The sequence below is a fragment of the Uranotaenia lowii genome, chromosome 1 (assembly GCF_029784155.1).
Source record: "Uranotaenia lowii strain MFRU-FL chromosome 1, ASM2978415v1, whole genome shotgun sequence".
Taxonomy (NCBI): Eukaryota; Metazoa; Arthropoda; class Insecta; order Diptera; family Culicidae; genus Uranotaenia; species Uranotaenia lowii.
The window spans coordinates 85,597,821-85,741,999 of record NC_073691.1 but is presented as its reverse complement, the minus strand read 5'-3'; the positions used below and the strand labels follow the sequence as shown (position 1 = coordinate 85,741,999).

At 38.5% G+C, this 144,179-nt stretch overlaps 1 protein-coding gene and 1 long non-coding RNA gene across 3 annotated transcripts; both read right to left on the bottom strand.

Annotated features, from left to right (window-relative positions):
• Positions 1–58,687: 58,687 nt before the first annotated feature.
• Positions 58,688–141,523, bottom strand: LOC129738626 (mediator of RNA polymerase II transcription subunit 15). 2 transcript variants are annotated; one of them, XM_055729870.1, is made up of 5 exons: positions 140,942–141,523; positions 86,034–86,170; positions 59,694–59,970; positions 59,194–59,622; positions 58,688–59,097 (listed from the first exon to the last, which is right to left on the bottom strand). In XM_055729870.1, the coding sequence occupies exons 1-5, from the start codon at positions 140,957–140,959 to the stop codon at positions 58,918–58,920; spliced, it is 1,041 nt and encodes a 346-aa protein (XP_055585845.1). In that variant the 5' UTR covers positions 140,960–141,523; the 3' UTR covers positions 58,688–58,917. The 2 variants fall into 2 exon arrangements, with proteins under 2 accessions (XP_055585845.1, XP_055585844.1); XM_055729869.1 differs by having other exon boundaries at positions 59,194–59,625; positions 140,942–141,522.
• Positions 91,236–91,775, bottom strand: LOC129738627 (uncharacterized). The gene is made up of 2 exons (XR_008735579.1): positions 91,643–91,775; positions 91,236–91,577 (listed from the first exon to the last, which is right to left on the bottom strand). It is a non-coding gene; the product is annotated as an uncharacterized LOC129738627 (long non-coding RNA).
• Positions 141,524–144,179: the final 2,656 nt, after the last annotated feature.

The window sequence follows — 144,179 nt, the reverse complement described above, 5'->3', positions numbered from 1 at the left end:
ATTGAAAGAAATGGAAATGAAGGGTATCATCGAAAAGGTTGTTACCGCACCAAATTGGATCAGCGGAATGTCCGCTGTTCCAAAAGGAAAAGACGATTTTCGCCTAGTCGTCAATATGCGCGCTCCAAATAGAGCAATTAAGCGCCAATATTATCGGCTGCCTCTACTAGACGAAATGAAGGTGAAGTTGCATGGAGCAAAGTTCTTTTCAAAGTTAGACCTATCAAACGCCTATTATCATCTTGAATTAAGCCCAGAATCACGTGATCTGACAACATTCCTAGCAGAAGACGGAATGTACCGGTTTACGTGTTTAATGTTTGGGGTCAACTGCGCCCCAGAGGTTTTCCAACGAGAGATGTCACGAGTTTTGGAAGAAGTAGAAAACAAAATTGTGTATATCGACGACATTCTCTTGTTTTCTGAATCTCTGGTGGATCTGCGAAAAACCGTGGCACAAGTGTTGAAAATATTAAATGTGAACAACCTAACAATTAACACTGCTAAATGCGAGTTCGATCGAACGCGAATTAAATTTCTTGGACATTTGTTGGATGAATCGGGATTCAATATTGATGAATCAAAAATCAAAGATGTACGGAAATTTCGTCACCCAAACTCAACATCAGAACTGAGAAGTTTCTTGGGGTTGGCTTCTTTCGTTAGCTCGTATATAAAAGATTTTGCAGAAATTTCATCACCATTGTGGGCTACAGTCTCTTCAAAATCCTGGAATTGGGGACTAGAACAAGAAAAGGCTTTTGATTTGATAAAGAACCGCATTGTCAATTGCACTGTCTCTCTGGGATACTTCTCGGAAAAGGCCAAAACAGTGTTATATACCGATGCCTCACCCAACGCCCTTGGAGCAGTGTTAGTACAAGAAGAAGATGGTCGAGCTTCTCGGATAATTAGTTTTGCGTCAAAGGCTTCAACGACAACCGAGAAAAAGTACGCACAAAATCAGCGGGAAGCTTTGGCGGCTGTATGGGCGGTCGAGCACTTCGCTTACTTCTTGTTAGGTAGGCATTTTACCTTGCGGACTGATGCAAAGGGCATCACGTTTATACTTAATCGGTCTCGAGAAACGGCGAAGCGGGCTCTAACAAGAGCTGATGGCTGGGCGTTAAGGCTAAGCCCATACAGCTATGACGTGGAGTTCATTCGGGGTTGCGAAAATATTGCGGATCCATCTTCTCGACTGTAAACTGGTAATGATGACGCTTTCAACGAAGAAAATAGCCCATGGGAAATCGCACATCTCGAGGCGAATGCTGTGCAGTTTTTGACTGATGCCGAAATTAAGGAGCGAACTGCGTGTGATAGTACGCTCCAGCGGGTGCTAGACTTCTTGGAGTCAGGAATTTGGCCAAAAGACCTAAACAGATTCAAGGCTGTTTCAACTGACCTGACTGCTAAAGAAGGTATGCTTGTGAAAAAGGGATGCGTAGTTGTTCCCGAAGACTTACGAGAAAAAACATTAGCGATAGCTCATAGCGGGCATCCAATGACGGCAAAATTAAAAAGCATCTTACGCAAGAGTGTTTGGTGGCCTGGAATATCCGCGGATGCTGAACGATGGGTGGAATCTTGCATTCATTGCGCTGCCAACGGAAAACCACAAAGTCATACTCCCATGCTCCGTGTGTTTGCTCCGAAAACGGTATGGGAAATCATAGCCATGGATTTTAACGGACCATATTTGAAGTTCGGAGGAATATACATCTTGGTTATAATTGATTTGAGATCTCGTTATGCTATAGCGCGACCAGTGAAGTCAACCGCATTCGAATTTACAAGAAAAATTTTGGATGATTTGTTTGAAAGAGAAGGTTTCCCTAATTCTATCAAAACCGATAACGGGCCCCCTTTTAACGGCGAACAATATGGGCAATATTGTACAGATCGTGGTATCAACACTATTTTTTCTGCACCATTCTTTCCTCAACAAAACGGGTTGGTGGAAAGCTTTATGAAGGTGGTAAACAAAGCAATGTCTACAGCTGTTTCAAGTGGTAAAAGCTACACTGAAGAACTCCAAAATGCTGTCCAAGCATACAATGCCGGGACTCACTCTGTGATAAAAGTTTCTCCGGAAGAAGTGATGATGGGCCGTAGAATTAAGCGTGGATTGCCTTTGCTTGAGCGTGGAAAGGCTGATCACAACGATCATCTATTAGATAAAAGGGACCGTGAAACAAAATTGAAAAGCAAAGCTCTCGAAGATGCGCGGCGTGGTGCAAAGGAAAGTAAAGTAAAACCGGGCGACACCGTCATTCTAGAGCGTCAAACTAAAGGAAAAGGTGATTCGAGATTCAATGTGAAACGCTTCACGGTAGTCCAGGAGAAAAATGGAACTTTGCTTCTCGTTGACGATCAGGGTCATACATTAAAGCGGCACATTTCACAAACAAAGAAAGTGCACCCTTGGAGGGAAAATATTTCAAATCAACAAGTTGTAAAAGAAACTTCTAAGCGCCCAGAAAGAACAACCAAAACTCCATCATATCTGAATGACTATGTTCATCTAGCAGAAAAAGATTTTTTGTAAAATGCCAACGTTTTGAACAACAAGTAATAAAGTAATTCATTTCTTCATTTATGTAAAAAAAAAATTTCCTGGGAGAAGGGGGAAGATGTGTGATATATATATTAAGCCTATTTGACTATTTGTCCGGTAGCGTGTATAAACAGGAGCTATGCCTTGGGGCGCATGAGTGCAAGTGAGTGTTTGTCTCTAAGTCAACGGTCATTGTACAGTCAACCTTGCTGAAGGTAAGTCTTGTGTCGCATAGCCGTATGTTTGGTGATTCCATGTAATTAGTAGAACCTCATACATTCTACACACACACACCTTCAAAATGAGGGGTGTTCAGGTTTTTTAAATGCCAAATTGAAAGAAATACGTCAAGTTGATATTGACCAAATTTTGACCGCATCACCCTCTAGAATATCACAAAAATTTGCTCATGGTAGCATTACATCACTGATAAGCTTCACTGAAAAGTTCATCAATTCCATGCATTCAAAAGTTATTCCCAAAACAAAGTGTTGCATTTTTTTCGAATACACTCCTTAATAATAAAAAAATATAACAAAAGGTAGATATGCAATAGAAAAGGCTACTAACGTTAATTTCACGCAATATTGAATTTTATTTTATGGTTAAATTCGAGGTACACCATCAGAACACCTCCGAGATTTATGATTTAATCTTTCGTTCCATACTGCCATTGCTATAAAGACGGAAGGGGTGAAATTTATTCCGCTTTATTGGCCATCATCAGCAATTCATTACCAATTTCTCCGCCATCCGGAGATCCATCATGGGGTGCTGCTGAGGCAAATTTATTCATTAGTTGTCATCCCACCTCAGCAACTTTGCACTTAAATATTGCTATCTATCGCTGCTGCTTTTCCATGAAAAACGGTGCGACAGTCTTTCGAATTTTTGGCTCGCAATCCGACCGAACTTTTCTTGGCGCCTTTCCAGAACAGTTTGCAGCATCCGATGAAATCTGTCGATTGACGTGTATTTTTTTTTCAGAAGCATTTGAACTGAGCTGAGCGTCTTCCTTTTGATTGTAATCGGACGGGTTACCATGCACTTTTCCGGGTTCCGACAGATCATCGGGAAGCAGGAAGCGTCGTTTCGAGGAACGGAAATTTATTGCTGCACCTTCACAAAATCGTCGTTTATTTTCCTGATATATCTTCCATCCGCATCCGCATTTTTCAGTCTAGCGCTCTGTCCAATTCAATGTCAATGGCAGCGAAAAATTGGAAACTGAACGAAAAAAAAAACACAAATCATGGAGACCTTAGACTAGAGACATACTATTGTCAGGGATCAGAGCTTTTTGTCCCCTTGGGCGATATTAGGATCCATGCTACGTAAGGTTGCAATTAAAAGGTAATTTATGTTCATTGATGCCCAGAATGTTAGTGGCAACTCCTTTTTTTCACTAGAAAAAGCCATTAAAGGAACATCAACATTCCAACGGGGCGTTTATTGGATTAGATAAGTGATGGCCTTTTTCAAGCCAGCACAAAAGGATAGGAATTACTTGAAAGATTATAAAAAACAGGAATAGTTGAGAAACATTTTAATTCATGTTCTCTTTTTTTTTAAAGGGGAATCACAAATACATGTTCTTATATTAATTTATAACATTGCCTAAGCTTCTAGAGTAATATGAACGCTTCGCAAAGGATGAAATACGAGTGTCCTGTCTGTTTTTGTGTGCATCGTTAAGCAAATCCGTCATGAGTTGTTTTTGGACATATGTAACAAAATATTTTTTTTGATGAATATCAAAAAAATAAAAAATCTACCTTCAAATGTGAAGTGCAAGATGGAAAACACCACTGATTTTGACGACCATTTCCGACGACTTTTTTAATGCCCCAGAATTTGTACAGTAAAGGTTAAGAAGACAAACATAAATTCCACCAATAAGTCTTAGAGAGAAATCACTTTTCACAGTGAAACCCAGCACTGATATGAAAATAATTAAAATTTCAAATTAACTAGTGTTAAACAGTGATGCCGTATTGTTTTGAACTGTTTTTCACTCCGCCGCCGATAGCCGCCACCTGGAGAAGCCGGGTGTCGGAAGAGTCTTCCCGTCAACCGTTATCCGGCTTCCGTTCTCCTGCTATTTAGTTAGTAGCACGATTTGGCTTGCCTTGCTTTGTAGCTGCCTTGCTTGTCGTCTTCTGTCGAATGCTGCACAGTAGCTAGTTCATCAGCAGCAGCATCATGCTTGCAAATTGGCCATTACTTACGCTCTGGTTGCACTAATCCATTAAGAGAAACCAAGCATGTTGCCAGAGATTGCGTGCTCCCATTCTGCTCCCAGTCGAGATGCAATCGTTTTCCATCTCGTAGGCGCCTATTTTAAGACAGAGACAGGGTCAGGGCATATTGTGTCTTCCTCTATAGTGGCTGGGAAAATGATAGACAGCCGGAAATGTTTTGCAAAAGTAGATTTTCTTTATCAAATATTCATAATTCGTAGAATCCTACCAGAAACTAGGGTCTGTCTGTGGTGCTCCTGAATATATTTATTATTTTCCACCGTATGACTGAAATTGCGATTCACAATACGAGGTTGTGCTCATCAGATAAGAAAATTTATAAGCTTTCCTAAGACTCAATGACTGGTTGTATGATGATCATAATTCATGCAGGTTTCCTACTCTTCTTGGTTGATATTGAACCAAAAATATCACCAAGTACATATATCACTTTTAAAGAAATCCAGTAAATTAAGGATGTTTTCCCGAATAGAAGGTCTGAAAGTATTTCTTGTAGGAAATTTCCCATTATTACCAACGGGATGTTTCAAAACTGTCAAACTCCCAACGACAGTAGCTAATCATCATCCGTTGTGAATGAGACAATATGATACTAAGAACATGATTCGCTTGACTCAATCGGAAACGTAATGTAACTTACAGCGATGATGACTTCCCAGACCAGCTCCAGTCATTGTTCAGATTACTTACTTACTTCCATTCGCCTCAGAGAAGAAAGATTGATTAATTGTTTTCTGTAAGTTAACCCTCTAAAACCCATTTTTTCGCAGAAAAGCGAATTTTATATTATGATTTCAAACAACTTTTGTTCCACGAATTTTTTTTAACAAATCTTATTTATAAAAATGGCGATACTCATGAATCATGGTACACATACAAGTTTTGGCAGAACGATACTACTTGATGTAATGGGGGTAACCTTTCTCTCTAGGTCACACATAGAAACGCGGATCTCATGTATAAAAATGGAAGCATTTCTTATGTAACATCATAACGTTTTAACGGGTGGTCAAAATTATGTTGACTTTCGTACTCAATGGTTTTTCAGGTTTATATAATAGTTTGAAGACTCTCCCACTGTAAAATGAAAGGGCTCCCTTCCATACCCCTTTGACATGTCAATAGTTGAACAAGCAATGAGTACAAACGCTACAATCGACTCCGATACTCACAACACGTTGAGCGCATGCAAATTATGTTGAAGCACAACCCGAAACGTTTTTGGTCTTTTGTCAACGAGAAGCGAAAGGAAACCGGGTTCCCATCGGAGATGTTTTTAGGCGAGCATAAATCGTCTAGTTTGGAACAGACGTGTAATCTTTTTGCTGAACATTTCGCCAGCGTTTTCAGTACTTCGCATGCCTCGTCTACTAAAATCGCAAGAGCCCTGCGGTACGTTCCTTGCAACATGCTCAATCTAACGGGAATTATTTTCTCGGAGGATGAAGTTAAAGCAGCGATATCAAAGCTAAAACCGTCTTCAGCTGTAGGACCTGATGGAATTCCGTCTAATATTTTGAAAAATTGTGTTGAGGCTATGTTGAGGCCACTGTCAGCTATCTTCAACCTGTCCATTCGCACTGGTAAATTTCCAAGTTCTTGGAAGAAGTCGTTTATGTTCCCGGTTCACAAGAAAAGTAATAAGCACGACATAACGAATTACAGGGGAATCACTTCCCTCTGTGCCTGTTCTAAGGTGATGGAAATCCTGGTGTCACAGAGACTTTTTAATGCCGCTAAGTCGTACATTTCTGTCGATCAACACGGGTTTTACCCGGGACGTTCGACAAACACAAACTTGTTGGAGTTTACTTCATTCTGCATTCGCACTATGGAAAAAGGTGGTCAAGTTGACACAGTGTATACTGATCTTAAGGCTGCCTTTGATCGTATTGACCATCGTTTGCTCCTCGCAAAACTACGACATCTCGGACTCGAAGAAGGACTCATTCTCTGGTTTGAATCGTTCTTGACGAATCGTTCTCTTACTGTCCGTCTCGGAAATGCCGAGTCCCATGTGTTCCAGAATAACTCAGGAGTACCACAAGGAAGCAACATCGGACCTCTTCTATTCTGCACCTACTACAACGACATAACATACGCTCTTCCGTCGGGGTGTAGAATGTTGTATGCTGATTACCTGAAAATTTATCGGAAAATCGAAAGCTACAGCGACTGCTTAGAATTGCAGCAAATGTTGAGTAAATTTCTTAAGTGGTGTAATTTGAATTGCTTAACGGTCAGTGTGGCGAAATGTAACGTGATAAGCTTTACACGGAAAAGGAATCCTCTGACTTGGAATTACACTCTTCATGATACCGCACTTGAACGAGTTTCCGTTGTGAAGGACTTAGGTGTGCTTCTGGATTCCAAAATAACTTTTGAAAACCAATTGAATCATGTTGTAGCAAAAGCAAACAGAAATTTGGGATTTATGCTGCGAACCACCAAGGAATTCACAAATCTACGTTGCCTACGAACTCTTTATTGTGCTTTAGTGCGCTCGCACCTTGAATCAGCGGCTGTCGTCTGGTGCCCCAGCCACGATACCTGGATCAGGAGAATCGAATCCGTGCAATCGAAATTTACCCGCTCAGCACTTCGGATTTACCCCTGGCCAGTTTTGGGAGAATCTCCCACGTACCTGCAACGATGTTCCTGGTTTAAACTAGACAGCCTCGCTGACCGACGTGAATTCCTGAAGGCGGCGTTTGTTGGAAAGTTGCTGCTCGGTGCTATCGATGCACCAAACATCCTTGAAAGAATTGATTTCAACGTGGTACCTAGACAACTGAGAACGCGAGAATTTCTTCGGCTTAGTTTTCATCGAACGGTTTATGGTCAGAACGAGCCTATTCGTGCCATGTGTGCAGTATTCAATGATGTATATAGTGAATTTGATTTTAATTTGTCCAGTGATACATTTGTGAACCGCTTCCGAGCTACAATGCTAAGTTAATTTTTGTTTTGTACAGCGTTTTTAAGTTAGCTTCTATTTTGTTAATCCATTAGTGCTAGTTTTGTCTCCTGATAACTGTTATATCGTTTATGTAATCTTCTTAGATGGGTTTTTTTGCCTAGTGCTTTTCCCATCACATCCATTTAGACTTTCAGTCCGATGGATTAAATAAATAAACAAAATAAACAAAATAAACAAAATTTTCAGAAGACTTTCATTCAAATAAAGAACAATATAACCTATACAATTTTTATGAGGTATTCTCGAAATTTGAACAGCTCACAATCTCAAAATATGAGGCGTTATGAAAATAAAATTGAAATATTTAAGCAATTTTCAAGTGATTTTTCCTGCAATTTGGAACCCAACCATGTTTTGATAGAACGAAAAATTTAATGCATTCAAGGACCTTAACGTTTTTCAAAATCCTGTTTTCTCCGCTCAGCTAAACAGTGGTTTTCTTCAAATTTTGACGTGACCCGATGATTCCTTGCATCGAAAGGACTAAACACTTTTCATGTAATTTTAGTTAAATTGTGTACACCAAAATTGTGGCAATACGAGATTTTCTATTGTACTGAAAAGACATCTACGAGTTTATTTTATATTTGTGAAATCTCGTGTATAATCGTTGTAATATACGGCATTATTGAAATAGTTTCTGAAAGTATTTGATAGAAGAAGGGCCGGGTGAAGGAATAATATTAACATTCTTGCATTTCTTCAAGTACAGAATATTCTTCATGTAATATTGGCAGTACGGAGTTCACCGGGCCAGTAAGTTTCTTTCAAAAATGAGTCCAGCAATTATGCCGGAACAAATTTGAAATCCTTCTTTTGTCACTTGGAGTTGAGACATCACGAGTGGGTGGATAGTAAAAAATAAGCCAATTTTTCAATTTAAAATTGGAACAAATTGGACCAGTGTTCCGAAAATCACTCATTTTCAGTGAGTGTCCCTGGTTGCACTTTGCAACTGAACGTACAGCGATCGGGTTTTGTTATTGATTGCTAATGGACCTATCCGATCATCACTCGTTCTATTCATCGCTAAAATACAGATCACCTCGCACGATGCTTGCTGTCAAAATAGTGCAGCACCATCATCAAATTAGAATCTCACCAATGAGCGATGCATACGGCGAATCATGTTGGTCTAGGATCAGGAGTGAATGGATCAGGCCGTGAGTGAGTGATACATGCAACCGATCATTAGCAAATGTTGTTTGATTTTCAACGTAAAAGGTGATACGGTCAAAATTTGGTCAAGGGAAAACGCGTGTAAATCGTTTATTTAAAAAATCAAATTAAATTTCTTTTTCAAGTTTAATTAGTATAAAATTCAGGAAAAATATTCAGTTAGGCTTCCGCTTTTCCAAATCCGAATTGCCGGGCCTTACGCTTAACCCTGCCATCAGATTTTGTACAGCCACCTTGTCCACCTTCTTCGCCGCAGAAAGCCAGTTTGCCTTGAACTGCTGCTCGTCCTTAGCAGTTTTTTTGGTCTTCTTTAGGTTCCGCTTGGCAATAGCCCAGTATTTCTCAATTGGGCGGAGCTCTGGCGTGTTGGGAGGGTTCTTGTCCTTGGGAACCACCTGCACGTTGTTGGCGGCGTACCACTCCATGGCCTTTTTACCGTAATGGCAAGATGCCAAATCCGGCCAAAACAGTACGAAACAACCTTGTTTCTTCAGGAAAGGTAGCAGACGTTTATTCAAACACTCTTTCACGTAAATTTCTCGGTTGACAGTCCCGGAAGCTATGAAAATGCTGCTTTTCAAGCCACAGGTACAGATGGCTTGCCAAACCAGATATTTCTGCGCGAACTTTGACAGTTTCATGTGCTTGAAAATATTTGCTACCTTTCCCCTTTCTTTTGCCGTATAAAACTCCTGTCCCGGAAGCTGCTTGTAATCGGCTTTGACGAAGGTTCCGTCGTCCATTACCACGCAGTCAAACTTCGTCAGCATCGTCGTGTACAGCCTCCGGGATCGCGCTTTGGCCGTCGTATTCTGTTTATCATCGCGATTTGGAGTCACTACCTTCTTGTAAGTCGATAGTCCGGCTCGTTTTTTGGCTCAATGCACGGTTGTAGACGATACACCCAGCTTATTTGCGGCATCTCGGAGAGAGAGGTTAGGGTTTCGCTTGAAACTACCGGCAACTCTCTTTGTCGTCTCAGCGGCTTCCGGTTTTCGATTTCCCCCCGATCCAGACGTTCCCCAAACACTTCAATTACATTTTTAACGGTTGATTTGGCATTTTTTAGCGATTTTGCCAGCTTTGCTTCTTCCTTGGACGGCAATTTGACATCTGAAGAGTGAATTACAAAATCAAAATAGGAGCATCATTCTACACACACACACACACACACACACCTTCAAAATGAGGGGTGTTCAGTTTTTTTTTAAATGCAAAAACGAAAAAAAAAACCGTCAAGTTGATATTGACAAGGTTTTGACCGTATCACCCTTTCTAGAGCTATTTTTTTAGTCATTTAATAATAAATTTTTGATATTTAAAGAATATGTACATTTTCCAAGAGTAAGCCCGTATTGGACAAATAGATAGGAACCCTATCAAATCATTAACTTTGAAGAAACAATGAAAATGGAAATAGTGAAAGCACCTAGGGGAATGTGTGAAGGTAAAATTTCAGTTGTATTTTGAAGCTCAAACTATTTAGCAATTATAATAATTTTTGCCCCTTAATGTAGGCAGCGACATATTCTTTTTTCGATTATAAATATTTTAAAAATAAAAGATCAAAAATCAAGGTTAAATTTATTAAGTATCATATTGAAACCATATGAAGGTGTTTTTTATCCTTTATGATCAAGAAACTAAACGAATGATATTCAAATTCTTCCTTTTTTTATGTACATAATATTTTTCATGTGATATCAGCAGAACGGAGTCTACCGGATCAGTAAGTTTCTTTTAAAAATGAGTCCTGCATTTATGCCGGAACAAATTTGGAATCCTTCTTTTGTCACTTGGAGTTGAGACATCACGAGTGGGTGGATAATGAAAAATAAGCCAAATTTTTAATTTTAAATTGAAACAAAATGGATATAAGGTTGCATCCAAAAACCTTGCATAAAATTTTCATCATAAATCTTAAAAATTGACGAAAAAAATGATTATAAAAGTTGATACTATTTCCATTTTCTATAATGTGACTTTCACTCTTTCAAATGTTTAAATTTACGAAGAATTTATCAGTATTTTTCAATAATGTTTTCTAACTTTATTTATTCCCCCTTCATGAATTTCGGAAAAATCGAAGAGGGAGTGGGTGATTCAGTAAAATAATGTTATTTGATCCAGTAAAACAAATAATGTCTGCTAAAATTTCACAAAGCAACTTTTAGACATTGGTGATGGAAAATGAACCATCGATCCGGCAAGTCAATTCATAATGTTTCCAAGTAATTTCTGTTAAATGATTGCTTCAAAAGATGAGTTTATTGCAGAAGGACATAGTTAATAGTTATAATAATCTAACTGGCGCAGTGAGTGTGCTTTATTTGCAGCGAAAAATCAGAACGTAAATTATATGAATTCAAAAATTCAGGACATAAATTTTCGAGAGTCGAAAACTTTTTTTGAATTCAATGATTTAGCAACGAGGATTTGGTTTGGAAATGAGATACCGTTTATTCATTTCAGTTTGCTAAGTTCTTACAAACTAACTTAGAGCTATAGCGACTACAATCTTGTCGTTCATCCGAAGTGATTCTGAACTCTGAATCATTCCTTAAATATTATCATATTCTGGGTTAACCACCCAGAATAAACTGTCAACACTGCAGGGAAACTCATAACCACAAGCTGTGCTGGCTGAGTTAAGCGTGTATGATGACAACATTTGTATTGTTGTCATCATCATTGATCATCATCAACTGTCAAGCGATATAATTCTAAATTAGTGAATTGACGAAAGAGAACGAAACCAAAACCCAAGTAACCAAAAGTTCCGTAAAACATTCTCTTAAAAGCTTACTCAGCCCTGCTCAAGGGCTGTATAGCATTCTATTCAGCTAGAAATTTAAGTTCATATCCACACTTTCAAGTTCCATATCCAAAGCTGAGTAGAAGGCTATTCAGCCTTTGCATGAACTTTGAAAAAAAAAACAGAAAAAGGACAAAATAAAGCGTTCACATTTTTTTGTTATTTATCTTACAATTACCAATGAAATCTGTTTGTCTTAAATCCTTTTCTCTAAATGAATATCATACTTACTCTAAAACTTGCTTCTTGCTTGGGGATTTGAACCTGAACCCTCCTGGTGAAAGCTGAGCATGTTACCTTTGTACCCTGGGCGATTCTTATGGTATCGATGTTCAGAACATCAATTTAAACAAATTAAGGACTATCCCTTCTCAAAGTAGGCTTTTTACCAAAAGATAAACAAACAATCACGGAATTAGATTCAGCAAGATTTGGAATTGAGCTAACGTTAGTATAAAGTTTGATGTTATTTTTGTGAAATCTTTTGCACCACATTCTTTCTTCTACTTGTTTCGACAGTTTAGAAAGAAAACTTCTTAAACTATCAAACCAAGAAGAGTTACAGAAGGGCTAATCAGAAGAAAATGGAAAATTTAGTGAGGATTAAAAGCATACTGTAAAAGGAGGCAACAACCAGAAAATCGTAAGTTTTGATAAATATTTTTGTTCCTTCTGAGTGTCTATTAAGTTTTATGACTTTCAGGATGCTTTCGAAGTTTTGGACAGTTTTGGAAATGAATTTATAAAACGGTTCAACTAATCGGAACGGTCCGTAACCGATAAGATAAGGTCCGTTCGACCTTATTGTTAAAGTAATTTGCAAGATGAGTCTATCAATGAAATGAATTATCACGATGCTCAAGGTTTGAAACATTAAATTGAACTCATTAATAAAAACGGTTTCTCTCAATAAAATGTTATGGGTTTTCATTTATTTTTGAAAATTAACCATTTTCTTCATTTTAAGCTTTCATCTTTCTAAACTTATCAGGAGTTTAAAGTTTTATTCCTATATAATTTAAAACCTATAAATAATTCCTTTGACAGAGTAGTAATAAGGATGTAATAATAACTTCGCGAAGGAAAATTAAACGAAAAATCGGATTGTCAACGAGTTTTTTTGTTTCAGTTTATTAGATATAAATATTGTTCAAATTTAAAACGTGAAATGAATTTTTTAGACATTCTTTAAGATTTATGACATTTTTCCATTTGGATCAAAACAGTTGATTTATTTGTGGGTTTATTTCGTTGTTCGTATATTCGTAGCTCTGATTTTCTGTTATTCTTTCTTGTGCAAAATCTTAACGCTTACGTTTGCATTGAAGTTCTTTAGAAGTTCCTCACGGAACCAAAAAGTTCGTAACAAGTTCTGCATGAAACCAAAAAGTTCGTAAGAAGTTCTGCATGGAACCAAAAAATTCGTTAAAAGTTCGTAACGAAGCACGATACGCCAAATTGAATCCTGGTTTTTTTAAGGTACTTGGAACGCACAAAAATGTTCCATGCTACTTGTTTAGACTTTTTATGTTCGTTCAGAAGTCCAAATCAAGCGCTTTTTTTCATTTCTCTCGAGTACCTTTTATACAGCCAAATGTGAACTTTTGATGCACAAAATTAAGTATCTTTGCGACTTTTGGTTACTTGGGAATTTGTGTTTTGGATTTCCGGAATTAGCAGCCATCCGGAACGGGCCAATCCGGATAAGGAAACGGAGTTTCTAGGAGCATCCGAAAATCGTAAGTCTCAACACCTTTAAATATGTTGAGGCAGATGAGGGAGTCAATTACACGGAAGAGTTTCTAGATTCACTTGGCTTGTTAGGGATGCCACCTCACATGCTGATATTGAAAGTTGGTGTGCCGATAATAAAAACGATTAATGAAGCTCAAGGACAATCGTTACAAGTTTGTGGATCAAATCTTGTAAATCAATGCTTTTCTCACGGGCAGTTGTACGTTTCTTGCTCATGTATTGGAAACCCTAACAATTTGTTTGTTTACACCTCAAATGGTGAAACTTTTCTAAAAATATTACTTATCTCGAAGCATTCCAATAAAGGTTGTTCAAATATTAAAAAAAAAGCAAAACAGTTACTAAACAACAAAACAATACCTTTAATTTCTGGACTTGGCAGGCTATGCTCGAAAGTAACGGAAGTTTTTGTTTTTGTGCAAATAAAATTCTTTAATTTGAAAATCAAATTGGACCTAAAAATTGAGTGAAGTGTTGATTTTATGTCAAGGTTTGAAGAAGTATCAGATTTGTTTTCATTAGATTGTTCCACGGATTTAGCGGAACGCAGGGGCATCATCGAATCCTAATTTCCAATGGGCATTACCAAGCTGAAGCCAGGGGATTTCAATGATGGTCACTGAACCAGAACGACTAGTTGCAGCAAGATCCTTCTTCAAGCGACAACGATATCATCAAATTTAACCTTCAAGAATTGAACTGAGAGATCCGGAATCGAGAAAGCAGAATAATTTCGTTTTAAGCGATCATTTTTACAAGCTTCAGCAGAGCAAGGGAACAGAATTTTGATTATTTTCGAACGTTGCTCCGTTTCTTTGCAGCTGATAAATCTTATAAACTTTTGCCAACTACTTTAAAAGCGAAATTACCAAGTGTCAGTACTGAAAAGTGAAAGAGAACAACGACACAAAAATCTTTGTAGAGTTCCGGATAATAAGACATTGAGGAAAAAAAGAAAACATTCATACAGGAATAGATTTGGTAGGACCAGAGGTTTAAAGATATTGGAACCAGGTTAACGATTTCAGAGCGGAGTGTCAATGCTGTGCAACAAAATCTCCTTTGCACAATACTTCAAAAAATTACAATTATAAACTTAAGAAATCAAAGACCGTGAACAAAAGACCAAGCCGTGAAACACCAAAATTCGGTATTCATTTTCTAGAAACTTGCTTGACCAAATTTTACGATCTTTGAGTTACTAAAATTGGGGTATGAAATTTTTATCACTTTTGAGTTATAAATTATAAGCACTTTCGTGGCCATAATTCTCGTCTTTGGTATGCATTGTTTTTACTAATAGGATGCTTCTCAAGTGCATATAAAAAAGTATCAATTTCTTTGCATTACAAAATTTCGGAATGCCTAAACCAAATTTCGCCTGAAAAGAAATTATGTATCTCCCAGACCCAGCACAAAAATCCCTAAGTGATATTGATTATGGTGCCGGGCAAGAGTTGTGTTGCATGCTGTCAGACGCTAACTTTTTCCTTTCATCATCAATTTTGTGAATTTTTTTTATTCTCTTCTTCCTATCTCTCCATCGATGATGGCCCTCGACACTTTCAGCGAATGGCGGCGGCGTTCGGAAAGAAATTTATTACAACTTTCTTTGTTTCCGCTTTTTGCCCGAGCTTCCCTTCAAGAATGGACGGCCAAAACAAGTCTATAAGGCCAAAATTTTTACCATACGATTTTTTTTTCTCTCGGCCAAGTTTTTCGGTCATAAAGCTGCCATTTTACCCTACCAACAGCAATAAGAACAAGATGGAAATCGTGATGAGACACTTTTTAAACATTTTTTTTTTCGTCACTATCAAAAACGATTTTGATTCTATTCTCAAATCGCTCATCCTTGATCAATCCAACTAAGGAGACTGAATTGGTTTCTCTTTCTTGTGAAATGGAAGTGTTTCTTAAAAACATGTGTACAGACCAAGGTTTTTTCACACTATTATACAAGATGCTTTAAAAATCATGTAAAAAAATAAATTCTTAAAACCGTGAAAAAATCCGTGATATTTGCGGAAAACCTTTTAAAACCGTGCTTGATTTGGAATGCTTTGAAATTTAAAAGAATCAGACATGAAATCTGAAATGTGACATCTGAGACATAAAATCTACAACTCGAGATCTAGGGAATGAGACCTGAGCGATAAACCTGAGACACGATACCTTACACCTGAGGCTTCAGATCTAAGATCTGAGATCAGAAACCTGCCACATAAGAATAGACATGGCAGGTTTCACAAAAGAAAAGACATGAGACATGACACCTGAGACATGATATCAGAGATATAAGACTTGGGATCTGAGTGAAAGCTGAGACATGGGAATTAAGACAAGAGGCATGATTCATTAGACAAAAACGTGAGATCTGAGAGAACGTGAAACGTGAGAAGTGAGAAGTGGTATCTGGAACGTAGTGCGTGGAACGTTAAGAGTCGTGAAAATGAAAAGTAAGACAAGAGACTTAAGAAGTGAGCAATAAGATGAAAGATGTGAGAAGTGAGCAATAAGACGAAGACGCGAGAAGTGAGCTATGGGATGTGAGAAGGGCGAAATGAAAAGTGTTTAGTGAGACATGAGAAGTGAGGAGGGAAAATGAGAAGTAAGTATGAGAAGTTGAAGTGAGGAGTGAGAAGTGGACGTGAGACGTGTGAGGTCTGATATCTCAGATCTTAGGACTCATATTTCAAGCCACAGAACTAAGCTTTTTCCAACTTCGAAAATTTCATTTTTTTTTTATCGAAAAGGACTACAAAATATTTTTTTCGGATACCGTGGTTATTGCGAAAAACCTACTAAGTATTCGATAAAAATTTCCGAAAAGACAAATCAAACCAAAGATAAACAAGTAAAAAAAGATTTTTTCAATAAAACCGTGTTAAAAACCTTGATTTTATTTTGGTAAACCTTTTAGTAAACCTGCGAGTGAGTTCAACTTAAAATGTTTTAAACATATTTTTTTATGAAATTGAAAATGAGTTAACCACTTGAGGAGCATTTTTTAAAAACCATGTCATAATTTAGGTTCGATAAATTTGGATAATTTTGTGTATTGTAGATGCATAGAAAAATTGTAGCTTTCTTCAAATTTGAGAAAAATAAAATCCAAAAGTGTCGCTTCTCGCATGCCTGAACGTGCCTCGAGAAAGAAGAACTAAATTATTCATGACCTCCCAGCTTCCAGCGCGATTTTTTGTTGATATTTTTCTCAAGCACCCTTCCTTTCGCTGTTTAGCCAAATGCCAGTTTCCCAGTTTCCCAGTTTCTTTGTTGAGGATGCAGGACAGGGAAGTTTTATACTGTGTTTTTTGTGCCACGCGACTGGATTTGGCTTAGCGTGACTCCTTAGGAAGCGTAAAGTTTTTAGCATTCATGGTCTTTTGAATGCAATTAGGGGTTTGTGGGAAAATTTGAATGACCGGAAATTGAAGTCGTGCAGCAAGAAAGATTATTGGTGTTTAGACACGAACAAAATGAAGCAAATAATGTGTGGCATAGTTTGTACTTTCCTGTTGATGTACTGTAATACTTCTTGTTTTTTTTTTCTCAAGAGTGGCAAGTCACAAAATTTTATTTTAAAAAATTGAGACATTACCACCATAAATCAACAGTTATGTCATCGCCAACATGAAATGTCTTCCATAACTTCCATACACGCAATTTTTTTTATATTCAAACGAAGTTTCTGTCTCCATGATGGTTTTTACGAGCTCGAACCTCAAACCAGCACAAAGTTTTAGATATCTAACTTCCAAAGTATTCAAATGAACTAGAACTTTTTCATCAATACTCATTTGATCAACTTTCTCCCCAACTCTTACGAGGAACGACTTCTCTAATCCGAACCCAAAACCGCCCGGAGAAGCAGAAGAAATAATCCCTTTCTTGGGGACCACTCAAAAGTGCTGTGAGACGACGAGCTCAGCATCAGGATTTTCCTCCATGCAGTAGCTACAAACTATCGGACAAGCTCGACGAGCGAGGGCAAAAACTTGTTCATTATAAGGCAATATCTTTCGGGGAAGAAACTTTTGACAAGGTGCACAATCGTACTAATAGACCCAACAAAAACCAGCCCGACTTGAGACGTGAGTTGAAAATATATTTGAAAACAGTTCGACGGCTTCAGAGTTTCACCATTGCGTAAATGTTGCAAGAGAAAAGTAAGAAACAGTGCAGATAATGCGGTAAAAATCTTAACATTAACAAATGAAGCAGCATAACTAATTTTCACATTAAGGACCTTTCAAATGACTTTGAAGGCATCGTTTTATTTAACTTATTTTCCAAAAAAAAAGAAAATGAAAAATCTCCATAAATTGGGATCTTAAAACGGAACGAGTGCTTTACACATTATTTTTGAATGCATTTTATTTAAAATAAACATATCTGATATCAGATATAAAATTAACACCTCTAAAGTGCTTCATTCCAAAATGTGATTGAAATGCAGAATTATTAACAATTATCTTTAATACCTATTCAAAGAGACAGAAATCGCTTCGTTAATACCATATTAGGTTCAAAAAAGAAATTAACTTTTATTGCCTACTTTAGGGCGTTTAATATGGACTGTTCAATCATGTTTTGATAGCGTATGTCATGAAACGAAATTTTCAATAGTTTTAATCGTAAAAAGTGATTTTAAATAAAACTGTGGTCAGTGAATGAAAGGAGAAAAACGAATGATAATTAATAGAAAAAAAAAAGTTTTCATGGAAGCACATCAGCAGATAATTTTGTAAATATGTGATATGAAACCTGGGCATAATCCAGACAGTTTCGAAAAATTTGGACCGCCCTCGTCTCGAATTATTCATCAGGATAAATCCGAGCGATCTGGAAGGACTACTTATTATACACTGTCTAGTACATAGTCATGACAGTTTGATCGTCAATGATTAGGGAAGAATCAGGATACTTGATCCCTGGGGATACTTGATTCCTTCGCAATATTTTTTTTTAATGTCTTATATTGTCCTTCGCAATATTTCGAAACCGGAATTTCTTACAAAAATCAAACGTTCTAGAAAAATGTGCCAAATAGCACGAAACAGCAATGGTGTTATCTCAACAAATTTTAAAAATTTCATTTTTCGGGTAATTGAACTTTGTTTGAAAAATTTAACAAAATGTGATTTAAAGCTAATTTTTATCACTATAAATTAATTCCATATGAAAAAATAAAAATTAAAATATGTATTCCAGTATGACAATCCTGGAGTTATCTGTTTCATAGGGCTCAAAATACTGTATTTTTCTAAAAACTAGATAATTGCGCCTTAAAGTATGCAATCACTATTGGGTAGTAGACGAACTTTTAAAATTCTTTACCATTGTTATCTATGATATTTTTGCTCAAACAATGCATGAACAATATAAATTGAAAAGAATTGTTTTTGTACTATTTGATAACTCGTTTTTAAGCTCTTCTACATTAACAGGTTTTCGTATTCAATAGAAACTTTTGAAAACATATCCTTAAATCTTTGAAATGGTAAGCTATATTTATTTAAAAAATCTCTAAGTTATTAAATAGGAAACTTGAAATCTTTGTATTTCCTCAAAAATTTTGTTAGTTGAGCTTTTTTTATTTCAATAGATATAGAATTTTTTTTTCTCAAGAAAGCCTTCACAATGAATCAAACTTTCAAAAGTAAAAAAAATAGATCAAAAGTTTGCGGTTCAAATCTGATTCTAGAAAATCAATCCAAATTTAAGATTTTAGTTTGAAATATGTGTTTTGAAAAAACTGCAATATCAGCAATTTTAAACACACAAAAATATGGAATTCCCTGCGATTTTTTAACAGAAAGTTTTCAGAAAATTTAGGCATTGAAAATCAATTCCATAATTCAAATCCTGTGGATGATTTTTTAAATACCCAACTTTAATCTAAGTTTAGGTAAAATAAACTGAACATAAACTTTTTGTCAAAAACATACAAAGAAGGTTTTGCTCATGATCTTTCGAATGAGATCTAAAGAATTGCAATATGCAATAGATGACTGAGATATAACCGATCAAAATTTTCATGTTTTAGTCATGTTTTAGAAGAGGTGGTCCTATTTTAACGTCGAATAACTCCGCCATTTTTCTGTTGATTTTGATAGATAAACACAGATTCGAATCAGAATTTAGTGCCATTTTAGCTTTGAGTCGTTACATCGAACGCGCTGGTTTGTATTAACGCGCCAGCACTAAATTTTACTTTGGAAGTCTGGACTTACGACAAAAAAAACTAAAGTAACTAAAGTTCACCAGCGAAGTTTCTAAAAATTTTATTTAAATTCACAATAGCGTTTAACATAAAAAACAATTCTGAAAACTATGCGATATTTCGTAGGAAAGATTGCAAACAAAACGATCCGTAAATTAACGACGAATTTCTTTGAGTACGGGTAGCAACTCGCCAGGTTTCTGTTCGTCAGCGTCTGTGGAGATATTTGAAAAGTAAATTTTACGCCAGCAAACCGAAGAACATTTACGAGCTTATGGCAAATGTACGAGCTGAAACATTCGCTGCAAAAATAGAATGCCTGCAAAAGAGCAGCTTCATGTGTATCAAATGGAATTGGTCATTTTATTGATGTTGTATTCTAAATCTGGATTGAAATAAAACGCATAAATTTTTTTTAAAGAATCTTGTTTATTTTTGAAAATCGACTGAAAAACAGGGGAGTTATTCGGAGGTGAAATCAGATATATCCTGATGGCGCACGCTGTAGAAATCAGTTTTTTTTTAATAAAAAATATTGCAAAATAAAATCAATTCTACTTTATATTTTTAATCTCCAGGTGAATTACGTATTCAAAACGACTTAGTGAAAATTGAAATTGAAATTGAACTTATAACCAAATTTAAATAATGCGATCTCTTGTAATTTCCATTCCCCAACAGTTATCTTGATAATTTTATCTTTATTGTGAAACTCATTACGAGTTTAAACTGAATCTGAATTTTGAATATTAATTCTAAATCTAAATTCTAAACTTGAACTCAGAATTCGATTTTTGGGTCTTTTTCCAAATTTAAATCCGATTTCTGAAATATACCTTCAATAAAGGAAAAACGATTTCAGAATTTAAATATTAAAACAGCATTTCCATTACGAGCCAAGAATTTAAATTTTTTTCAGACTTTCAACTTTAAATCTTTAAGGGGGGGGGGGGGGTATTCAAATTTTTTGCATTATACAAAGCATTGTTAAAAGAACATTTAGTAATTTTTTCGAAAAAAAATATTGAAAAATGAGCCGGTGACGGAGCACTTTCGAGGATGCCTTTTAGAAAACAGGATTTGCGGTGGACACTGTAAGTATCTCAGCACAGAATCATCTGAAGTCAAAAAATCAGAGCAAAATATTTTTAATAGATGTTTTTCTGGACCCCAACGTTTTTATTTAACTTAAAAAAATTTTTATGAAATTTTTGTGGCTGTTTGAAGTAAAAGCTACGATTTTTCACGAAGAAATCCGCCATTTTTCACCTGTAAAATCTCCCCAAAGTAAAAAAAAAACAAAAAAGAAAAACGTTGGGGTCTGGTATTTTATATGTAGAAAATATGTTCCAAATTTGAAAAGAATCGGATAAGTAGTTTTCAAATGACGATATCCACGGACTTTAAAAATGTGCTTTGCGAGAAAAACGCGTTTGAAGTTTCTGCTTTTGCTTTCTTGCAGTATAAGATAGGAGGAAATAAAGGCCTATAATTTCTACAGTTTTGCTTCAATTGACTTGAAAATTTGACACAACATTCTTGAAATGTTTTACAATAAGAAAATAAAAAAATAAAAAAATCGATTTTTTGAAAGTGCTAGACCCTACCACCCCCTTAATTTTATTTCAGACGTTTTCGGATTTATTCTTAATTTATTGTTTTTATTATTCCTTTTAATCCGACTTGCGAATACTCCAGAATGTTCAATATCCTGTTGTTTGAATTAGGTTTTAACTTATTGTAAAGTACTTTCCTCGTTTGATTACGCCTTTTCAGTTTGTGAGGCTAATGAATATGAAAAAGCCTGCTTTATAAATCGACAAGATTAAATCAGCTAAGCTGTTTTTTTCTCATACCATAAAATTAACTTAATGAAACACAATAGAATGAGGACAGGATTTTTACTAAACAACCAAAACGCTTGTCAAAACTGTCTCCCAACCTTATCCTTTGACTCGCCCTCCCCAACCCAGATTATTTGCCAAGATGCATAGGTAACCTCGGTACTGAAGCACAAATTTATTTCTTTCATCTCTTTCTCTATTTTCACCCTATATATTAACTGTATACTAGGACGTAGCCGGTGACTTTGTAAGTTTAAAACCTACCACCCCACCGGTGTTACGGGGACTCCCTTTATTAGGCCTCAGGGTGGCTCGCTTACCAAAGGAAATCGAAGGGAGTTCAATTTTGACCTCAGGAAAACCCCAAAAATGAACTTCTCGATGATTTATTTACAATATGCCACAACTCTATTTCGGTAATCTGCATAACTAACAAAGTCCCCAGATGGTCACGATACCTTTTTGGGCCACGCCCTGTTTGTCGGTCTTGAAGATGGCGGAGCTTCGACGAGGGCGATGCTATGGCTAGCCAACTCCTATATTGGTCCGATTCCTACCGGAAACCGGGACTTTCCTTCCGGGAATCTCAGTCACGTGGACAAACGAACGGTTGGGAGAACTGGTTGGTCGATCCGAAGGGTTCGTGAGTCGGAACTGACCCCAAGCCTCCAACGAATGATCGCCCGGATGAAATGGCTATCCGCGACGATCGAAACCACTACCGAGGCCGATTCAGCACCAGGGTTCAGGAACCAGGTTGACTTTCGTCCCGGCAAATGGTTGCTTTTGGCCAAAGACTTAGGGGTCATGTTGAGGAATCAGGCATTAGAGTTCCGTATTTTTGCGGGAACAAAATGGCTTCAGCGTCTCGTAGCTTACCTGGTGTCTGGCTTTTATCACTAAGATGGATTTTATGTGCCGTTGGGCGTCGCTACCGATCGGGTGGTTACCAAGCAGCGCGGGTTACCGTGGAAGTCCCTCTGGTTGTGACGTGTTGAAGTTCCTGGCTGCATACTGGAGGGTTGTGGCGCTGTCGTCGGCTTTGAAGGCTACATTATTTGGGGAAAACCATCACCCATCCTTTTCCCTCACAGCGATATATAAAAACTACTTTTACTCGCGTCCAATCACTACAACCTCGATGAAAGTGTTATCTGACGCTTACAACTTTTACTCAAAGAGAGAGCATCAGTTTTGTACACTGAGAATGCGCTGCATTATTCCAAGCGCCATTTTTTATCTCTATGCAAAATAGATGGCCTCGGTCAATCACGGAGTAGCAACGATTGGTGACGTGGAACTTGTTCTAACTTGTATATCACACCAACGACTGTGGAATGTCTTTTTTGTGTCTTTCTTCTTCTATATTTCTTAAACTTTAAATAACAGAAAACTGAAGTGCTGACAAACATATTTGAGTTACATTACGGGGTCTCCAAAACTAAAAATTTTGTGAATATTTATCAGTTGGGAAAAAAGATAGATATAGCGGTTTCAAGCGTGGAATATCAAATAGACACTCAAGGTTTTTGGATTGTATTCCAAGGCACGGCGAACCACCCCCCAGTTTGCTACTCTGGGTTCATGGGTACAATGGGAACTCATGATATACTCCGTGTATACCCCCTACTCCCTAAAATCCACCTGGGGTCGCAGACCTGTCCCCACCTCGATCTGTTTAGCACACTATACTTCAATAGTGGGAGGTCTATTCGCGCTAGTGCGCTCCAAGGCAATACTCATTAACGAGACCACTTTCAGCAAAACCTCTCCTCCTTACGACTCGACGCCTGAACTCTTCTCTAACGACTTGAGAACCGACATCTCCTCGCAATGACTTGAGATTCCCGCACAAACCTCTCCTCTTCTCGACTTGAGGCCTGATCTCCCCTCTAACGACTCGAGATCCGACCCCTCCTCGCATCGACTCAAGGTTTACCTCTCCTCTGCACGATTCAAGGCCCGATTTCTCCTCTAACGACTTGAGATCTTACCTCTCCTCGTAACGATTCGAGGTGACCATTTGTACCCCTCCTCTTGTTGATACAGAGCCTGGTCCCTCCCCTTACGACTCTAGACCCGACCCCTTATCATAAAGACTCGAGGTTGACCACACAAATCTTTCCGCCTGGACGTGCGAGGCCTGACCTTTCCTCTAACGACTCGAAGCCCGACTTCTTATCTCCAGGATTCAAGGTTCGCCACCTTGCCCGTCGTGTGTCAGATCGAGAGCAGCTTATCCTAGACTCGCGCCTGTCACGACACACGCGTGGGCTTAACGCAACGACTCGGATAATTCCCGACGAAAATGTCATCCTACTCCGACTCGAATGGCTCGCCCGGCGTCGAGAGTTACTCTACCCGTGGGTATTCTCCGATCGTGGAATAACCCTTTCCCAACGATTTCCACTGCGAAGAAGGTAAAGTCTTATCCCCGCAGCTTCTGTCGTTGGAAACCGCCCAACTCGGATACTCCCCGAAGGTGGAGCATCCTACGCACGAACGCGGCGCACCCACTGCATCCGCTCGAGAGGCTTGCCCGGCATCGAGAACCTCTCTACACATGGGTATCCCCCGACAGTTGTTAACCCTCTCCCTTCGAGGTCCGCTACGAAGAAGGTAAAGTCTTATCCCCGCAGTTCCCACCTTAGGAAGCGGCACTACTCGGATACCCCTCGACATTGGGGTATCCTACACACGTTCGCGGCGCATCCCTGACCTCCGCTACGCAGAAGATGATGCCTTATCTTTGTAGCTTCGATAAAGGGAGTCATCCTACACCGTTCACGGACTTCCAGCTCCTCTGCAGGGCAGTAATGATGCAGGTGAACCCATCGCTGACTGCATGCCAAGTGTTGGAATCCGCACACATCCTCTGTACAACGTTAACTGCTGTCGTGTCGGGCCCACAGGCGGCAAATATGGAAGTACGTACCGCCCCAAACTTCGGACAGACAAACACCACATGCTCGGGTGTTTGCTCTACATCCCCACAATCTGGGCAATATGACAAAGCCACATGTCCAAACCGGTAGTGGTACTTCATGAAGCATCCATGACCAGTCAGGAATTGCGTTATATAGAAGTTCACTTCACCGTACCTTTTTCCGATCCACCTCACGATGTGTGGGATCAGACGATGGATCCACCTTCCTCTCGTTGAGCTGTCCCACAGCTGCTGCCAGTTGGACATCGAGTCCTCATTGGCGAGATCTCGAACGGTGGGCGTGTCTTTGTTGTCGTAGCAATAGACATCCTCCTCAAGCAAAACCGAGATGGGTATGACACCCGCTACTACATAGGCGACTTCGGACGACATGGTCCGGTACCCGCTGATAACTCGCAGGTTCATCAGCCGTTGAACGGTGCTAAGTCTTTGCAGGTTACAGTTTCTTCCCAGGGCCTGCCTCCAGGCCGCTGCTCCGTACCGCAAGATCGATGTGGTCACACTTGCCAGGATCCTCCTTTTGCTACTTCGGATGACCGAGGAGTCCCTAGGTACTTGATTTGGACACGGTATTGCACGATCCAACGGCAATGGTACCTGTTTGGGGTGAAATCAGGTTGGTGATTAGCACCATCTCGGTTTTGTGGTGGGCTAGACGCAGGCACTTGGAGTGCATCCAGCTTTCCACTGACTGGCAGGCTACCGTGGCCAGTGGCTCAACCTCCGCTGTTGAGGAGCCTCTCGCCAAGAAGACAACATCATCCGCAAATCCTACGAGTTCCCCCTAGGGAAGGGGGAAGGAATGCTCATCGTTACGTAACGATTTATTCCTTAAAAGTTTCAGTTTAATCGCTGCTATTTTGATGTCATTCAATTTATGCAGGTTGATAAGCAAACCAGAGTCATCTAAAAATTTATAAGCTTTGTCGTAACCGGTTGGTTCCTTGAGGCGTCCATCATGGCCGACCCAACCGACTACAAGTCCGTCAGCAGACCGGCCCGAGTTCGGCGCGTCCGTTTCCTGCAAATATCTCCATTCAACTGACATATCAAAGTTCATCTGTTCATCCTGTTCGAATCCAACCATACAAGCGTGAGTGAGAGAGATTGCCTAAATCTGGCTTGAACGCTCTCTTTTTCTTTGACGCAAATCAACACAAGGCGGTCGTCGAACTTACTAATCATTTCATCTAACACGGTTGGTTACATTTGCACATTTTGTTTCAATAATTATTTCAGATTGCCGCATTTAACACTAATTGTATTTATAACTCTTATATACCACAAGCTTCAACAGTGAAAAGTGCATTTTTACGTTACGTAATTTATGGATGCAACCTGATGCAAAATTAAAGATTTCAAGAACTCATTGAGGAATCCCCGAAGAAATTGTAAAAACCGGTTGGGAAACAAGAGATATATTGGTTTTAGTCGGGAGTGTCAAATTGACACTTCAGGGACTGTAACGGGTAAACATTTCTGGCACGGATGAGGGTTAAGAGAAAATGTTCGAAGATTCGATTGGGTTCAGGTTCAGACGCCACACGAGCTCATCAACGAAGTTTTATGCCTTTTGATATGGCTTGGATATCGTTTGTAAACGCCCGATATTAGGCTCCAATTTTTTTCCTGGAAATTTAACATTTTGCAATCTTCTGCTGATGCTTTTCTATAGCACTGCTAGATGAATATCGAAACTCGAAACTAGTTTTCCTCCGAAAGTGGGTGGGTTTTCGTTTTTGTCATTCTGTAAAAACCAAATATACTAAGGATTAGGCTTTTCAAGTTGCTTCGTGACTACAACCGAAGGCCAAAGTTTTTAATTCAATTTCCTTCCCCAAGCCAAATCCGAATCGATAAGCTAATGGAAGGAACGTTTCATGTTTACTTTCCCCACTTCATCATGGTCACCATAAACTTACTGACGACGCGGGCGGACGATGGTGGTGTGGCACTTAGGGGCTCCAACGTTGGCCACAGTGATGCTGCTGGCTTCGGAACATCCCATTTATCGGTAATTCATTTGGTGGATCAAAGGCCCACGAAATTTGGTTGGACCAGCGATAATGAGCCGTCCACAGGGCAACAGGCTTTAATATTCGCCATTATTGGAGTCATTAATTTTTCTGGTCCTTGGGGCCGGGCTTCCCCTCGTTTTGGGGATCATTGAAGTAAGATAGCCGCGTTAAAAATCATCAGCCATAGCCATCCTGGCTCGAGCGTCCTTAAATGCGTTGAATCGAAGGACGATAGCAGCCAAGTCTTGAGTGTGTCGTAATTCGTCGGGCCATATTGAAGAAACGTTTTACTGGCTCGACTTTGTCATCTAGAATCTAGCTCTATTGAATAGTTGAACCGCGAAGGGTGGGACCTTAATGGAAGACCGTTCGTCCGTTGAATTACTAGATTGCCTCGTAAAAATACATCTTCTGCGTGTTCCCGATATCGATATCATCGAGCTTCATTCAAGATGTTAGGGAATTGGTTTCGGACAGCTTGAGTGGTCTAATCGTTTAAGTCCGTCAATGAAAAGAATCGATGCGGGTCATTGAAAATGAACATGTGTTGTCACCATCAAATTTAAATTTGAGGTTTGTTTTGAAAAGCAATTGTTATTTAATAAAAAATCTTGTTTGAATTTTTCAATAAATCAAATCATGGTACATAAGGTTCTCAATTTAAATTTCAATGGCGAGCATCGGATGATATTAATTTGTTGGCCCCAATTTGTCTCCTTTGTCCGAACGCCAAATTGAATTTGGAGGATGATTTACTTATCAATCATCTGGTTGACTGATGAGCTGTTTCGGAATGACGACGATGATCCAATCCGGTTCTGGAGATAGCAAAGCAAATAATCAATTATTCGATTCTTTTCTGGCTGAATCACAGACTACAGACAATAAAGCTTCCACGTGAAATCTGTAAGCGTGCTTACGACTGTTTAATTGAATTCCAAAAAAAAACGTTATCGGAAGATCTTTATCCATGATCTGTGATTCAAGGTTCTATTATTGCGTCCTACGCACCAATGGCGATGATCTATTTCTACTCTTTGATTCGAAAGTATGCGGGAGAAAACAATCAGTCAGCAAACAAAATGGAAATCCTGACAGCAGAATCGATAGCGTCCATATCAAACCAAAAAGAGGCGGACCAGTCAGAAAAAAATCAATCCGAGTTCTTTGTCCGGTCCATCCCCTGGTTTGCTTCTCCGCACCATTTTTTTCTAGCGTTCTTTAGCAACGAACGACAAAAGACACAAAATAAGAATGGCTCTCCAAGATCATCTGTAAACGAAAACTGCGAAAAGCAGCTTTAGACAAACAAACGGGGACTAAAATTATGCTTGGTTCGCGCCAGAGATCGATATTTGATTGATGAATGTTGTTGGGGTCTTGTCGGAAAACTTTGCTTAGAAATTTTCAATCGCGATGGGAGCAAGCAAATTTGATTGATTTTGGTATCAATACCAAAATGCGTTGCTCAATTGGTTACGGCGATGGGGATCTACCAGAAAGGAAGAATAAATAGGGATAAAAATTAAAATAATTTAACCAAACTATTGACAATGTATCCCTTCTTGAGGAGGATTATTCCCTAAAAGTACATACACTTTTTAATTATTCGCAGCTCATTTTTTTAACCTAAAATAGCCTAGATTAGATATTCGGTTCCTACTCTTGGAGCGTTTTCATCCAATATATTGTGATATTTTCGTGTGAATTTCAGCCATTGACAGCTTTATACAGTGAGGTGGAAGCTGCCATTTTGGATTTGAGGATGACAAAGAAGCTGGAAAGATCGATATAGCTGCTGCTGCTGCATTCGAGTTAAAATCTCCCACCAAACCACACCAAAAAAAAAATCCTTCTCAAATCCTTCTGAACATACATACAATTTCTATTTGAACTTAAAACGAAGGCTACAATAGTGTTTTCGTCTTATTTTTGTATGAACTGATCTGTAAAATCTCTAAAAAACTGTATTGTGAAAACTAAATAGCTCAACCACTTGAAAACAAATGCTGATGAAGAGTTGTTGAAAATAGTTTTATATTGTTTAACACCTTTTATTGTTATCTTCTTCTGTAAAAGTTGCTAAAAAAATTCTTAAAGAGAGAAAAATGACACTAGATACATCTTTTCTCTAGCTCTAGTAGGCATTCCTCCAATGAATCCAATTAAGCAATTAGAATGATGCACAATGTCACTTTGACTTGGTTAATGAAAAAAAGGTTTATTCTATCACTAAGAATTCGAGAGATTGATACAAATATATGGTAGTTAGCGATCTTCAATTAGCGGAACCAAAAAATAGCGGAACTTTTCAATTCGCTAAATCAATCCAAACTTAGCGGCAAAATTAAACCGCTAACAAAAAGTTAGCGGACTAACTAGCGAATAGCGGATTAGCGGTTTTGTGCCGAACACTGCATAATATCTCTAAAACCGTAAAAACTTAATTTGGACAACCCTTCAACCTGAAATCAATTGGCGGTCCTTTAGAACTTCCGTGAGGCAATTTTCAACTCAATCCGGTGTATAATAGGGATACCATACGTTCTCTTTTTTACATTATTGGCAAATGTACACTTTTTTTTTAAAGACATTTGATCAGAAAAACCAACGTATGTATTTCTTGCGTTTTATGAAGCTGCTTCACATCTTATGCAAACAGTTCGAAAGGAATACATTCCTTTCGAATACAAAAACATGCATTTTTAGTCGTTAGGAACAGTGAACGCGATAAGCGCCTTTGAGTATGCAAACAGTTATTAATAGGCACCAAATCTAGGTATAGTACAAGAATATTTTGAAAGAAAATTTATTATTGTCATGTAATTCACATAATCCGCTAGATATTAGCAGAATTTAATTGAACTGAAATATCTCGGTGCCACCTCAGATAAAACGATATATGTACAGTAGAACGCCGCTTATCCGAGTTTTCACGTTATCCGAGCCACCAGATTAAAGTTTAAACTTGCGAGAAACGTCGATTAAACAGAAAAATAAAATCCATAGAAGAACCGAGCTATGCGCCTGGATGGTATGCAGTACTAGAGCAAAAGGATAGGGTTTGTCTATGTATTTCGTTTAATCCGAGGTGGTCCCTTTCCCGACTAGCTCGGGTGAGCGGGGTTCTACTGTACATCCTTTTGCATACCATCTGGGCGCCAACCCCGGTAAATATATGGATCTTGTGTCAACCTGATGGCTGGGATAACGCGGGAGCTCAGAAAACTGGAGCTCGGATACGCGTGGTTCGGGTTTAACGTATCTCCTGACTTTTTGTATAAATGATCTCAATGTACTCTTTTTGGTGATTCGGGATATGGTAATCCTAGTGTATTATAACATCAATATGGCAAAAACAGTTAACAGGAGAATATCAAAGACTCTTTTGTTTGGCCCCTTTACACAAAATTTTACACTTGAAATCGATTGTCCGTTCCAAAAAACTCCCGTGAGCTAGTTTTCATTAAGCTTTCGAATTTTGATTTTTTTTTGCCCGAGTCAATTTTTTCTTCGACTCCATCCTTATGCTGCCTGAGCTGGCCCGAACAAAGCCGAGTCAAATAAAATCACCACCCTAGGCTTTCTTGCTCAAAATCAACTCCCTACTTTTCATATCAAGTGTTATAGTGTTATTATTCAAAATTAATTGAATATCATTTATGTTGTGTGGACGACTGCTATTTAGTACAGGTTTCTAACTCCATTTGAAATTTATTCTGGGGCACTACAGGATGACAAAAAAGTCCGGTCACACAGGAAAATCTCAATATTTCAAAAAATAAGAAGAAAATCTGAATCTGGCTTTCAAAGCTTTATTCAGTAACTCATGAAGATACTTTACAGACAATATCTCGGAATTACACCACCTTTCTCTGATCGAACCAGCTTCAGACGTCTCGGAAAGTCGTCGCAAGCGGCGCGCAAGTGCTCCATCGGCATCTCGTCCCAGATTTTCGTGACAAATCGCTTGAATTGCTCCAAATTTGTTATTTTATAGTCGTTCAGCTTCGACATCATGTATCCTCACACGAAATAATCCAGTGGATTCAGATCCGAAGACGACGGAGGCCATCTATTCTTCCAAATGAAATCGGTCAAGTATTCCTCACATCACGCCTGAACAACCTTTACGGTGTGGGATGGGGCGCCATCTTGCTGGAAGCAGTAGTAATCGTCTTCAAACAATAGTTCAGCTTGAGGCAGAACATTTTTCTTCAAAACCGTGTCCAGGTAGTACGCTGCGTTGATTTTGACCCCTTTATCGATAAAAATAAGAGGCAGTTTACCTCTCTTGCAAATGGATCCCCAAACCGTCACTGACGTCTTATTTTGGAACCGGGAAACGTTCAGCTTGTTCGCAGAAGGCTCACACTCCAAACTCTATCATTTTGGCGATTAACTGTTTGCTCCAAAACGAACAGCTTCTCGTCCGAAAAATAATCTCGTCATCTGCGCGCCAACCGAGCAGCGATAACAGCTGTTCTTAACTCTGCCATGGCTCACAACTCAATGTAAACAAACTGCACAGAAACGAAACTCTGCTACTTTGGGCAGCAAAGTTAGCCCTTTCATTTGACATATTGATGGCACCAGAGAGATGCAACGTGTAGGCTACAGGCGACCCCAAAAAAGTGTGACCGGACTTTTTTGTCACCCTGTAAAAAGGGCTTTAAGATCATCAGTCCGAGTTAGGCGCGAACTCGAACAGTCGTGTCTTATTAGCCTGCGTATCTCATTAGGATTTATTGTCGGATAATGTGTGTTTCTATTCCGAAGACTGAGGGTGTTTTTTTTAATGAAAGGGAATGGTTTTCTAAAGGTTAATATGTGGATGAGCTTCGAAGCATTGACGGTTAAAGGCGGACGTTTATTTATAGTTCTTGAATAAGTCTGAAGTTGGCAGCCATCTGTGAAACCACTTGACAGTTAGAGCTAGTGATGCTGATCGGAAAATGAAAATTGGCCAGATCAAATGGAAGTGAAAATGGCGATGATGCGCTTTAGGAATGCGACCATTTTCGGAATAGCCGGCATAACCGCAACGAGATCTCAATTCGAATGCTGGATATATAGGGAGACTGCAAGGTCTGTAAGGAAGCCGATTAAAAGGTTCGAGATTGCGAAGTATTCAAATGCAAGGACTTGGAAGAGCGATGGAGTATAGTGAAAGAGTTGCCGCTTTGTAGGACATGCCTCTTTTAACACGGTCGGCACCCTGTAAGGAAAAGAAAGCGTGCGGTGTTCAGGGCTGTGATTTTAAATATCATCCGCTACTGCATAATCCAAAAAAAACTCCACCAAATGTTTCTGCAAGTGTCAACATTCATCGAAACGAGAACCCGAAAGCTTTGTTCCGTATTCTACCAGTAACCCTTACAGCCGCAGACGCTCAATCGACGTGTATGCTTTTCTGGACGATGGGTCGTCTATCACGTTGATGGAGAATGGCATTGCGGAACAACTGGAATTCGAAGGAAGAAGCGAAGTTTTGTGCATGTCTAGGAGAGCGGACGTCACTCGAGAGGAGCCCAATTCGAAATGGATGTCTCTGGATGTTTCGGGACAAGGCAGCTTTCCCACTAACGAACATTCGAACGGTGGAGAAACTTTCTTTGCCGGTTCAATCACTCGAATATCATCGATTGTCGTCCCTCTTACCCATTGGTCTGGTGTACCGATATGCGACTACGAAGATGTTGTTCCCCGGATCCTTATTTATTGGAAACGACAATGCTCATTTGTCGGTGGCTCTTCGGAAGCGCCTCGATAAACTCTCGTCAACTACAGTTTCCATATTTGCGAATGTTCTTCCCAGTTCAGTAGCCTGCAAGAGATGGTGAAGCAGTCGTTTGCTGTGGATAAGTTAGAAATCGCCGTGTGCCTGAGATCAGAATCCGACGAAGATCGAATAGCGCGCCGCATCCTGAAAGAGACCACCAAGCGAGTAGAGGTCGTTACGAGACGGGTCTTCTAGGGAAACACGACTACTTCGAATTCCCGGATAACTTTGCGATGGCGGTGAAACGTTTGTCTTGTTTGGAGCGACGCATGGTAGCAGACTCTATCCTCGGCGATAGTGGTAGCTACGTAGGGTGAGTAAGAAGCAGCGGATCTTAGACGGACGTGGTAAATACTTGCCACTGGCCGTTGTCGTCAATCCCAAAAAGGGTTCCGAGATAAGCGGATCGCGGTGTGTGCCGATATCCGTTTGTTGAAGTTTTTTGATACCACTGATTTCAGTCCTCTTCCAGCCTTGGGACTGTGCCTGTTTGGCCCACAAAATGAGAAATTTCGGGCATTGTCAAGACCGGCAGCTCTCTAGGTCTCCTGTCCCACTTTACCATCCATGGAAAGATTCTCTTCCAGGACATTTGAAGAAGTGGGAAGTCCTGGGATGAGTTAGTTTCAGAGGACATCCACAAACGGTAAAAAAAACGATGAAATGAGAGGTGAAGATGAAAAAAGTCATTCGTTATCGTCACTATCAAAAGTCGCTACCGAGAAATTCATAGTTTAAAAGGAATTTATTAGCTTATTCCTATCAAGTTGGGTATAACCTTACAAGTCTATATTTATACTACCTATCGTTTTCTTCGTCGGGTGACTCTAACCTGTAAAAGAAAAATTGTAAACGGGTATCAGTGTAGGCTAATTGCCCATTCAGGTAGTCGTATTGCGGTTTGTGGTTGTACGATCAAAAGATCCACATTCCATCAAAAACGTAGGTGTTAAAAGGGTCCAAAAATCGTTCCATTTATTTTAGTAGTATTCCAACAACAATCATAAGTAAGCGGTCCTTTTCAAGACTTCATACCTTGTTTGTGTTAAAAATTACGATAAACAACTTACGAAGTATTTTAGATTTTATTTTATAGCTCACTGTTGTTGGCGGGCTCCCATTTTACGCTACTGCAACATACACACCGCCTTTTTTAACTACTGGATGCCAGAAAATGCATTGCGGTAGCAGTTAATTTGGCGCGTTCCGTTTGGCGACTTTCTCGAAAATCGGAGCTGCCGGCACATTTCCGGCCCAACAAACTTGGAGGAGATTTATGACCGTAGAAATCATCCGTCGTCGGAGAACAGGCTGGTAAAATCCGAGCCCACTTGCCAACCCAAGTTTGGTTTGTTTAATTTTGCAAATTTTCCAAAGCAGCAATGTCTCATATTTCACTGGCACCGGAGAGAAGAAATGAGAGGCTAAATGCCGAGATCGATGCCAACAGCGAGAAAGGAAAAAGAAAACAAAACACATTTTACTGATGTTTTCCGTTTGGGTTCCCCACAGACTGCCACAGGATGCCACGAGGCACGAGGCTCTTATTCCGTTTGCTGTCTGGACTACGAGATGTTGGCCGTGATACCAGTAGTGGCCACTGGCACTGGTGTCTGGAAGGAAATAAACAACGCTATTAATCATGTTTCTTGGCCTTAAACGGAGAGCACATTTACCCACCATCTCAGAACCAGCATCCAAGCGAATCGAGCCAACGAGGGCCAAGGTTTCGGATGTTGCCTCCCGGAAACTGTACTCAAACAAACACCATGTTCTGTCAACTTAATGTTCCTGAAATCGTGTAGTTGTTGTTGTTTTAGCTGCCGGAGAACCTCTTTCTTAAACAAATATCATTCGATTAGGTCGGCCGTCGGAAATGTTGGATAGACACTGACAGAGTGGAAGGCCAGCTTCCGTTTGAAGATAATTGTGGCCGTCCTTATCCTGTCACGTCTGGTGATAGAGCAAAGGACAAGATGGTCGGGGCAGATACTTGCACAAATCTGCTCGAATGCTCCACATCGTTTATCGTAAAGGTTAAATTTGTTTTTTTCGTTCCTTTTTTTTAAAGAAACAAAAATTTAACGTTGAAGTAATGTCTAGCTAGGGTGTTTCCACTGTTGTAATTGTAAAATCCTTGGGTGGTATGAAAAGAACTAAGTAATTGCTCTTGCTAAACTGAATCGAGCAGTCGAGCAGTCGCTTAAAGCAATTGCTTCGGTTGTTATGAATAAAGTTTTTTTGACAGCTGTTTTCTCAGTCAGGAGCTTTTACTTTTAGAACAAGCTTGTTTGGTATGAATAAAGCTCAAATCTGAAGCAATTGCTCGATAAATCTCATAGCAATTGCTTTATTTGCTAAGCATGCTCGGTAGCAGACTTTTCCAATAAAAAATTCTTTAATAATCATGAACTTATCAAATTAGCAATATTTCACTTCAAAACAATTTAAAAAGGTATTTTCAACATGGATAAAGAAAAGTAGAAGTGATAACTCAACTTTTTTCATATTCCTGTCGTTGTATAAAATCATTCGTCTAAGATGACAATAAACAAATCAATTAGTAAATGTTTCAAATTAAAAAAAATCCGGCTATAGTGGAAGAAGTCCCAATTGGCTCAAAGTAAGAAATAAATTGTAATAATTTAAAACATTATACAGATCACTCATTTTTATATAATTTTTTATAATCCTAAGATTTAAAAAAAAATCTGAATTAAAATGCGCGCCTATTACCTATTTTTTTATACATCGGATTATCCCGATCCGAATAGATGTGGGAGAGCTTATGATAAATATTAAAGTTAGGCCATTTTTTGTTTGACAATATTCGAAAATGTATTCATCTTTCTTTAAACATCACCATACGAGCACGCATTAACAATAAATTCCGGTCGTTCTTACACCCACCACCCGCTTCGTCGACTTCAAGGCTACTTTAGCCGTACTTTTCAATTTTCTTATCGTCTTCTTTCATTTTACTTTAGAAAACTTCAGATTCTGCTGGTTGGATAGCTCTATTTTTCGAAGCAAAAGCTATGTTCTAAGACTTTAGTACACATCCGCTAAGCAAATGTTTATTCATACCAAACTAAGCAAATGCTTTGGACTTTTGCTTTGATTGATTTCGAGCTAAGTAAAAGCTACCGAAGCAATTGCTAAACCTTATTCATACCACTACTTGTCTCGCGGATGACAAGTGATAATTTCATGAGATTTTCGTTCTGCCTGAAACATATCTGTAGCTGACAGGTGTCACCAGATAGGAAGTGCCAAGAAAGAGTAATCCTTGAAATGCTGAGCATATCAACGACTGTCATGAATGTGATTTTCATATCAAACCATGTATAAGTTTTGTTTGGCTGTTTTGAAGAAAATACAAAGCATTCTGAGAATTGACTGGAAACTATAATAAAAATTTGTATTGGTCGGGCAAATCGCAAAAACCAAGAACTATAATTCATGTTTCTAGTTAAATGTTGCCTGCTCCAAACTGGTTAATGCTAGAAATTGTCGAAGGACGTGTTTTAAAATTGGTGGGAGAAAGGAGGGCATAAAAATTTGTTACCGGGTATTTGTCCAAAATCCATTTTGACGCAAGTTTCGTTGTCCATCAAAATGCATCCGTTGTACTTGGTCAACACTTTCTCGTACAACTTCCTTGCCCTGGTTTTGGCAACCAGGTTTTGTTTCAGCGTCCTGTTGGGGTGTTTGCTTGCATGATACGATCGCAAGCAAATTTTGCATCTTTGCAAAAACAAAACAGCTGCTCACAAATTTGCTCAACCGTCCGTATCGAAATTTTAAGGGTTATTCCCACAATAAAATTGGAAAAGAAGTGGAAACAAATGGTACTGCTGGTGATGACCGAATTTGCGGTGGAAAACTGAAGTGATTGGAGCTTACTTGCTGGATTTCAACGTTCTTCTACGCGCTAAGGATTCAGGTGAAAACCATCCATTTTATTTTCCTCTTGTTTACCTTGCTCACTGTTATTGTTGATACACAGCTGTGAAGCGTAGCGTCAACTTTTCGTGCAACATTGCATTCAATCGCTATCGAGGTGAAATATTTCATAGCTACAGTCAACCACTGTTAAATCGTAATGGATCCCGATGAAATTATCTGTGGAGTTTGTGAACGAGTTGAGAAAGTTCCGAATAAAATTATTGTGTGTTACCAATGTCACCAGTGCGCGATTTTCTGATGCAAAAACATCCGGGGAAACGCAGTTAGGAAAAGGCAAGAGGCTGACTACTTCTGCAACACTGAATGCCAGGCCATGTACTTTAGGATGAGAGGGAACAAAGTAGCCGAAGATCGAGTCTTGAACGAGATGAGAAAGGTCCTGAATGAAGTGCGCGACCTGAAGGAGTCTAACATTGCCACTCAAAATGAGTTGAGAGAAATTAAGCTCTTGAATATAGCGACCCAGGAGAAACTCAAAGAGACGGTACTGGAAATTGAAACAAGTCAGGAGTTTTCAGCGGACAAATTCGACAGCATCATCGATGAATTCCGGCAAATTGAAATCGACCATGGTGCCCTTCAGAATGAGGTTAGAGACGTTCAGAACGAACAAGCACAACTTCGCGGAGATGTACGGAAACTGGAGAAGGAAGTGGATCGACTTAATCGGCAGGCCCTCAGCAAAAACGCTTTTATTCTGGGTGTGGAAAACGAAACCTCAGGAAACGTCGTTACAAATATTGCAACAGTCATAGGCTGCGATCTTCCGAGTGATGCGATTATCGAAGCTAAACGACTACGCTCAGCAAGGCCTGATGGCACACATCCGCCTATAAAGGTTGTTTTTAAGGAGGAAAATGCAAAGGAACAACTCTTCGCTAAAAAGAAACTGCGTGGCCCTTTGAATGCAGCTGAGCTTGGAGCTCAACATAATAAATCAACTGGAAGAGTAGTAATACGCGATGAGTTGACCACACAGGGACTAAATAGACTTGCTACGAGAAGTACGAGGAGCTCAGGAACAACTTGGCTTGCAGTTTGTGTGGCCCGGCAGAGATGAAGCAATCCTTACCAAACGGCGCTCTGACTCGAAAATCGAGATTGTCCGCGCTAAAGAGGAGCTACGGAAGCTGGAACCTACTAAATCCAAACCTGCACTCGAAATCTCCAGCTTGGATGTCTCGCTACTTTCGTCGTCCATCGTCGAGCCGCCCAACAAGCGTCGTTAAGGGCTTAACTCTGCTGATACAAAATCTTCCTTTTCTATCTATAATCTATGGCTACAAACGCAAATAATAAAAACTTTTTATATGAATGTATTGATGATTTTCTGGAAAATAAACACAACATAGTAATCAAAAATGGTTTGAAATTATTCCAATAGAGCATTCGCGGGATGAACAATCTTGAAAAGTTTGACACACTAAGAGACTTCGTAGATCGAAGCCCGAGAAATATCGATGTAATTTTGGTAAGTGAAACTTCGGTGAAATCCGGTGGCACACAAATATTCAAAATAAATGGATTCGATGCAATATTCTCCTGTCGTGAAGCATCGCATGGTGGCCTAGCAGTGTATACACGTAGTGACTTGAACGTCGACCTAGAGGAAACAGATGAAGTGATGGTTTTCACTACTTTCGAATACGAGTTCGCTTGGGTAACCGTCCTCTCCTTTTACATGCTGTATATCGTCCACCTGCATTTCGTTTTGCTAATTTCGTCGAGAAGCAGGAAGGTTAACTGTCTCTGAATAACCAGTGTCTCGATTCTATTCTCTTAGGAGATACCAACGTGCCAGTCAACCTATCGAACAACATTGTTCGAGAGTATCTGAGGATCTTAGAGTCGCACAACATGTTTGTGGTAAATAATGCTGTGACACGGCCAGCTAGTGGAAATATTCTCGACCGTGTCGCCTGTTCACTGAGTATCTCTTCAACAATTAACGAAACTATTTGTACAGAGACAAGCGACCATAGTATGGTCGTTACTACACTGTTGACCAGCTCCAATAAAGGAGTTCAATCCTTGAATAAAAGCATCGTTAATCACCACCAGCTGAACACGGAATTCGCAGAAGCACTCCTAAACATTCCACCAAGCTTTTCTGCAAACGAAAAAGTCGTCTTCATAACTGACAGATACAACGAAATCCTAAGTCGCGCTACAAAAAGAAAAAAACAGTGAATGCAAAGGTGAAGAGGAACTGTCCGTGGATGTCCTACGATATCTGGAAATTGATGTCAACAAAAGACAAGATCTGGAAGAACTGTAAACGCAACCCTGCGGACGCACAAGCTAAGATCCTCCTGAAAAACGTCTCAAACAGACTGTCAAAATTGAAAAGTCAATGTGAACGGTCGTTTTACTTTCGACTTCTGCAAACGGTAACTCCAAAGCAATCTTGGAAATTCGTTAACGAAGCTCTAGGTCGTAAGTCCGAAGACCATAGTAAAATCACGCTGACGTTTGAAGAGGAAGTACAAACTGATCCAGTTCAGGTTTCGAATAGTATCAACGATTACTTCTGCAACGTAGGAACTCTGCTGGCTTCAAATATCATCAGCAATAGGGATACTCAGCGTTTCAATACTATTCGCCCAAACTTGCCTTCCTTATTCTTGAGACCGGCATCTGTTGCTGAAGTATTGTTGGAAATCAGCAATCTCGACTCCAATAAATCCCCTGGTCCTGATAATATCACCGTGGCCACAGTGAAAGCCCACCACATGGCGTTTTCAAATATTTTGACAGATATTTTCAATGAAATCATCGAAACCGGTACCTACCCCGATGCACTAAAATTAGCCCGCGTTACGCCTATCTTCAAATCTGGCGATAGATCTAACGTATCAAACTACCGGCCAATCTCTACGCTCTCCATCTTGAACAAAGTCATCGAAAAACTACTTGTTGCTAGGGTAAGTGAATACTTAACAAGGTATGACCTCATAAGTCCACGCCAATATGGCTTCCGGAAGGGATACGATTGATCATTCGTTGCTACTACAGAAACTGGAATGGCATGGGATACGAGGCCGGTTAATCGAAAGCTATTTATCAACAATTTGTGTCCTTAAAAGAAGTATCAAGCGCCAAAAGGCCATAACGACAGGTGTACCACAGGGAAGCAACCTGGGCCCGCTGATGTTCTTGGTCTTTATCAACGATCTCCCACTGATGAACCTGCACGGCAAAGTTCGGCTTTTTGCCGACGATATCCAAATCTCGTACAGCAATGTCAATCCCCTTCAGATAGTGGAATGGATTGGAAATGATTTGGATGCCCTCCAGGAATACTTCAACTGCAATCTCCTCTCGTTGAACTTATCGAAAACCTCGTACATGCTATTCCATTCCGGACGTCGCTGTATACCACAGCTGCCGTCGATAAGTACAGGCAACACGATAATTGAACGCGTACGCGAGTTCAAATATTTAGGACTACATTTGGACGATACTTTAAGCTGGGTAGCCCACATCGGGCATCTCAAAAGAACATTGGCTCCAGTCTGTGCAGCCATTTGGAAAATCTCTGCGTTTATTCCCACCCACTGGCTGAAAAACGTGTACTTTGGATTGTTTCATTCGAGGTTGCAATATCTTGTATCACTATGGGGAAAAGCCTGCAAAAGTTGTCTAAGAGAGCTGCAGACTATGCTAAATAGAGCCATTGAGGCTGTATTTAGATTTCCGTATTTATACCCGTCAGAACAGTTATATGATATGGTCAATTCAGTCATTCCTCAGGAATGCTCAGGTGCTCGAGGTGCTCAGGAATTCCAAACCCTCGTGTTCACCCACATACTTCTGACAAGCAGAGATACTCACCACAACATGCGCTTCGAAAGAATGACGTCACACCGCATGTCTAAAAATGCGAATCATCTCCGCCTATTCAGAATGAAATCTGAATTGGGGAAGAAGAAACCTAGCTACTTCGTAAGTAAACTGTACAATGATCTACAAGACATCCTAAATCAGTGTTCATCGCCCTCCCACTTCAAATCTCAACTGTTATCAATCTGCAAACAAAACATCAATCGCTTTCTCTAACAGCATCCCTGCACCACATTGCTAAAAAAAAATTTATTTTACTTTCGCCCCTCCACCTAGCCACCATCGCCCAAACCCACCTCAACCAGCAGCAACCACCAACCACCAAAACACCCCGCCACCCGCCACTCGCCACAGCCAGAATGCTGCCAAATCTATGCTAAACACAAGTGCAAACATGTTCAAAATATAATTACAAAATTGTGAAACAGTGAACTAATGACCCTTCAGCATTCCTTCAAAGAGCGATAATTTGCTCACTGGAATGCTCTTACGTTCTGTGAAAACAATATTACAAACGAATTGTTAAATTGTTTTGATAGGGTTTTGTGCCTGTTGGAGAAGAGGCTTGGAAAAGTTTAACTCCAGCGAGCTTTCCCTGTACGAGGAAAAAATAAATAAATAAAAAAAAGCCTTCTCGCAAACAAATTCGTCGAGCTGTACTGTGGTTCGCCTTGAACTTTTTCGCCAAATCACGCAAGGAGATTCCAGGATTATTGTGAACTGATCGAATTACCTTTGCTCGCAGCTTCCGGTCATATGTTCCACTTTACGCCTGGTTTGTTTTGCTCGATCCACCGTATAGGTCTCCCGGTAACGTTGCAGCACCGAATTTACAATCGATTTTGGATATTTCAGGAATTTTGCGATCTTTACCCCTGACCACGTCGGTTTCTCCACGTGAGTGTGCAGAATTTTCTCTCGCCTTTCGCGTATAACTTTTGACTGACTGCTTCAATCTTGATGAAATTTTCACCACTAAGTAAACAGACTATCCGGATCAAAACACTGTCAATAGATTCGCGATGTGACAACTAGGGGCGCTGTAGTAAATGAAAAGATGCGACCAGATTCTATGTGAAACACTACGTGCCACGGAAATAGTTGTACAGGAATTACAGCAGAATGATTTAACATGTATTCAATCATTTGATAAGATGAATGTAAGAAAAACTTATGGAGTTTGATCAAGGGGCAAATGAAATGGTTGTCCCTCATACACATACATGGTCAATTTGTTATGGCCTGAGGACTTTTGTCGAAATGGAAGCAAGTCATCTATTTTGGCTTCGACCTAAAGATGACTCCAGAAATGTTGATGGATATTATCATAGAACTCTATAAGGTTCCTTATACTGTGGTAGGGATAACCTTAGATAACCGCCCAGAGAATGTAACACTTCGTTAAAACATTGGGATCACAGATATCGCGCAACCTGTGATTAAATACAAAGTTTACGTCTTTGGCGATGCTCCCCACAATTTAAAAATGATTCGGAACTTGCTAGTAGGAAGAGGTATAATTTGGAAGAATAGGACGTTAAACAGCAGGCTTCTTTGTGAGCTCATAAGTAACGAGGTAGTTTTGAACTTACACCTCTGTTTAAACTTGATACATCTTTTATCAATTTACCCTCGGAGGATAAGCAAAATGGTTCTGAAGCAGCGATACTTCTCTCGCATACCACTGACGGGGGGGGGGGGGGTAATTGGGGTGATCAGACCGCCCCCCCCCCAAGCTGAAAAAATAATTCATCAGTAAATAAAGTCAAAACTTCGTTTACCTCAGTTTAGATGACCTTTTTCATGTGTCAAAATATCTGAACATTCATATTACCATCGCAAGGAGGATCTCAGTGGCTGGATGACCGAGATCGAACTCTTTTGGATTTGGCTCTGATGAGAGCCATTTAAAGGAACTAGAATCAATTAAAAGCAACGTTTCGGAGCGAGCACGGAGCAGGCTTCATTTTGCTCATCTTGACCAAAAGGAGACAGTGAACTTGTTCGCTCCGAATAATTGTGAGCTTATTTTAAATGAGCATTTCATCCTCCGCTGCTGAGAGAGCAGGGAGAAATTTTTTCTCAAACGAATGATCACTCTTCTACTGACAGAGCATAGTTTCGCTATTCTCATTGCTCCTAGGAGAAAAAGAAATTCAAATTGCATATGAAATTTGGTAGTTTCATCTAATCACGTGGACAGCTTTAATGTGAGATTTGACCGTCTTCTTTCTACGTGGAATTATGGAATATTGGCCTCAGAATTTGTCAACCTGCTTTATTGTTGGGGACGTTTAATAATTCTGGCATGCTTTTGTATCTCATTTTGTAAACAACGAAGTAATTAAAGATTGACACCTTGATTTCTCATTATTTTCAGCATTTCAGCATTTACAACTTTGTTCGGTTGTTGATTTCTCAGCCAGTTACTGAGAAGCTAATGAACATTTCTCCCTGCGAAAATGAGATTGGGTGACTGCGTGATTGAAATGATCTCCAACAAAATGTGGGTTGCTTGATCGTTTAAAGTGCGAGAAAGCATGTTTCTCCCAGGCGTTTAACAAGGAGATGAGAAAAATTGAGCAAAAATCAAGAGAATCGCAGAAGCCTGGCACGGAGAAATACACCACTGAATTAGTTATCCATTTCTTATATTTTCTCTATTCTCTAATCTCCGAATTCCAGCATGGTTTCGTTAAGAAGATATCGACTGTGACAAATCTGATGTGCTATGTTGATGAATTACATACCGCAACTGATAAAAAATTGCAAGTGGATTCATTACCTACATCGACTTCGCCAAAGCCTTCGACACAGTACCTCACAGCTTTGCGGTGATGAAGCGCTATGATTTTCCTACATGGACAACCAGATGGCTGCGCTCGTACTTGATGAATTGTCGAGGCTTCATTAACATCCGTGGTACACATTCCTCGGTGTTCGATATGCCTTCTGGAGTCCCTCAAGGAAGTCATTTAGGCCCACTAATCTTTGTGCTTTTTGTAAATGACTTGACAACCCGTCTTAAGTATCTGTATGCTGATCACCTGAAATTCTACAGAGTAATCGACTCAATTGTAGATTGCACAGCGCTTCAAGAGGATATAGAAAGGTTATTGCTCTGGCGTGAATGCCGAAAAGTGTAAATGCATAAGCTTTTTCAGAACCAGAGCTTCCGTTGCCTTCGACTACTCGTTCCGCGACACTACACTTGAAAAAACAACCGTGATAAAAGATCTTGGAGTAACATTCGATCAAAAGCTTTCTTTCGCTCAGCATATGGCAACAACAACAGCAAAGGCTTTAGCTTTGTTAGGATTCCTCCGCCTACTTCGAGTTTTAAAGACCCTTATGCTCTAAAGATTGTATTCTGCTCGCTCGTACGCAGTGTCTTGGAATACGCCGCACCAGTTTGGACACGTTATCATTCCGTTCACATTGAAAGAATTGAGAGGGTCCAGAAAAGATTTATCCGTTTCGCATTGCGTCATCTGCCTTGGCGAGATCCCGTTCGATTACCACCGTACTCCGATAGATGTGGTCTATTATCATTGACGTCGCTGAGTCAAAGGAGAACTTATCTACAACGAATGTTCGTGTATGACATCATTACGAATGCTATCGATTGTCCACAACTGCTTCACTCTTTGACCTACACGCTCCTGCTCGACAGCTACGTTACCAGACTCTTTTCTGCCTACCAAGAAGCAGAACAGTATTCGGCCAAAATCATCCGCTTTATCCGCTTTGTTATAGTTTGAGATATTTTGACATACGAGTACTACGAGTGCGAGTACTAAATTTCATCTCATTTTAATATGGAAAATTTGAATATCTCACCTTGATATAAATTAGTTTTTCTCTTCTTATCGGGAATATCTCCAACTCACCAAGGAGAGAAAAGTTGAAAATGATCGAATTGAAAATAAACTGATTTAATGGATATTTTCCTGGCTGAAGTATCGATTCAAAAAAAATCTAAAATCTGAGTTGAGAAGATCGGTCTTCCAAAGATCGATCCAAGATCGAACAATCCACGAAAAATCATTCTGGGCACAAGATTTCGGGAACACGGGATTCAATCCCTCCCAACAAGTTAATTTTTGGGTGTCAAGTAAACGCGAGACAATATTGAACGCCTTTATTTATGCAACAAATTGCAAGTTGTTGAAAGTCAAAATTTATCTATATCAAATATCTAGACAATATCAGACAATCAAGACAAACTGTTTTTCATATGTATCCAACATTTGACGGAACACCCACGATTTTCCAACCAATAAATCATCATATTTGCGTTGGAAGATATTGATTGATTTATTCGGCGCATTTCGTGAAAGCTCTTGTAATCAAACCTTTGTTCCAAAAAATCGAAATTGAATCACGTTTTCTTATCAACCTTGCCCCCCAAGTAATGCCATAAAAAGTTCCCAAACGACAACATCACCCGAAAGTAAACTCTTACGCATTTAAGCTTCCACCTAGAATGTAGGTACCTTTGGTATGGCAGGAATCAATCTTTCCAGAGGCAACGACGGCGAAAAAGTTGTTGTTGTCAAGGAAATTGAAAGGAAACCTGACACACAACTAGAGTATGTATTTGGTACACTGCAGGGGATTCTCGGCAGCAACAGCGAGATTGATGTGCAACTTCACTCGGCTTAAGCTTACGTTTTGTCTTTGGAGAATGTAGGTACGTATGGAAGTCAGTCATGGGGTGATGGATTTATGAGTGTTTGGAACCATCGAAACTAAATCAAGCACATCAATTCGAATTTAAACTGATGCAAAACGTTCTTACATATTTGGTTTGATGATTTTCAAAATCATTCTGATGATTCGTTCACGAATGACATTACACCTGATTCAAAGTTCATTTATGAAAATCTTTTTTTTTTCATCTACCGCACTTAAATTCCGATAGTACCTACCTTGACTGATTCAGTGCACTCGTGTATTCAAACAAATTTAATGTAAATAAACCAATGTTCGAAACCTGATTTAAAATTCAACTGTAGATACACTGAAGTCGCAATAAAGTGCCTAACCAAATCAAACAGAGAATGTTCGCTGTTTATGAAAACAAAAAAGCCGTGAGGATCTCGACCCTATTTCAACGCGTCTCCCCTAGAAAACATTCTGCCAAAAGCCTTTTTCTAAAGAGTTGTCACTCGTTCCCGGGTTGGAGTGACAAATATTACCGTGAATGAATCTGATGACATTTTTGATAAAGGCAGCATAAACGACGCCAGGAGATATAAAAGCAGCCAAAAACAAAGCACTTTCCCGTTGGGTGCTTTCGGTGATTTCCCGTACGCTTTCCCACTGGAATCCTCCAACATTTACATTTTTCATTTTGCCCAGCAGTTTCATTCAATTTGATTTTTTTTTCTCTTTATTTGTCACATTTACTTCGCTTTTCCAGTGGTGAATACGGTTATGTGTCTGTGGTGTGTGTTAAGAGCATTTTTTATTTTCAGAGTTTCACTTGTTCGGGTGGTGTGAACATCAATATAAAATTTCTACACAAAACTATGCTGTTTGATACACTTAGAACGTAAAAGTTCTTACAATTGTTCGTTCCCAATTTCAGTAGATACTCATTCCGCGAAAAAAAGAAACAAGTGCCGGATAGCGATTGGACAGATGTTTAGTATTTAGGGATACCATACGTACTCTTTTAAGAGTACATGTACTCTTTTAAGATCGAGAAATGGACGTACTATTTTTTTTGTGAAATTTTACCAAATGTACTCTTTTTTGTTGAAAGCCATTTGATCGGATAAACCAACGTATCTCTTCCATTTTATGAAGTTTTTTCACATTTTATGCAAGAACTACGAAAGGAATTCAGCTTACAAATTACTTTGTTATTCTGTTTTGTTAATCATACATTACTGGTCGATATAAAAAGTGAGCGCGATAAGCGCCTTTGAGTATGCAAACAAGAATTAATATGTACCTACAAAATTTACGTATAGCATAAGGAAATTTTAAAAGGAAATTTATAATTGTCATTAAAGTCACCTCCAAGACATTAACAGTATTTGATTAAATTAAAATATCTCGGTACCACCTCAGATAGCACGGAATATGTACAGTAGGGTGTCCCAAAATTGCATAATGTCTGGGAATCTGGGGTTCACCTTCTAAATCATGGGTGGCCAAACCATGTATCACTTACTCACTGCCTGAACCATTCACTCCTGATCGAAGACCAACATGATTCGCCGTATGCATCGCTCATAGATGAGATTCCAATTTGATGATGGTGCTGCACTGTTTTGACAGCAAGCATCGTGCGAGGTGATCTGAATTTTAGCGAAGAATTTGTAACGACGGCTAGCTCAGTCACTCGTTACCTCAGGGTCGGCTTCACTTGCTGGGGAGTGGACAAACGACCTGGGGCGGAAGGGGCAAGCAAACTGACGAAACTAGAACCAATATGTACCAGGGGGTTTCGGACGTATACTCACAAGCGACGTGTACATTTTTGACAATTTATTTTGGGTAACATTTTAGGGGAAAAGGATTCAGGGATAAGGGAACGTTGGGGCCCATTCGCGGAAATTTTACTTGCCGGTGTATGATGACGGGATTCCGAGCGATGCCGAAGACCATGCGCATTGACGAGTTGGTGTTTGGGTCGTGTGATCCTCCCGGGGAATGCCTGGCCCATGGACGCACGTGGTGATACTAGCACCACGGAGGGTCCGTTCCGAGGCTGAACTACCAGCGCGCCCTACTATCCCGACCGGTAATGCATTGCCGGATCTATCGGGATTGCAGGGTAATTCCTCCTCCCGATGACTCGGTTGAAGGCGCGCCAAGCTTACCTCCACGGTCTGCAGCGCCGGAACTAGGGGCAGGGTGATAGCCCGGACCTTCGGAGCCACGGTTCTGGTGGGCCGAGAGCTTGGTGTGGCCGCGGGGTCCTTGGAGCTGGGACCTGATGAGGCCGTTAGATGGCTGGGCCCGTCGGTGACCTTGCAGTGAAGCTCTTGAATACCGGACCGGTCTGAAGAACGAGCCTTGGTTTGTTGGCACGAAGGCTGCGGGCACGTTTTGACGAGTGCCACGTGGTACTTTGTTGGTTTGCAAGCGGACTGATTTGGACGTCCGCACTGATCAGCGACCGCACGTTGAATGGGCGATGGGCGCGCTAGCAGTCCCGGTATACGATTCCTCGTGTGTTAAACAGAGAGAGAAATAGCCTTCACTCCAATTTCACTCCGAAAAAAAAATTTACAATCCTTTTTCTTCTCTTTCTTCTTCTTGGCTAGCTGATTAAGCTAAACTGCCAATTTACAATCCCAATGACGTTTTCTTTCAGCACCTCTTCTCGCTCGCTCAGGAAATGTCATCGAAGAAGGGTTGCCAGTATTCCGGCCGAACGATGATGTTGTCGCTGAGTTCTGACAGATGAGGGATGGGGACATTGGTTGGGACGAGGGACCTATGTATATTTACTAATTTCCCTAACCGTTATACAATTCAAAATCCGAGGCCCCAGCACATGAAGGTTCGCATTTAAATTGTTGCTACGGTTAGTCCGTAACAAATTGAACGATCGATGATCGGATAGGTCCAGTAGCAATCAATAACGAAACCTGGCCACCGTACGTTCAGTTGTGTGGCTCGGCCTTCGAATTGCTTCTCTTGCTTCCACGGCCGATGGTTTGTCGAGAGAAGGCATCCAACCTTCAGAGACCGACAATGGTTGGCAATCCACTCCACAATCCAAAGAATCTATAAAATCAAGCATTTACAATAATGAAACGCTACGGAAAGAATCTGAATGTTCGGTTAAAGTACCATGTTTTTGGGTCTTTGATTTGCTTATTGAATTTTCGAGGCATTAAAATGTTTGAAATGTTTCGTAATACTACATACTACCTTAAATTTAACAATTCTTTATTGATAAGAATTCGTACGCAGTAGAGGATTAAGACCTTCATGTTGAAATCTTCATCTTCAAATTTTCCCGGGATCCCGGGAAAATGGATCGTCAGATTTCCCGATTCCAGGGGAACGCTGAAATGGCCGGGAAATTTATACTCTACTTATACCCCTTTTGGCTCTGCGGGCTTCATATAATTTTACAAGAATGGTTACCGTAAGCTTGCCAGATTGCCCGGTTTTATCCGGGTTTGCCAGGATTTTTGATGACAAATTTCGAGAAAGTCCGGTCCTGCCCGGTTGCCCGGATATCGTGGAAAAAGTCCGGATTTTGCCCGGATTTTTTCACAATTTTTACAAAGAAACCAAAAAAAATCATAATTTTTGAGTAAGTTTCAGCAAAATTGATTAACGGTATTGAAATTTTTAACGGTTGTTTCAAATAATATCGCTGATTTACTTTTATAAACCTTTAAATATCTAAGTGTTCCAAAAAGTTTTGGAAAACTGCAATTATTAGATAATAGAATATAAATTTATTTTTTTTTTGCATTTTTTCTTTGCTTTTATATATAAAAACATCTAAATTTTGCCCGGTTTTTGCTCGGTTTTTGGATTTGAAAAATTGAAATCTATGCCCGGATTTAGCCAGGTTTTTTTTGAAAAAATGCCCGGAATTGCTAGGCCCGGATGGGAGTGGAAAAAATTCTGGCAACCTTAGGTTACCGTCAATGTATAAAAAACAATTACAATTTTTAAACTATCAAAATTGTACGGTTTTTGATACATTATTTGTTAATTCCATCACGTATTTTTCAATGTTTCCCAATTGGATTTTGTTGTCTACATATCATTGGTATGAAGAGCATTCAAGCGGACTCTAGTTTTAGTATTGAGGAGTTTAATAGAAAAGGGTATATTCATGAAATTAAACCAAATCCAAATATATTTTAATTGGCCTTTCAAATTCATTTGTCAAATTGAGACATTGATAAATTTGGAAAGAGTTGGATTGAGTTGAGGCTGAGGTCCGTTCTTTTAAAAATCAATATTATTTATGATATAACTAGAGTTCGTTGAAAAAACTATTTTTTTTAAATTTCAAAAGCGTGTGAACGCTCTTTTTTCAACAATACCATTCTGCGGTATTTTATTTGTCTATGAATCTATCCTAAAGTTGTCAGATTTTTTTCAGCACGTATGCAGGCCGGAAAAATCCGGGCTATTTCCATCTAAAAACTTCAGGCAATATCAATAGCAAATCAATAGAAAAAAACTATTAACGTATTTTACGGTTCCCCAAAACATTGTATTGTAACATGAGTATTTTGAAAGAACTTACTAGAAATCCTCGTTTTGGATGCATAAATTATTTACAATAAAATTTGATTTTTTTGTTCGTTTTGGCAAAAAAAGTGAATAAATCCAAGCATTTTCAAAGAAATCAGGGCAACTGAGCCGGATCGGACGTTTCCCTAATTTTATATTGAGTTCCTATTTGAGCAACCCCAAATAAAACCGGGCAACTTGGCAAGCTTAATCTTTACTCGATGTGATCTAGGCAAATGTTTTTATAGCGTTTTCAAAAATTTGTTATTATTTTGTTTTTTTTTTTTGGCCCGCCAGCCAATCTTATTTATGAAATTTGGCCCGCCTGTTGAAACTGTTGGCCCCTCATGCTCTAAATGGTAGATTAGGATGTGAAGAGCAAACTTTTGTATGGGACCGACTAAAAAAAATCATACCTAGAGGTTCCGCAAAGGCTATCTTTGAAAAAAGTCCACTTTCAAAGAAATTGATTTTAAATAAATTCTGGGACCGTAATTTTCCACAAAATTCATATTTTATATTTTTTAAATTTTGTTTAAATTGAATACTATACGCAAAAAATGAAAAATGAATCAAATTTGTGTCAAAATTGAAAATAAGCAGACTGTTTTCTAGAAAAAAATTTTTTTTTTCTTTGGTCCAAAAATGTTTTATTTAACTGACCAAAATGTGTACCAAGCGTAAAATAATTTTGATACCAATGCCATCGAAAGATGCAGATTTTTGTGCACCTCAACTTTGCTGAAAAAAGCGTGGTGTTTGTATCATCGTGTGAAGAGCTATTTACGGTTTAATCCTTAAAAAATACAATTTCGGATACTTTTTATTTAATTTATCGAATTCGTCTTAATAAATATGTACGTACTTTAAAATCAAAACACTTTCAAAAATGACTTGGACGGTTTGAAGGAATCATCAGAAGGCTATATGCCAAATTTGAGCTTCACACAATGATACAAACAACATACCTACCTACTATTTTTTTTTTTTTGTAATTTCTTTATTTGAAACGGCTCATACCTTTAGGCTTTAAGGAGCCAAACTCGTTTTGTTTGATTACAATTGTGTGCTTATATCTAGTTCACTTTTTGAAGAAAAGATAGAAGATAGATAGGGAAATGTGAAAATAAAAAGAATTATAGACGAAGATCAATAGCTTTTAGGAAAAGATATATTTCGAACATGTAGTCCAAGTCTATCACAGCCATCACATCTCTCACTGGAACATAGGGTGGTTTTCCTCGGGCCCTAAGGGAGTCTATAAAATTCGTTCTGGTACTTAGGTACTCGGGTTTTTTTCACCCGTGTTCAAAATTGTTAAATTGAAACTGTCACAAATGTCATATATAAGAGTAGAACGACTATCGTCAATTTGTTCTCCCCAGACAGTTCCATGTGAATTGAAGTCACCCAGGATCAACCTTGGCTCAGGAAGCACTGAGCACAGGTCCTCTAGGTGACTTCGATCCACTGCAACTCTATGAGGCCAGTACAAACTGATAATGCATAAGTCCTTACCTCTTATAGTTATATGACATGCAACAGCTGCAATTCCGTCTGATAAAGGGAGGTGGATTCTATAAAAGGAGTGGCGCTTATTGATCCCCAAAAGCACCCTTCCATAAGAATCGTTGCGATCCAGACGGATAATGTTAAAATCGTGGAAGGAGATGTTTGATTCAGAAGAAAGCCATGTTTCAGAAAGGGCAAAAATATCGCAACTAGTTTCATGAAGAAGAAATTTGAACGGATCCAGTTTAGGGATAATACTACGACAATTCCACTGTAACACAGTGATATCTCCGACCTCTTGGCGTAAATTAGCCATCGAGAGAGATAAACACTGAAATGAGGGGCCAAGTTTGCATCAATTGCTTCAAAAATGTCTTTAATACAGGAAGCATTGTTGTTACAATGCTTCTGATGGATTCAGAAACGTTGAAAAACAAAAACATTCCATTTAGAATGTCAGCCAACTTAAACAATCCCGGCTGGGAAGTGGATTCTGATAAAGCTGCATTTTTCATGGGGGCCTTTGAGGTCCCTGCTGGAGTTGGATTATTCTGTGGTGAAAATATCGTGCGGAATCCAGGAGGATTTTGTTTTTGTTGTTCTGCAGCATTCGGCTTTTTAGGGACACTGATTTGAGGGCTCATTGCAGGGATTTTCTTGGGTATTTTGGGTGTCTTGGGAGTTGTTTTAGCACGTTTCCGGGAGTTCGCAACGAAAACAAAAGGGTTCTCCTCGTCAGTCGCCTCTTCGTTGTCAACTGGCAACACAGAAAAGATGTTACTCGAATGAGGTTGGGCCAGTGGAGAAGCGCTCTTTAAGATAGAGGCATAAGAACGTCTCGATCGTTCTTTTAATGAGCGCTTCTGTTTATCCCAGCAACTCTTGAATGCCTCGCACGAAGAGATTTCATGGGGTGAGCCCTCGCAATAGACACATTTCTGCTCTATTGCTGAGCATGCTCCAGCCCCATGATTCTCCCCGCATTGGGGACAGCGTTGCTTATTGCAACAGTGCGACGCTGTGTGCCCCAACTTGATGCAATTTTGGCAATGCATGGGTCGAGGCACGAAGAGTCGCACAGGAAGCCTTAAAAATCCGTCAATCAAGACGTAGTGAGGGAGGGACGTACCCGCGAAGGTCACACGAAATGAAGCTGAAGGCGAGTACTTTGTAACTCCATTTACGACGCTGGCAGTATTGAGTTGACGGCAATCCACAATTTCGACAGAAGTCGAATCGAGGCTCTTGAACTTACCAACGCCGTTGGATTTAATGTACTTCGCATCCAGGCTCATTTCTGTGATCACGCCCTCAATCTCTACGTCTCGAGACGGGATGTAAACGTGATACTCTAGAATTAGAAACTTGCTGGCCACAATCTCGTTTGCAGCTTTCGAGTTAGCCACAACAACGCGCAGCTTGTTCGCACGTAATTTTGTAACACTGGTTACAGAGGTCCACCTCGCCAGATCTTTGGTAATCTGTACCACATTAAGAGGTTTTCCGTTCTTTTTGGGCCGGATGAAAACCACCCATGGCCCAGAGGAAGATGAGCCTTCAGCATATTTTCGGAGCCGGGTGACTCTACTCTCCACTGGGGATGATCCAACATTGTCATCCATCCGAGAACGATTTGCATCTGAAGGACCAGCATCAGCTGATTACTCCAGATGCTCCTCATCTTCATAGGTGCAATTCGCATCATCCCCAGTTGGAGGGTATAACCCCCCGCCTTCGCTCATATTTTTCAACGGGAAAACGAATGCCCTCCGTTTGAAAATATAAGCGAAGCACAAAATTGTCAAAATATATATAAAGGGAAATAAGATAGAAAGAGAAAAAGTGAAAAATAGAATAAAAAGAACTCACAATTTTTTTAGCACTTTTTGGAATAAATTTTTTCCAGTGTATATGGACTGCTACAACCACGTGGTCCTCCGTTGATCTTCAAAGGTGACGTCAACCGAAGAACCCAACCAAACGAACGCTGGCCCTTCCTCGCTGGATGAATATGGCATCCACGTCTCGACTCGGTCTCGGACGAGTACGACCAGTTTGATGATGATGATGGATGGAACAATTGGTTCGCCAAACAATGGCGGCGGACCTCGTGGCGATCGATCGGCCCTTCTGCGAGCTGGGACTAGTTAATTTAACCAGCCTTTGCCAGGAAACAATTGTCGCGGCACAAAACACCGTTTTACCGTCCGAACGGCACAAATTCCCGGATCTATTGGACGGGATCACACTCACTTATTATTCGCGAAGATCGGGACACTCGAAAACGCGACTGTATACAACAAGTGATGCGATACGAATGATATATACCTACTATGTTCATCAAAGTTTAAGTGGACAAAAATCCGCATCTTTTGATGGCATTGATATTCAAAAACATTAATGCAATTTTATCAGTTAAATACAACAATTTTGGAAAAAAAAAATTTCTGGAAAATATCAATTAATATTAATTTTGACACAAATTTGGTGAATTCATGTTAAGTAGGGTAAGTGAGCCTAATTTCGCTATATTTTGTCAGAGGTTTTTAGATTTGATAGCATTACGCCGAATCTTTAACACTTAGATATAAAATTTTTTGGTAACTAAGTTCCAAATTTTATTCTAAACTCTGTTTTGGTTTGAAATAATCATCTCAAGCCTTAATTTACGAAAAATATCATGTTTTATAAAGTATGTCGATGTTTCTAATTTGACACTAATTGTACCTGATGTTAACATATGGATGTTCCTAATGTAAACATATGAGGAAAAATGTATCAGCGTACCCAGTATTACACTACTTGTTCCTGATTTTGCATATGGGTCTGTTTTTTTAATACTTTAATGAGAAAATCTTAAAACTCATCTTTTTATAAATTTTACAACGTTTTTGGAATATGAATAGAAAAATAAGGACTATTTGAATCAAAACAATATTCCTTTACGCTGGTTTTAAAGAAAGTATTGAATGTTGAGGTTATTAAAATTCAAACTTTTACTTTTCCAATGGATACATTTATTATATTTCAAAAAGTAGAAAATTCATTGTAATGGATACAAATAAGTTCTGTCAAACAGAGCATCATGCAACAACATGATTCGATGCAACATTTGTGTACCACATCACATATTCAACTTTTATTTTAATATAATGTAATAAAATTATCATTTCATGATAACAAAATGATGATGCCATAGTTTCTCACATCGTGAGATAGTTTTTTCGAAGTTTTTGATTCTCATAGATAATTTGAAATAATGAAAGTTTTACATTTATTGATGCCGTAAAAAATTTTACACAATGTAACGGATTGGCTTAATGATATTACCTAAAAACTTTATATGGATTTTATTATCCTATATCAACACTGTTGGTGTATGAATATTTTTCGGACAATCATTTAATTTTTTAAAATAAATATTTATAAAATTCCGTTATCAGTCTGGGCTAAAATGTATCGACATGCAAATCAATGATTCACAGTTTAAATCTTGTTTCCATATGAAAGAATATGATGTAAACTTTTTTGTAGTATTTTTTATCTCTAAATCTATACAGCACCCTTAGGCTTTCTTTAAAAAAAAATCTTTGACAGAAAAAAAAACTTTAATTCTAACAAAATCAAGTATAACTGCAGATCGTGCTTCATGCGTAACGACATCACAAATATGTCAAAAACTGTAACTGTTTAAACTTTTTTTTTATTTTTCTTTAAAAAAAAAACAAGGGGTTTTGCAACTTACCATTTTTTCTTAGTAGGGTGAAAACGCATGTTTTGTAAATTTAAAAATAACTGGTGGAAACCATTATTTTTCTGACTACGTCAATTTAATGTCCCATTAACCTTAAAACTTTTGATGTACAAACGATAGGATTATCTGTGGACATTAGGTTTTTAGAAGCCATTGAAGTTGAAAAGTGTTGCATGATGCCCCAAGTGACGGTATACAACATATTTTATTCAGATTGTTTTTTTTTTATTTTTCCTTTCAATTCTGTTCTCGTTGAGAAGCTCTCTGTAACTTGATGGTTTCCTTCTCTGTCGCGAAGGGTGCGTTCTTTACAACCTGGCGAAAATATTTTTTTCAACACTTTAAGCTGTGAGATTCACTGAAGTAAAAAAAATCATGTTTTATTAGCTCAAAACAGATTATTTTAACAGATCGTTGAAAATTAAGTTAAAACACAATTCAATCAATCAAATTTATTTCAAATACATTCTATGACTTTGATATAGTTTGGAAAACTTTGACTATGTCCATAGTTAGGAACACATTGAAAATAGTGTTCCTTATTGTGGACATACGCTTTTTTTCGGGTTTTACACGAAAAAAACATGTTTCTAACATTCTTATTACTCAAATCAAGATAAAAAACAATCCGACGAAAAATTTCAAAATAATCGGTTGACAAATTCAGCTTTTATCTTCCATTTCTAAGCAGGTGTTTTTTAAGAAATTTGCTAACAATTCCATTCAATTGAGACATACTTTGAAACAATCCGGATTTTACGAAAAATCCTGTGAGTTAGAAAACTAATTTGTTTGTAAAATGAAAGTTCACATGATCCGTTACATTATCATTTTATTTATAGTTGTGATAAGTGAAAAATATCGTCAAAAACAGAAAAAATCGAACGGTATGTTAACATTCGGTACACATGCCAAATTAGGAACACCTACCCTACCTACATTTGTACATCTACCTCTGCGAAAGATATTTCTGTTAGGGGTTGAAAAATTGTACATATGTAAATCTTTCACATTCTTTTTTTTTAATCGTCCGCAAAGTATCATACCATTATTATATGAGCATCAAGTCTAAATTTATATTATATATGACACTAGCTGACCCGGTGTGCTTTGCTACACCTTCAAAAATTTTTGAAACTTGTGGTACCTAGTTATTTAACTTGTTATTTATTTGCACAAAATTTTAAGTTCAATTTCAATATCATTAAATTTTTTTTCAAAATGAATTTGCAAATTTTTTATTTTGAAATCTTAATTTTTTTTAAATCCGTGTTTTAATCCTTTTTATGACTCTGAATTTCTTTGCTTAAAAAGTTTATAACTTATGCCAAAATATTTTTTTTATAAATATGAAACTTTGTCAAACTATCATGTGAGCATTTTCAGTAACAAAATAACATCATGGGACATTTATTTTACCTATTCGTTCTCGAATTATCATACGAATTACCCCCATTCCTATATCCCTAATTGAAAGAAGGTGGGTCTCATAACATCAGAAAAACACTTCTTGTATACAAATACGATCCCACGTCATATATGGCCCCGTTCTCGATAAGTTCTCGAGTTATTCAAAAAAATGGTGTCCCTCTCCCTACTGTATATCTCCCCTCTGGCAAGAGAAGGGGTTTTCAAACCATCGAAGAAACATTGCTTGTAAACAAATTTGCTCCCATGATAATTTAATTCTATTTTCTCGATAAGTTTTAGAAATATTAAACAAATTTTATCAATGCCCTCTTTTCCCTCTTTATCGTTCCACTGATTTGTGGTAGTGATGCTAAACTACCGAAAAAAACATATCTTGAGCTCGAATACCCTCTCATGCCAAATTTGGTTTCGATTGATTTATAAGTTGTCGAGTTATGCTATAAAATTTGTATCGGAGCCGCTCTTCCTACTTATCCCCTACCTGGAAGAACAGGATCAAGATTAAACATTCCGTGTATTCAAATACACTCCTATGCCAAATTCTTCCCCAGTTGCTAAATTGAATGATTGTTCCATTTGTTAGATAAGTTTTTGGTTTATGCAAAACAATCATACATATATGAGCTTCCGTCTTCCCTAACTGCATTCTCAATTGAAGGAGAAAGAAGTCTCAAATAAGCTAATAACCATTTTACGTATTCATGCCAAAGCTTTCCCATGCCAAAGTTGTTTCCATTTGCTTGATTAGTTCTCGAGTAATGCGAATAATTGTAAAGGAGCCCCCCCCCCTCCCCCTCTCCTTCATATCACCCCACTGGAAGGAGGCAGTAGTATCAAATATTCACATAAACCTTCCCTGTGCTCAAATACCCTCTCAACCCAAATTTCATTCCATATGCTTAGTAAGTTCCCGAGGGATGTAAAAAATATATGGGAGGACCCTCCCCCCTTAAGATTTTCCGACTTGAAGGACGAAAGGTTCTCAAAATATTATAGAAACATTTATCGTTATCATATACCTTCCCACGTCAAATTGGGTGCCATTTGCTTGATTATTTATCCAGTTATGCTAAAAATTGTAAAGGAGCACCCTCCCCCCCCTTTCTATGTCCTCACTGGAAGGAGGGAGGGGTACTAAATATTCATAAAACTGTTTATCGTACCCATATACCCTTCCTAGCCAAATTTGGTTTCATTTGCTCGAATAGTTTTCAAGCTATGCAATAAAAAAGTGGTTAAAGGCCCCCCCCCCTCTTCCTGTATCTCCAATGGAAGGAGGGAGGGGTTTGAAATAATCATAGAACCATTTTTCGTATTCCACTACCCTCCTATGCCAAATTTTGTTCCATTAGCTTGATTAGTTTTCGAGTTATATGAAAAAATGTAAGGTAGCCCCCCTCCCCCCTTCCTATCATCCCACTGAGAAGAGGGAGGGGTACCAAATATTCATAGAAATATTTCTCGTTCCCAAATATCACCCCATGCCAAATTTGATACCATTTGCTTGATGGGTTCTCGACTTATGCAAAAAATTGTCTTTTGTTTGGGAGCCCCCTCCCTCCCTTCATGAGAGAGGGAGGGGTCTCAAACCATAATAGGAACCTTCCCCTGCCTCCAATACCCCCACCTGCCAAGTTTCACGCAAATCGGTTCAGTAGTTTCCGAGTCTATAGGGAACAGACAGACAGACAGACAGACAGACAGACAGACAGACAGACAGAAATTCATTTTTATATATATAGAAATGCTACTTACATTAACACGAACTAAGTATGGTATTATTTGCGATTTTCACCCCCTGAAAAAGGGGTAAGTTGACGATAACTTTGTTTTGAATGAAAAATCAAATGAAAACGATTGAAAATTTATAGTTTTTGATATATTTGTGATGTCATAACGCAAAAAGCACCAACTGCGGAAATTATATGTTCTGTTCGAATTAAATTTTCCATTTTTTCTGTCAAAAACATTTTAAAAAATGCATAAGGGTGCTACATACATTTAGGGGTAAAAAATACTCCATACATTCTACTAGCTCAAATCATAAAAAATAAGGTTTGGGTGGATGAAATTTTGAAATGAACAAATGCGTGATGAAAAACAATCCTATTGGTTATTCCAGCATATGGAAACGAGATTTGAAAGTTGAATATTGATTTGCATTTTGATGTATTTTAGTCCAGACTGGAATATTTATTTTAAAAATTGATAATAATAGGATAATAACAGCAATATATAGTTTGTAGGTGATATCCTTAAGTCAGTTAGTCATACTGGGTAAAGTTTTTTTTATGGCATCATAAAATGGCAAAATTTGTACATTTTTAAAAATTTTCTATGAAAATCAAAAACTTTAAAAAACTATCCCAAGATTTTAGAAACTATGTCATCATTATTTTGTTATCATTAAATGATAATTTAATTACATTGTATTAAAATAAATTGAATAAATGTTGTGGTATACAAACTTTCATCTAACCATGCTGTTGCATGATGCCCCGTTTGACGGTCTCTTTCTATACGATATACGAAAAGTGCAAGGAGTGTGATGAAAACTAGCAAATCTTCAAAACCAATTCATAAACACTGATGGACGATTTATTTTAATTATACATAATCAGTTCTCTACGATTGATCATTTTTAAACGAAATCTTTACATTTCTATCACTCTTTTGAAAGTTTACCCCCGAATAGTGGGTGTTGGTTGGTAAATGAAATAGTTTTCTTTTCGAATGTGAATGGCATCCCTTTAGTAATGTTTTTTCGCGGGCACAAACGTCCGTCGTCGGCTACAATCTGCGCATTTTGCTTAGTAATATCCGAAGGTGATGTCGTGTAGTGGTGGTGCTCCACCCTGCGGCAGGGCAAAGTCCTTGGCCAGCTGATCCAGAATGCTGGTGCTGCGTCCTTGAGCCGGTCGTGGCTGATAGACGGCTGGGGCAGGTCGTGGCTGTGGCGCATACTCAGGCTGTGCTGGAGCAAAGATAGGCTGCAATAGAGAGAAGCAAAAGCGATCGGTGCATTGGCGAGCTTAAGTGTTTCAAAAGGGCTAGTGCAAGGGATATTTGAAGGCGCTAATAATTACATTGGACTTTGGAAGCGGTGCTTGGGCGGCAGCTGCAAAAGCAGGGGCAGAGAATCGGATCTTTGGTTCTGGAGCAGGAGCCGCATTTGGGAATGTTTGTGGCCGGGTGTCGTATTCGGGTTCCGGACGAGCAGGGCGCTGTTTAGGAGAATACACCACATCTACTGGGACAGCGTTGGAAAGGTGAGCACGTGCCGGAACTGGAGCAGGAGCAGACGGGCCGAAGTGGGAGTGCTGCACATACTGAGCCTGCTGTTGTTGCGGTTGCTGGTGATGATGAAGTTGTTGCTGTTGCTGTGGCTGAAGTCGTGGCTGATGCTGAGGCTGGGGTTGGTGTTGCTCTTCTTCGTAATCGTAGTACTGAGGCTGAGGCTGAGGTTGTGGCCGCTGTTGAGGAACTTCCTGATAGCGAGGTTTCGATGGGCGGAGCTTCTAAAATTAAACATAATTATTCATGAACTCTATCGTGACAAAGACAAAGTTAGACTCTTCAAACCAACCTGTTGCAGTCTTGGTGCTGGGACATTATCTTCGTAGTCCAGCAGACCATCCTTGCCGGTAGTTTCATCGACCAGAGTTGGTGGGGGTACGGTAATACCTTCACCGGATGGCTGGAATCCGTATTTGTTGGCGCCGTACTCGACTACCTTAACCTTGCCGGATTCGTCGACGTAGCCGTACTTGCCCTTGACCTCACCGGTTGCGAGTTTGGTTTCGATTTTGAACGATCCATCGGCTCCTTCGTAGCCGTAGGTGTACGAACCATCTTCGTTGTGTCTGTAAAAGTGGACAAATTTGAAAAGTGGACAAATGTTCATTATTTTAAAATAAGTTCAGCCATGCTTCGCTTATTATTCAATTTTTAGCTTTGTGACATGCTGATGCTTCCATAAATGGTACATATAAACTTCAACTACTGGGTATATATTTATACTCGTAATAAGACACCGTCTCACGAATTCCTTAAAAATACACTTGTAAATAGCGTCAATCAAAACCCACATCCTAGTCCACCGTTTACCTACAAGCTAAAAATTCCCAGATTCGGCTAAATGCGTCCCATTCAGAATGTGAATTGTAAATTTGTCCCCGACACTGAGTGCCTGGAAAGTAATTACCGAGCTTTGATTCCGGGCTCTATATCATAGAGGCTTAGACGCATAAACATCTCTCATTCAGTTCTCGCTCACAGCAGAGGCAATCTTCCTACCGAATGATATTGATTTTAGCAATCAATAGCCGTGGTAGTCTTGTGTTATTGCGAATTTCCCGGACAAGGAGCAGAAGCATGAAAAATTTCTAGCGAAATGCTCCTACGAAGGAAGATGCGGGATAAATTCTCGGAAAAAGCATCCAGAAGGAAAGCAAAAAAAAATCTGGAAAGCATGTCTTCGCTCAGTTTGGAGGCTATAAGAAAATCTGTAGGTACCTAGTCCTATTTTTTCCTCTAAATGTCGAAAGCTACACCAACCGGCAGTGGATTGGGAACTGAGGGTGGTTGCGGTCTTCTGTTTAGTTTTGGCAGACGCTTTCCACTTTCCATCGATTGTTCGGGACACATTTTTATAAGGAAAATTGATCGTTCGGTCTAAAGTAGCGCTCGAAACCGTGTTTATTTTTATTATTTGCTCCCTCCGCTTCCGACCTTTCGGTGCCTTCTTGTGAGTGCAATCATGGAAAAGCCTCGGTTTTGAGAGCAGCAGGAAATGGATGACTATGCATATTTCACAATAGTATCTAGTTTTCCTACAATGAATGCTGGGTGCGGCCCTTCTCCAAGCTGTGAATAAAATGATAAATGCGTTTGTGTGCTTGTGTTTCCGGGATGGAGACGCAAATCTGTCTACGGCTGCCAAATGTTAGCAAGGTCAGAAATTCTTCGAAAAGCTTCCATTCTTGGCTGATGTTCTCTTTGCTTTGAGGCGGTTTCGAGAAGTAGTAGACATGTTGGCATAATATTTCACGTGACGTGATATACTTCAGCTCTATATGTATTGAACCGAGAAAAAATATGGGGGTAAAAAAACAACGAAATCTTTTAATCATATACAGTATTCTGTATCTGATTCCAAAAATAGAGCATCAACAAAACACAGCTGATGATAGCAGGAAAAATATAAATAATAAATATTATAAACCAACACGTATTATCCATGTTTTGCGATGAAATAATACACCTTTTTCGCTTTCAATGAATTTACATAAAAAAAACCAGGAATAATTTATTACTTAGGAAGGATGCATTTTAAAAATTACATCCAAACGATGTACGGAATCTGAACATGTTGTCCTGTGTAATTTAACATCATCCGTTGTCACAATTCACAACACAGTAGTTCACGGTTGTCGATTTTTTTTTTATTTCCTCCGTGCATCAAAATAAAAATTTGGCGGCCCAGAAGAGGTAAGTTACATCGAAATTCTCAGAATCCCTGAGCAAATCTTCAACTGAGGTTTATATGAGTTTATTTTGGTTTTGAGGAAATCGACTGGAAATCAAATGTTTATATTGGATTTCCTTTGGAATTAAATGATCTGTTTTAAAGACGTTCATAGCTAAAGGTAAGTTATTTGTTCTTTTCAGACTAACATAAACTATGAGGAACAAAATTCATCGTGAATTTTGAATTTCAATCAATGCCAAAATATTTAATTGTCCAAATTCTGTAATAGTTGCGGATTTTTTCTGGTAAAAATTTAATCCCTAAGCGCAACGTAAGTTTTTATTTCATTATTTGAAGTCTCCTCACAATCATGAGTCACTTAACGTATCCTTTCAACACAAAATGTTTGTTTATTCGGGTGTTAGTTGACCGAATATCTAGCTTTGCATGAATTCCAGTCCTTCAATACTTCGTCTTTGAGTTCTAATATGTTTTTGTTTTCAAATTTGCTAAAAAATAACATAATGTACCAAAACAATCAACGTTTTTCAACACCATAATTATGGGTCAAAATTGTAGCCCATAAAAATTATTAGTCAAATTGCCCACAATTATTAGTCACATAGAAGTCCATGGCAACACCCGAATATCAACATAGAAATCAACGAGATTCTAGCAAACATTTGGGGGCATTCATTGCTAGTATACATTCAATTGGGTTGAGCTAGCAACCAAGAAATGTTTTGTTTTGCTTGCAAAAAAGTGACCAATGATTGTGTGGAATTTGGTAGATGCTGTAACAATTATGAAAGCCATATATTTTGCCAAATATTATTGAATTTTCGCGTTTTATTCGCTTAGTTTCATTTGGAAAATGTGAACTCGCCCTTTATGCTTATATGAGGCCAATTCCTTATGTTGGAATCCTAGAACTTAAGGCTTAACGGTTTAAGATATCAACCTTATAACATTGGAATTTTATTATCAAGCGCACACATTATATTTTAAATGCATTTTGATGATATTATCGATTAACTAAAAATAAAAGTATGAAATAATTTCTTTTTGTTCAGTAGATATCAGCAGTTCAAATGATCGGCAACTAATAATTGTGTGTGACCCATGATTGTGGGGGGACTGTAATAGGAATGATAAATAAGAAAAAACCAAATGTACATTTTGTATACATCGCCGGGCAAATAAATTGCCACAATATTCACTTGTCCTTTTGGTTTTAAGAATAAAATCAGTGATCAAAGATATAGTTCCGGATTTCCTCTGGCGAAAATTTATTCTGCATAAAGTTTTCAATTATACATATACATAAATGAGTGTTTTAGAATAAATCGAAATAAATTTGACATTTTTGTTGATTTATCAAATATGTGTTTAAGCTCATTTTTTATTAGACAGCAACTATACAAGCAATTCCTTGATTGGCTGTTTAAAAATCAAATTCGCAAGCCTTAATTCACATATATCTAGCAGAATTTAAGAGAGAAATGTAAACACATGATGCTGATCATTGAATATTTGGAAGTAAATGTTTCGACGATATTTTATTGTTTCTTCTACTGCGGTACCGGTACGAGGTGATTGGATTTAAAAAAAATGCAACTAGCCCGTTAGGAACGTATTGACTACAACAGTGATTTACAAAGTGGCCCTTACTGCCGCTAGGGGTGTTGAGAGTTCAAAAGAACATCGTCAACTGGGGCATCATGATACACTTTTCAACTTCAATGGCTTCTAAAAATTTAATGACCACAGATAATCTTAGGGTAAATGATCTTGAGCGGAACTAATCGAAATCTGATCTTGAGCGGAACCATTTACTTTTCCTAAGATATAGGCAATGATTATTTATGAATCTCATCGAAATGTTGAAAAAACACTTTTTCAAGATCTTTTCATACAAACTTTGTCATTTTTGCTAAAATTTATTAAATGAAATAATGTTATTAAAAGCTTTAAAAACATACGCATTTCTGGTGCAATTTTCACCAATCTATGCTGACTTTGAACGTCAATTTATGTAACCCTTGGCCGTTATAAACTGATTCTCAATGACTAAAATGGTAGAAAAATTCTTAAAAAAGCATTATACGGATTTTTGTAACAAGTTTTCCATCTAAATACCAATTAATCGCTTAGTTTTTAAAAGTAAAATATGATCTTGAGTGGAACCATCTTTGATCTTGAGCGGAACTACTAACTTCCAAAATAAACCGCTAGGTGCATCAGGTGCATTTATTTTTTCTTATCATATCAGCTTTAGGGACAGAAAAGATATAAAATTAAGTTCGAATAAAACAAAAGATTACTTTAATTGATGTCACAGCGTACCAAACCAGGCACTCAAAATGTTTAATTTTTGGGGTACAAGAAATGTTTTTCGATTCTTTCTTTCAAAGGGACGACGGTCAGGTGGAGGAAGGCTTTCATACTTATTTTTTGGCATAATTCGAATGAAACCAATAAAGTAAAGTCATTATTTCAGAATAAGAATCAATCTTCATTGCCATTACTATTCGATCTTAAGAATGCAGCTTTCATTAAAGAGGTTGTTCTTGATGTTGAAATTCCAATTGAAAACGATACACCAATAAACAGAAATTCAAATTACTCCTTCAGTTCTAAAATGTTTTGCAAAGCACACCTGGTAAGCTATTTTATAATACTTAACGATTCAGTTGGTAGCCTGGTATCCGATTCCCTACTGTTTGATGTTTAGACTTGAGCTGGAACTCATGGAAATCGGTTTGGGAAATGAGTGTTTTATCTATTGAGCCAATTGCTTAATGTTTCCATATTTTTTAAATATAAAATAATTTTATCGTGATTCATAAGAAACTGGAATTTATTATAAACTTTATTCTATGAATAAGTTCTTTAGAGCAAGAATGCTGAAATCAAAGAAAAATCTGTAATTTCACAGAATTATGAGCAAATTTTTATCACAGAATATGTTCCACTGAACACAAAAATTTGAAATATTCACAGATTTCACAGAATTTTTAAATTTTGAATAGATTTCCAAAATTTTAATTTTTGGTCAATAAAAAATTTATGTTCCATACTTTGAACTGCAAAAGTTTGATAGAAATTTCAATGTTAACTGATTTTTCCCAACTAGAATATAAAAAAGATGCAATTTATCATAAATTTTCAAAAAAAAATAAAAGGACTTTGCATCACAGAAATTCATCACTGAATTTTGGGATAAAAGTACAAAAAAACAGAATTTTTCACAGTTTTATTTGCAAAATCTGTAATTAAATGCATCTTCTTTTGTATTACTGACTTTGTCGTAATCTTCAAAAGTTGTTCGGGGTAATATGACCCTAAACACGCACATTCAAATAATCACTCAAATATACAAACGAACCTAATTTTTGAGATAAAATAACTAAAATTTGAGTCAAGAGAATCTATTCTTTAAAAATAAGAAACAGTGAATCAATGTGAAAATTGATTTTTTTTGTAAGTAAGAAATAAATTTGAACAGATATTTTGAGAACAACTTTGGAAGGTTAAGTTTTTGTTATGTACGTAAAACATCAATTTTTGAACTTAAATACCTTTAAAGATGAAATTTAATTGAAGTTTTCGCAGTTACACAAAGATTGAGAATGAAAGCTATTAAAGATGTGTTGACAGTACAAAATGGTTCCGCTCAAGATCATATTTTAGTTCCGCTCAAAATCAGCATGGTTCCGCTCAAGATCAGAATTCTTTCTTCAGTAAAACAGCTCTAGAGTTATCAGGGTTTACTCTAAAATATTCTACAAATCATCATAAGAAAGCAGAAACCAAGATCTATCCGCTGAACTAAAAAAAATCGTTCGGATATAACCCCTATCCATAACGCTTGGTCAACTGTTCCGAGTTGCGTCGAATCGAGCCAATTGGTTCCGCTCAAGATCATTTACCCTATACTGCTTGAACATCAAAAGTTTGACAAAGTCAGAAAAATTGCGCCCTTCTAAGAAAAAGAGGTTTGTTGCTTAAAACGCATAAAGGACCAATTGCAGTAATTTTTTATTTTGTTCGAATTAAATTTTACATTTTTTCGGTCAAAAATGATTTAAAAGAAAATGCATAAGGACACTGCATACATTTAGGGGTAAAAAATACTACAATAAAAATCTGCTTGCTGAAGTCATAAAAATGAATGTTTGGATGGATAAAATTTTGAAATTAACAAATGAGTGATGCAATACAATCATATTCCAGTGTATGGAAACGGGATTTAGAAGGTGAATCTTTGATTGGGTAACGGAATTTTAAAAATATGTATTCAAAAAAATTTGGTGATTTTCCGAAAAATATGTTTTTAGCGATTTTGGTTGATATTTTTCGGTGAAAATTAAGTCAAATCCAAATTTTTAATTTTTTTTTTTAAATTTTATGAAATACAGTTTTTCTGAAGATGGCCGAAACAAAACAGTAAGCCAAAACGTAAAGAAGTTGTTTGGATTTGACTTAATTTTCACCGAAAAATATCAACCAAAATCGATAATAACAATTAGCGGTGATCGAAAATCGTCCCCGAAAAATATGTTTACACCATTAGGGAAGGTTTAGGATAACAAAAGCAATATAAAAATTTTGTTGGTGATATCATTCAGCCAATCCATCAAAAAATGCTAAAATTTGTATATTTATTGCCTAATTTTTGACATTTTTTATGAGAAGCAAAAACTTTGAAAAACTATCCCACGATGTGAAAAACTATGTCGATGCATCGTTTGGTATGTAGGGTGTAAAGTATGGATGCAATGATTCATTTTCATTTCTTCTGCTAAATAATTATTTGGACTGATTGCTGAAAACTAATGAACCGATTTTCATACATTCCAGCTTTTAGAATCAAACTATTTCCATTTCCATGAAATTAATCATGGGGCAGAAAAAAATACTTAAATTTAGAGGCTTCGATTTCAACGCTTCGATAGCCGTGTAGGGATTTGAACGAGTGATTAGACTAAAATCTGCGTTATCGTGGAAAAGTTGTATACCAAATCTCTTGCATGAATTTTTCAGGTAAATAAATCTGAAGTTTTTAGTTTTGTTAAGTTGAATTTCATTGGATATTTATAACTTTTGAGTTCTTGATGATCATCAATGTTCTACCATCCAATTATGAAAAAACTTATCTTATTCATTATCTTCAAAATTATTGATATGTGTGCAACTTGTTACATTTTTATTTATTATGACTACACTAAATCTTTCAAACGCTCTTTTTTCGAAAAAAAAGGTTTAGGTGTTGCATAATTTTAAGGGAAAGTTCAGATTTTTTTTTCAAGTATTTTAAGCTTAAACCAATGAAATTTCTTAAACTTTTCCTTGGTTTAAGCCGTTTTTCATACACAGGTTAACAAAAGTTAAACTTCCACATAAATCAAACCGTTTTCTTCCAATTACTTTCAGTTTATCAGAAGGAGTGTTTGATTCGCAAGCCTGCGAATAAACAGAAATAAAAGTACACACTATCAACTGGGGCATCATGCGACACTGTTCAACTTTGAAGGCCTCTTAAAAATATGTGTTCAGTCCTCAGATAATCTAACGGCCACCACATTGAGGTACCGTAAAACGGGGTAACTTTGATCACCGGGGTAAATTTGACCAACAAAAGACTTTTCCACATTATCATCAATAACTTAGTTTATAGTTTACATTTTTGAAAACTGTTTTCTACGTTTGATAGCCTATTAATTGAGTATCAAATAGGCAAAATTTGTTTTATATTTGAAATTTTTTTCTGTTAATAAAAAATCTAATTTCAAAATTAAAATATCTTTTTTTTCAAGGCTCGCAAACAAACAGCTCTCCTGATGATACCAAAAAGCATTTAGAAGCAAACGGGTTGTTTGATGTGAAAGTACTACTTTTTTCAATGTTTAGTTAAAGTGCTATTTTTATAGTCATTTTATGATAAATTTTTTATGTTTTAAAAATAAAAACATTTTCCAAGAGTAAGCCCGTATTGGACAAATGGATAGGAACCCTATCAAATCGTTAACTTTGAAGAAAAAATGAAAATGGAAATAGTGAGAGGGCCTTAGGGAATGTGTGAAGGTAAAAATTCATTTGTATTCTGAAGCTCAAACTATTTAGCAATTATAATTATTGTTGCCCTTAAATGTAGGCAGCATCATTGTTCTTTTTCGATTATAAATATTTAAAAAAAAAAAAACGTTAAAAATCAAGGATAAATTGATAAACTAGCATTTGTAAATATGATGAAGATGTTTTGTATCCTTTATGATCAAGAAAACTCGTTAAAACCGTCAGAATAGAGACTGATCAATGCCACCTCAAAGCATCGAATTCTGAAAAGAAACGAAAACGATTTCTTAATCAAATTTGAAAAAGTGTAATAAATTTCTACATCCATGTTTTACGTTCATAGGAGTCCAGAACTGGTTTTAAAAATATAAAACATGCCACATTCTCCTTGAAAGAAAAAATAATCGAAATATATTGAAAAAAGTGATCAATGTCACCGCGGATTACGGTACCTACTGAAGCTTATATAAGAAAAAAAAAACAAAAATATGCTGCACACATTCAGGGTTAACATTTATGACAAAAAAAAAACATAAAAACAAATGATGCAAAATAATCATATTCTAGGGTGCTGAAACGAAGTTTACAAGGCGTTGCTTTAATTTTTATTTTGTTGCATAATAAAAACAAATTTTTCTAACGTTTTGTGCTGTTATTTTGAATAACAATGAACCCCTTTTCTTATTTTCATCATATCTTTTTGGAAAATTTAGCAATCTTCGCGCCGTCTTTCGCATTTTCTTACACCATGTAACTTTAAGGATATGTGATTCAAAGCTAGAACGATACATGAACCCATACATTAGAAGCATTTTCGTGAGACGTAAAAAAGTGATATCTTTTAAGTTAAAGGAGACTTGATCTGCTACTAAAGGAGACTTGATTCTTTATTCGAGGAGCCCTAACCCTCGGCTTAAATCAAGTCAAATATGCAGAAAAAAAGGTCCGTTCACTATTTTTGGCCGTATTAGTTCTGTTTTCACAGTTTATAAGTGTTTGGCAAAGAAGATTAAAAAAGATTGTCTACCACTCTAGAATTTTTGCATACATCAAGGCGCAATTTTCTAAACCTTTGATCAAAACTGGTTTTTGTGTCCTTTCTAACATGTAATTACTGGATAGATGCATTCAGAGGAGAAATGTATATTTTCGGATTCAAAGGATCAAATTGAACCCCTAACATTCATTATAGATAAAGTTTTTTTTTAAAGAAACACATTGTTCTGTGAATAACTTTTGAATGCATGAATGAAATTGTTGAAATTTTCAATGAAGCCTTACATGCATAAATTTGGTGACAATCTGTCAAGTGGTTTCTGAGATATCGTCCAATACAGAAGCTCATTGGCGTTTTTTTTTAGCAGGATCGCGTAAATTTCAGGGAAGTTCCAGTGAGGGGCCCGAAAACAGCCGGAAATCAACTATTCGTTCAAAGCCTATATCCGGCCACATCGAAAAGAGTACATTGATGTGATTTGTGAGAAATACAAAACCATGATATTAAACTTATATCATAGCGCCTATTTGTTGCTAACCTGCAAAATGTTAAGTTCCCAGGTTTTTGTTCTATTGAAAAATCACAAAGCCAGCATATGTTTTTTTTTGTAAGTTTTAAGTTAGATATCAGGGTCACAATACTCCTGGTTAACTCAATAGAAGTTTTTTATTGTTTTCATTCGATTTCTGAGAAAAACGTTCTACTAAACTTATTGCCAACTATTTTTGACTTGAAAGATTGGTCTTATGATAAAGATACGATCTTTCCATTTTTCTCGACCTTTTTTGAACGGTCAAAACTCATATCTTTGAAATTAAATCGAGTTTTTACACAACTTCCTCGACAATATAATTTCGACACCGAAAGTTTAAATTTTTTAGGGGCACATTTTCCTTCTTTTTATTAAAAAGTACCTAACACTATTTAGCTTTTGGATTTGCTTGTGTCTCCCAAGGCGTTTTGAAACAATTAAACCGTTTTCACAATAATTATTTGTATTTAGGGGATTGAAAATTAATTTTTATTATATTTAAGTGAATTTTGTAAATTTCGTTCTGAATCGAAAAATAAGTTTAAAAAAGTACATTTAGAACTATTTTCATACGAAAACAAGAAGGGAAAAGTCGGGTAAAACGGACCTTTCAATATTTCAGAAAATGCAATGTTTTGCTCAAATCTAATGATGTCAACAAAACATACAGAAACTTTGAGGTTCCATTATTTGATGTAATATTCTCTCCTCAGAAAATTAATTTTTATTTAGAACTCGCAATATTGTCGAAACTTTCAACCGTTTTCAAATGTGTTGTGTTTATTAGGCTCCTCTTTAACCATCTGGAGAAAAATCAGCTAATTTCTGTCGAAAAGCTTAAGCAAAAAACGTTTTGAAAAAAATTGACGAAACCGTGATGAACAAAATAACACATGATTTCTTTTGCGATTCTACCTTAGGGTGTCCATCTTACCCCATTTTTCCCAACTGTTTATCCATATTTCAAAATCTTTATCTAATAAAATAAAAGAAAGCACTCAAATTGATAAAAATCAGACACTTTCTTGAAAACAGATTTTTAATTCGGACAAACAGAACTGAAATATTTGTGTATACTAGAAATTACTTTTCTGGTTATCTTGCATACTTCAAGGCGTTTATTGCCATCACAGTAGGTACTATATTATAGCACTTCAATAAGTTTTACAAAGTTGATACTCTGTTTTTGGTTGAATCTGGAATCGTGCAATGACGCGAAAACTGAGGTAGATTGATTTAAAGTCAAACATGTTTTTGTGCCGAAGGAGGACTATCTGCTAAATTGGCCAAAGCTTCGATCAAATTATGTTTTGAGTAGCTTTGAAAGTCAAGGTAACAAAAAAAAAGTTATTACAATAAACCTTGATTTGGATAAAGGGTGGTTCATAGAATGTCATTATAGATGGCACACGTGGCACCCAAAATTTAAAGTCGATTAACTTCTGCATTGGACGCTATCTCGAAAACAACTTAACAAAACGTAACAAATATTTCCAAATCTAAACACTACATTACTAGGCAGTTTCACTGAAAATTTCATCAATTTCCATCCATGCATTCAAAAGTTTTTCACAAAAAGTGTTGCTGCTTAATTTCTTCATTAAAATGGCTTGTAATGATGAAAAATTATGGTCTAAAATTTGAAACAAAAAAAAAAGCTTCTCATTCAAAAATAAAGTTTTTTTTCATCGTAAATTTTCGTTTCAATGATGTTTAATTTTTTAAGAGAATATATAGTAAAAAGCCATGAAATCAATGCAATGAAAGTTGGAAAAAATCGGACCAAAAAATTTGGCAAAAAGGGAAAAAGGATTAAAAAAAGTCAATGTTGAAAAAACAATGCGCCAGCTAATACCGACAATAGTTTAACTGCTAAAAGTATCAGCTTTCTTTACACAAACCACTTGCTTCAAAAATGGACAACTCCAAAAGGCCAAGACAAATAGACCAGTACATTCGTTAACAGCCGAAAGCCAGATTGTTAATTGAATTAGGGCTTTTCCTTTTCTTTTCTCCTGCCAAACCATAAAGTGTCGAAGTGGGAAACGGAAAGGAATGAACTTTCTCGCTAAATATCTCGCTAAATGACTGGCGACTGAGAAATCGATACTTTTCAGATTCGTTCGATGAGCTGCTTTTAATCCCATTTTGAATGCTTGCGAGTTTCAGCTTTCAAGCTGGTACAGAACTTGGTTTGAAGTGTCTTTTTTGCTAACTGAGTAGGACGTAGTCAGACGCTCCTAAAAAGAAGTTCAAATTCTTACAGAACAACAAACTTTACTAGTGGAACAAGAATTATCACAACTTCAAAATTAATTTCCCAGTTCATGTCAATCAAACAGGGAGGGTGTCTGGCCCTGTGGTATCCTATTTCTTTTGCGTCTCTGTGCCAGCTCAACCCAAACATTGGCGCAAGGACGAATCTGCAAGATGGCAAACAAGGAGAAGGTCGAAGGTGGGTCGAAGATGGTCGTAAACCTAAGCGGAACAAGATTAAATGTTGTGTGAAGTTGGAAGGGCGAATTCTTTTCATTACAGCTTGCTGGCTTTCAATTAAGTCTACATCTTCCGTTTCCATGAGATTGATTCCGGAAAAATAGCAAGCATTATTTGAAAGATAAGAAAAAAGGGGGAGTTCAATTTTGATTTCAGAGGTTGGAGGTTGAGTTGGGGGACACATGCGAAATCGTCTGTCGGTGAAAAAAAATGGAACAGAAAGAGTGCCATCAGTAATGATTTCATAACTAAATTTATTGCATTCAGAGTTTTATATATTTTTTTAAAGTTGATTCAAAGTTGCAGCTTTAAAGCCATTTGTCCATCTTAGTCTTTTGAACCTATATTTTTATTACTAGGATGATACAAGTTGCATAATACTAGCACGAATAGAATATGTAGGAGTATTAATTCAACGATGGCTGAAATGGCTGGCCGAAGTGTTATAGCTTTTTGGGGAACTTTTTGGCCCCGACAAAAGTGGCCCGGTCGGTCGGTCCGCTTGCCGCCGCACTTCCTCCTCCTCCTCCGTTGACGATACTGTTCTCCGGAACCTGCTGCTGTTGCTGGGCCTTCGTTCTCTGGCCTTCGTCCCCCAGGTTAAGTGCCCGGGGATTGTACTTGGAGCGGATCTTGTCTGCCGAGCGAAGCTTGCAGTTGTTCCGGATTGCCGTGAAGCAACGTTTCCGGGCGTACTCGCTTCGGTCACTGATAATTTCGGGTTCGTATGAAGAGTGGCAGAGATTGGGGAGACACATACACGCACACATGGGCAGTATAAAGAGAAGAGGGAAAGGGAGAAAAGAAGAGACAGTGATTTAGAAAGAATTTCCGAACCGAGAACGTGGGTTGAATTTCTCACAAGAATTCCACTCAACCTAAGCGTACATTTTGCGAAGCCGACAGTGATTAGTTTAAATATATAGAAAACAGACATGCATTCCAGAGTATTATCTCGGTTTTATTGCATCCACTCGGTGGTGGAAGCTGGGGCTTGAATTTATCGGAAGGAAGAAAGAGGAAGTGACAGCAAGCAGGAACCGACATGCAATGTGCTTTTGGTGTTAAAAGAACCTGAAAAATAGATATAGGTACACATTCTATTATGTAAATGCAATTTTAGAGAAAAAAAGGTGTTTCCAGCCAGTCACCAAACTAACAAATAACAGTAGAATCCCACTGATTAGGGATAATCGAGGAAAGGATAAACGGGGTTCTATTATAAAAAAAATTTTATGATAAAAAACACAAACCTTGCCACCGATTAAAGAAAAAAATTGAATGCCTTAAAATATACAATATAGAAAAGGTATCCTGTCGTTATTTATTCTCAACAACATAGTTAAATGAATTTACGAGCAGAAATATCTGTAAGCCTATTGTTTCTGTTCAAAACGGCCAACATCAGTATTCACTTTTAGCCCCTTTAAATCTCAATTTAATTTCGCTAAAAAAATCACATATGTTAAAATTTATAATAATTATCCTTCATCGCTTAGGATTTTCTCAACACATTGTAATAAATTGAATAACCACAGGGGCTACAGAAGTCAATTACACAAGGCAAAAAAAATCCAAATATGTAGGGGAGAGTGGGGATACTTGATCCCCTTTACTTATTTTCACCATATCTTTTTATAATTCGCCGTCTTTGACATTTTCTGACAGCTTGTAACTTTAAGTTTCTATGCTCCAAAAATTAGAACGATACTTAAACCCGTTGATAAACTAGAAGCATTTTCGTGGGAGTAAAAAAATTGCGATTTTTCTGAAGTTACTTGATCCCCTATTGAAGGAGACTTTATCTTTTATTCAGGAAGCCATAATCCTTGTATAAAAATCAAACAAAACCCCAAGATAGAATGTTAATTGACTATTTTGGTCATGTTTGTTCTCATTTCACAATTTATAGCAGACATAAGAAGAAAATTCTATAACATTTTCTCAACGCTAATTACATTGCATACTTAAAGGCGCTATTTTTTATAATTAAGAGAAAATTAATTATTTTTGCTCTTTTCTTCAGACAATTGTTTGATAAATATTAGTTTTTGGATAAATATTAGTAATTTCGTGATCAGCAATCATAACGATCAATTCAGAAAAAGAATATGCCGTTTGGAAGGGGGATCAACTGTACCCAACTCTAGGGGATCAATTATACCCATAATCAACATTTTAGAAAACTTTTTCTGAAAAAAGTTGAGAGATTTCCATTGCTTTGAAAATATGGCATCATGAAGTTCTTTTTACGCTCGAACGATTGATACATTGGAACAAAAATTTTTTTCATAATTTTCCTATGTAAGGAACATTTTAAAGTGATGAAAAAAGATCTTCAATTTACATTTTGTAAAATTTTTCAAACAATTATTTTGTTAAAATTTTTTGAACTACAAGCATTGTTATTTTGCTCATTTTGGCACATTTTTCTGGAACATTTGATCTTTGTAAGACATTCCAGTTTCGAGATATAGCTAAGGAATCAAGTATCCCCAGGGATCAAGTATCCTCATTCTCCCCTATGCTATTCTTTCTATCAACTTAAATTTTCGAAATAATTAAGAAAGGTTAAAATTCATCAAATAAATTTGCGCACTTTTTGGAAAAACTTTGTAACATCACAAACAAGATTTTGAAAAAAGATCAAATTTCCCGAAAACAACAAGTAATTTTGAATTCTGAGAAAAATTTCATAGAAGCTTTCTTCTGTCAATATTTCCCAATTAAGCAAAATATGAGAATTTTGACGTAATTTAAAGGAAGATTGAATAAGAGTTATCTTTAAGAATAAGTCAAATCGTTCTGCTGCCTACAACGAAGTTTTAAATGAGTTAAAATGTTCTATACAAAATATTCAAACTTGTTCTTGAATGATGTCAGAAAAAGTTGGTATCTTAAATTATTGAAAATTGTAGGATTTTATTGTTTAAAGCACTGTTAATATCTATCCATGAAGTGAATCCTTAATTCAACGTAGGATAGTAAATCAGTTCAAAATTAGTTTTTTTTTTTATTTATGTAGATTAATTTATCAGTTATCAAAATTCGCACTCACCCAAACAGAGATGATAAGACAAAATCTAATTTAAATTTTGGACACTGAACGATTGACACTGAACTGTGTTTCCATAAAATTATAGACTTGCTATAAATATATTTGTACCCAGTGATGTCAACTGTTTTTCAGAAATGTCTGGAAGATTTTGAAAAAAAATCTGGAAAAGTGAGGAAAAGTCTGGATGGCGAACTTTATAGGTGATGAACTTTTTTTCGGTCGCCAGATTGCAATATTGCAGTCTAGGGGATAACACTTATTACTTCATCATAATCATACATTCTATACATTATCAATGCCTGAGAATATTGTGGTGATGTCGTCGTGGCATTTCTCACTCTTCAATTACTAATTCGAATCATTTTTTGCCATTTTGCTATGAAAATTTTGAATTTTTACTGTTTTGTCTGAAAATTCATGTCGAAACTCAAAAGTCTGGAAATGCCTGGAAGAAATGACACGAGTCTGGAAGTCTGGAAACTTAAAAAAAATGTCTGGAAAAAAACAAAAAAGTCTCCAGAAAAAATCTGGAAGGTTGACATCACTGTACCACTGCCCATTTGAAAAGGATAAGAATAAATCAAATCGTTGTCACAGTCGGACGTGTTTTTTTGTTCCTCCGTTCTAGCCGAAAAATCGGTCTCTTTTCTTCTCGCTAAATTCCCTGAGCCGTGCGAAAAACATTTTGGTCCTAATCGATCCGGATAGCCTGAGGAATTTTGAATGATTACCGGCAATCAAAAAGGTTATCGCGAGTGAATTTCGTACCGTGTGCGAAAATTATCGGCTCGACGCCATTTTGGAAAAATCCGTTGCTTCCAAATTGTGACTCTGTGTGTGTATGCGCATCGCACAAATTCAAAGACATTCCGCCATATTGGGGAACAGTGCTCGAAGCACAATTGTGTGAAGAGATCCACCATCTTGGCAAAGAAAAGTCGGTGACTTTTAGTATTGTGTGTGTGCTCGTAGCACATTAATGGAAAAAGTCCACCATCTTGACGAAAATTACAGTAGTGTGTGCGTGTGTGCCCGTGACACTAGTGTTAACCGGTCCACAATCTTGGTGCCGAGTGTGAACGTGCCCAGGGCACTAGTGAAAAAAGACTGTCAGCCATTTTGGCTAATTTTATAGTTGAACTTAATTTGAAAAAAAAAACAGTGTTTCCCACTAGAGGAAAAAATTGAAAGTGCTTTCTACAAGAGCAAATAATCAAAAAGTGATTCACCAGCTGCGGATGCAAAAGTTTCAATAAGTGTCGGAATCTGATACATCGCGCCGTGAAATTCCTGGAGGCGAAGTTCCGACGAATATTCTGCCGTCTATTGCGGAACAGAAAACTGCCCAGGACCTACGCGACCAGCTACAAAAAATGACTTGAGCAATGTCCAGTCTTCTCGATCGCCGTGAGTAAATTTTTGGCAAATTGTTGCGAATTGAGGATTCCCTCAAAACTGAAACCGTGAGCGAGCATCCATTTGCTCAACCTGCACCTGGAGACTGTGAGGAGGAATTTGGCAAGGTCCACGTGGAAATCGTCGCCAACAAGCATGAAAATCTGCGATTGGAGTCTCTCCACAACCAACACTACGTTGCGCTAGAAAACCAAAATCAATCGTCTCACACCCGCTCTCCCATCGCCCAGAAGTGAAATGGCTCGACCAGTTTCGCCCGCAACATGTGTACGTAAAAGCTGTCGCTCCACAACTGCACGCTCCGTTTCCGGTCTTCGATGGCAACCCGGATAATTGGTTCAGCTTCAAGAGCCTCTACCAGCAGTACGCCAAGGAGACTCCCGCCATGAAAATCCTGCACTTTCGAAATTCATTGGTTGATCATGTCAAAGACTAAATTGACTAGGATGTCATCAACACGAAAGACTACGACTTGGCGTGGCGAATACTGGAAAATGCTTACCAAGACCGACGACTGATAATAGACACGCACATTGACGCAATATTGGAAAGCCCGAAGGTCACCAACGAGATCAAAGGACAAAGCATCGCAAAACTGGTCGAAACATGCCGATGCTCTACGTGGTTTCCCAGAGAAAGGATTGGCTGATCTGCCGATGTGCTGTACAAAAAACCGGCCAAGAAAACCCAAGATCAGTGGGAGACGAAACTCCCGGGGAACGAGCTACCTGAATTTCAAGAATTCATCGACTTCCTGCAGGAGAGATGACGAGTTCTCGCCAACTTCAGACTGGTACGGAGGATCTCGAGACGTGTGCCGGTTAGATAACGCTTTTTTAGTAACTCACGCCCGTCACAGCATCCACTACACCGGGGACTTCGGAACGTGTGCCGGTTAGGTAACGCTTTCAAGAAACTCGCGCTCGTCACAGCATCCACTCCTGCAGGATTTCTAACCACCAAAGCATGGCCGATTGAGAAACTACCAAGCAAGAATCCCGTCACGACCACCCCGAATGGTATCTCCGCTTCCTTTTGCTGCAGGAAAGATCGTAGCTGAGAACGTGAGACCTTTTAAGTCCCATCACACGTATGAGTCCAGATTAGGGTTATACCGCGCCCTAAGATCGCGTTGCTTTTCAATTGTAGTGTCATACGAGGCCCAGGACGTTCCATTAGTTTGTCAAATTTGGTTGACTATCTTGCTCTCTCCGTTCATCATTTCTCCTGATTCTTATCAGATCGCGCATGATTTGCGAGATTTCGTCGACGATAGCACGCCACGACTGTTCCTCGCGACACATTTCACCTACAGTGTTTTCAGTGTTCAAATTTTGAAGTTGTTGACGCCTTGAAATGAACCTGAAGCAGACAAAGATAGCATGTTCTGCCGGTTCCTCCGTATCTACGCATTCCGGGTGTAGAGAATATTGGTATTTATTCAATTGATGTAGAAAGCATTGGTCTTCGTGAAATTGAATATTATATAATATTTAATCATGATTATGATAAAAATTTGAATATCTAAATTTGAGTATATGTTAGTTTTGACATTGCTACAATAATATAAGAGTGAACGGAACACCACTCTTTTAACTCGTCTAATTTAGCAAGAATGAAGAGATGAGAGAGAGGAGTTTCGAAAGAGAAAGGGAAGTGAAAATTAACGGTCATTCTAGTAACTAATTTGGACGCGAAAGGTTGATTTACAAAAAGTTTACATTAAATTTTCATAAGCGAAAAATACAACGGTTTTACATATTGAAATTCACGACACCGGGCAATAAGGCGAGCTGATAAGCTTAAACCGATGAAGGTATTGCTTAAAGCACCCATGATCCGAAAGAAACTGCGTCAGGTAGAAGTTGACCTCTCCATACTTCCGATTTACCCAGTCTGAAAGTCGCGGGATTAGCCTATGCGTCCATCTTGCGTTGTTCGAAGCGTCCCATTGCTCTTGCCACTTGAGCATTGACGCTGCTCGTTGAATTTTATGCACCCCCCTAACAGCTCTTGCTTTGTAACACTCCACATCCTCCGCCAGAGTTATGTCGATGGGAATCATGCCCGCGATGACAAACGCTGCATCCGCAGATGGCTCGCATGGCTATCAGCCGAAGTGTGCTTCGTAATTTGGATCTGTTGCGCTCTACCTGTATCACGGAGCTCCAGGCCGCTCCTCCGTATCGTAGTTTCGACAGTGCTACGCTCGCAAGAAGACGTCTCTTGCTACTCTTTGGATCATAGCAGTTCGGCATAATCCAGGCCAATGAACCTATGGCTTTCGATGCACTTTCAGACCAGTATTTGACATGCGCACCAAAACTTAAGCGATGGTCGACCATTACTCCAAGGTATTTCAGCTGTTGTTTCGAAGATGTCGTGTGCCCTCCAACAGTAATCTCCATGTGCGGAACAACTCTTTTATTGGTCACGCGCAGAACTTCGGTTTTATGGTAAGCTATCTGAATCTCAACTCCATCCATCCAGATGCCAACCTTTTCTACGGACACCGTTGCAAGGTCTTCTACCTCCTCGATTGTTTCGCCGGTAATCATGAGCACGATATCGTTAGCAAATCCGACAATCTGCACGCCTGATAGTTTCAGCGTTAACACCTCATTGTACATGGCATTCCAAAGCACCGGTCCGAGTATGGAACGTCAGGAATCGATTTTCGAAGAAGCTTCCTATTATCCTGCAGAGGGTATTGGGCAAACGCATCCTGTGAAGCGCTTTGGCAATCGCTTTCCAGCTGGCATTGTTGAAGGCGTTCTTAACGTCAGTTGTCACAATGGCGCAGTGGCGAACACCTGTCCGCTTCTTTTTATATGCGCGCTTCGCGTACTAAGTCACCATTTGGATGGCGTCCTCCGTAGATCTCCCTTTCCGAAAACCGAAATGTATGTCCGACAGTCCATTTTCGCCTTCTGTGTTGATAATAAGTCTGTTAAATATTATCCTCTCCAGTAGCTTACCAAGGGTGTCCAGCAGACAAATGGGTCTGTATGATAATGGATGCCCTAGGGGTTTCCCAGGTTTCGGTAGTAGCATCAGCTTCGCCGTTTTCCACGAATTGGGAAAAGATCCCTCGTCGAGACAAATTTGTAACACCACTCTGAAGGTATCCGGAATGATCTGTACCGCCACCTTCAGCACTGCATTTGGTATTCCGTACGGACCAGGGGCCTTATTCACCACAAGTTTATTTGCGATAGCCACAAGTTCCTCGTTCGTTACTGGCTCGATGTCGTGGGCACTAGCTTCGTACGGGGTAAGTGGCCACTGCGTCGGACCATGCTGCGGGAAAAGATGTGCAACGATCTCTCTCAACTTTTCCGGACACTTTTCGGTCGGTGACCTTGAGCCACCGAATCTCGCCAGTGCAACTCTATAGGCTTGGTCCCATGGGTTATCATCTACGCTCTGTAGCAGTTCTCTTTGCTTGTTTTAATAGCTCGCTTGAGTGCCACCCTGGCTGCTTGGTAAACGGCACCTCTCGTTTCTCTGTCGGCTTCGTTTCTCGTCCGTTGAGCTCGTCGCCTGGTTTTTAGACAGCTAGTGCGAAGCTCAGCTATTTCTGAGGTCCCCCCAGTAAGCTGGTCTTCGCCACCACTTCGGTGTATTCCTTCTGGGCATGGTCATTTCGCACACCACTACCATCATTTTCGTCAGTTGCTCAGCATTATGGACCTGCTATGCTTCCTGCATGTTAATAGCTTCGGTGCACACTTCCTTATCGAAAACTTTGGTCTTCCATCTCCGCTCATGGACTGGCAGTTGCCTTACTGCCACCGGATTTCGGTATCTACGCTGTAACGTATCGCCTGGTGATCGCTGTGCGTATAATCGTCACACACTCTCCAATTCATGTCAGTTTTAAATGATGGGCTAGCAAAGGTGATATCTGTCACTGACGTTCTTTCTTGCGATAGGTGCTGGTAGATCCAGTGTTGCACAGCTCAACCTCCAGTCTCGCGAAGGATTCTAGCAGACTGTGGCCCCTAGGGTTATAGCACCTACTAACCCAGTTAACCGCCCAAGCGTTGAAGTCTCCTCCTATCACTACAGGGGCCCTTCCTGTCAGTTCGTGAGTGAGTTCATCCAACATTGTGTTGAACTCACCGTTCGCCCATCTTGGTGAAGCGTAGCAGAATAAGATGCCGTCAATTTTAGCAATCACAAATCCGTCTCGAGAATCTACCAATATCTCCTGGATAGGAAAACGTCCCGAGCAGCTAAGCCAGACCTGTCCGCTGTCCAATTACCGTTTCCAGACGGAATTCTGTAGGGGAGAGTGGGGATACTTGATCCCCTTTTCTTATTTTCACCATATCTTTTAAGAAAAAATTAGCAACTCGCCGTCTTTGACATTTTCTGACAGCTTGTAACTTCAAGTTTATATGCTCCAAAAATTAGAACGATACTTGAACCCGTTGATGAACTAGAAGCATTTTCGTGGGAGTGAAAAAATTGCGATTTTTCTGAAGTTAGGGGAGACTTGATCCCCTATTGAAGGAGACTTTATCTTTTATTCAGGAAGCCCTAATCCTTGTATAGAAATCAAACAAAACCCCAAGATAGAATGTTAATTGACTATTTTGGTCATGTTTGTTCTCCTTTAACAATTTATAGCAGACATAAGAAGAAAATTCTATAACTTTGTCTCAACGCTAATAACATTGCATACTTACAGGCCAAGGCCGTGCGAACGGGGGGGGGGTTTTAGGAGTTTAACCCCCCCCCATGGAGATTTTTTTCAAGTAAAATTTTAATTTCAAGAAATAAATTTACTGTAGTAACGTTAAATAACTCAATTCCAAAAGGTGTTTGAGAACAAGTGTTAACATACATGTCAGAAAATTTTCTTGCCTCCGGCGGTTTTACTTCTTAATCACACTAGTCTTAGGATATATCATTCTTCGACACTATATGCTTTTCACGAATTTAAACTTATTTTTAATTGTCAATTTCAATTTGCAATTAAATAAATCTTTTATATTAAAACTCGAATTATGACGCACAAAAACCCTACCTCGCCTTTAAAATTGGTTTTTTATTAAGGAGTGTACCTAAACAAGTTCATCCATTACGTTATTACTAATTGCTTTCATAATTAAAAAAAAATCTTTTATATCATTACAAATTTCATGCAGCTACGAAATATTTCTCAAAAAAACAATTTCAGCCTTAATTTTATTTAAATTTAATTATTGTTTCTTGTTCATCAACTCCACATTGAAATGGGTTTTGATAAATTACACAAAGCCGAATTCACATTTTTCTGAGGTGTAAAGAACTCCGTTGGTGCCCTGAAACATTTGAAAATAGATGAAAACTATTTAAAGAAAAAATTTCATTTTACTGACAAAACTTTAAAACATTACAAAAATGTTAAAATAAAGGTTTAACATTCTCCAAGACCCCAAGAAATTTTTACATCTTCGAAAAAAGTCATTAAAGTTTTATTTGTTTACTTTTCCCAGTTTTGTAAATTAATAGATTTTTAACATATGCTATCTTCATTGAATTTAAGATATTTTAAAAAGCAAAAATCAATTAGTTTTGCATACTTCAACAAGTTCGTTATATAAAATTTAATCTATTTTTTTCAAACTTTCTTCAGTTATGTCCGAAATACTTATATCTCCATTTTCCAGAACGGTAGAATTTTACTTATTTTGATCATGTATCATCATCATCACTATCAAAATATTTTTTCTAAATTGAACAGAGTATTACAAACAACAAACTGATCCGGTAAACTTTGTTTTACCTTTAAATTAATAAATCGTTATAAATAACTCACTTCTTTTACACGTCCAGAACTACTTCGTGCTCGTGAATCAATGTTTATGCAAATCGTTTTAAAATTGTGTCGTATTTTAAGTTGTTTATGTATGAGGCCCCTTTCATAAAATGTGAGATTCTTAAAGTTATTAGACAAACCATCTCTCACCCGATAAGCCCTTGCATTCCAAATTGCTATGCATTGCGGCTGTTCGATTATACGTTATGGTTATAATTTTTGTTAATCTAATTTTTCGACTTTATTAGTGAGAGCTATATTTTTAAGTAAGCACATTGCTAGATTATGAAAATTACAGGCGAATGGAAAGTTAGAAGATATGAAATAATATTGAAAATGAGCAAGTAGCATTTGTAGATAGAAGCATTTTCATCATAGTCATCAATTTGTTCCTTATGGAACGAATTTGTATTTTCATAATCTTGAAATGTTCTTACTAAAACAACATAACTTTTTCCGATAAGGCTGAGCAATCAAATTTACATTTTATTTTAATTTTCAAATAATTTTACGGAATTTTCGAGTCATACCTATAATTCATTTTAAATATATTTTGAATAAGTTTGCCTCCGTTATTCAATTCTAAATTTTTGTATTCTGCAATCGTCTTCTTGGAAGCCTATAAATCTAGGTTTTTTTTAAGAAACACATAGTTCAGAGCTTGAAATTTTAAACTTTATTGCGCTTGAAAATTTATAAACGTTTGACTTATTTTCATTGTTTGTTATTGTATTGTTAATTCATCTTTTTGAAATAGATTAAGGAAAAATCAAGCTTTTGTAGCTTTTCATTCTGATAACTGGAAGAATTCGAACATAAAAAAGAAGTTTATCTCTGACTTTAATCACTGGTACTCTAGAAATAAAATTGGATTTGTTTTATCAAATTTAGTTCAATCAGCTTCTATGTGTTTAAAAATAAAATCTCCCATGTTCAAAATGGTTAACCATGTTAATAAAAAAATTAAGATAAATAAATAATAAGTTTAAAATGGATCGTGTTTAAAATATTATTTAAAATTTAACCTAAAACAGAGGAATTTTTCAACCTACTTTTCTATTAAAAATGAAAAAAGAAATGTTAATAAATATGGTTACTGATGGTTAATTTCTGACCTGCCTTTAAATTTATTTTCAAATTCGGATTCTATTCTTTTTAACCTGGTGTTTTATTTTTTATGTATTCTATTTCTTTGCACTGATTCTTATGTCCAACGGTTTTAATTCGAAATTTTAATACGCATTCGATTCCTGAATTACGAAAATATTGACTAAATAAATCTATTTCAGAATAAGAATCATTATTTTCAATTATTATTAATAACTTACCGGAAATAGCATTGATTCTGTATTATTTTTAATCGTATCAGAAAAGTTAATTATTTTCTGGAGTTTGTGTGATGGTCATGAGTAAGTAAATGGTTTAAGAAATGATTTTCTTCTTTATTGTGTATTTTTGGTAATGTTATTATTACCAGCTAAATATGAATTTCGAAAACCCCCCCCATGGACGGGTCCTTCGCACGGGCCTGTTACAGGCGCTATTTTTTTTATAATTAAGAGAAAATTAATTATTGTTGCTTTTTTCTTCAGACAATTGTTTGATAAATATTAGTTTTTGAATAAATATAAGTAATTTCGTAATCAGCAATCATAACGATCAATTCAGAAGAAGAATATGCCGTTTGGAAGGGGGATCAATTGTACCCAACTCTAGGGGATCAATTGTACCCATAATCAACATTTTAGAAAACTTTTTCTGAAAAAAGTTGAGAGTTTTCCATTGCTTTGAAAATATGGCACTTTGAAGTTCATTTTATGCCCGAACGATTGATACATTGGAACAAATATTTTTTTCATAATTTTCCCATGTAAGGAACATTTCAAAGTGATGAAAAAGATCTTCAAGTTACATTTTGTGAAATTTTTCAAACAAAGTTCAATTACTCAAACAATTATTTTGTTAAAAATTTTTAAACTGCAAGCATTGTTATTTTGCTCATTTTGGCACATTTTTCTAGAACATTTGATCTTTGTAAGACATTCCAGTTTCGAGATATAGCTAAGGAATCAAGTATCCCCAAGTATCCTCATTCTCCCTTATGGTTCTGATAAAAGCGTCACATCTTATTTTCTTTCGCCTACCGTTGTCTCCAGCAGAAGCTGTGCTACCTCGCTATGGTTTAGGTTTAGCTGGATTACATCCAATTTTACTGGCTTGCCTTTGCTATTTGTATGCCTGGCAGTCCAAGCCACCAGTTTCGTGAACGTTGATTTTTGCAAACTCTAGCGAAGTGTTCTCTTCACCACATATTCGGCAACATCGTGACCTGTCAGGGATTGGTGACAAAAGTCCCAGCAATTAAAGCAGCGTTGCACTGATGGTAAACATGCGACGAGTGGGCCTTCCGGTACGTGGCTTGAATGGCATTCAAACTCGTGTCAATTATACGCTCTCGACACGCATCCAATTCGGCGTAAATAATTATTCCACCTCCATGCTGGAATTCTTGGTCGTTCCATCGGTGTCCACCAATCCACTCTTTTCGAAGTTGACACGCAAACACTAAAAATTCCGACCGGTTCGACATTTGCCGATCCCACCTTCCATGTCCCGGGGCTCGGTCGATTTAATAATATGCAATAAAATCTTTTTCGGTTTGGTCCGAGATGGTCGAATAAAGATCAACAACAGCAACCTCACCCTAGCTGAAACTGAATTAGGCTGGATGATGTCAGGTTACGTTCGCCCAAAAAACCCAAGCCGCTCCCACGCGTGTGTCAGCTCAACCGCAAAGACACCGAACTCAACGAAACACTGGACAAGTTTTGAGAAATTGAAACTATGCCAACCGAATCAACACTATCTGCTGCTGAAGCTGCTGAAGCTGCTGCTTCAAGCTCACCCACACTTGAGACGAGGATGGTCGCTACCAGGTACGTTTACCATTCAACCATCTCAAGGACCAGCCTGGTGGTTCTTACAGCAACGTTAAGAAACATTTCGGGTGAATTGTCGAGTTCATTCGAATCGCGCAGGGGGCTTCGACAAGGTTATGGTCTATCCTGCATGATGTTCAACGTGGCGCTTAAAAGTGTTATTCGACGAGTGGTAGGCGAAATGCGGGGCACGATTTTCAACAGATCCAGTCAACTTATCTGCTTTGCCGATGACATTGATATAGTCGGCAGATCATCTGCCGCGGTGGAAGACATCTACCGCAAACTGAACCGCGAAGCAGGAAGGATTGGGTTGATGATTAAAACGTCCAAGACGAAGTACATGCTAGCCTGCGGATTCGAGACCGACCGAACCCGCTTGTCCAGTAATAACAAGGTCACAGTCGGCGGCGACGAGCTGGAGATAGTCGAAGACTTTGCCTATCTCGGCTCACTGGTGACGGCAGACAATGACACCAGCCGTGAGATCCGGCGGCGAATTATCAGCGGAAGTCGGTGCCTACTATGGACTCCACAGTCAACTGCGGTCGAGAAGACTAAGCCCTCGCACGAAGTGTAACCTGTATATGACGCTCATTAGACCGGTTGTTCTCTACGGGCACGAGACATGGATATTGCTCGAGGAGGACCTGCGTACACTCGGAGTATTCGAGCGACGAGTGTTAAGAACCATCTTTGGCGGCGTACAGGAGAACGGAGTGTGGAGGCGAAGGATGAACGAATAACAAAAAAAACATGGCTTCGTGTATAATCATTTGTAGTCCACAGGTCTATCGTTTTCATTCTATTGATAAAAGCTATTTAAAATTGCATCAGATTAGTCGTTATCACCTCGTTGCGTTTCCCATCGAAGTGCGGTGCAAAGTTATTTTGAGCAACGATGCCGTATGAGAGCCCCTGTGTATTTTCATAGTTACCCATAGAGAGAAACCAACATCTGGCTACGTAAAACAAAAGCCCAATTAGTTGTCGTTAAAGTTAAACTGTCAGGATTAGTAGGTTTGGAACTGGTGTGGTGGTGGCGAGCTAAACGAGCTTGCAACATATAGGTAAAGAGCATACAAGGTGGTTGTGTGGGTTTACGGAGCAAAAAAATGACCAAACCATTACCTGTTAATCTGCTTCAGAATTGGCACCGGAGTTGGCTTCAGATCAGCATTTCCCGTACCGATCCGGAGCGGCGCCGGTCGATATTCTTGTTGGGCTTCCACCGACGACGCCAGGGCCAGACACACCGAGGCAACAAACTGGAAAGGAAGGGGGAAAAGGAGATCCGGAATTAGTGACGGCGGATATTCAAATAGCTTGGACAGAGAGCGACGCTGCAGATGATGATGACGATGGTATGGCACTATCTAGGATGCAATGGGATGGTGATGATGATGCTGATGATAATTTCGGCGACGAACCCCTTTGCCAAACCAGACCTCCATCGTTTGCAAGACGGAATCCCTTGATCCAACGGGTACTGGAAATCGGACTGTCTGAGAGATAGGATGCTGGCCAACAGTTTTTCATTTGTCATTCTGTACAATCAAGGCGTCGAGGGGTTCGCAATAGCATGGCTAGAAACTGTTGAGCCAAAATTTGATCATAAAAATATAAAAACCTATCACATGTATAACTCAACCTAAGCTATGTTTGAAATAATAAACTATCTAATTAAGTCGATTGACTTTGAAAAGCATCTGTTCACCCCTATGATGATTCTAGCAAGAGAAGCACGCAAAACAATCGATAAATTAATTGAAGTGGTGTAAATTTATTTCCACGGCTTCAGAAGCTGTTGTAACTAAATTATGGATGCTGTTGAGTTTGGTTGAACAAAAAAAAAAAACAAAATTCAAGTTTATTGAGTGTGATCGTTTGTTACATTCAATATTACAGATTTCTGCCCTACTAGGATACTTGATCCCTAAGGAGAATCCTCAGCTATACCTCGAAACTGGAAAGTCTCACATAGATCAAATGTTCTTGAAAAAATTGCCAAATAGAACAAAACAACAATCCTGTTATCTCAATATATATAAAATAAATTTTTTTTTGAGCTGTTGCACTTTATTTGCACTTTAAAATCTGACTGTGGCTTACAAAAATCTTGAAAAATATGACTGTGACTGAAAATGTGACTTATAGATCTTTTTATCACTTTAAAATGTTTCTCACATGAAAAAAAATCAATGAAATATTTATTCCAATACGTCAATCGTTAGAGTATAATATGATTTTCATTATGCCATATTTTAAAAGCAATAATAATTTCTCAATTTTTTCAAGAAAAAGTTTTCCTAAATGTATGTTATGGGTTAACTCGAGTCTAAAAAGATATTTTTTTTTCTTAATGGGTGTTGATCATTGCTTAGCACGAAATTATTAATATTTATCCAATGACTAATATTCATGCACGAGTTTCCTGATATTAAGGACAAAAAAAGTGATTTTATCTAAAATTAAGGAAATTGCGCCTGTTCCGGGTTGTGGGAGGAGAAAAAACGCCGCTTTGATAGCAGTTGAATACAGCTTCAAACTGTAATTTATTTTAAGTACAATTAGGAGTTTTTCAATTTAGATATAACTGGAAAAGTGACTTACATAAACGGTGTTGCTACCAATGTAATTATTTCCCGACAACCGGAAGGGTTACTAATCTGGATACTTGGCTAAAAGCTGTAAAGATATAGCCGGATTTTCACTAACCGTGTTTGCATGTTACGAATCAACTAACCTCAAAGTATAATCTGTTATAACGAGAGCCCCGACACACTTCCGTTCCGTTAGCGGATGGCTTAAGCGCCACTTCCTTACGGAAGACCACCCACCTAGTCTTGGTTTGCCCAGCTGAATGAGACTCGGACGTGAGTTCCTTTTTTGGTTCCCTATTTTGGGAAAGAAGCAGAAGGGTCTCTGAAAAGGGATCCGTACTTCGGCTTCGAATTCGAATCCGCCCCGAAAACGAGAACAGCCCGCAAAATCACGGAAAGGGGGATTATTCGTTGCTCGCTAAAAAGTTGAACCAGAGAAGCTGAAAACTAACGGACGAATTCCCAACCTCTTAACCTGCTCAGGATGAGAAAAGACCGTGATTGGATTCGCAGCCAATCACCGCTGTAAAGAAGGTAAACGCAACAACGAATAGCCTGTGACCCCCTTCCCAATGCCCCAATTATGTCATCATCCCTCTAGTGTTTCCGGTCCAAAATGCCTGAGACGATTTAGTTAGCATTCATTGGGTCCCTTTTATTTCGGCCTCCACTGTCGTGTGTTAGTTTTACAATTTCGTTTTGGTTTTGATTTTCAACTGCTATTGCTGGTGGAGACGCTTGGTTGTTCGTTCGCTTTACGGTGCGCTCGATGATGAAAATTTCTTCATGCAAATGGTTTGATTTTTCTTTGCGGGGGTGAAAATTGGCTACTTTTCCGGCTCGCCAGTCCAAATTGCATCGATTGCACGTAAAATTATCGTCATAGGACGAAGTTTGCAAATTGCAACTTAAGCGGCTATAGTTGCATGCCGTTCATAAAGAATGTACATGTACATTAGCGAACAATCGCTAGTAAATAAAGTTGGCCATAGGTGAGTACTCACGTTATTTCCTTATACTAACGGGGGGTTTTTGATGTTTCCCCGGTTCTGCTGCCAAGTGTGGTGAACCTCCGACGTGCTCTCCCGGCAGATGTGCTGGTGACGGGCTATCGGTGAAAATGATGAATCATGCAGGTCATCTGATCCCGTGCGTTCAGCAAACTTTTTGCCGAGATCTCCCGGCTGCCACGGCTGGTCGAAGATTTCGTCGATGCGAAGTTACCCGCGGGGGCGGCTTTAGCGCTTCTGCGTACGTGCTCCAAAAACGTCTTTTCGCCCCGGCGGTTTCCTGACGGCCTTCGGGCCGCCTTGGCGGATTTCCAAATCGCCACGGTGGGATCAACGGTCGATGTAACGGCTGCTGGAGGAAGCTGTAGTGGGTTTCTCGAACCTGTCGCAAGAAACAAACGGGGTTTCACGACTCGTTCGGCGAGCTAGCGTTTCACACCTTACCTGACTGAGTCAGCACTTTTCATACGCTTTTTAGCACTACACTTCCCTGCGCTATTTTAACTTCAACTGCGAGCTAAGCGGAAAACACAAAAAGGGCTAATTAATAACCAGAACACTGGTTCACGGATCACAGGTGGAAAAAATTACCACGCGAATTTAACGATCTTCACCCAACTGAACTCCAAGATTAAGTGGTTCAGGAAGTCGCATTTGAAATCAGCCTTCTTGATCTAGTTCAACTTCGTACCGGAACTACCCGATACGAAGACCTAATCGAGAAGTTAAACAAACAACTCTCTTTTCCGCGATTTTGCAATGCAGCCTTGTCTTCCCCTTCCAAACCCGAGTCCAAAGACCGAACCTTTTCTCTTCCAAACCTAGGTGCACAAAGGCATCCCGAAAGAGGTCATTCACCTGGTGCACAACAAGCTTGCAGTCGGTGATCATCTGGAAGATGACTCTCTAAACCATACTTTCTACTCCAAAAATGTGTCGGGTGATCGAATACATCACATCTACAGGCGCGCTTCTGATATTAATGATGATCGAGTTAATGATTATTTCAGGGTGGTACCTTGCAGGATGATTTATCCTCTCGTTGAGTTGAATTGAATCTTCTCATTTTCGTTTTAATTAAATGTTTTGATTTGTGTTGATTTATTATTAATTAATTTTATTATTAACGTTTCATTTTATTTAATTCCGCCCATTACTCTAACTTGATTTTAATGATTTTCTTTTGTTGGTATCCTAGTAAATAATGGTCCGTTACATCATCCCGTACTAAATTTACGAAAAATTTGATTGGCTTGAATCGAAGGTTCAAAGTCAATCAAATTTTTCGTAGGTCCGTTTTGTCAGTTCGAACTATTTTGTTGTTTTTCGGGGTCATAGGGATTCAACGTTAACTAAATAACTCCTCGCTGTTTACAGGTGCTCCTTTCCGGGCCTGCTACTGACCATCAATGACGTGAGTCTCCGGTCTCCAGCGAAAATCGCGAAAATAGTTCCAAAAGAAAAAACATAGAACCCCGAAATAAGAGCACAGCAACCTTAATGCGGTGTGAAAAACCGAAAAATGATTAAAAAATAAAAAAAATTAAATAAATAGAAACTACTAAAAAGAATGATGCAATTGAAAAAAAAAATAATGTAAAATAAAAAAATTAAGAAATGCTTTAAAAAATTAAGAACAACAATTTTATAAAGAAAAAAAAAACTCAAAAATCAATAAACGTTTTTTTAGAAAAATCTGATAAAATAAAATGAGAAAATATGGATGCGTTATACGAGTTGAAGAAACAGCTAATCTAAAAGACGAAAAATACTGCTTAAAAGAGGAAAAAAGATGCGATTAAAAAATACGACAAAGGAAAAGTATTTGCCAATCTAATTCAGGAAATTGGAAAGTATGTCCTAGGTTGATTCGATTTCACCTGATGTTTTTCGACTGTGGCTACCCCATTCATAAAAAAAAATCACGCAAACTAGAACTTAATTAAAAACCTATAATAAACATTTTCTTTGAAGTTTCACCACTGCTGGATTGAAAAGTATATGTCTTTTGCTCTAAGTTTCACCACTGCTGGTATGGAAACGTCGCCTGGACCCGTTCGCTCCGCGACCTGGATGTACCGATTCCGGAGTTTAGTTGGACCATCGACTCAACACGTACTGAGGTCAGCTCGACATATCCTTCCCCTGCTTATAGCGAGATTATGGATATTCGAACCTCCCTGCGAAAAGAACTGATTCTGCTCCCTGTTCGTGACGACAAGTTTACACTATCAATTAACTCACAGGAAGCCAAAATCTTTAAGTCAGATTCCTATTTTCTTCAATAAGAATCTGAGGTACCAACTTAACGCCCGAATAGAATTGTACAATGAAAAAACCATGAATTACATATTCACAAACCATAAATTTTATGGTTTACACAATGCTTATTATCGTCCACGATACCGTGAATGCACATTGGAATTCATAGTTTCCGACCATACATTTCACTGTTTTGGCGAAAATAACCATGAAAAAGGGGTATTGTTATGCAGCGTGACCATGAAAAAAATGGCGATTTTCCATACATTCGGAAGCCGAAAAATATGAAGTTCAAGGTTATAACAGCTTCCAGTTTATCATAGTAAAACCATGAGAATCCGGTTATTTTCATTGTTAACCCACTGAAATAAAAATCTTCGTTCATGGTGGATTTTTTTTCGCCCGGTTTTTGTTTTGTCATCATTTTCTTAAATTGGTTTCATAAAAAAACGAATGAATTTACTTAAATTTTGTTATTTATTCTAATAACCTCAACACTTTACTTACACACTAAATCACTGTCCATTATTCACTGGGCTTGTCTGAGGTCTCATTCCGGCATTCCGTATGATCGCTCCCGGCATCCATTGCTGGTTCCGGCACCACTGGCTGAGCCGCCGGACTCATTCAACGGTTCCCCCTGGATCTGCTGCTGTACCCCGATAGCACCGGCCAGCAGTTGCGGTACCGTCAGCTGCTGGGGGATGTGCTGGACGACGACGTTTTGTGCGGAGGACACCGGTGTGCCGGAATTCTTGTCGTACGAATGGTCGTACTCTTGCATTGTTGTTATATTTTGCCTGAATCGGTAAAATATATTATTAAGATTAATGTCTCTTGTAAGCTTTGATATTAATTAACTTACCGTTGCACCCTGAAGATGGGGCACTTCGAATAAACATATTTAAAAACAACAAAATCCTCTAAAAACTGGCTGCCGACTGCCGACCGAGAATGGATGCGGAGAAAAAAACGTGCGCGAGCCGTGTCTGTCAAAATATCACCCATACACGAAAAACTTGGAATGTGTAAATTCTTCAAAAAGTTACGCTCGATGGATGTTCTTTTTACCATGAAGTTCATGGTCACATTAAAATTCGATGAAAAATGATTGTGAAACCATGGTTCTGTTCTATTCGGGCGTAAACTCTTAAAACTAACTCATTCATGCCTAATGGAAAACCATTCAAACAAACACATTCCTGTACCAGAATCCACCTCTATGAACTCCGACAGTCATTCCGACAAATTTCAAGCAAACTGGCAACCACAGTCTAGAAACGTCAAACGAAACCAAAACAAACTGCACGCTCATTTTTATATAACCATTTATGGTTCTTAAGGGGGGGGTAGGGTCTAACATTTTCAAAAAATCGATTTCTTTATTTTTTGATATTCTTATTGTAAAACATTTCAAGAATGTTGTGTCAAATTTTAAAGTCAATTGAAGCAAAACTGTAGAAGTTATAGGCCTTTATCTCCTCCTATCTAATACTGCAAGAAAGCAAGAGCAGAAACTTCAAACGCGTTTTTCTCGAAAGCACATTTTTAAAGTCCGTGGACATCGTCATTTGAAAACTACTTATCCGATTCTTTTCAAATTTGGAACATATTTTCTACATGTAGAATACCAGACCCCAACGTTTTTCTTTTTTGATTTTTTTTATTTTGGGGAGATTTTATAGGTGAAAAATGGCGGATTTTTAAGTGAAAAATCGTAGTTTTTACTTCAAACAGCCACAAAAATTTCATAAAAATATTTTTAAGTTAAATAAAAACGTTGGGGTCCAGAAAAACATTTATTAAAAATATTTTGCTCAGATTTTTTGACTTCAGATGATTCTGTGCTGAGATACAGTGTCCACCGCAAATCCTGTTTTCTAAAAGGCATCCTCGAAAATGCTCCGTCACCGGCTCATTTTTCAATATTTTTCTACGAAAAATTACTAAATGTTCTTTAAACAATGCTTTGTATAATGCAAAAAATTTGAATACATTTGTTTGAACGATAGCTCTAGAAAAAAAACGTGAAAATTGTGTTTTTTTCTACCCGTTAGACCCTACCCCCCCCTTAAATAACCATTTTATGATATTTACTTCAAAACCGTCAATATGGTTATTTTTCAACAATTTTCCTAGAAAGAATTTTAACCATTTTGGTAGTTTTCGAGTATAAGCCAGAAAATGGTTGAATAATTTGATATCGCCATTTTGAAAGCGGTAATTGCAGCCGGACGCCCATTAAGCAATTTTTTTTTCTTCCGCGGAACAGCATCCAGTTTCCAGAAAAATCGGTTCTCGGTGGAAACTTCGGAGATGGAGAAAGGTAAGTGATTTCTTTCAATTATACGTCGATCTCAAGATCATAAGCAAAAAATTTTTCAGGATACCGATTGGATGACGCCGGTTTAGGCACGGCAGATACACCAACAACATTCAATAGGATGAGGATTCACCCACCGGTCCATCGTTACCAGCCACAGCTAATCGAAGTAAGGAATTGTGTTTGAAACCATCCGGAAGGAGCTGGAACGGGCCGGAATGTATGAAAAACATCACCAGCGAGTCGAAGTTTATTCGCAAGACCCGCCTCCTCCACCCTCACCCCGTTAAGGATAGCAGACTAGTGATTATTGTATTCACCATTCCGCAGAGCTCGTTTCAATTCATCCATCCCGGTAGCGCTCGTGAGGAATTTTAATTTTGCTATCAGGTGATTCGGCTGCTGTTGGCGCTTGCTTAAAGCAAGATGCCAGTCATAATTTATTTAAAAAACTATCAAACTATTATAATGGGTCATAGTTTATAAGTATTATCATAATGTACAAGAAATAAAATTATTTTCCAGATGACTCTTGTTGTTTCTAAATTCCTTCGATAATTGTAATCAATTTTACAAATCGCACAAAACAGCTCTTACGTTTAAAAAATAACCATTTTTCAATTTCTACGATAATCTTCCTTACGGTTAAAAAATAACCATATTTCTAGTTCTCCCCGAAAAGTCATTTTATGGGTTCTCATGGAGAACTCATAAAATGACATTTCCCGGGAAAACGTCAAAAATGGTTATTTTTGAAACATATATGGTTTAATAGTTTCTAGCGTGTGAAAACAACTTTCGATCTGTAGACGGCCAACAGCAAAGGAAAAAGATCTGAGTTTGCGGATTCATCGGGCCATTCGATTTGGCAAAAGTGGGAAGACACTGGTTCGACAGCGGCCTTCTAACGCTTTCCGTTTCCTGGGTTGGAGGCACTCTCCTCCATGAGTACTGCAGAACCTGTGAAGGATCGTAAGAACTTTTTCGTTCCAAATATTGGGTGTAATGTGTTTTGTTTTCCTTTTGTATAGGATATTGCGGACATTTGTACAGCTCCTCATCGTTGCCATCGCGTTCAGTGGAAGTGCGAGTAGTACATGGCGGTCGGATTTATGCCCCTACGTTCTGTTGTTCCTAGCGATTCCGGCTAGTCTTCTCGGCTTTGGGTGCCGTAATGTTTGCGCTACAGTATCGACCTGGGTAAGTATTCTAGTCGCCACTAGATCTTAACCGTCTTTATTTTTATAGATGGATGACTCGGCCGCGGCAAAATCCCCGAACGTTTCCTCGATGTACTATAGCACCTTCGAAACGTGATGCGACTTAGGCTGGATGACTGGATCGTTTCGATTGACCGATGTTCTCCGCTACTGGCTCTGGCAAACGAAGTGTAGGTGCCTATCTAATGGAATAGTGAGTTTCATTTAGCTTAAATAGTGATGTTTACCTTAATGCTTTCTTAGGAGCCTAGTTTACGACTAACTGTTCTTACGTCTAACTATTTACACGCGAGCTTTCATGCCGTTTCCTATTCCGTGACAACTCGAATATGCACTAAATTTATCGATTGCTTTGGATAGGATGCTATCTGTCTGTTCCCTTTTGGTTTTTTTTTTATCTTGTCTCTCCGTAGGGAGGTGCGTAGCTGAAAAAAAGATTGTGGTGATTGCGAGGAATGTAGATATCCTTTAGTGCGAAATGATGTGGTTGGAGGTCCTGGAATCCCGTGTAAAGGCCAAGCTTTCTCGCTGAAAAATGTTTTACTGTTTTTTCTTATAACGTTGATTGGTTTTTGATCCGCGAAAGTTGGCTGCTCGTCCTGTTGCTGAAACTCTGTAAGGCTAATCCGCTGATCACCTGTAGTATGATGATGTCCATCTCTGGCATGGCTAGATGCGCGAAACCTGGTCCGTGTTTCTCGGGACGATGAGTTTCGTATCTTTCCCGTAAGTGAACTACAAAGATAAGCTTTTTCTCTTGGACTTTTAGTAATAGAAGTCATCGATGATTCCACCCTCGTTCGCGTTTGTTCTTCCCTTACTGAGTAGGTCGTTTGATTTGTGTTTAGATTTTTAAAGATGCTAGTGATTTCCAGTTGACTTGATCCTGTGACCGACCAATTCGTTGACGCGTTCTCTAGAGAGGATTGGAAGTCCTTCGAACTCAGTTTAAAATCTTTCCCTCGATCCTTAAGTTTGTCGGTATCCCCATAGCTACTTTTAAAAGATAGTGCCCTTGGATTCTTATCAACCTCCCAATGATTCACGTCTGCTGTTGCTTCTTGAGCTTGACCCTGATTAACGTGATCATCTAGATAAATTTCGGAATCTACAACCTCTGCTTTCGAATCATTCTGGTTAGCTGTCAGTTGATGTTCTGTAAGTTTAGTCGAAGATCGCTCTGAGGGGCTTTCGATGAAGCTTGGGTGGCCATGGAAGTTGTAATTGGCCTCAATCTTTCCCTGGTAGGTATTTGTATTCCTTCGATAATCTTGCGGAACTTCCTCCGTCATATTTCCTAACAGTTGTGCAATGGTCTCATCCCGCTCTTTCATGATTCTCCTCAACCTTTCTTTCTCTTGCTCAAACTTTTCTATCATTTTTCGAGTCTGCTGTTGTAAAAGAAATTCAATTTCTTCCCGCGCAATGAATTCTGATTCTGATTGTTCCATTTTATTTGGATATTCAAAGAACGCAAACCGTAAATCCTCAATTTACTTAAGAGAATAGTTAAATTGTGTACCCTTTAAGTGAGTTTTATAAAAAAAATAACCTGAAGACCAATACTTGCTACGATCAACAAAACCTCATATATGATTTAAAGAATTCTCAAAAGGGGTGCAAAATATGTACAAAGATTAGAAATGTGCTCAAAATAAATATAACAAATATGAACTAAAAAAAAAGAATAGCTTAAGAAGAACTTGAACGGATTAAAGTAGCAAATGAAACGAAAGTAATAAATGTGTATAAGTACGCTGAAGATATTGAAATCCTACAACTAAATCTTGAAATTAGAATGAAAAGAAAAAAAAACAAAAAATGTACCACCAGCAATGTAGAATGAAAATGATTTGTAACTAATCTGTAAGCTACGAGCGAAATATTTCCTGCACAATAAATTTCGATCAAAATATAAATCTGGATTCTTGATTCATGAAATGTTGCCTTGAACTAAATGAACTTGAGAAAATTTCCGAGAAAAACCTGAAAGTAAATGTATCGATCAAAAAAAGCCTTGTATTGTTGGGCGCCAAATATAACGAGAGCCCCGACACACTTCCGTTTCGTTAGCGGATGGCTTAAGCGCCACTTCCTTACGGAAGACCACCCACCTAGTCTTGGTTTGCCCAGCTGAATGAGACTCGGACGTGAGTTCCTTTTTTGGTTCCCTATTTTGGGAAAGAAGCAGAAGGGTCTCTGAAAAGGGATCCGTACTTCGGCTTCGAATTCGAATCCGCCCCGAAAACGAGAACAGCCCGCAAAATCACGGAAAGGGGGATTATTCGTTGCTCGCTAAAAAGTTGAACCAGAGAAGCTGAAAACTAACGGACGAATTCCCAACCTCTTAACCTGCTCAGGATGAGAAAAGACCGTGATTGGATTCGCAGCCAATCACCGCTGTAAAGAAGGTAAACGCAACAACGAATAGCCTGTGACCCCCTTCCCAATGCCCCAATTATGTCATCATCCCTCTAGTGTTTCCGGTCCAAAATGCCTGAGACGATTTAGTTAGCATTCATTGGGTCCCTTTTATTTCGGCCTCCACTGTCGTGTGTTAGTTTTACAATTTCGTTTTGGTTTTGATTTTCAACTGCTATTGCTGGTGGAGACGCTTGGTTGTTCGTTCGCTTTACGGTGCGCTCGATGATGAAAATTTCTTCATGCAAATGGTTTGATTTTTCTTTGCGGGGGTGAAAATTGGCTACTTTTCCGGCTCGCCAGTCCAAATTGCATCGATTGCACGTAAAATTATCGTCATAGGACGAAGTTTGCAAATTGCAACTTAAGCGGCTATAGTTGCATGCCGTTCATAAAGAATGTACATGTACATTAGCGAACAATCGCTAGTAAATAAAGTTGGCCATAGGTGAGTACTCACGTTATTTCCTTATACTAACGGGGGGTTTTTGATGTTTCCCCGGTTCTGCTGCCAAGTGTGGTGAACCTCCGACGTGCTCTCCCGGCAGATGTGCTGGTGACGGGCTATCGGTGAAAATGATGAATCATGCAGGTGATTATGGCTGAACGCGTGATTGGATCATCTGATCCCGTGCGTTCAGCAAACTTTTTGCCGAGATCTCCCGGCTGCCACGGCTGGTCGAAGATTTCGTCGATGCGAAGTTACCCGCGGGGGCGGCTTTAGCGCTTCTGCGTACGTGCTCCAAAAACGTCTTTTCGCCCCGGCGGTTTCCTGATGGCCTTCGGGCCGCCTTGGCGGATTTCCAAATCGCCACGGTGGGATCAACGGTCGATGTAACGGCTGCTGGAGGAAGCTGTAGTGGGTTTCTCGAACCTGTCGCAAGAAACAAACGGGGTTTCACGACTCGTTCGGCGAGCTAGCGTTTCACACCTTACCTGACTGAGTCAGCACTTTTCATACGCTTTTTAGCACTACACTTCCCTGCGCTATTTTAACTTCAACTGCGAGCTAAGCGGAAAACACAAAAAGGGCTAATTAATAACCAGAACACTGGTTCACGGATCACAGGTGGAAAAAATTACCACGCGAATTTAACGATCTTCACCCAACTGAACTCCAAGATTAAGTGGTTCAGGAAGTCGCATTTGAAATCAGCCTTCTTGATCTAGTTCAACTTCGTACCGGAACTACCCGATACGAAGACCTAATCGAGAAGTTAAACAAACAACTCTCTTTTCCGCGATTTTGCAATGCAGCCTTGTCTTCCCCTTCCAAACCCGAGTCCAAAGACCGAACCTTTTCTCTTCCAAACCTAGGTGCACAAAGGCATCCCGAAAGAGGTCATTCACCTGGTGCACAACAAGCTTGCAGTCGGTGATCATCTGGAAGATGACTCTCTAAACCATACTTTCTACTCCAAAAATGTGTCGGGTGATCGAATACATCACATCTACAGGCGCGCTTCTGATATTAATGATGATCGAGTTAATGATTATTTCAGGGTGGTACCTTGCAGGATGATTTATCCTCTCGTTGAGTTGAATTGAATCTTCTCATTTTCGTTTTAATTAAATGTTTTGATTTGTGTTGATTTATTATTAATTAATTTTATTATTAACGTTTCATTTTATTTAATTCCGCCCATTACTCTAACTTGATTTTAATGATTTTCTTTTGTTGGTATCCTAGTAAATAATGGTCCGTTACACTGTTTCGACTTAAATCCTTCAGTCTACGCCGAATTGAGTATTTCACTCTTAGTTCAATAGGAGTATTTTAGCTTAAGCACTAGGAAATATAGGACATAATAAATTGTAGGTAGAATAATTAATAATTTGCATGTTTTACCATTAGGATTAGACCGACTTGGCTAGTAAGCACTTAAACTTTATTTCCGGTTCGACTGCTGGACTGGAATGAACGTCTGCACCAAATCACGGAACTGTCAGTTGTCAGCGACGACGAAGCGCCGCTGCTGTGTTAGCAGTGCTCCCAGTTGCCAACAGCGCCTTTAAGTATGCAATGAATGTGGAGTAGTAGACTAGGATACCATACATTATCTTGAGTATAAGTACTCTTTTTCGAAAAAGAAATAAGCGTACTTTTCTTTTTGTGAATTTGTTCGAAATGTACTCATTTTATGCCGAAAAAAATTTTAGTGTGAAAATGAACATATATCTACCAGTTTTTTTTTATATTTTTGACACTTTTCCGGCATTATGGCATTCGTGTCTTGACAATTATCTTTAACCATGTTTCATAAATTCTACATTTCTTTGAAAATTGTTTTAGAGTGACTTTTCCTGCAAGTCTTCGTTTTTTTTTTCAATTTCATAAATTGTTCCATTTATTGTGTATTTTTCTCGAATCTACTAGTTTATGAAATTTGTGTTTCGTATCATAAACAAGAATTAGGAAAGAAATACAGCTTCTAACAACTTACTTGAACATACTATTTTCATAAAGGCAGTTTCTGTGACCTATGTAATAAAAGGAAGGCGGTAAACGCTTTTAAGTATGCAGGAAATCGTGAAAAGTAATTAGTATACACAACGCCAACTTGCAAGCCTCGTACAAAAATTGAAAGCGCACGATTTACCTAATGTGGCTTTTTTGTGTTTTTAAAATGCAGTGTTTAATAATGTTTGGTATGGTTTTTCAGCATAATAACAAATACTGTGGTAAAAAACTTTTTTTTTACAAATCTTTCGAACTGATCAGTTTTTTTGTTTTGTAATTTGAATAACAAGAGTTAAATATTTCTTATTTTTATTTATTTTTATTCTTTATTTCAAACAAAACGAAATCATTCAATTCATCATCATCATTAACTGCAGCTTGACTTATGTGAGAGTTCAACTTTTTTTCTTTTAAATTTATAGTTTGGTGTAGTTTTTGTTGTATTTTGAGGTAAATTTTTGATATTTAGAGAAAAGAGACATTTTCCAAGAGTAAGCCAGTCTAGGGCAAAAGGCTAGAAACCCTATCAAAAGGAAAAAAAGGGGAAAGAAGAATAGTGCGAGGACCAAAGAAATTGAATGAAGGCAAAATTTCATTTTTTATTGTAGTTAAATTTTTATAAGTAATGATAAAAAATTTAGCCCCTGAATTTATGCAGCATCATTGTCCATCTTTCAATTTTAATTGTAGATCGGCCTTAACACAGGAAAGCGGTGTTGTTTTTTCATCGGATCTAAACCAAGAAACACTGAAATTCAGCATTTTATATCTCTGAATTCACTGGACCAAAAGTTACAAACTTAGTATCTTTGAGGCACCGAAAGTATTGTGTTCTATTTTGTAGAGTTTCATGGTTAATTTTTATATCATTCGAGCTTATTCCGAACTACCTTAGCAATTGATAAATTAGCATTTTTAAATATTATGAATGATATGTTTTTTATCCTTTATGATCGAGACCCGTCAAAGTAGAGACTGATCAATGTTGTCCCAAAGCATCAAATTCTAGAAAAAATCCGAAATCGAGTTTTAAATCAAATTTAATGTAGTCTAATAAGCTGTTTAATAAGAACAATTTTTTAAGTGAAAAATATATGTAGTAGTTTGGTAGAACGTGTTTCTCAGAAGTAATAAAACTGTTGAAAACCTCAATAGAACAAAAACTTTGAGAAATTAACATTTGTCATATTTGCAACAAATAAGCAGTATGTAAGCAGTTTAATATCTTGGTTTTTTGTTTCTCTTTACTATTTTGAAAAAAAAAAATCATATCAATGTACTCTTTTTGGCGTTGCCGGGTATGGCAACCCTATAGTAGACAAACTTTCAGAATTCTTTTTGTCTGCACCTTTAAAATGTGAAGGGAAAACTAATATGGCAAGAAAATCTATAGTACTTTTACGTTTAGATTATGCATGATTTTTGCTAAGCTTGAAGCACCCCGATTAAAGGATTAAGACTCCTTCAACTTCCAAAATATCACATTTTTTATAGTTCCACGAAAATGCAACCAGTTCATCTACGGGTTCTTGAATCAATCAATATTTCCAGCATATAATATTGAAATTGCACGCTGTCAGAAAAAAAATGATTAAAATAAGAAAAGGGAGTATTCCCAAGTATTTCCATTCTCCCTTATAGTTGCTGTTTTGGTGCAAAGAAATATGGCATCTAATTGTTCCAATTAAATACTTATACAACAGTATTATTATTATTATTAATAGTTTATTATAGAGGATTTTAACTAATACTAGTCCTTCGTCCTCTGAGAAAAAGAAAAAAAATACATATACATACACAAATACACTACATTATAGTTTTCCTAACAAATTAGCACTTTTTAAAAAATCTATTAACTTTTTTTCGTTGTTTGGATTCAAAGCAGAGGAAACGTCGTGACTGATGCCGTTAGTTTTTCTTTCCTGGTCATACATTCGACATTCTGCAATCAAATGCTTAACAGTTAAAGGTTCGTTACAGGTGTTGCATATAGATGTTCCAGTTGTCCAAAAGCTTGAATGAGTTAGAGTTGTATGACCAATCCGAGGACGAGTGAGTGATCGCCGTTCCAAAGGATCTGTTCTATCACACCAAGGAATGGTGGTGTTTTTGATTATACAACAGTATAAATATTTAATTTAGATTTCTTTTTCAAATGGAAATTCAAAAAAAAAAAATGGATTGATTTAACATGAGGTTGTCAGATTCGACGGTTTTAGCCGGACTTGCCCGGATATTTGGTACAATATTTGGGGAAGATTCGATCCAGCCTGATTGTCCGGATTTCGTTTAAAAATGCCCAGATTTTGCCAGAATTCATTTACTTTATTGGCAAAATTTGCAAACAAAAATACTCACTTTAGATTATTATATTTTTGGATATTTGCGACCAAAAACGAAAATTGCTTAACAATTTTTATCAAAATAATCATATTCCGGTTTTCTGAAGCCTAGAACAGGATTCAAACTTGATGACGTGTTTCGATGAAAATATATGTTTCAAGTGTTTTAATCTTGATTTTCGTTGAATAATTCTTGAGCTGTGTCCAAATGCGCCTGGATGAAGCCCGGATTTTGGTTGAAAATTTGCCAGGTTTTTTGATGAAATAGCTCACACGTTCGGGAAAAATTCTGGCAATCTTAATCTAACATCAAAAGCCTACAAGTCGGTTGACTTGATAGAGAACTATTAGGTACCACAATTATTTCAGCATATAAAATATTCCTCTGATGCATCCCATGATCGCCCAGCTGCTCATCAGTAAGCATCAGGCTAGTGATGATGATGTATCGATCCGATTTGAATTAATTAATCCTACAAACTGAGCTGTTGCCGTTGATGCCTGAGGGCGGCTGCTAGCTATTTGTGTCCTGCTATAGATGTATGGGCTAGCAACATTCAATTGTTGCTGAAGGATTGCTGCCGCAAATCTCACTTTCTCACTACCGCCTGACTCAAGTCATCCATTTGCGACCGGATATAAATTATTCATGAGAAGTTCGGTTCACTGTCTGTGAACTTTCTTCCCTCGTACCTACTAAATGGGCAGCAAGTTGAAATTGAGACGACCTCTGCTTGGCAGAGAAGAATATTCGGTTGCAAAATTAATATTGTCTGTATGCATTTGTGCAATTCGCTGGCACACTGCACTTTATCGATCCAATAAGCGTTAAAGTACAAATAGAAATTCAGAATAAGAAACGTTGAACTCCACAATGCAAAAAGTTACTCTAATATTACACAATTTTGTGTGAAGTACAAATAACCGATTTTCTATCAAGAAACTTTGGTGTCAATGAAGAACATTTCAAACTATGAATTCTAGACGACTGTTCCAGGGCTGCAGCAGCTAACTAAGTAACTGTCTTGATCCAGAGCTTCGTCTTCTGAATTGTGATACAATAAGGCCATTAATTTGAAAGTGAGCAACGCTTCACTTCTGTTATGAATTATGTCACCATGCAGCATCGTCTGATTGCATAAACTTGCAGCTTCTCTGCAATCGCTTTAAATAATCAATCTATGCAGCACGAATACGATGATGATCGCCCTTTGATGCTGATATGCAAAGTATTTAATTCTGATTCTTTCGGTGGGGACAACACAGAGAATTACCGATTTAAGGATGATAAAAAAAATAATTTTTTTTTCTAAAAATGTCAATACTTTTGATAAAACTGTGGATCATAGGGGAAAACTGTACAAGACGCACCAGTAGCATAATCGCTATTCACAGCGATACCAATCATCTAAGAATCAAAGTTTAAAGTTTACGACGATTTAGGGATCAGATTTACACAATTTTGAATATATTTTTGTAAAAAACTTAAACAGCCAGAAAACAAACCGCGGCACACAGGAGTATTTCACCCAAAAACCTGGCCAAAACTCAAAATTCAAATTTCATTGGTTGCTTTTATGTCAATGTTTATTTGTGAATAAATTTAGCACCATTTACCGGTCAGTTTTTTGACATCTGATTTGTTTATAAGCTGTTGCAGCTGTCGAAACTTTAGTATTTTTATGAGATAGAATTTTTCTACAAATCGTTGAATCAGCGCGACTACGACATATCAATGAAGAAAACTACCTTTAGTGACTAAAAATGAAAATTTGAAACGGAAAACTTCAATGGAGGGGTGTTCAATAATTTTAAGTATAATAGATAAAATTCGATGAATATAGAGACAGCTCGCAGTGCTTTGAAAATTCATCTATTTATTTTTTGTTTTAAACGTTGATTTTTTTTTACAAATTAGTGTTTTTGTCTATGTTCCCAGCAAGTCCCGGCAAAATGTTTGATATCATTAGAAAATTGATAACTTCAATAATCATGTGCAAAAGAAAAAACTCGCGAAAACTCGCGCATTTTTGATATTTTTAAGTTTGAAGTTTAAAAATATTGATAGATTTCGAAGCTATATCGCGGGTTCTGGAATCCATTGAATGGGAAGTCGAGCTCGATCTTTCTGATCCCAACGCAGCTGCAGAGACATTTACGAATATCCTTAGTTACACCATCGATCGCCATGTGCCGAAACGTAGCGTAGGTGCTAATCTACGGACTCCGTGGGTCACTAAAGAACTGCGGCAACTCAAGACAGCTAAAAAACGTGCTCTTCGTAACTATAACAAGCACAAGTCGCTCTACGCTCAGAACGAATACCGCAAACTGAACTCGGCATATAAAAAGACCAGTAAGCGCTGCTACCAAAATTATCTTAATCGGCTACAGCGAAACTTCAAGACCAGTCCGAAAAAATTTTGGAAGCACGTAAAAAATCAGCGGAAAGAAATAGGGCTCCCGTCCCACATGTTTCTGGACAACAACACAGCTGATTCCGACCCCGAAATTTGTGAGCTCTTCGCCGGGAAATTCTCAAGCGTCTTTACAACTGAGGGCATCTCTTCAGAGCAACTAACCAGGGCTGTCCGGAATATTTTACCTCTAGGTTCATCTTTGAATGGATTCCTTATTGAAGATGCAGCCATCTTGAAAGCGACAGCAAAGTTGAAAAATTCAACCTCTACGGGCCCGGACGGTATACCAGCAACTTTTTTAAAACGTTTTATGCCACTTTTGCTGACTCCCATCAAATATATTTTTCAATCATCGCTGGACAATGCAATTTTTCCCTCATTGTGGAAGGAAGCTCATATGTTTCCTGTCCACAAAAAAGGGGACAAGCGAGATGTTAGTAACTACCGTGGGATATCAGCTCTATGCGCGATATCCAAACTCTTTGAACTGGTTGTTATGGATCCTATTTTCTCGTTCTGCAAGCCTCACATTTCCAACGACCAGCATGGATTCATGCCGAAACGATCCACAACTACCAACTTACTGAGCTTCACATCTTTCATTCAAGACTGCTTTGCCAGGAAGACCCAAACTGACGCCATTTACACTGATCTCTCTGCTGCGTTCGACAAGGTGAACCATGATATTGCTATAGCAAAGCTCGGACGCTTAGGATTCTGTGGATCTCTTCTGGATTGGTTCCGGAGTTATTTAATGGGACGGAAATTATCCGTTCGAACTGGTGAATCCTTCTCCAGGCAATTCGCTGCCCCTTCAGGTGTGCCCCAAGGAAGCCATTTAGGACCGATAATTTTCGTAATCTACTTCAATGACGCACTCTCGCTTCTGGACGGCACCAAACTCGCTTATGCTGATGACCTCAAACTTTTTCACGCCATAAACAACCAAGACGACATCGACTTTTTACAGCAGCAATTTTCCGAATTTGCTCACTGGTGCGACATTAACTGCCTGCCTTTGAACCGCAGCAAATGCTCGGTTATGACATTTTCCCGTAAGCGGCACACTCTTCATGCTGAGTACATCCTTGGAAGCGATATCATCACCCGAGTCGAACACATCAACGATCTAGGAGTTATCCTCGATCAACGGCTGGAGTACAAGACTCACACGAACTATGTTGTTGACAAAGCTTCTAGAAACCTTGGATTCCTGTTTCGCACGGCCAAAGACTTTAAAGACGTGTACTGCCTTAAAAGTCTTTATTGCTGCATAGTTCGTTCCATCCTCGAGTACGCATCAGCTGTCTGGTGCCCCTTCTATCAGAACGGAGCTGAACGAATCGAGGCTATCCAGCGGCGCTTCCTGCGGTATGCACTACGTCACCTGAATTGGCACGATCCGTTTCGTCTGCCAAGCTACGAAAATCGTTGCCGCCTTATAGATTTGGATACGCTTCAAGTTCGTAGGAACGCTACTCGAGCTCTGGTTGTGGCTGACCTGCTGACATCAAGAATTGACTCTCCCACGCTGCTGGAGGCTGTCCCTCTTAGTGTACGACCCCGAGGATTAAGAAACCAGCATTTGCAGCTTTACGTTCCCATTCGTCTTAACAACTATGGGGCCAACAGCGCTTTTGTGGGAATCTTAAAAACTTTTAATCGTTTTGCTGAGCATTTTGACTTTGACGTTTCGAGAAATGTGTTCCGAAGGAAAATATTAGACGTGTCTAGAACTGTGTCGAGTGGATTTTAATTTTAGAAAGTTAACTAGGATTAAGTTATCATTTGTATCAACATGTGATCCGTTGATTTTTTATACAAATAAACAAATAAACCTAGGGCTTCGATTATTTTAAATTAAAGCTCAGTAAAATTAATGTTCCTCTTCAAATATTTTCGAATGTTATTTAACATTCAAAAACAAATAAAAAAATTTAGATTTTTTTTTAATTTTACAACTTTTCTAACCTGGATTATCTATCATGTCATATAAATGTAAAAAAATTTCTAATAGAAAATTACGAAAAATTACGAAAACGGTAAAAAATATTTTAAATGATCTTAAAAACGTTTGATAAGTCAAAATAAACTATTATATTGATTTCAAAACTAAAAAATACTTTTGGCCAACTTTTTTCTACGTACTCCTGTGTACGCGGGGTAGAACGCCAAAACTAGTGGACATGGGTGGCAAAACTCCTCAGATCTGCTTGTCCAGTGAAAGAGAGTGCAATTTTTTTCGTCTGCTCCCCCAATCGGTGCGGGGAGAGATAAATCGCACTGAAATGAAGAGTGAGATTGTCAACACATAAGAGTGAGCGAGAGCATTCATATCCGCTGATGAAGAGAATTCCCCTCTCCGGAAAAAATCTGTTGCGCATTCTGCTGAGGAGAATTCGAGAGCTAACTCAGTTTATTCTTGGTACGTTCACGAGAAATGATGCTACTTTCCGAATCAAAGCTCCCAGCGGTGTCCTGATTTTCTAGAAGCCGTCCTGATCTTAATTGCAATTGATTTTGCAATAAAAACAGTTTAACCTCTTAAACCAATGGTAATCCTCGGTTCAGATGATATTTGAACGGTGTTTTTCGTTATGAACTAAAAGCCACCTAACTTCATATCTCTTCTGCTGCATAAATTAAGGCGTATACTGCACCGCTATTTTGCCTTAATTTATGCAATCTAAGAAGAGCTGCATTGCATTTCCACCAATCTACTGGGGTCCTGAAAAATCCTGGTTTTTGTTCTACGCGGTTTCCTAATTTTTTGATGAAACCACCTGTCACCTCTTCTTCGAACGCTACCTTTTGCAAAAAAATATTCAAAACAGCTAACAACAGTAGGCATGGTAGCGGAGTAGAAATTGTTTATATTTTTTCTGCGTTGTGTGTTGGGAATCTGAATAATTTTTTCCTTCTTTACTCTGAGGTGTATGACTGAAACACAGGGCGCTCTTTGTTTAGAATTCTCTTTCTCCCACTCGGATGCAAATGCTCTCACACTTGTCGTCCGAGTCACTTACAGCTCGTGTAAACTCGGGTAACGAGTGGAGCACGATCAGCGATAGAGGATTACACTCGGAAGCCGAACTGAAAACAATGTTGGTTTCTCCCGGCTCTTTGTTGTTTGAGAAGAGCCGACCAACCCTGTTCAAAAGGATAGTAGTATCTATTTGATAAAAGGCTGACAAACCACACCAAACGTGGCTGACACCAAAAGCGACAAATCACACAAAATACTTCGAAAAATGTTTTTCACAGACGCGCATGTTTCATTAAAACAATCAATATTTTAGATTTATACGAGGCAATATAGCATATTGCATTTGTGAATATTGATATTTGGCTATTTGAACATTTATTGCATAATTAAAGGCGCTTATCGCGCCCACAGTTTAGTTAACATTCCTTTTTCGAAAACAGGATACTAAATTGTTGTAATTTGTATTTCTTTTTCAGTTTTGTGTAACATGTGAAACTCAAATATCATAATCTCGACAAAATTAGGTTTGTTTTACTGATAAAATGTATTTCTACAGAAAAAGAGTACATTTAATAAAATTTCACACAAAGAAGAGCACGCCCATTTCTCGCTCGAAATAGAGTACATGTAGGAGAGAATGAGGATACTTGATCCCTGGGATACTTGTTTCCTTAGCTATATCTCGAACCGGAAAGACTTACAAGGGTTAAATGTTCTAGAAAAATGTGCTTAAAAGAGCAAAACAACAATGCTATACGCTCAAATAATTTTAACAAAAATAATTTTTTGAGTTATTAAACTTTGTTTCAAAAATTTCACAAAATGCAACATGAAGATCTTTTTTATCATTTTAAAATGTTTCTGGCATGAAAAATTTAAAACAAAAATATAGATTCCAATACATAAATCGTTAGAGTAATACATGAACTTCATAATACCATGTTTTAACAATGGTAAACTCTCAACATTTTTCAGATAATACTTTCTAAAATGTTCATTATGGGTTCAATTGGACAATAATAAGTCTGGGAAAAAAGGCTAAGAAAGTTGATTTTCTCTTTGATTCAGAAAATAGCACCTTAAAGTACGCAATGATCTTGGGTTGAGTAATAAATATGGAATTTTCTGCCTCTGACATTTATTTATTGTGAAATGAGAAAAAACATAACCAAAATAGTCAATTGAAATTCTTTTTTTTTTATTTAATTTTGTTTGATTTCTCCAAGGACTAAGTCCCCCCGAATGAAGGATCAAGTCTCCCTCAACTTCAAAAATATCGCAATTTTTTTAACTTCCACGGAAATGCTTCTAGCTCATCTACGGGTTCATGTATCGTTCCAACTTTTGGAACACTTCAAATGACACCCTGTCAGAATATGCAAAAGACAGCGAGTTGCCCAATTTTTTTCAAAATGGTATGATAAAAATAAGAAAAGGGGATCAAGCAGTGTTCGGCACAAAAGCGCTAATCCGCTATTCGCTAGTTAGTCCGCTATTTTTTTGTTAGCGGTTCAATTTTGCCGCTAAATTTGGATTGATTTAGCGAATTGAAAAGTTCCGCTATTTTTTGGTTCCGCTAATTGAAGATCGCTAACACCCATATAATTGTATCAATCTCTCGAATTCTTAGTGATAGAATAAACTTTTTTTTTCATTGATCAGGTCAAAGTGACATTTTGCATAATTCTGATTGCTTAATTGGATTAATTGGAGGAGCATTTTAAGCACTTTTTTAGCAACTTTTACAGAAGAAGATAACAATAAAAGGTGTTAAACAATATAAAACTATTTTCAACATCTCTTCATCAGCATTTGTTTTCAAGTAGTTGAGCTGTTTACTTTTCAAAATACAGTTTTCAGAGATTTTACAGATCAGTTGATATAAAAATCAGATAAAATCACAATTGTAGCCTTCGTTTTAAGTTCAAATAAAAATTGTATAAATGTTCACGTTTGACAATGCTCCTGCAAATTTGAAAAAGGGGAAAACATGTTATTTTAAATGAGGATTATGTAATATAATGCCAAAACAAAAAAAATGAATTGCACAAAAGATTATTTGCAACTAAATTGCATACTATCTACTTTGCACAAAACCGATAAATGGAGTAAATTTTTAACCAAAAATTAAATAAAAAAAGAGAGATAGAGCTCCCATATTCCACATTCTGTTCTTTTGCTCTTTCTTTAATTGTTCGAAAATCGTTTGTTTTAATTTATAGAACACAGAGACTCGTTAAAACTCCTATCTTTGAGAGTTTTGGTTTTGCCCATAGAATTTTATGAAAAAACGATCAATTTATCTTATTTTAAATTAAATACTTAAAACTTCATTAACGCCCCCTTGGGGAGTTGGAAAAATCGAAAGGGAATGTGCATGACTAAAGAAAAATTAGATTGTTGGTAAACAGTTAGCGATTAGCGCTTCAAGCTTAAAGCGATAAATTTTTTGGCTCATTTAGCGAATTTAATTAGCGATCGCTAACTTTGTATGAGTTAGCGATTTAATTAGCGGCGCTAATTTTTCAGTTAGCGATGCCGAACACTGGGATCAAGTATCCCCTTTTTTCCCTACTCTTAAAAGAGTTCGTATGGTATCCTTTATATGTTCTATCACTTTGACATCATGCAAAGTATTAGTTTAGGTTTCATATGGATTTAGAATTTTTTTGACTTTATATTTGTCAACGCATTCAAATTGATATAAAATCAAACCAGAGAAGAAACGGATTTTTAAAAAATATCCAAGAGCTAGTTAAAAACAAGAGTTAGAAGTCAACAAAGCCAAAATAGTTAACGGACCACAAGAATGTATCGTTCTTACTTTTGGAGAATATAAACTTGCAATAACACACTGTTAAAAAATGCAAAAGATGGCGAGTTGCTAAATTTTTCCAAAAAGATATGATGAAAATAAGAAAATGGGATCAAGTATCCCCATTCTCCCCTATCGAAATAAACGAACGATTTAAAACAATATTTTTCAATTTTGATAAATGATAACTTTCATGATTTTGAAATAATGTCTTACCTTACCTTTTTTTCGAATAAAAATTTTCGAAAATAAATGCCTCGTCAACATGAATTCATTAATTCCAAAGTGTCACCTCAACTAACATTCATGGGTTTTATCATTTTAAAAGCAATGTTGAATGATGATATTGGAAATACAGGCTGAAGCGTGCTTCGATTTAGACGTGCAATAAACCAATTGCCAGGAGTAGAAGTATGGGCGGATAGACGGAATAGTCGGTAAGGTTCATAAATTTTAAATCCACATTCGATGCAAACGCGTCGGGCCACAAAAAAATGTCTCTCTTCCAATGAATATTGATGCTTGGGACTTAGTTTTGCTTTCGTTTCCTGAGCCCTATCACGGAATTGAATGACAGTGAATGACCTTTTGCATTTAGAATACGAAAAACATCCGTGGAAACATTTGCCTTGCAGAATAATTTATGATATAATGTTCAGTAAACATAATTTAAATGCTGACACCTTTTATGGAATGATAAAACTGGTTTATGTTCAAAACACGATGTTTATCTTGATAAAGTTCCACATAAATAGCGCATTGAGTAGAGGAGAGTGTTTCGGGAAAGTCATGTAATTGTTTTTTTTTTTTTAAATATGATGTAATTGAAAAAAAATCATATAAGATTTACTTCAACCCACCCCAATACTTATCGTGTTTTGGTAAAAACTCAAATAGTACCGTCAACTGGGGCAACATGCAACAATTTTCAACTTCAATGGCTTCTAAAAAACTTATGTTCGCAGTTAATCGTATCCTTTATGCATCAAAAGTTTTAAGGATGCTGGGGCATCAAATTGGCGCAGTTAAAAAAATTATTGGTTTCTTCAATTATTTTTAATTTTCTAAAAACATGCGATTTTCACCCTCCTTAGAAAATGGGGTAACTTGCAACAAACTTTGTTTTTAATGAAAAATCTTATGAACATGTACGAAAATTCATAGTTTTTAATATATTTGCGATGCCTTAAAGACCATTACGCATGACAACACCAATTGCAGTAGTTTTTGGGTCTGTAAAAACAAATTTTCACACTTTTTCTAAAAATAAGGATGCTGCATACATTTAGGGGCGAAATTATACTATGAAAAATTCTACAATCTGAAATCATAAAAATAAATGTTTGGATGAATGAAATTTAAATGTTTACAAACGCGTGATGCAAAACATTCATATTCCAACACATGGAAACGAGATTTACAAGGTATTTCTTTGATTTGCATTTTGTTGCATTTAACCCCACACACCCAACTGAATTTTAAAAATATTCATTTAAAAAAATGGGCTGATTGTTCGAAAAATATTTTTACACCAACAATGTTGGTATAACATGAGTAAACCTGTAAAAAGTTTGTAGGCAATTTTATCAAGCCGATCCGTCATACTGGGTAAAGTTTTTTTCGACTTCAAAACATGTTAAAATTTGTACATCATCATCATTTTGTTATCATTAAAAGATAACTTTATAACAATACATTAAATTAAAAATTAATTCAATGTAGTGTTATATAAATGTTGCATCGAACCCCGCTGTTGCATGATGCCCCGTTTGACGGTACTGCCAAATTGCCATTCCTGTTAAAAGCACTTCCGGAGCTGCTGCTTAAATAATTTTCTCCAAATTGAAAATCACTGCGGGGATAACTTCTGAACCACCGACCTCCATCTGTCTTCGCACTCCTACTTGGTGGTCCAACAAGACTGTGGTGGTCGACGTAAATTGGTGCGAGCTTAGTTTACCCTGAAACGGCAATCGCACTTTAGCTTGGTTGGAGAGCTCGAGCACTGACCGCGTGCCCCCCATTCCTACATCCGAGAAGCAGAATTCAAGATCCAGGAGCAGAAATTCAATGCTGGAAAGCTTCCGATTTTGCGGCACTCAATGACCAAGTAACGAGCGGGAATTTACTTTCACGGAAGTTTATGGACACTTGTTTCGAGTGTATGATTCGCTACTTGGAGAGCGGCGAGCAACGATTTCAGAGGGAACTGTTTTTCATCTGCCAACTTTTCGGAAGGAAAGTTCTATGTAATTTCATTTGGTTAGCATAAATCAAGGCGACTTTTGGCGAAGCGCACTTTAGTAAAGTGTGTAAGTCATTTCCATCAAAATGGAAAATAATCAACGTCTCAAACGGAAAGTAAGACTTTTGACACATTTTTTATCGCTCAGAAGTGATTTTAATCCGGTAGCAAATCAAATTATCTTTCAGGAATTTAAGTTCAAATTTCAATTAAGTATCAAAATCTGAAAAAAGCTGGATTTTTTTCCCTTACCCCCTTGTAATGTTCATTCAAAAACTCAATAGGGATCAAAGACTCTGAGGTTCGATATACATTATATGGGTTTCAGTACAGTAGAACCTCGCTTAACCGAGCTTCGGCTATCCGAGCTTTAGGTTATTCAAACACCGGAATTCACACAAGATCTTCACAGCTTTGCTCCCGGATGATATGCAAAACCAAAGCAAAAGGATAGTGTTTCCATGAACAATAGAACCCTGCTTATCCGAGATAGTCATTGGATAACACGTAAAAACATACATTGATAACATTACACGCAAAATAGTTTAGAAATTATTTGTACGATATTTTTCCCGTAAACTGAGATTTTGAGGCATAATATCGATTCTACGTGAATTTTGTAGTAACCTCAGTGTAGCAAGGACGCCCTGGTAGCCACTACTTAACTTCCACATAACTGACTCATGAATTTCACGTAAGATCTAAGTGGATGATTTCAAATCCGTTTTATGCATTTTTCTCCAGCGTGTGGTGGTAAATTCAAACTAGAATATGGAATTGTGGTCCATCAGATTACTTTGTTCCATGTTGTGAAATTTTTTGAAGCCGGTTAGTCAGTTGCAAGGTTGCGAAATCTCATGAGATTGAGATTTTTTTGAGTGAGATTTTCCCTTTTTGAATCTCAGTGTGATGTTAGGTAATCTCATCGTGAGTATCACAAACGGTTCTTGTCTTGAATGTCAACGCTTTTTCAGACGCGATGAGAATCACGCACGAGCAGAAAAACTACTTTTTGGAGGGCAGAGATGCCATGGAATAATATTTGTGCAAGCTCTTCAACAATGAAACAATGAAACAAGTTTCATAGTTCAGAAAAAGCTGAACATACTGATCGATACTGAACCGATCAGGAGTTCAAATTGATTTCTGTTTGTAATGTGTCCTTTTTATGTTCACTTGACACTTTAATCAATTTGTTCGCAAACACCATTATTTGTGCAAGTACCTTAGGATAAGCATAACTCTCTCGCAACATTAATACTTTCTTCGAGAGAGTCTGAAATAATAGTGTAGTAAGCCATTTTAGAATAAAGTAGAATAGATCAGTACCTTGAAATAGAAGCACGGAATTTTACTTCATCTCCAATAAAGCCTAATTAAATTAAGTCCAACTAAGCGACTTCTCATAGTGGATCCGAAATCGGCAATTGTGGTAAACAAATCGCAACTATAACGTGCATACTGTGTGGTGCTTACTCGCAAACCTACCCCAAAGAGGAAAACAAATTCTTCCCCCAGCGGGTGAACAGCTGACTAGTGAAGTGCCGAAGACTTACCTGGACATTCTTGCTGCTGGTAGATTCCGTCGACGAGAGACGGGAAGAAATACCTCGAAATCCGAACCCCCCCATCGGCCGAGCCCGAACATTTGGTCCTTCGCAGCCGGATTCGAGGACAGGAAGCTCATCTGGACCAGCAGAGGAATCATCAATCGCCATCTTCCGAGCGCCATAGCAGTTGTGGTTTGTAGATAATCCACACCAAGGTAGGCCCTTTTGTGATTTACTCACCGCGGATCAGATCATTTTGGCCTATCTTTCACTTGGCCAACGGATAACTTTGTAAATTGGTAAAATTAACCGACACCGCAATAATAACCAAACAATCGATTAGAATCAAAACAAACGGAAATCTTCTACAGTGCCGTTCGAATGTTTTGAAACACAGTGCAGCACAAAAGTTTTGCAACAAGGAAAAATTAAATAACTTTTTACACTTAATTGCATTTTGTGGCCAAAGGTCGGTTCAAGGTGGAAGTGCAAGTGCATTTAGGGTGGTGCACTCTACAGTGTCGATCAAAAATACATCGACACTTGAAAAATTGAAAGTTTTTAAACAAATTGGAATTTACTTCCAGTGGTCACTGAGACACTGAAGAATTGCTGAGACGCATTGAGACAAGTTGCTAGACTACAGTATCGTTCAAAAGTATAGCAATATTTCATAAATTAGATTTTTTGAAAAATTTCAAATCACTTTCGGAGTTTATTTTGTGGCGATTTTAACATTGCTGGGTGGCGTTCATACAAGTTGCTGACTACAGTGCCGATCAAAAGGATAGCAACATACACTAAATAAAAATATTTTGGCGATTTTTATTTATAAAACACATCCGAAAGGTCAATCGTTGGTGGTGTTTCCGATCGTTTTTGGTGTCAAAAGTGTGATTTGAGTGGTGTTGAGTGATGGCTAGCAAGGCGGAGAAAAAGTTAGCAGCGGACCTTCTGACGAGACGACGAGCATGTGCCGAACGAGATGTGGTGGAGAAGTTCGTAGCGGATTTCACCTATGAACGGGACTGTTGCCAGGTTGCGGTACGTTTGGAGGCGCTCAACAAGTGCAACGAACTCTTCTTGAACGTGCAGAACGACATCGAGATGGGTGACAGCGAAGAACGGTTCGAGACACATCTGGAATTCCGGGCGGATTTCGAGGATCGGTTTTGCAGAGCAAAAGGTTTCTTGTTGTCCAAACTGGAAAGTAGGGAGCATCCGTTGAGTTCGACGATCATACACGCATCGGCTTCTCACAGCATGTCTTCAAGCTTTCATCATCGTCTGCCAAAAATCGATTTGCCGAAGTTTAGTGGAGATGAATCACGCTGGATCTCGTTCCGTGACAACTTTCTCTCGATGATTCACTGCAACGAGGATATACCAATCGTCAACAAGCTGCAGTATCTTTTGCAGTCGCTGGAAGGAGAGGCAAGAAAACCGTTCGAGTCTGTGGATATCCAAGCCGATAACTATGCGTCGACGTGGGATGCATTGAAAAAGCGGTATGACAACAAGCGTTTCCTTAGAAAAGAGCTTTTCCGCGGCCTATACAACCTTCCACCCCTTCAGCATGAGTCCGCACAAAACCTCAACACACTCGTTGATGATTTCCAGCGACACGTCAAGGCTCTTGGGAAGTTGGGCGAACCGATCGAGCATTGGGACACTCCGCTCATCTTCATCCTGTCAAACAAGTTGGATTCGGCGACGATTCGTGCATGGGAGCAAGATACTCGACAGAAGGACGAGGTGAAATACGACGAGCTCATCGAGTTTCTCATCCACCAGGTCCGGATGTTGAAATCCGTGGACAGCGATCTCCAGCATCGTTCCTCAGTGCCCACCGTTTCCAAGGTGGCCGGACAAATCACGAAGAAACCAGTTCCCATCCGATCTGTCGTGAACACAGCTACGTCCGAAACTCAATCCAGTACTTCGCCATGCCACTGTTGTTTGAGAACACATCCGCTTCACCAATGTCCAGCATTTTCGAACCTGTCAAGCTCCCAACGACGAGAGTTTGTGACACAGCACAGTCTTTGCTGGAATTGCTTTCGCGCAAACCACCGGGCAACATCCTGCAAATCTAAGTTTCTGTGCAGGATTTGTCAAGCAAAACACCACACCATGTTGCACGACCACCAAATATCACATCTAGAGCAACTCTCTACTGAGGAACCACATCCCGTACAAGCGAATCCAGGCCCCAGTAGATTGCTTAGCCCCCCAACAGTAAATCTTTCCGTGCATTCTGATTCAACCGTTCTCTTGGAGACAGTCTCGCTGTTAGTAGTCGACCGATACGGCAGAAAGATCCAAGCACGAGCTCTACTTGATTCTGCAGCGATGTCAAATTTCATCACCAAGAAGCTGGCGAACGAGCTCGCCACCCGTCAAAGGCCCGTGGACATCTCAATTGCCGGAATCGGAGAGTCAGTGAAGCGCATCAAACACAAGTTAGCTGCCAAAATCATATCCAAGAACAGCGACTTCTCCACCACACTCGATTTCCTCGTCATGAAGAAACCAACATCCCATCTTCCCACATCCCCGATCGATACAACTGCCTGGAAAATGCCAAAGGTTCCATTGGCGGATCCTCAGTTCCACGTTCCAGCAACAATAAACATGATCATCGGTGGAGAATGTTACCACGAGTTCCACACAGGCGTACGCCACTCTCTTGGTGATAATTCTCCGTTTTTGGTGGACACCCTCTTTGGCTGGACAGTTTCTGGCAAAGTGGATTCCAGCTCCACCACCGCACCGCAAGCGTGCTTCCTCTCCACCGTTGATCAAACCCGAGAAACGATCCCTGGGGAGTTCCGGCCAATGGAAACCGCCGATGGGAGCCTGAGAATGGAAGCTGAACCCTCCACCACTCAAATCCACAAAAAAGGATGCATCGCCCGCCATTCCCGGCCCAATAATCCTAAAACCACCCTTGGAGATTTAAACACGAAGACCACACAACGAAACTCCACCAGAAATGGACACCATCAAACTACTGAAAGTATCACCCAACCCAGAAATATGCACAACAGCGATCCTGTTGAGGACGAACCACACTGCTATCTGCCACATCACCCGGTGCTCAAGGAAGTCAGCAAAACCACCAATGAACGCGTGGTATTCAACGCATCCTATGAGCCCAATTCAGGGTACGCGCTCAACGATATGCTGCTCGTCGGTCCCGTCGCTCAACACAGCCTGCTGTCCAGTACTCCTCTAAGCGCATCCAAGGTCATCGATGAAGGAGAAGGCGCTGCCTGTGGATCCTGCTGCTACGTTGTCCCTTTGGCCAAGCAGCCCTCTGTTACCGTTATGGAGTACTGTGCACCTGTTCTGCCAACAGAACCGTTCCGGATACCCCAGCGGTAGAAGCCGCCACCGCATCGTTGGAGAACTGTCGCTGCTAAACGCGCACCGGTTATCCAGATTGGTACAGACGGGCACAATGTGGCCAGCAATCTGTCCAGCATGTTCCATTTCCCCGATAAGCGTCAGTGCTACTACGACCCTACACGTCAATTTTCGTCCATGGAAAACTGGCCCTGCTCCGCCACCTTGCGGCCACTAAGTCGCATTGCAAAGCTTCATCCAAGTTGAGATGGAGTCGTTCCTGTTTTAGGACTGGAGACAGCCAAGCGAGATGGTTGTCAGAGCGGTGAATCGGATTACCATCTTACTCATCGCCAGCAGCCAAGTCGTCAACCCTACAATCGACCAGAGAAAGCTACAAAGACCGGTAGAGCACGCCGAACATGCTCAACGCGCTTTTAGAGCGCTAAAAGGTGATTAGCGTTCCTGTGACTTTACTTCAACCGTTCGATCTACCGGGTCTTTGTTGTTTACAGATCTTTTTTAATGCTGTAATATCCGCCATCTGTTGTCAACGAGATCAATCTACAAAGACCGGCAGAGCACGCCGAATGTGACTCAACGCGCATGTCGAGCGCTAACAGGTGATTAGCGTTCCAAATTGTCACATTTTCTCGTTCGATCTACCTGGTCTTCGTTGATTTCAGATCCCTTCTCAATCACCACTCTTCCTCATCATTCTTTTTCGCCATCGAGTATTCATCGCCTTTTATCAAGCCAGTCCTAAGCAGAATCGTCCAAGATCGGTAGAGCACGCCGAACGTTGCTCAACGCGCTAACGGAGCGCTAATAGGTGATTAGCGTTCCTATAATTTTTTCTCCTATCGTTCGATCTACCGGGTCTTTTGTCGATTCCAGATCACCCACAATACTTCGACGCAGAATCTTATCATACACCATAGAAGACGGCCAAATCCATCTATGGAGAAAGCAGAGTCTACAAAGATCGGTAGAGCACACCGAATGTTGCTCAACGCGCTAGAGGGGCGCTAACAGGTGATTAGCGTTCCTATAACCTTATCCTCCGTTGTTCGTTCTACCGGGTCTCTTGTCGTTCACAGATTCTGCACCAGTTCCGATGGCGACGAAGTTCTTCGATGCGCGACGTGTCAACCGTATCTTCTGGTCCAACCGGATGAGTTCTCAGCCGAGTGATCACCCGGGTCCCACTATCGATCCCTAGTTCCGACGCTGAGTCGAAGCAGTTTCCTCGATGAGCAACATACCAGCCGTGCCTTCGAATGCAGCCGAAGAAGCATGCAGCAACCCGTTGGGCATATGGGTTATTGAAACGATCGCCAGCAGTTTCAAGGTGGCCGGAATGATCGATACTGAACCGATCAGGAGTTCAAATTGATTTCTGTTTGTAATGTGTCCTTTTTATGTTCACTTGACACTTTAATCAATTTGTTCGCAAACACCATTATTTGTGCAAGTACCTTAGGATAAGCATAACTCTCTCGCAACATTAATACTTTCTTCGAGAGAGTCTGAAATAATAGTGTAGTAAGCCATTTTAGAATTAAGTAGAATAGATCAGTACCTTGAAATAGAAGCACGGAATTTTACTTCATCTCCAATAAAGCCTAATTAAATTAAGTCCAACTAAGCGACTTCTCATAGTGGATCCGAAATCGGCAATTGTGGTAAACAAATCGCAACTATAACGTGCATACTGTGTGGTGCTTACTCGCAAACCTACCCCAAAGAGGAAAACAAATTCTTCCCCCAGCGGGTGAACAGCTGACTAGTGAAGTGCCGAAGACTTACCTGGACATTCTTGCTGCTGGTAGATTCCGTCGACGAGAGACGGGAAGAAATACCTCGAAATCCGAACCCCCCCATCGGCCGAGCCCGAACACATACCACGAATTTTTAAAAACTGTCAGTTATACTTGATGAATGGTAAAGGCCAGTTATACTTTTTTTTAAACATTTTTATAGAGAACATACTGTTAAAAACTCAGTACAATCAGGTTGATGATAAGAATTCGTTTTTTTTTATTACTGTCTTTAGCAAAGTTGCGAAATCTCGTTTAGTTAAGATTTTATCGAGTGAGGTTCTTCCTTTTTGAATCTCAGTGTGAAACGTTAACGTTTATTGTGAATGAAAGTTTTGATTTTAAAACATCTTTCTGAAGAATGTATTATCATGACTTGTAAGAATCTGATTATAATATTTATGTCTTAGTTTAATGAAAGTTTTACAGGATGAGCAAAAAGTTTTTATGACCAAATATGTTGATGAGTCTCGCTCGTAATCAGAGGATTGAAGACATGCAAGTTATGAAATTGTATTTCCTACAATAATGTACTTTTAAATCTCTTAAAAACGTTGATGCAAAGTTTTGCAATCATGGAAAAGAACCGCAAACATTGAAATGCCCAAGCTCAAAATTCCCCCCCAATGCGCAATGGCTTAATGTGCTTGCCAGAAAAAAACATCTCAAATCTTATGGACATTACAAGAAACTATAAAAAAAATATAGCAAAATCTGAATAGCTAAATATTTGATAGATTGATCAAATATTTTTGTACTACCATTTGGAGTTATTGTAAAATCGCTTCTTTTGTTAAGCGGCCTTACTTCTAATTTTTTTGATTATTATCTTATGAGCTTTTATACACATGCATCAGAAATGAATTGTTCTTTAATTATCATAGCTGGATTTTTTTAACGATTTTTGAGTACGTTCAAAAATGCCCTTTAAAAGAAATTCGTGAAACCCTTGGAAAAACACTGTTCAATTTTAGTAAAATGGCTAGTTTAGACTGTTAATTGATCATTCACAACCTAGTACATCATTTTGAAGTGGTTTTTGTGAAATCGGGAATGTTAAGATTGGTTTCGAAAATTGGTTTTCTCTACGGTTGTTCCGGATCTTTTACAGTCTCTAAAAGACTATTACTGTCAAAAATTCTGCAGAAAATTGCACCACCAATGAGTGCTTGAGGGATGTCAAGGACCAAGGACGTTTAAAAAAAGATCGTTTGAAAAGAGATTTAAATAAAAGTTGAAACAAAGGAAAGCTTATCACTGACATCACGGCTTCTATAATTAAATTTTTCATTTAGTTGATATAAAAAAGTAGGTTTTAATTCTGAATGTATAGCTGCATATTTACATGAATTACATGAATACATGATCTTTATTAATATTTCCAAATTTAGATATCCTTCACTCGTACACAACATGCTCTGAAGAAGGGATTGCATGAAATTTGATGACTGTGATCATATTACAGTAGACTGAGTCGATTTGGGGTCATTTTGGAATTTCTCAAACCCTGGGGTCTAAAAAGCTTCGTCTTGGTCCGAAACTCATCCATGATTTTTTGCAAAATTTTTAAGTAACGTTTACATGAGTAAATTTGAACTTTTAGGTTTCTATGGGAAAATTGAATATTTTGTACTGAAAAATCAACAACGTTTTTGTTTCGTCTGTGGAACCGAGCCAGCTTATGGTTTTTATGCCAATTTATAAATTTTCTAAAGGAAATTTTCTGCTGAACAACTTTGTCGAAGACCATGACTTCGTATCTTTTAAGGAAAAAAGTTATTAGCTATTTAACAGGGGTATGTCTTTTCGCACTGATAAACAATAAATTCAATTGACATCCCTGCAGAGTGCCTAGCGAGGTATTGCGTGACTACTTTCCATGCAACACTTCGCGAGGCTCAAGCAGTGATGTCAATTGAATTTATTGTTAATCAATGCGAAAAGACATACCCCTGGTCAACAGCTAATAACTTTTTTGCCTAATAAGATACGAAGTCATGGTCTTGGACAAAGTTGTTCAGCGGAAAATTTCCTATCGGAAATTTATAAATTGGCATAAAAACCAAAAGCTGGATCGTTTCCACAGACGATACAAAAATGATGTTGATTTTTCAGAACAAAATATTCAATTTTCCCATACAAATCTAAAAGTTCAAATTTACTCATGTAAACGTTACTTAAAAATTTTGCAAAAAATCATGGATGAGTTTCGGACCAAGACGAAGCTTTTTAGACCCCAGGGTTTGAGAAATTCAAAAATAACCCCAAATCGACTCAGTCTAATATAACAGTTCAACATATGTATGTTATTTTTTTGTATTTCAACAGCCGAGAAAATACAAAAAAAAAACCTAAAAAAATCTGAGTTTTGATCTTTTTATTTGTAAAAATTTCAGCCCTTGAGAGTTAAAACAAATATCGATTTTTCTTTTAATGTATTCTATGCTTAGCTAACTAAGCATATTTTGCTGATTTCAAATAGCCAGAAAATCGATTAGAAATGTTGCTTTTAATCCAATATTATGTTGTTGCTTTGAATTTTGAAAACCAACAAAGCGTCAACGACTGAATTTCATATTTTTTTATTTAAGTCGTCTTGACTATGAAATTATGTTATAAATTGTTTAGAACCAAAGCGCCGTATTTGCAAATAATATTATAAAATTAAAGTGTTGTTCTCAACATTTATAAGGTAGTGTGTTGTGTACATAGACACTTTTTAAAACATAGGTACCACGAGCTTTAACACTTTCGTTATTAAAAAGTGTCAATAAACTCCAATCATTAAAGCGCTCTTATTTTTTTTTATATCAAAGCGTTTGGAGTCGTTCAACTTGGCGTGTCGCTAGTGTGAAAAGCTAATCACATTAAATGATACATTGAAATATTCCATAGATTTGTTACAAATTTAACTGTCGTCAAAAAATAGTAGGGGAAAAAGTGAGAATATAGCTGAAGATCTCTCTAATGGGATTCTGGATTTATGATTTTTTTCTAGATGTGAAGTTCAGCGAATTTCGTTTCACATCGAAAGCTTTGAGCATCACAACGAAATTCATTGTGCTGCTTAAATGATACTCATCACGGTGAGTATCAATTTCAAATGATTATCTAAAATCTTGCAACTCTGGCTAGCAACCTATAAGGGCTGTCCCAACGGTAGATGCAAAACACGGTTTTTGACCACGCTAAAACAGTCCGGCTGGCACCGGTGGCGTAAATCGCTGTTTTAGCACAGTTATCGATTTCAAAATTCCCAACAGTTATACGCCTTTGTTCCAAATTCATGCAAATTTGGAACAGGATTTCAAAATATACGACAGACCGATTTAGTTCACGGTGAGAAAATTTTAGCCAACAATGATTTCTTTCACACATGTTTGGGTAACATTGGGTGTGATAATAGTTTCTTTTTGAGATATTATTTGAATGTTTTTTCGCTTCAACCGGCCTATACGTAACATAAATTGAGAATAGATGTTAATAAAAACCATATCAAGTACAAATAATAAATGTCACATTATTCTCGATTTAGTATAATTAAATAAAAAGCTTTTCATTTGGGCTCGACCTGGGGGAGGAAGACTGAAATTTTTTGCATCGTTTTCTGCCTCGTTTTTTTACTGTTCGGCAAAAAGCCAGCAATTGTTGAAAAGATTTGTAATCGTTCAAATTTTAACTTTAGATGATCAGTTTCGTGTTGCGAGTCATGTAACTCAGTTGTTTGGGTGCTAAAGTTAGATTTACCTAAATTTTTAGAACAACAATTAATCGAACCATTTTTATTTATCAGCTTCAAAGCTTTGACGAAATTTGAGCGACTTAATACGCCATATCATGCAAGAATTTTCCAGAGCAAAACAAAACCTAATATAATCATTGTTTTATACAAAACAAGTGCTTTTCGGCATCAAACAAGTTCTATTAAAAATCACTAAATAGAATAGTTGAAATCAGTCTTCCGAAAATCAATCAAAACAAACACTCAGGATGCGTTTCCTGTTGGAAACATTCAGATTGTATAATGGGATAGCGCCTCTCGCAACTGCTTCGCCTGGCTGGTATGCAATCTCGATCAGCGCTCCTATCAGCTATGCAATCCGAGTCGCATCATTCAGAATCATCGGTTTAGCAAACATCGCATATCGGAGATGAGTGAGATACAAACTGATCCATTTTGAATGTAGCTCACTCAGTATCTGCCTAAATTATATGAAATTCAAAATTATTTTTTGCAGGACGGGAAAAATCAAACAGTTGTGCGGGACACCATAAATTCTCAGTAGTTTTAACGTGACGGACGACAGTTTAATAAGAGAACTTGTAAAATTTGAAAAACATGGCGAAAGTGAACATCTTTCCCTCACAAACACAACTTCAATTTGATTTTGATCATACTGATGTTAAAAAACGTTATAACAACAAATAAATTTATTAATTTGCTATATATCAAATCAAACAAAATACGCTAATGATCGGCTTCATGTATCACTCACTCACTGCCTGATCCATTCACTCCTGATCGAAGACCAACAAGATTCGCCATATGCATTGCGCATTGGTGAGATTCCAATTTGATGATGGTGCTGTACTGTTTTGACAGCAAGCATCGTGCGAGGTGATCTGTATTTTAGCGATGAATTGAACGATCGATGATCGGGTAGGTCCAGTAGCAATCAATAACGAAACCCGACCGTTGTACGTTCAGTTGCGAAGTGCAATCAGGAACAGTCATTGAAAATGAGTGATATTCGGAACACTGGTTGAAATCATTGTTCTGTCAAAAAGAATATTCGTAGAATTTATTTTAAGACAATTAACCGTGAAACTCAAAATTTATGCAATTTTTCTAATAAAATGGGGTTTTTCTTCTTAATTATTGAGTGTCTGCAATGAAAGTGTTTCCGTTTTAAATTTGCTCCTACACCGGTGGGGAGTGGGTGTTTTAGCCGATTCTAAAATTTCAAATTGTGCTTAAACTGGTATACTTAAAACCAATATTTACGCCTGAACCGTTGCAGGTGCTCTAAATGTTTTCTTTTGATTGCAGAAAAAGTGACCCATGAATGTGTGGAATTTGGTGTCTGCTGCAACAATTATGGGTAGTTTTTAATTTGCCAAATATTATTGAATTTAGGCGTTTTATTCGCTCAGGTATCAGGTATCAGAAAAGGGGTAGGCTTGATAGTGGCACGTTATCCAAACGGGAAAATTGTGCCTAGCCTTTTTTACAGATTTCATCATATACCTGAGAAACCTTAAAACCATAAAAGGATTAGAAAATAATTAAATATTTAGGGCATAAAGTCGATCCGCGTAGGGATTTTGAAGCATTGAAGCTTATAACCACATTGGGTGAAAAAATGACAGATTGTTATTTTAGTTTAAATTTTTAGAATTAGATACACTTATAACAGGACAGGCGAGAGTACATAAATGCTTTCTAGCAAATGAAAAACAGGCATATATGAGCTAAAAAGAATCACACTTTATTGATTCACAACTACAACATTCAGGAGATTTGAGTAACCAGGATGCTACAATGAGGGCAAATAAACGATTTTATTATGGCAAAGTTGGCATTTATCCTATCCACATAGGGATTTTTAAGCAATGAAGCTATTTTTTAATCATAGTATTGGAAATAAGGACTTTTTTTTAACTTTCTTTGTTAAATTCTGACATACATTAAAAAAAATGAAGTCGGGCAAAAGAGGGACATGTACACACTAAGTGGAAGGTAAATATAGGTACAATAGTATCTCTGAATCATAGCTTCACCATACAGGAGATTCAGAGCACAAAGTCTTGATTTTTTATATTTTTATTTAACTGACCAGTTAGCGCTCTGGTTAGACGACTACAATAAGCTGCTGTGACGCCAAATTTGGAACAAGCGTTATTAACACTGCACGAAGCTGTAGCAGTAGATTCCAGAACCCGGATTGACGTATGATACGAAATGTCAGAGTGCGATATTAAAGGAGCTTTGACTTTTCTTAACACTATAACCATTCTAAAGCTAAGGGAGCATGTGTTAATACAAGAGAAGTGACATATAGGTGAAACAGATATGACTGTCGACATGCGATCCAAGTTTTGATCAAAAACTTGATTTGATAGGGAATATTGAAGCCTTTTGGCAACCTAAAAAAAATTTTTTTTTGAAATTTTTTTCCACAGAAACTATATTTGTACGGCTTCAATGATTGAATAACGATTACGCAATTTTAACAATTAAATATCTTTCTATGAACGGACATTTACCTCCACAAAATTCTGTTACCAATCCAAAGATAGAAGGGACTGAATACTTGTCCATTATAAGGTGGTTAATATTAACGGATAGCCAAAAGCAATGGGACCGTAAGCGATGTGTTTGCGATTCACATTTGAACACTTGTGAAGAGATTTTATTGAAAGGAGTTACTATGAGAGCAAAGAGATTAGTTAAATGAAAAATCATATTCCAAATTGGTAAAATGAGAAAATATGGAAGAATAAAGCTTGTGCAAATGCATGTACTACATATGCACTATTGGCATACCCTTCTTCAGAGAAAATACGTACAAAGGTTAAAAAATACTAGCAAGAATTTAAAACTGATTTAGATTCAAAACATTTTTTTCCAATGTTTTAAACTTGAAAAACTTCTGAACTCTGCATGCAATAATTGACCTTGACCTATTTTCTCCCCCGCCCAGATACAGCCTCATTAATTTCCAATAGACAGAAATATGAGATAAACGTATCTGGGAAGTACTGGATAAGTCGCCTCGTACGACATGGACCAGTATCCCAGTGGCAGTATTCTTTAGGCCGCTGCCACACAGCCTGGAAAATGTAAACTCGCCCTTGGTGCTTATATGAGACCAGTTCATTCGATTGAAATCTTTAAGATACCCGTATAAGGGGCTTAACGGCTTAAGATGTCATCCTTATAACATTGGAATTTTATACGATAGCTCGACAAAAAAGAGTTAACGTATGACAAAAAACTATTCAAATAGCAATTTTACTATTATCGAGCGCACACATAATATTTTTAATGCATTTTGATGATATTATCGATAAACTTAAAAAAATATGAATAAATTTCATTCAGTTCAGCAGCTATCAACAGCTCAAATGGTCCGTGACAAATAATTGTGAGGGGGAGGGGGGGGGGGGGCGGGTCAGTAAGAACAGGAAATTTTGGTCATGTAGCGGGAATTGTTTCTTTCAAAAGTAAACGAACATAACGGAAACATTTTAAATTGTTACTACCCAAATCAAGTTCATTGTAAAAGATTTTTTTTTTTGTTTCGATTATAGTCGTTTTATCATGTTTACTCTTGGGCTCGAACTCGCGGACATCGGCAGTAAAAGAATTAAATTAGCGATATTTTTTTTTCATTTCAAACTATCGGTGTCACGCTGCATTGTGTCTTTTGTGGAAAAGTTTACGTATTTCGATTTTTCATCTAGAATCTAGATGGATAAACAAGAATTCCAGCCAAATGCTCTTTGCATGTCGAAGCGTACTGAGAATCATTTGGGATTCGAACACACTCATTCAGAAATTCTACCAATAGGTATAAGTGTTGGGAAGCCAATACCAGCCACATTTAGTGGCATTGCATAATTTATTCGTTTGTCAATGTTGCATATTTTATGCCCTCTCCCTGTTGCTGGCTACTACAAGGTTAGTGATTCTGAAGGCGAACTTTAAAAAAAATCCGGTGAAAATCGGTTTCGAGGGAGTAAAATATTTGTACGTCTTTCCAAAAGGTATATCACAAATTTGATTCTAATCGAAACTCATTGACAAATATTGCATTGCAACAATCATGGTTCGTTTCATCTGTTAGGTTCATTGAACCGCTTTATACTTTCGTCTAAAGCTTACCAATATCGAGCCAGCATCGATTTTCCAAGGCAATGCAAAATTCAAGGCAAATGAAACCAAGCAAAGAGTATTTAACACGATGCTGTGCTTTATTGGAATGTTTCAGTTCTTATTTTCCTATCTAAACTGCAAAAGTAGCAGTTTGTTTTTTTTTCGAAGTCTTCGTCTGTGAACTGGTTGGTTTGTTCGTTGATTTTTTTCTCAATATTTTAGCTGGACTAGAAACTAATTTATACTCTCTTAATTCAACAAATTTAAATTTTTATGTTAGAAGTTAAAACTTGTTAATAAAAGCAAAAAAAAAACCTGAAGCAATCTAGTTGTAGATTTTACGCTTGAGTTTTTCTTTCGTTCCATGTACCTTTGGAGAGCAAAATATTTTCTGTTCAGTTAGGCTAATCCAGTTAATCTCACGACTGTCATTGGTTCGAACGGTAATGCCACGGTATGCTGCCTGCAGCCGACCGAGAAGAAAACGGTAAGCTAAGCGTACTTACTAGCTACTAGCTGAACAGAGGTTTTTCATTCAAAAATGTAGGGAAATCTCCGGCGGTAAAGGTGAACATATTTATTCATGCCTAATAATCATTTTGGATAACACGAATGTACTACCTAAAGAACAGTACCGTTCATAATTCTATAGAAATGGGAAGCACGCGAATTATCACTTCGTTTTTGAACTTCTATAACATTTTACTGTGAACTTATTTTTTGTTCAAATTTTCTGCGTAAGACAGAAAAACTATCACTATTATTTCACTAAATTTTAGCTTTCAGAAGTATTTACGTGTGGCCTAAGATACAGTAATCCTACAAAAATTGGACTTGACTTTCTGTACTTTTACCAATCTTTTTTTTTATTGTAACGAGGAAATATAACAATATTTGTTAAAAATGAATCTCAGTGGAAGAATATTCCTTTTAAGAAATCCATTGTTGATCTAATGAAAAAAGTAAGATTTCAAAGAATTATTAATATAAAAAGTAACTAAAAATATGACTTAAACTACATAATTTAAATAAAATTTATCGCTAAGAAAAAAAAAAGGACTGAAATAAGTGGTTGGTTGATCATCGGTTTAGGTTTTCTTTGTAGTACTGCAAAAGTTTGGTCTTAAAAATATTTCTATTGGAACTTTTTATAATTTCTTCAGGAAGGCTGTTGAATTTTGTTGGTCCAATGAAGGAAATTCGACGTTGGCCAAAACTTGTTGAACTTGTACTGCGCATCAAATGGTGAGATTGACGAGTATTGTGATATCGCAAACCCGCATTGAATCTTAAGTTTTAATTATTATTTGAAGCGTTTAAATTATCAAAAACATAGGTTATAGTTTGAAGATCACAAAGCATGGAGAGAGGTAATATATTGTGAGAGCGATGAGGATAATTAAATTGGTTGGATAGAGAAAAGGAAAATTGAATATGGTTTTCAGACAACGGTTTTGAAGGGTTTGTAGACGAGAAACAAGGGATAACGACGCTCTGCCCCAAACAGCTATCGGCTTACAAGAAGGTAGTGACTCCAAATTGCGATGATAAAGAAAATACGACGCGATCCTGGAGGCTGTACACGACGATGCAGACGAAGTTAGACTGCGTGGTAATGGGCGACGAAACCTACGTCAAAGCCGACTACAAGCAGCTTCTGGCTAGTGAACGGTAGACAATGTGCAACTCGAGACCCCGTACACCCAACCTTCGGGTAGTGGTCATATCACCTCTTGTCTGCAACTCCGATTCTCTACCTCCCCGTGGTGCTAGCTGGGGTGCGAGCAACCTTAGCGGAGATCGGGTACCCAACCCCGGTGGATGCTTTGGTCGCATGCAGACTGAGTCAGGGGGCTTCGTACGCGTCTGTTCTCCATGTCAGGTGCGGAGTGCAACAACGTGCTGGTGGTGTTCGGGACCCAAAACAGCGACATCACGAAGGTCCTCCTGCGAGATAGTGGGGTTAGCTGCGGGCCTTGTGAGCCCGTGACTACAAAAAAAACATAAGCAACGAACAACGAACAACAAATTTCGGATGGAAATCGGCAAAGACCCACGCGGCGAAAAGGGACTAGCGATTGGAAAATTGGAACATGGAACTGCCAATCTCTAAATTTTGTGGGCAGTACTCACGTGCTCACCAACGAATTGAAGAGCCGCAAATTCGACATCGTAGCGCTGCAGGAGGTATGCTGGAAGGGCTCCACGGTACGAACGTATCCAGATGGTCGTGCCATCTACCAGAGCTGCGGCAACACACACAAGCTTGGAACAGCTTTTATAGTGATGGGAAAGATGCAAAAGCGCGTGATCGGGTGGTGGCCGATCAACTCACGAATGTGCCGGTTGAGAATCAAGGGCCGGCTTTTCAACATCAGCATCATCAACGTGCACAGCCCTCACCTCGGAAGTACCGGTGACGACAAAGACGAATTTTACGCGCAGCTGGAGCGTGAATACGACCGTTGCCCAAAACATGATATCAAGATCGTCATCGGTGATTTTAATGCTCAGGTCGGCCAGGAGGAGGAATTTAAACCGACAATTGGAAGGTTCAGTGCGCACCAGCTGACCAACGAAAACGGCCTCAGACTTATAGATTTCGCCGCCTTCAAACGAATGGCCGTACGTAGTACCTTTTTCCAGCACCGCCTCCCACACAAGTACACTTGGAGATCACCGTACCAAACTCAATCACAGATCGACCACGTTTTGATTGACAACCGGCACTTCTCGGACATCATCGACGTCAGATCCTGTCGAGGCGCCAACATCGAGTCAGACCACTATCTGGTGATGGTGAAGATGCGCCCAAAACTCTCCGTAGTGAACAACACACGAAACCGACGCCCGCCTCGGTTAAATATCGCACGACTGAAGCAACCTGAGGTCGCGGCAGACTACGCGCAATCGGTCGAAGCAGCGCTACCGGCAGAGGGCGAGCTTACCGAAGCCCCTCTCGAGGACTGTTGGGATACCATCAAGACAGCCATCAACAGTGCTGCGGAAAACGTCATCGGTTATGTGGAGCGAACTCGACGGAACGACTGGTTCGACGAGGAGTGTAGGAGGGTGATGGACGAAGAGAATGCCGCGCGGGCGGTAGTAGTGCAAAGAGGCACCCGTCGAAATGTGGAAAATCACCGACAGCGGAAGAGGCAGCGAGTCCGAATTTTCCAGGAGAAAAAGCGCCGCCTGTAGGAGGAGGAGCTCGAGGAGCTGGAGCAGCTGCATCGTTCCCAACAAACACGAAAGTTCTATCAGAAACTCAACGCATCCCGCAAAAGTTTCGTGCCGCAAGCCGAAATGTGCCGGGATAAGGACGGGGGCATCCTGACGGACAATCGTGAGGTGATCAAAAGGTGGAAGCAGCACTTCGATGAACACCTGAACTGCGCACATGCATGAGATCATGAGAGGAGCCACTCCCAACGATGAGTGAGGTTAAGGAAGCCATTCGCCAGCTGAATAAAAACAAGTCGGCTGGGAAGGATGGCATCGCAGCTGAACTCATCAAAATGGGCCCGGACAAGTTGGCCGATTGCCTACACCGATTGATAGTCCGGATCTGGGACATAGACCAGCTACCGGAGGAGTGGAAGGAGGGGGTAATATGCCCATCTACAAGAAGGGCGACAAATTGGACTGTGAGAACTACCGAGCGATCACTGTCCTCAATGCCGCCTACAAAGTGTTGTCCCGAATCCTACTCCGCCGCCTAACGCCACAAACAAACAGATTCATGGGAAGTCATCAGGCCGGCTTCATGGAGGGTCGGTCTACGACGGACCAGATATTCACATTACGGCAAATCCTCCAAAAATGTCGAGAACACCAAGTCCCTACGCACAATCTATTCATCGACTTCAAAGCCGCATACTTCACGATCGACCGTAACCAGCTATGGAAAATCATGGACGAGAACGGCTTTTCCGGGAAGCTGATCAGACTGATCAAGGCGACGATGGATGGAACACAGTGCTGTATGCGGATTTCGGGTGAACTGTCGAGTTCATTCGAATCGCGCAGGGGGCTTCGACAAGGTGATGGTCTATCCTGCATGATGTTCAACGTGGCGCTTGAAAGTGTTATTCGACGAGTGGTAGGCGAAATGCGGGGCATGATTTTCAACAGATCCAGTCAACTTATCTGCTTTGCCGATGACATTGATATAGTCGGCAGATCATCTGCCGCGGTGGAAGACATCTACCGCAAACTGAACCGCGAAGCAGGAAGGATTGGGTTGATGATTAAAACGTCCAAGACGAAGTACATGCTAGCCTGCGGATTCGAGACCGACCGAACCTGCTTGTTCAGTAATAACAAGGTCACGATCGACGGCGACGAGCTGGAGATAGTCGAAGACTTTGTCTATCTCGGCTCACTGGTGACCGCAGACAATGACACCAGCCGTGAGATCCGGAGGCGAATTTTCAGCGGAAGTCGTGCCTACTATGGACTCCACAAGCAACTGCGGTCGAGAAGACTTAGCCCTCGCACGAAGTGTAACGTGTAACCTGTATATGACGCTCATTAGACCGGTTGTCCACTACGGGCACGAGACATGGATATTGCTCGAAGAGGACCTGCGTACACTCGGAGTATTCGAGCGACGAGTGTTAAGAACCATCTTTGGCGACGTGCAGGAGAACGAAGTGTGGAGGCGAAGGATGAACCACGAAACCACCACCAGAAGGTGGTGAAGGCTGGCCGGATACGCTGGGCGGGACATGTTGCGAGAATGCCGGACGACTGTCCTGCAAAACAGGTGTTCGCTACGAATCCGGTAGGAACAAGAGGAGCGTGGCGCAACGAGCGAGGTGGTTAGACCAAGTGGAGCGTGATCTGGCGAACGTGGGGTGCCCGAGAAATTGGAGAACGGTTGCCATGGACCGAGTGAGTTTCAGGAATTATGTTCGTCAAGTTATGTCGTGAGACGGTATACTATGTAAATAAAATAAATAAGCAGCTTCCGGGACAGGAGTTTTATACGGCAAAAGGAAGGGGAAAGATAGCAGATATTTTCAAGCACATGAAACTGTCAGAGTTCGCGAAGAAATATCTGGTTTGGCAAGCCATCTGTACCTGTGGCTTGAAAAGCAGCATTTTCATAGCTTCCGGGACTGTCAACCAAGAAATTTACGTGAAAGATTGTCTGCTGCCTTTCCTGAAGAAACACGGTTGTTCCGTACTGATTTGGCCGGTTTTGGCATCTTGCAAATACGGTAAAAAGGCCATGGAGTGGTACGTCTCTAATAACGTGCAGGTGGTTCCCAAGGACAAGAACCCTTCCAACACGTCAGAGCTCCGCCCAATTGAGAAATACTGGGCTATTGTCAAGCGGAACCTAGAGAAGACCAAAAAAACTGCTAAGGACGAGCAGCAGTTCAAGGCAAACTGGCTTTCTGCGGCGAAAAAGGTGGACAAGGTGGCTGTACAAAATCTGATGGCAGGGGTTAAGCGTAAGGCCCGACAATTCGGATTTGGAAAAGCGAAGCCTAACTGAATATTTTTCCTGAATTTTATACTAATTAAACTTGAAAAAGAAATTTAATTTGATCTTTTAAATAAACGATTTCACCGATTTACACGCGTTTTCCCTTGACCAAATACACTTATCACCCTTTAATCCGAAGCACCATGTTTCTAAAAACTTTATATAGTTATCTAGGTGTGCGCCTAAATGATTTGCCAATAGCAATAGGCATAGCATAGGGTTTTCAATGTTATTCGTGTTATCCGAGGTTTCACTAATCCGAAGTGGATTTTACTGCAATGTTTTTCTTAGAACATATAAACTGAAACTCTATTAATCTTCGTCATATAAGTGTAATTACTAATCAACTACTTCTTCATCTTCAAAAATATTTATAGTGCATCTAAACTGTTACTAAGCAACTGTTTAGTTTTGCTTCCCAACATAGTTTCGCGGGCTGAAATTGAACCACGCTCTGTACAGAGACAATCAACATCAACATTGATGGTGTAATGAAATTTAAACAACACCGTCACGCAGTGCCAACATCATCGGAGAACCCGAAATGATTTCGCCTTTGCCAGAAGCTCATCAATATTCATAGACCACCGGTTGCCACGCCGTGTCGTTCGCTTGCAATTCCCTGGCCATGATGCAGAACTTGGTACTACCTCACTAAGCGGAGTCTCCTCTCTGCAACCAAATGCTTCTAATGAACTCGTTACAATTGACACCGCCAGTCGCCACCTCACGCCTGTTCCTTCAGTTAGTCCATGGTCGTGGTTCCGTTTTTGGCCCGTGGTTCTGCAGCAGCCATCGATGATGGCGGGCGCCTAAGAATGAGAGTAAATTCAAACAGAGAAGTAATAATTGGAACGTGATGTCAACGCATAGACGCGGAATTTGCAGAACAACCACTGATAAGGAACAACGTCGGATGTTGCGTTTGCGATCCTTTTTCGGTATCATCATCGACTTGATTACTGGATGGCGTGGAGAACGTGTTGCATTTTGGCGAGAGCTTTGGCACAACATTCGATAAACAGCGTGAGGTTCTGGATGCAATGAGTTGTACAAATTCACAACCTTTTGATCAATTTTGTCCAATGGCCTGCAAGGAATGTTTTTATCAAATGATATATAACTTTTTGAAAAATGTTGAAACTCTGAATCACGAAAGCGTGTTTTCTGAAAAAAAGCTTATGAACAACTGAACTTTTTTGGCTCAAAAAGCCTCATATACGTTATTTTCTTATTCCTCAAAGAGCACAACATCACAGATATTAGCACCCAGTTGTGAATTTGCAAATTGAATTAAGGACTGTTCACGAAAGGAAGTGGAAACGGTTTTTTTTATGTTATTTAGTCAGTATACTAGATAGGATTGTGAACATTATGTTACTTTAAGCAAAATACGCGAATTTTCTTTTTTTTTTCGAAAAACTTGTATTGAAGCTGGTAAAGTGGAAAACATTAAAAGTTTTATATGTATTTTTTTATTATCTAAATCTCTGATGATACAGGCCATTCTAATTAATGCTAAAAATGTGGATAAGCCATTTATTTTTAGATGGCCAGTAGAATGGATTCGATCCTTTCTGAATTCGAAATCGATCAATTACCGCCAACAACGAACGACTATGCTTCGCATGGTGTGAATGTGATTCTAATGACTCCCATAAAACAACATTCCACACCCCCATTCGAGCAGAGAGAGAGAGAGAACAGAGTAAAGCAAAGTGTCTGTATAACTATCTATCTGGTCCATGTTGCCATTTGACTAAGCGACCTTGGGTGACTTGGCTAAGCCAGCCAGCCCGCAGCATTAACCCAACCCGAATGGAGTGGATGAATGAACGCGCGAAAAAAAAAATCGAACTCGCGTTCTGCTAACCAAATGACCAGAAGCAATCAGCAGTGCTGTGCTCCACTAAAGTGTAACCATAAGGTGACCACCTCAATTGCCAACCTCCAGCAGATTGGGTGTCGGTTTGAGAGAAACTTTAAGACCAATCATTCACGGAAGCATTTGGCCAGGGTGCTGGCTGGGGTCTTATTTCGAGAAAATTGAATTAATTTATAACGTGTCATTAAATGGAAGGCACCCAATACTTAGGCTGAGTCAGGGATTGTTAAAGTTTTCTTGATTCCTGGATTAAAAATATTGCGGTGAACTCTACACAATAAGCCGACAAAGAAGGTAAGACTCGATTCAGTACTTAGTTGTTATAAATGATTCTTTAAAAAAATCAAATATTTGTTCTTAATTCCAGCAGTGGAATGATTCCAAATTAAAAAAAAAAGAAACCAATAACGCGGATTTTAAAATGGTTGGCTTAGTTTCGATGAGGGTAGTGTACTTCCCCAAATTCAAATTTCAAGCTCTTGCCAGTATCATGTCTTTGAAGCTGAAGCTGAATTTACTGATCTTTGAGGGTTAACTAGAGAGAACTGGTTTTCGTGGAAGGGATTTTGCTATATGGAGCATTATCTCACAGGCGGAGGCGTGTACTATATAGTGGTTATTCAACTTTTACTTTCCAGAACAAACTTACCGATATCCAGACGGCAGTAGATTCGAGCAAATTCATTATCTCAATTGTTAAAAATAAGTCAAGTTTCATGATGACTGACGTGATTTTACGATTCTTTCGAATCTCAATTCAGAGATTCACGTTCAGTCTCATAGACTAAATTTCAGTCTCATAAGATTAAAATCGCTGAGAAACATTTCAAGTAAAAAATTATTTTTCAAATATCTTTCATCTTTATTGCACATCCCATGCTTACCAAAAGCTGTTGTCTATATTTTCAAATATCCTTCTCCTTAATTCTACAATCCATTCTTAGCAAAAGCATTTCAAATCTATAATATTTGAATTATTTACAGCATATCCTTCTCCTCTTCTCTACATTCCTAATGGAGGGTGTAATGTTAATTTCTCACCTCTATTCTCAATAAAAACATTTACTTACTGACTTTTGGTTTTCTCTAACATAAAATTTTATCTTTCAAATATCCTTGGTCTCAATTCTAAATTTCATTATTAGCGATGGCTTTTCAAATCTTAAAATTTAAATTTGTTCCTGCATATTCCTCATCTAATGCGAAAATATTTTTAGCAACACCCTTTCCAGTCTGTGCTTTTCCTGTCGCTCTGTTTTTTTTTCTACCCGAGCCAGAACAATCAGAAAAAAAAATAATAGAAACAGCTCCTAATTTGTGTTTATGTTTAACTTTGTCTTTGTTTACCACAGCAGGAACAATCCAAAAACATTCTTAGCAACAGCCTTGAAAATCTGCGCTTCCTTAGTCAATTCCGCCTATTTTCGCCGGAGGCCAATTCTAAACAAACAATCAGCTAAAGCAGCCTTAAAAATTTGCGCATCCTAAGTCGATCCAGTCCTTTTCCACCGGAAAGTCAAATCAAAACAAACAATCAGCAGCAGCAGCCTTAAAAATTTGCACTTCCTAAGCCAATTTCGTCCTTTTCATCCGGAAGGCCAAATCAAAACGAACAATCAGCAGCAGCAGCTTTAAAAATTTGTGCGTCCTAAGCAAATTTCGTATTTTTTCACCGGATGGCCAAATCAAATCAAAACAATCAGCAGCAACAGCCTTAAAAATCTGCGCTTTCTACTGAATTCCGTCTTTTTCCTCCGGAAAGCCAAATCATAACAACAATCAGCAGCCTTGAAAATCTGCGCTTTCTAAGCCGATTTGTCTATTTCTACCGGAAGGCCAAATCAAAACCAAACAATTAGCAGCAGCAGCTTTAAAAATCTGCGCTTTCTGAATAAATTCCGTCTTTTTCCACTGGAAGGTCAAATCAAAACAAAAAATCAGCAGAAGCAGCCTTAAAAAATTGCGCTTCCCGAGCCCATTTCGTCGTTTTCCACCCGAAGGTTCAATCAGAAAAAACAATCAGCTGCAGCAGCCTTAAAAATCTGCGCATCTTCAGTCAATTCCGTCCTTTTCCACCGGAAGGCCAAAGCAAAACCAAACAATCAGTAGCAGCAGCTTTAAAAATCTGCACTTTCAAGGTATTTTCCGTCTTTTTCCACCGGAAGGTCAAATCAAAACAAACAATCAGCAGCAGCCTTAAACATTTGCGTTTTCTAGGTCAATTCCGTCCGTTTCAACCGGAAGGCCAAATCCAAACAAACAAGGCCTAATCAGAACAAACAATCAGCAGAAGTAGCCTTAAAAATCTGCGCATCTTCAGTCAATTCCGTAAATTTCCACCGGAAGGCCAAAGCAAAACCAACCAATCAGTAGCAGCAGCTTTAAAAATCTTTGCTTTCGAAATAATTTCCGTCTTTTTCCACCGGAAGGTCAAATCAAAACTAACAATCAGCAGCAGTGCCTTAAAAATCTGCGCTTCTTAATCCAATCCGTCTTTTTCCACCGGTGGGCCAAATGAAAACAATCAGCAGCAGCAGCCTTGAAAATCTGCGCTTCCAAGTCTATCCGTCTTTTTCTACCGGAATACCAAATCAGAATTTTTTTTTCGTACCGCTGCCTTAAAAATCTTTGCTCGCTGTGCCAATCCGTCGTTCTACCGGAGGCCGAATCAGAAACAAATTTTTCGTTGCAGCAGCCTTGACAATCTGCGCTCTTTGTGCGTATTCTACCAATTACGCAATTTTTCTGATTTTACAATTCCTTCGAATCTCAATTATTGCTAAAAAAGTGATTTTCAGCATCAAACAAGTTTTATTGAAAATCAGTAAATAACAAAGTTAATTTAGAACCTTTGCACTGGTCGGTAGATTGATGAGAGAAATTTGACGTTTCAACGATTTTTTTTTTCATTTTTTATTCATTCTTCCTGCCCCAGGTTCAAACTTAAGGAATGTGTTGAATTTATTAAACATATTATTTTGCTTTTACTGTCACGAACCAGTAACAAACTGTCGTTCCATTACAAGCTCATTTTTTATATTCTCAAATAACGCTACAGTGAAATGCCCTCCATGAAGCAAAGGTATTATTGCGAGATGGCATTCGCTGATTTCTCTATAAACATTTTTTCAAATCCTAAAGTGTGGTTTTCTTGATATCCAAAAACAAACGGAGCCTGGTCGCAACAAATGAAATATACTTTTTCTTTACACAGTTTCACACATGATATATGTCAATAAAAACATTTGTTAACTGGCCCGTAAAATAAAAAAAAAATAAGATTTTGAAATCGCAAGATTGTAATTTTTCTGGATGATTTTTGAAAGGGTACAAATTATCACATTGATTTTCCCGATGGACAAAGTAATAATTTATTTTTGCTATCAACCCGTTAGGAAGATATTTTTTCAAAGCTGTTGAAAACGGTCGAATCCAAACGCAAAATCGACGACTTTGGATCTATTTAACATCGATTTCTCTATAATGTTTACTGTGGTGTCCATTGGCATTGGAGGTTCGGTACATTTTTTTTTCACTTCCATCGATGTTATTCAAAAACATATGCATTCCATCTGCTTCGTTGAAACGTTCTACGAGTTTTTCTCTCCTTAAATGCTGTTTTACTATTTCCGACTCTGGACTCGAAAATTAATATAGTTTTTATTTTTCTTCTGTGTGGCACTTTTTCAATGTGTGAGTCCTGTTCCTTTTTGTTGAAATTTTATTGAACTTTTACCTCTTCTGATGCCTTTGGGTGTCAAAACAGAAAAGGCAGAAGTTTTTGACAAATTATCTGATAGAATCTGTTTATATAATCACTAGTTTGGGTGTTTCCTGTTTCAATGAAGACCCTGGTATTTCTACTACTGGGACATCCTATTGTTACTGCGCAGCATACAGCGTCCACTTCTGGAACATGAGTCTTAGATATGAAGTCATCCATACGTACACTATCCACAGCGCCAATTCGATGATAGCTTTCAACAGGTCCATTTCTAGCCTGATTGAAAAAGTACTTCTTTATACAATCTACATCAGGATAAGCCCGATTAGTGTGGAATAAGGTGAAAAGTGACAAATGTGCTATAAACTTTTGAAGCATTTTCAATATCAATGGTTAAATACCTTCCAATTCCTGAAATTCACCTTCATGTTCTTTGAGAATTTCATTATAGATAAGAAAGCTATTTTGATAAAAGGGATTGCTTTCATAAATAGTTTTATAACCATCGTTCATATCTATTTCAAAGTTGAAATGGTGTCTATGGCTAGTCTCAGTTTCCATTACTTGATTTTCCATGACAATTTCCCTCCCTTGCATTTCAACAAGTTTGCTTAGTTCTTTCTTCTGATGGCCAGTGCTGATCTTATATTGAAATAAGCGTAGCAATTAGAGAACAACTTCAACATCATTCATATTTTGTATAGAAGACATTACAATCCGACAGTTAATGTTATCAGGATTGTCTTTTCTTATGAAAATATCTATATCCTTATACATTACTTATGTAAGGTGGGAACTACACCATTTTATGAATATTACATTATCTCGCAGATAGTCTTTATCGGAATGTATATCTTGATAGCAGTGTTGTAAGTATTCGATAATGGTCATATTGTTGAAAGCTGTCATACAAGCTCTTAACTCTGCCATAGACAGATCGATTATTATCGATTTTCTAAATGCTGAAAGTTTTTCAGAAGTGTTCCTCATGAAAAAACTCCCATCTGTCTTATAAAGATTCTATATTCCATGTGTCATCAATCTCGGTAAAAAATTGAAACCCAGTAAAATTTTTCGCGTGTTATCCTGTGGCATCAGGTATATCACAGTACAGTACAGCATTTGTTTACCTTTAGTAGATATCCCTTTGACTTCCGTCGCATCAAAATGAAAGTCTAGCAAGTCATCTCTTCTAGACAACAGAACAATCGCTTTCACTTGATTTGCAGTTATGAGAAAAATATTGGAAAGCTCATTGTCCAATGAGGGAATGCAAGAATCCTTAGATTCAGACATTAACTAACATTAATTATTGACTATATCTCTGTGAGCTTGATGGGTTTGTCTACCTTCAGCTGCAATCTTCTGTCCGTCAGAATAGGCGATTCTCAAATTTATATCCATTTCAAACTGTTGTTCATAACCTTTCAATTAAAATATAGCTTCCAATAGATGCTGTCTAGGAGTAATTCTGCTGAAGACGAAGATGTTTAGAAATGCTTCCTGAATCTCTGCACTGAACAACTTGCGGCTTCTCATGCTTTATCATGGGTCGTATGTCATCTCAAATGTGAAATACAACCGCGTCAGTAGCATGAACATCAACTATTTAAGAAAGGAAGTATTGTTTACAGCCTTTCTTCATACAGAAGTTATCGGTGAAAAGTGATGTCCTTTTTAGAAAGGAAATCTTAAGATTATGAACAAGTAAGCACTACTAGGCCAAGCGTGGTTCACCCCACAAGCAGAAAACTTTCAGTGCGAACGAACAAAAAGATGGTAAATATGTGATCGCCCAGATAAGCTACCATTAACTCAGAAACGGATCTATCGATGTGTAGCATTCTCAGTTTGTTATCATCGCGTTCGTTGCAGCGTTATTGTATTTTATTTATCTTCAGTGTTTCCGAAAACAACAATTATTTTATTTCATTTTTAGTTGAATTTGATTTATTTTCTGCATATCCTTCATCTCATCTCTACAATTACTTTATCGTTGAGGATTTGTTTTGGCAATTTTTATTATAATTTCATAATTACAGGCTGATAAAATCAACGTTCAATACTGCTTCGGTTGTAAATGTTAAAGCACTCCGATATTTTTTTCCTAAATTATTCAAACTAATTCAAAGCTACATATATGTTAATACAATAACTGAGATAACAACTTAAACGGAAAGTTAAACATATAAACATTTGTCGATTTGTTATCGTTTTGCGTCAACCTTTAAACGAGATTTAAATTTCTTCTCCTCTACTTCTCCTCTACTTATCTCAGGACCTTTTTTACTCAAGAAATCAATCCAAAAACACATGGAACAAATATTACTGAGGCTACGAAAATTATCATTTTCGAAAAATAGGACAATTTCCAGTTTTCTCATGTGTTGAGCTTCTCTTAGTTGTGATTTTGAAAACTGCTTGTCAAAATGCTAACGAAAAGTATGTCTTAAAATGAAATAAATGTCAAAATAATTTGCTCGCGTTTTCGATTGAGTGGGTTCTAAACCAAATATTCAATTTTGATTTTATATTTGGGTTGTATCAATTCGTTTCTGATCTCAGGTTTCGGATTCTGAATTCTGTTCAAATTTTCATATCTGAATCCTGATCCTGAATTCTGATTCTGTATTCGGATTCTGGATTCTGATTCTTAATTCTGATTCTAAATTTTGATTCTGATTCTGAACTCTGATTCTGAATTCTGATTCTGAATTCTGATTCTGAATCCTGATTCTGAATTCTGCTTCTGGATCGGCGGATTCTGATTCTGAATTCTGAAATCTGATTCTAAATTCTGATTCTGAATGCTGATTCTGATTCTGAATTCTGATTCTGCATACTGATTCTGAATTCTGATTCTGAATTCTGATTCTGAATTCTGATTCTGAATTCTGATTCTGAATTCTGATTCTGAATTCGATTATTGTCGTTTTAACATCTTTATGTCATTCGCGACTTATATCAACGATGCAGTTGGCGATTCCAATCATTATCAGGAAGCTTTTTGAAGAACCATACAACTACTGTTGTGTTTCAAATTATTCACATTTGTTCAAATAGGTATTTATCATCAAAACTAAAATTTCTGTTTGGAATCTTATGTCCTCTTGTAACAAAAAAACAACTTGAATCACTTCAATGGATGAATCTTTGTTCGTATCCTGCATTCAACAATGATGACAATGATGTTGATGAAGTTTCCACAATGATGCTGGTGACACATACCAATTTGAATCCAATCATGATTGCGTTCGTTACTTCTCCTGATTGCTTCTTTCACTAGCAAAGGCCACTAAACAACTGCGCACCACCCTCGATGCAAATCCTGTCAAGCTGCGGTTCAATTACTCGAGATCAATCTTTCCAATCGCGCGCTTCCCGCCAAGAGGCTGCTTCTACCATAGAATTTGTCCCAAACCGAAGGGGTTGCCGAATGCAATGGCTAGCCACTAAAAACTCACACTTTCAAGCAAATCCCACCCTCTCTCTAATGCACTCGCGATTCTTTTTTTTTTCTCGCCAAAGGCAGGCTCACGCTTTCAATCGCTAGAGACCACTGGCTTATCCAGAACTTGTTTGAACTATAGGTACCACACACAGGTCCCTTCCTGGTTCGGCTGAAAGCCCGGTCTAAATGCACTAGGTGACTACTACGCCGTTCGATTGAAAGGGTCTGGAATTCTTCGTCCACCACAATCAATTGTACCCGGACAAAAAAAAAACTAAATCCAACTGAGACCCGGGCGACAAACCGCGACGATCTCTGGCAATTGGGTACAAAATCGTTACTACTACTGAGCGTGTCTTTACCCCGCTCAAAAGCTTTTATACGACGACTACCTGCCTAAGTGTGGACCAGCTTCTGCGACCCCTCGTGCGCCCCGAAAAACATGAGACGCGCAAAACCAAATCTGCCGATTTGGTGGCTGAATTCGCCCGAAGGGGTTGCACTTTTTTTCTACTCTGGGTACCGACTACAACACTGCACAGCACGTTAAGATTTCGGTTAGGTATAAGGGTTCTAAAAGTATCACACTAAACCGTTCTCCCCAGGTGGAAGAACGTTTCGGTCATCCATGGGCGCCAATCTTTTAAGGGTTACGTTTCAGGAAGTTCTTTTTATGAAGGAGAACGGGAATCGAAGAGCTCGGTATTTTTTTTTAAATCATTATGCGAAGTGCATGAATCATCTTTTATTTCTAAATTAAGTACATATTTCTGGTGAAATATGTAACCAAAACATGAAAAATTAGATGACTTTTTTCAAGTTCTCAGCATTTAGAGAAACTTTCCCTTTCCTACCAGCCTATTCGAATAACCGGTGTGCATTGCAACGATTGCAACATTGCAAAAAATATAGAAATTAGTGAAATTCCCCTCAATCAGTTCTACATAGAAACTAACAAATAAATTTATCAAATCAAAAATTTTTTCTTCCGAATTTCATAAATCACTTTTTGAAAATTCATTGGTACAGTTTAACTTCAACATCAGTGATGCTCGCTGCAGAAGATCAAAAATATGACTTAAGAGTCTCGCAGAACCGCCCATTGTGGTATTTTATCCCAGGCTTAAGCTATATGAGGCTTCATAACTTCCAGCCTTTTTTAAGAGTAGACTTTGGCAGCCAAAATGGCCATGTCAGATTAGAAAAAAAAACTGATTGTATACATAAATTTGATAAGCCATGTACCTCATAATTCTCCATGAGGAAATTATGTACAAAATTGGTAAAAAAATGTTTTGTTTTTTTACTTAAAGATCAATAAAAGCCCTATTGATCTTTAAGTAAAAAAACAAAGCATTTTTTTTACTGTTTTGAACAATTTTCGGACGTTTCGTTGAATAACTTCCATCAATTTCTGCACAGTGGCAACACCAAACGTATCGCCCATTTTTCCACCACTTCGCCGTATCAGATGATGTTTTAATGGATTTACCACCCTATTTCAATTTACGCTTTACTATTCCCCTATATCTTTCGATGGGACGAAACTGAGGACAGTTAGGTGAACTATTTCTTTTTTTTTTCAAAAACATCAATATTATTCTGCTGGTATAATTCCAAAATATTCCCCGTGAAGGGCAGCTAAATCGGGCCAGAACTTCAGGGGCCTTCAAGTGACTGAATAAACGTCAAAAGTATCTTCTGAAGACATTTGTCCTGGTGATCTTGTCCATACATGGTTGCTCCGCATGTCCAAGATAAGGTGCTCTCGATTCGGCACACGGACTGGCAAATAAGAGGGCCTCGAGTCAACACAAGCGTCGCCAAGGCTTCATATCGTTAGAGGAGCGGTCTGGTCTCTTACAGTGGACTCGAAAAGAGGCGGAACACACTTCGCGGCTCGAAGCCTAATCTCTCCTCTTACGACTCGAGATCCGACTCCTCCTCGCATCGACTCGAGATCCGACTCCTCCTCGTATCGACTCGAGGTTGACGTACACATACCTCTCCTCTGCAAGTCTCAAGGACCGATTTCTCCATTAGCGACTCGAAATCTGACCTCTCCTCGTAATGACTTATACCCCTTCTCTTGTTGATTGCAGACCTGATCTTTCCTTTTGCGACTCGAGACTCGATCAATCGTGATTGACCACTCAAACCTCTCCTTCTGAAGACTCGACCTCTCCTCTAACGACTCGAAGCCCGACCTCTTATCTCCAGGATTCGAGGTTTGCCACCTTTATGCCCATCGTGTGCTGATCGAGAGTAGCTTATCCTAGACTCGCGCTTGTCACAGCACATGTGCGGTACCTAACGCACTTACTCGGATGATTCCCGAACAAGACATCATCTTACACCGAATCGATCGAATGGCTCACCCAACGTCAAGAACCTATCTACCCGTAGGCATTCCTCGATCGTGGAATAACCCATTCCCAACGATTCCCATTGCGAAGAAGGTAAAGTCTTATCCCCGCAGTTTCAATCGTTGGGAAGCGCACTATTAAGATACTTCACGAACGCGGCAGAAGATGTTGCCTTATCTTTGTAGCTTCAAACGATGGGGTCGGACGCACTCTACTCGACGGTTCCCGTCAGTCTACTCTGACTGTTATGCTAGCTGCGAACGCACCGCCGTTTTCCAAACATCGTTGAAAATGTGATCCGAACCAGAAACTGAACACACCTATTGAATAGTTCTCATTGAACACATCTAACACATCACACTCATTGAACGCACTCATTTCCATATACATACGATACGAAACATAAAAGTAAACAAAACAGCTAGAATTCTTTTGAGCAGTTGTAAGTTTATTTAAAATTATCCGTTGAAATTACGTTGAATTACATCCAAAAAAGTATATATTATTATTTACAGTACAGTTATCGGTCAACACTTGATAGTTTACATAGAGCAGGCATGTCAAACTGCGGCCCGCGGCCTAGATCAATGCGGCCCGCATAGCCCCGTCTTAAATTGTCACAAAAATAACACCACTGATTTTTATGTAA

What these genes read in the sequence shown, in the direction of transcription:
- LOC129738626 (XM_055729869.1), bottom strand. An exon ending in ATTCTGAAGCAGATTAACAG is followed by an intron (nt 59,971 to 86,033) that starts GTAATGGTTTGG and finishes CCACTTTTACAG; the next exon opens with ACACAACGAAGATGGTTCGT. An exon ending in CAGCACCAAGACTGCAACAG is followed by an intron (nt 59,626 to 59,693) that starts GTTGGTTTGAAG and finishes GTTTAATTTTAG; the next exon opens with AAGCTCCGCCCATCGAAACC.